At 48.1% G+C, this 144,179-nt stretch overlaps 2 protein-coding genes, 1 pseudogene and 3 gene segments (V, D, J or C); all 6 read left to right on the top strand.

The window, feature by feature from the left end:
* Positions 1 to 99: 99 nt before the first annotated feature.
* Positions 100 to 5,969, top strand: LOC130707579 (immunoglobulin heavy variable 3-23-like). The segment is given in 4 exon segments: positions 100 to 145; positions 250 to 555; positions 2,584 to 2,688; positions 5,836 to 5,969. Coding segments are annotated over 4 exon segments (591 nt in total).
* Positions 5,970 to 6,656: 687 nt separating this feature from the next.
* LOC130707578 (immunoglobulin heavy variable 4-39-like) lies at positions 6,657 to 7,220 on the top strand. The segment is given in 2 exon segments: positions 6,657 to 6,732; positions 6,817 to 7,220. Coding segments are annotated over 2 exon segments (471 nt in total).
* Positions 7,221 to 14,803: 7,583 nt separating this feature from the next.
* LOC103004353 (uncharacterized) lies at positions 14,804 to 22,260 on the top strand. Its single transcript, XM_057542716.1, is given in 6 exon segments — positions 14,804 to 14,833; positions 14,937 to 15,257; positions 15,260 to 15,331; positions 21,437 to 21,498; positions 21,690 to 21,772; positions 21,857 to 22,260. Coding segments are annotated over 6 exon segments (972 nt in total).
* A 7,590-nt stretch (positions 22,261 to 29,850) lies between these two features.
* On the top strand, positions 29,851 to 138,598 carry LOC130707672 (immunoglobulin heavy constant mu-like). The segment is given in 9 exon segments: positions 29,851 to 29,896; positions 45,332 to 45,657; positions 128,901 to 128,937; positions 134,276 to 134,593; positions 134,668 to 135,003; positions 135,238 to 135,555; positions 135,710 to 136,042; positions 138,309 to 138,424; positions 138,509 to 138,598. Coding segments are annotated over 9 exon segments (1,839 nt in total).
* Positions 59,866 to 60,332, top strand: LOC130707671 (immunoglobulin heavy variable 3-23-like; annotated as a pseudogene).
* LOC103001101 (eukaryotic translation initiation factor 3 subunit J-like) lies at positions 82,542 to 83,117 on the top strand. Its single transcript, XM_057543917.1, has one exon. The coding sequence runs from the start codon at positions 82,542 to 82,544 to the stop codon at positions 83,115 to 83,117; it is 576 nt and encodes a 191-aa protein (XP_057399900.1).
* Positions 138,599 to 144,179: the final 5,581 nt, after the last annotated feature.

Here is a 144,179-nt window from a genome sequence, read left to right as displayed (position 1 = left end):
ATAAAGCAGCCCCAGCCCTGGCCCTGCAGCTCTGGGAGAGGAGCTCCAGCCCGGGATTCGCAGGTGCTCCCATTCGGGGTTCAGGACAGAACACTCACCATGGAGTTTGGGCTGAGCTGTGTTGTCCTTGTTGCTATTTTACAAGGTAATTTATGGAGAGCAAGAGATACTGAGGATGTGAGTGGATGTGAGTGAGGGAATCAGTGGATGTGTGACAGTCTCCGGACCAGGATGTCTCTGTGTTTGCAGGTGTCCAGTGTGAGGTGCAGCTGGTGGAGTCTGGGAGAGGCCTGATGCAGCCAGGGGGGTCTCTGAGACTCTCTTGTGCAGCGTCTGGGTTCACCTTCAGTAGCTATCCCATGAGCTGGCTCCGCCAGGCTCCAGGGAAGGGGCTGGACAGGGTCTCAGTTATTAGTAGTACTGGTGGTAGCACATACTATGCAGACTCTGTGAAGGGCCGATTCACCATCTCCAGAGACAACTCCAAGAACACGCTGTATCTGCAAATGAACTACCTGAGAACTGAGGACACGCCTGTGTATTACGGTGTGAAAGATACACAGAGAGGGGAAGTCAGTGTGAACCCAGACACAAACCTCCTTTCAGGGAGACAGGAGCGGGGATGCAGGGGGCACTCAAGACATACAACTGTGTGTTTCAGCCCCGGGAGCAGGTGCAGATGGTAGTTAAGGGCTGCTTTCCTGTCAGGGTCTGGGGTTTCCTCTCCATATAGCAGTTTTCCCTGGGGAACCTCTCTGTACTCATCCATGGTTCTTTACGTACACATTCAGGCTCAGAATTACAAAGACTTTTCGAAATAGTGGGGGGAAATATCATCTATGAAAGTCAGAGCCTCAAAGTAAGATATTCAGGTTTTCGCTTGTCTAAATCTTGTCTAAATTGACCTGTTTCAGAACTATCCCAGCGGATGTATAAAGAGTTGAAAAGATTCTTCCTTCCTCATTATGATACCTTAGCCCTGCCCTACTGGTAGACCAGCTGTCCCTGCCAGGATGGTGGCTCTTGACTTGCCTGCTAACCTCTTGCATGAGAAATGTAAATGACCTGAGCAGCACCTGATCCTCACTGGGTTACAGGGAATGATGCCAGTTAGAGGGGACGTGGGTAGGGGTGTTTCTACATGTGCTCCTTGCTTCCAGGTCCAACAGAACCCCTGTACGCTTAGATAATACCTGCATCCTGTTCTACTGTGCAGTTTATTTTATGTAAAATATTCACTGTCAAAGCTATTACCAATAGACGCATATGTAGTCGGTAAGGAAATTTTATAGTCAGGTGGATAATAACATGAATATTCAGAAGCTGCTGAAAAGAAATCTATTCTCCTTTCTTCACCACAGCATCGTAGGTGAACGCTAAAATGCAGGAAAGTCACACAGGTTCTCATTCCACGAAGAGTCCTGCAGCCTCACAGGCAGACCCACCTCTGTCCAGGAACCTTTGCAGGGGCGGCCAGGTCCCGAGTGGAGAAGCCCAGGCCTCGAAAGGAGGTCTCACTGTGCCCTGTTGTGTGTTCTTCAGCACATCACCTGCCAATTCCAGGCTGCAGTTTAGCTTCACATCTGTAAGATTCAAGTAATCCGACACCTACATCACATGCTTGGTGTGCATATGTAGAAACAAAATAATAAAAGAGGCCCTGAGTGTTGGGCCTCAGGGTAGCCCACCCCAAAATATGCCTCCAAGTGCCTTAAGACAGAGCCAATGCAGAGGGATATTCTGACCTTCCTCCCTGTCACCCTGAAGCAAGAAATAAACCTCCCACGTGAAAGGTGCTCTCCCTATACCTGGAGGTGGAAGTGAAATGGTCCTTTACCCCATGCCTTCTGCCTGCCGTTTATCTGTGCCAAAAATTTAGCCTAAGAGTAAGTTTAATCAGAGAAGTGAGAAAATCTAGAAAGAAACGAAAACTGTCCAACAAAACGAAATAATAATAGTTTAGTAATTAAGCAAATCAAGAACCTTTACTTCCGCCTCCAGGGCTATAGACAATATTCTTGTCCATGTCCCTTGAGCTGTCTTGTAGATACTGAAACTCCTACCAGAAAGAAGAAGTTAACTGCATGATGAGCAGACTGTAGCCATGACATAAGCTGCCACAATTCCAAGAACTGGACTCAGAGAAATGGGAACAAACCGACCCTGGAACTGAAGATTAACTCTACGTAAAACAATCAACATGAGGCTGATCAGACCACCACATGACCAATTTCAAGACGACTGTCAGAGTTGACTCTGCTGTTTCTGCCTGTAGCCCCCTCCTTCCACCTATAAAAGCCCTTTCCCACAGATTCTCAGTGGGGGATAGCCTTTGGAGAGAAGTCTGTCCCCCACCCCCGGTTGCAGGGAGCCAAAATAAAGCAAACTCTCCTTTCTACCAAGTTCGCCGCTTTATTGGCTTTTCAGCACCGAGCAGCTGGACCCTGCTTTCCATTACACAGGGACACTCTTATCACCAGGGACGGGGAATTCAGGCCTGGAAGTCTCTATGAACAAACCTTGTTCCTTCTGTAATGACTATGCCGGCCCAAACTCTGCTTAGCTTCTTCACTAATTGCACACCAAAAGCATACATTTCCTCCTTCTACCAATTCCTCGCAAATATTGGGTCTTGGTCTACAAATATCAACGCTGCCTGCTTTGCTCACTTCTGGGTCCATTCCTATGGCAGGCCCATGCCCATGGTTACAATTGTTTTCTTTTCTCCTGTTAATCTGTCTTTGTTAGTTTTATTATCAGTCCAGCCTCAGGAACTCAAGAGGGGCAGAGGAGGAGATTTCCCTCCTGACAAATCCAAGTTGTCTTCTCTTCAGCCTCGTTCTGTACAACCTCTTAGGACCCTCAGTCCTCACGGGCCACTTTCACACTCCTGACATCACCTTGCCAGTTGTGCTCTTCTGGCATCTCTTCGTTGCATTTCCATCTCACCCTTCAATATTTCTTCCAAATCGCTGTGACATTTCAGTGTCCATTGTCTGGATGTACACAGTTTATTAGTCATTCCCTAGGAAAGGGCATCTTGGTCCTTTCCAAATTTGGGCAAATATGAATAAAGCTAAGTATGCATCGTGTGCAGGGTTTTCTCTGGACTAAAGTCTTATTGTCTTTCAGGTACATACAAAAGAGCACTATTGCTGCAACACAGATAAGAGTATGTTTAGTTTTGCAAGAAGCCACCAGAATAGCTCCCAGGGTACATTCCGTTTTGCATCCCCACCTGCAGTGAATGGGCCCCCTGCCACTCCACATCCTCCCAGTGTTTCAGGTTCTCAGAGTCCTGACTTGATCCACACTTGTAAGTTTTCAGGGATATGTCCTTGTTCTGATTGGCATTTCCCTGTGATAAATGTTCTCCCATAGCCTTATTTGCAAACTCTTTCTCTTTTTGGTCAGGTGTCTGTTAAGGATTTTAGCCCATTTTTTAATAGTTTTGTTTCTTTCTTATTGTTAAGTTTAAGACTTCTTGGCACATATTAGATAACAATCAGATATACTACATATTTCGTTTGCAAATATTTTCTGCCAATCTCTAGCTTGCCTTTGGGTAAATTTTAAATGTATTTTTTATGCTTCTCAATTATTAGTTGTTGTGTTTCTATTACAATGAAAAGTGGAGTTAAACATTCACTTCCTAAGCCATGGGAACTTTATGTGGGAACATGTCACAGTACACTCAAAGGCCTCTTTCAGATACTACAAGGATGCAATGGGTAAACAGAGGGGGGACTTCTTCAGAGATGCTCTTCTGGAAAAATAGAAATGTACCAACATACCCTCCTTCCTGTCTTGCTGATGAGAACTGTGCCGCGTGTCCACAGAGACACAGATCCTTGAGGAGAGAGTGAGATTTCATCAGTTAGAATGACCGTTTTCTAACAATACATTTTACCCGTGATGGATCTGAGTTTATGAATGATTGTTACTTGAATGATTCAATGGATTTAGCAATGGTTGAAAACAAAATTAATACCTTGAATTATTATTATTAATTTTAATTTATGTTGCCCCAGAGAAGAGTTTGACAATTACAATTTCAGTAACACAGTTCAATAATCTTGACTTATACCTCTTAAAATTTAGATACCACGTTGTTTCATAATAAATGTTTCATATACATTCCTCACATTTGATACTGGATTCCAAGTGGACCTAGAAGATGAAATGTGAGGACAGCGAATCTCTCTACATTCAGTAACATCTAAGGCAACAAATCTAATATCACAGGAGGACACTGCTGATTTCCAAGTATAGTTACTGCTTCTTCTTTGCTCAGTGATTCTAACAAAGATACAAAATGACCTAATCCATTTGGTCACAATGTTCCTGAAGTCCACACCTCATTCTGAGCTTATACTCTCAAGATTTTATGAGGGAAATCACAGAGACCATCAGAAGGACCTGTCCACATGGTCACCATGAAGCCCACCACCGTCAATCCTTCTCCCTCCGATCACAGTGGTCAGACCCTCTTGCTGTGACCATCACTGGTAACCTGCAAAGCAATATGACTTAAATCTCACCACTTTTTTTTACCATCACCCATTGGTCATCTCTAATGGGTATTCTCTCCAGCATTATATGATCTAGTCTCCAGACATAATGGCCTGCAATTACCTCCACAAAGAAAAAATATCTTCTTTTTACTCCTGGTGACCTAACACATTTCTCCTATGGTTAAATAGACCCTAACAACACATCCGCAACCACTGAAATGTAAAGAAACCTGTTATATATTCTTCTATGTTAACATGAATTTGGATGGATCTCCTCAAATCCACCAGCTCAAGAAGGGGTGGTCACATGCTGGGGCATGTGCATAAATGCAGGCCCTTTTTCCACGTGGTGAAATATAGGCTTACCTGGTTCTAGGTTTTAGATGCCATCCCTTCCACTCCCCTATCACACAGCATATCAGCTCAATTTTTAGGTCCTGACAACAGGGTCCAGACTTGTCCTGTGATTCTTGTCCATATTACTTTGGTTGGCTCTCCTATTATCGACATTCAATCAGGAAGATTCTTTAGTATTTTATTTACTCTGCAAATAGTATTGGAAAAGCTAGAAGAAGTATAGTACTCTGTTCATGAAATAGTATGGAGTAAATATCTTCTCATAGACAGCAGCCTCGACATCAGTCAGTGTACAGGTGAGATCACTGGGCTGAGGGAGAGCTGACAGGTGTGACCTCTCAGGGCAGGAGTGGAGCCAGTGCTACATGTACAAGGGTGTCCGTCAGAGATGGGGCCTCACATTGGTCTTTCTGGTTCCCAGGGGAGATAACACCACTGATGACACTGATGACAACATTCAACACCCCTGGCAACCCCACTATAAATTTCAGACAGACCATCACCATCGTGATCCCCGATTTACATCCTTGCAGACTGAAATGCAGGGGGTGAGGCCACATCCTCAGTGCCCACAGTGAGATGGGATGGAGCTGCGCTCTGCTCTCCAGCACCGCTTACTTATATGACCTCAGGCAGAGTTCCAGGACTCACTGACCCTGGGACTCGGGAAAGCTGCTCTCAGGTGGAATTTTCAAGGGAACCTGCTTCCTGAAGTGGGGGCTTTCCTCTGACCATGACACCCTCATACTCTGAAAGCCATTCACTGTGAAGGTTTACTTCCAAGAATCATGCATGTTCTCTCATCCATTGCAGTGGGAACTGTGTTCCGTGAGCTACAATGTCAGTGGCAGTGACAGAGTTAGAAATGAACACTTCTAGAAGGAGTGAGTCTGTGCACTGTGACCAGGTCACCTGCCCAGCATATTGGAGTCCTGAGGAGACTCCCGTAACTGTCTGTTCTTAGTCCTTGGTAGCAATGGGGATTCCTCAATGTCCACCCTTAAGGAAGGAGCCCTGAAGCTCACGGTGTTCGTGCAGACACTCAGTTGTGCACAGGAAAAAGGCAGGTCAGGCTACTGGCCAGGTCAGCAGTGCTAGGAACCATGACCATCTCAGCAAGAATGACTGCCTTGTCCACAAAATACGCTGTGTGTTTAGTTGTTATGAATAAATCCACCTCCAGAGCAACTCTTGATCATATTTAAACTATTTCAGGTGAAGAAATGTTCACCCTAGTTAAGGGAAACACGAAGTCCGTTGTGAATTATGATTAACATTAAATTTTACCTAACTTTGTCTGAATTCAATGTGATTATTACATGTATGATTTTTCTCAAATACTTGCATATCCAGGAAATAAACATGAGATAATGCAGAAAGGGCAAAAAATACTAGTTTGTTTCAGACAACTTGGAGGACCCTGAATGTTTGATGGGTATTTATGTGAAATATATACATCCATGGGATTAAAGTCTATTCCCCAAATCTGCCATTAATCCTAGAGCACAGCTGATTTCCTGACTAGCCCTTCAGCATCATTTCATTCCTGGGCAAAGAGTCCCCCAGGCTTCAGGAGGGGGACCCCAGGTGGGGGCTGAGTTCTCTGAGGGCACAGTCAGCACCCTGCTCACGGGGGGAGCCCCAGATACAGGGACATCCCTTCACTACTTGATGCTTTTTATAAAAAGGTCCCTCCTATATGCAAATATCCCCTTAGACCACAAGGTAAAAACAAAGTACCTGTTCACTTAAATATGGGTTTCTCCTCATGCTTGAAGACATTTTCTGGGCTTGATGAATCTCATCTGCAAGAAGATGAATCCACTGTGGTTCTTCCTCTTTCTGGTGTCAGCTCCCAGAGGTGAGTGTCTCAGGGATTCAGCCATGAACACACGGGGAAGCTGCATCTGAGCCCATGAGTCACCGTGGTTCTTTCTGTCCACAGGCGTCCTGACCCAGGGGCAGCTGCAGGAGTCGGGACCCAGCCTGGTGAAGCCCTCCCAGACTCTCTCCCTCACCTGCACTGTCTCCGGATTCTCATTATCCAGTTATGGTGTAGGCTGGGTCCGACAGGCTCCAGGAAAGGGGCTGGAGTGGGTTGGTGAGATGGGTTATAGTGGAAGCACATATTATAACCCAACTCTTAAGTCCCGGCTCAGCATCACCAGGGACACCTCCAAGAGCCAAGTCTATTTATCACTGAGCAGCCTGACAACTGAAGACACCGCCGTGTATTACTGTGCGAAAGACACAGTGAGGGGAAGTCAGTGTGAGGCCAGACACAAACCTCCCTGCACGGAGGCCCGTAACCACCAGAGGGCGATCAGGACCCACAAAGTAAAGGGCTGAGGCCTGCAGCAGGTGCAGAGAGGGGCTGGGAGGCAATTCTTGTTAGAACCTCTGCTTTCCTCTTCCTGCCCAGGAGCTCCACCAGAGACCCTGTTCTGTATCCTAATGTTTCATTGTTGCGGATTATATTGTGTCTAGAAAATTTTGTGTGCATGTACATATTTGCTTAATTTTTATTTTTATTATAGTTGTGTATATATATTTATTCATATGCACAGACACATATAATATTCAAGAATTAAGGTTGTTTTTCATTTCTTTATTTATCTTCTTCTCAACGGAGCTCAAAACCAAACCTGCGGCTCACCATCATGTTCACTTTGAGCCTGAAGTTCGTGAAACTTGTAAATATCCTGAGAATGCACATGAGAATTTTAAACAGTATTAATTGTTGTTTTGTTTTTGTACATGTGGAAGGAAGAGACACACCCTCCTGCATTCAGCAACCTGCACAAACAGTTTGGATTCTGCAGCAGGCAGTGTTATAGACTCTGATGCCAGAGTGCTCCAATACTGCACATGCAATGATCCTCACTATTCACAGATTCCATATCTGCAAATTCACCTACTTCTAGCTGTTATGCGCACCCCAAAATAAACACTGTCATTTTGTGCTCATTCACGGACATTAACAATGTGGCCGGTTGTTTGAATCACCCAACACACACATACACACACACACATTCCCTGCTGAGGTCAGTCAAGGTGATGCTCTCTTTTCTTGTTTCAACTCCCGTCATGTAATTGAGCACTTTCTGGGGTCAAATTAGTGCCATGCTTTTCACATTTCTCGGATTCTTGGCGATTGTTTAAGGTAGTCACAGGCATAGGGCTGAAGAACAGTCTAGTGTCCCTACGCACAAATGGCTGTGAGTGGACTTAGGCAAAATATACATGAGAGATCAGCTTCATTCAGGCATGAGTTATATGGCCATGGGTGGTGAAAATGATACTCATGTTTCCAATATAAATCTCATCCAAAACCAAAAGACAAAACTCGCTGCTGCATATGGAACGCAGCCTTGGAAGCTTGGCTGAATTCCAAATACAGCAGGGCAAGTGGGGGCTTATGGCCAAGAAGAGGGTGGGGTGGAGTGGACTGGAAATAATTAACAGAAGAAATACAGGCTAAGGGGCTTCCGGTTACTTAGACTCAAAAGGATTCTCTCGGAAGGAAGACCAGGGTGATCAGATACCGTGTGTGTGATAGGAGGTTTGATGGATTTGATCAAATACTGAGGGCGATCAGAGTTCAAGGGTGGGAGATTCTCATTATTCTCACTTAACAGGGGTCTTGAGAAAACCTGGCCGTGCAAATATAAACACAGAAGCCCACAGGTCAAGACTAGCTGAGAAGTGCATTACAAGGAGCCTGTTGGCTAAGGGGTGGTCAAGGGTCTTTGTCACACTTAAGAAGAGTAATAATGAACATACAAGTAAACCAGGGATGCACACAGACACACAGAGAAAAGACCATCTGAGGATTCAGTGAGAAGAGATCCATCTGCAAGCAAAGGAGAAACGCCTGAGAAGGACCCAAACCTGCTGACACCGTGACCTTAGACTTCTAGCCTCCAGGTCTGAGAGGAATACATTTCTGTTGTTTAATCCACCCAGTCTGTTATTCTGTAATGGCCACACTAGCCAACTAATACACCTATAATATAGACGAAGATAGACATATATGGAAATGTAAGTATCGTATTGGAAAAGAAACATCACCCATTCTTCAGAGGTGACATGAAGCTGTGTGCACCCTGGATCTCAGCCAGCACCCTCCTCCAGATCCCTAGACAAGGACCAGCCGTGACCATCTTTATGTGGAAAAATGCTTCCCACCTGCACATCACAGCCAGGCTCAAGGGGAAAACACAGCACCTGTGCTACTCAGAGTCAGGGTTCTCATCTTCACTGACGTAACTCTCTGAAAGTCAAATCATTAATCAAAGTGAACATGAAAACTTTCTGGTCACTCCTCCTCTTCCTGGCATCTCTCAGCTGCGAGCATCTCCTGGGTCAGAGGAAGGTGGAATTATGGGGTGACGTCTGTGAAGTGGGTGTCTCATTGTTTCTCCTTCCCCAGGTGTCCTGTCCAGGTGTTGGTGCAGGTGTCAGGTTCAGGACTATTGAGGACAATCCCCCTCACCTGCTCAGTCTCTGGATTCTCCATCACAAACAGTGCTGACTGCTGGGACTGGATCCCTCAGCCCCCAGGGAAAGGGCTGGGGTGACTGCGGTGGTTTGGTTCTGGGAATAGAACAGCATAAAACCTGTCTCTCCAAACATGACTCTCTACCTCCAGACAAACCTCACAAATTCAGTTTTCCCTGCAGCTCAGCTCCGTGATGCCCTAGGACACAGCCCTGTGTTACTATCACAGGAGGCACAGTGAGAAGTCAGGGTGAGTCCAGACACGACCCTCCCTGCAGGGTCCGCTCCAACCACCAGGGGATGCTCGGGCTCATCAGGAAACAAGAGGACCAATTTCAGGGCAGGTGCAGATGTCATGGAGGGGTTTTCTCTCAGAAGCTGTGGTTTCTCCGCTGGATCATTGCCGCCCTGCAGGCTCCTTCCGTAATGATTCCAGGGAGAGACTTCCCTGGTGGTCCAGTGGGTGGTAAGTCTCTGAGCTCCCAATGCAGGGGGCCCGGGTTCAATCCCTGGTGGGGAAAATAAATCCCGCATGCATGTCACAACTAAGAGTTCACATGCCGCAACTAAGAAACAATGATTCCAGGGAACTTTCTTCTCCCTAAACTTGAGACTTTTTTCATGGAGTCAGGCTTGTCTGTCTTTCCCCATCTATCTTTGGACGAGTAGCACAGAAATATTTCTTCATGAGACGTTTATTTGAAGATTAGGTGACTACTTTCTGATATTAGTTGTCAAGTTTTTAATCGTTTAATGACATAAATAATTATTACTGTTGAACTTTAAATCTGCTTTCCAGCGTCAGAGGGATTTCCAATTCCTCTCATCCTGAAAATCTCCCCAGTCCTGTTTGATGCAATGCCTTTCAGTTGAATAGTATGAGTCATGTTTATATTCAGAAATTGATGTCCATATAGCACTGCAGTCATTCTCTCCCCAGAGGACATTTTGAAATGTCGGGACACAGGTTGGGCTGTAACATGTGGGATGTGTTGCCTGTACCTTGTTATCTAGTGTGGAGATTGTTAATAGATAATTAGATAAACTAGAGAGATAGATAAAAGGGCACAGAAAAAGGTATATCCTAATCATATGGAAAATAACCATAAAAACTGACTACATAACCCATTTTTAGGGAGTGGTAAAGGCTCGAGTGTGTAAAGATGATACAAGCACCCGTATGAAGTTATTTGTATAAACATAAATATTCAAACAATTTTTGTAAATGCTTTTCAAGCTCACTCCTCAATCCCATGGTGAGTGTCTGGTTTTCTCTCTAAGAAATCGACACATATATTCCAATTGGCTGCCATTGGCGTTCCTTCCAGCAAGCGGATGAAGGGCCTTTCGCTCTACATCATCCCCAATATTTGAATTTCTTACTATTTTCTGCTTTAACTGTTGTAATAAGTGAGTAGCAGTATCTCATCGTCGTGTTATTTTATGTTTCCTTAATGAAGAATCTTGTTAAAACCTTTTATCTCTTCTTTGTGGAAGTATCTTCAGATCACTGGCACAGTGTTCATTACTTTCACTTTTTGTTGCTGTTGTTGAACTATGAATTTGCTGCATATTCATGATACAAGTCCTTTATAAATATGATATTAGACAGCACGTTCTCCAAGTCTGTGCTCTAATTCCCTTATCAGGAATTAGAGTGAAGTTATTGCTGCTGTTGCTGTTGTTGTTTTCAGGACAGAATTTTTAATGGATACAGAAAAATTACAAATTTATTTTATGAATGATGTTTGGGATATTATACCTCAGAATTCATCATGCAACTCAAGGACACCCATAATTTCTGCCACGTCCCTACGCCAGGCCACATTCAGGGATGGAGGGTTAACTCCACCTTCTTGAAGGGAGGATGACCATAATGAGTTACCTGAAGTTATTCCTTAAGGGAGATTTATCCAACCTTCTGCATTAGATATATTTATTCAATCTCTATATAAGTATGAATCAAGATATTTGTTTCACACTTTGTGTGAAGGTTATATACTAAGGCATCTTCTATGCTCCTGTAATTGTTACCGCTTGTCAGCCATGGGGAACTCTTTCAGATTGTCTCCTGTATCCTCCTTACCGGCCCCCATCCATTTGTGTGAACACTTCCTTACTTTCTGGGGCTACAAGAATCTGCAGTATAATCATGTGTATTCTCTTCTCCGGCCCTAGAATTAGCCATGCCTCAGATGAGTTGTGGATCCTTTTCTGGAGAATAGCATTAGCAACCAGAAGAGTGGGTATTAGGATACTAATGCTGGTGTCCTGTCTTCTGGGGGCATTGCCTCTAGGCCCTATAAGCTAACAGACCTTAGAAACATATCTATGTGCACTACCCCACGTATACCCACACACGTCTGCAACTATCTCTGTATCTCACCTTCGGACCTGTGTTAAGGTAAATGTGAGAGCATTCTTACATCTCGGATCCTAGTGAAACATCACATGGGTAAATCCAGCCTTTCCCCCTTGCTCGCCTGTTACTTTCCATCCAACAGTGAGAATTCTGGCTCCACCGATGCCATCCAGCTACTAATTGTTCAATCCCACAGGCACAGAAGTAAAAGAATTCCTAGCCGGACTCCTGATGGAAATACCGTTATCCACCACACTCTAGTGCTTATGTGCAGTGTCTTAGAACTTAGCCTTCAGACTCCACTCATTTCCAAAGTCACTTACGTCAAACCCTATTTTCCCACCTTCTTCAGACATGTTAATTCATAGATTCACTATGATATTAGGTATTATCAATACAGTGTGCATCGTTCCATCTTTTGAGTCTCTGACTTATAAATGAAATTTATATTTATATTCAATAAGGTTCACTCTTTCTGCTATTACTTTATATATTTTTACAAGTTCATAGTGCAATGTTTCCACCACTGCAATTTCATGCAGAAGAATTTCACTATCCTTAAATATTGTCCATGTTTAACTTATCAAAGACCTTCTCCCAAATTCCTGCTAAATGCTCCTCTGCTTGCTTTATATATAGACTTGCCTTTTCCCAAATGGGAAATAGGTGAAATTGAACGTTTTCAGGTCGAATTTTTAATTAGCAATATGCATTTAGGATTCCCTCATGTCCTTTCATGGTATAATAGTTTAATATTTCAATTGCTGAATACAATTCCACAGCATGGATACATCACGCATTGTTTATCTACTAATTTATGGAAGAACGTATTTGTTGCTTCCATTTTTTCTCAATTGTAAATGAAAAGACCACAATAATTCATGGGCAGTCTATGATGGAGCTATAAGTTTCACGTCAGTTAGGTAAATATAAGGAGCATGACTTCTGGGATCTTATATTAAGCTCTGTCTAGGTGTGTAAGTGACTGCCCTGAGGAAGGGCTCTGATACAGGGACCACTCAGCTGTCCCAGTCCTCTTGCTGAAAGGAAGTCAGAGCCCAAGCAATGTCCACACGAGGTGGACACAAGGCCCAGCTCTCAGACCTGGCTGAGCCCCCAGCCTACAGTCAGGGTCACCCTCCCTTACACGTGACTGTGCATCACGGGAGCAGTTCCTGCGGCTGAAGTTGAGCCTCTCACAGTGACCCTGGATGGGGCAGCGTGGGCTTCTCCTCCAGGCCCTCCCAAAGCAGACACGGTGAACAAAATAAAGAGCTGCTGTCTCTGTAAACTGTCAAGGGTTGTGGCAAGGTTTTGTGCGTCAGTCAACACCTGGAACATTATTATTCATTTCCGCGTGCGATCCTATTTCACCATTTCATATGTGGTAAATATGTGGCACAGTTTGTCTGGATGATGGGACAAAGATCACACTGTAAGTGGAGATGCTATGACACAGTGCAGATCCAAGTCCAGAGCCAAGGTCTTCCTCCCCATGATACAGGAGGACCTAAGAGCTCAGGCGGGAATCCTGGGCTGTCCCAGGTAGGAAGACACACCTGTGTGAATAGAGAGGTAACACCATCTGATTCACACTTTAGCAGGACCACGCTGACGCTGGTGAGGTAGTTAGTTAGGAGACATTGGGACACTATTACACCTTAACCACACTCGACCTCAAGGCATCCATTTCTAGTTTAATCTTGTAGTAGTTTTTATTCCATTCAGAAGGCTATGTCAGGATTAATATTCTTATTCTTTGTTATCCTGTGAGCATTTGTCTCTCTCCAAGATTTAAATTTGTTGCTGTCTTAGTTCTATAGTTATCTGATATATTGGTGAGATTTTGATAATGTGCAACTTGTTCCATTTTGAGGTAGTTTTAAGAACATTAAGTAAGAAGCATTTTCTAAGCTTCTCATCTCTCTACATCTCCAAGACGAGTATCAGCTTTATTGTAACACCCAGAAACTGGAAACAATTCCAATATCACACATGCGCTTAATAAATAAGCCAATCATGCTATGATCATTCTTTAAATGCCACCTGTTATTAAAACTAAGGATTCTTGGTACACACAAAAACATGATAGTATTCACAACTATTTGTGCTGAGTAAAATAAGCCATAACAATAAAAATACATATAATATGATCCCACTCTTATAAATTCTAGATAATGAAAAGTAACCTGAAGTAACAAGGGAAGATCAATGGTTATGTGGGGACAGGATGGAAGATAAGAAGGGACAGGAAGGAGGAAACCCAGAAACTACTGAAAATAATGAGAGGAATTGATCTGTTCTCTCCTGACAATGCAGATGCCTACATCAGTATTTATCAGAGTGCTCATTCTGAGTTTGTGCGCTTTATTATATGTCAAGAACCTCATTAAAGTAATTACAAATAAAGAAATGCATGACTTGGGAGGGAAGGAGTGAAGGAAAATTACTGAAACATAAGAGACTCTTGAAAATACTTCTCATGAACCCTGACCCTCTCCATATATTTTAGGTAAACACTAGAAGAGAGCAAAGTCATAATGATCCCATTACAGGAGGGGGATCTGCAAACATCACCCGGCAAGTCCAACTCTGTCCTGGAGTACGTTTAGGGGGGCACCCTGGCCCAGAGCACAGGTGCAGATGCTGGATCTAACGGTCACCCCATGTTTATTCCTGGACACTCCACAAACACTGTATACCTCTGGGTGTAGTTTACACCTCTAATATGAGGGTAACAATGACAGCTACATCACAGGATGTGTGTGCATATGTAAAATGACATATGGGTCCTAAGTGTTTTACTCTGGGTGAATCACATAATGAAAGTTATATTTCCCAAATGCTATCAACACCACAAAATCCAAGACTCTCACACCAGCTCTGACACCCTGCCCTTTCTGAGGACATTCAATGACATAGCCTCTTATATACTAGAAGGTCATGCAAATAGGGTCCTTCCTCTGCTGATATAAAGCAGCCCCAGCTCTGAACCTGCAGCTCTGGGAGAGGAGCTCTAGCCTGGGATTCGCAGGTGCTCCCATTCGGGGTTCAGGACAGAACACTCACCATGGAGTTTGAGCTGACCTTGTTGTCCTTGTTGCTATTTTACAAGGCAATTTTTGGAGAACAAGAGATACTGAGGATGTGAGTGGATATGAGTGAGGTAATCAGTGGATGTGTGACAGTCTCCTGACCAGGGTGTCTCTGTGTTTGCAGGTGTCCAGTGTGAGGTGCAGCTGGTGGAGTTTGGAGGAGGCTTGGTACAGCCAGGGGGGTCTCTGAGACTCTCTTGTGCAGCGTCTGGTTTCACGTTCCATAGCTATGCCATGAGCTGGGTCCGCCAGGCTCCAGGGAAGTGGCTGGACTGGGTCTCAGGTATTAGTAGTGGTGGCAGCACATACTGTGCAGACTCTGTGAAGGGCCGATTCACCATCTCCAGAGACAACTCCAAGAACACGCTGTATCTGGAAATAAACAGCCTGAGATCTGAGGACACAGCCGTGTATTACTGTGTGAGAGACAGACAGTCAGGGGCAGTCAGTGTGAGCCCAGACTCAAACCTCCTTGCAGGGAGACAGGAGGGGGGCTGCAGCAGGCACTCAGGACATACAACTGTGTGTTTCAGCCCTAGGAACAGGTGCAGATGCTAGTTAAGGGCTGCTTTCCTGTCAGGGTCTGGGGTTTCCTCTCCATATAGCAGTTTTCCCTGGGGAATCTCTCTCTACTCATCCATGGTTCTTTACTTACACATTCAGTCTCTGAATTAGACTTTTCGAAATAGGGAGGAAAATGTCATATATGAAAGGCAGAGACTCAGACTTAGATATTCAGGTGTTCCCTTGTCTAAATTTGTCTAAATTGACCCGTTTCAAAACTATCCCAGTGGATGTATAGAGAGTTGAACATATTCTTCCTTCCTCATTAAGATATCTCAGCCCTGCCCTACTGGTAGACCAGATGTCCCTGCCAGGATGGTGGCTCTTGACTTGCCTGCTAACCTCTTTCATGAGAAATGTAAATGAGCTGAGCAGCACCAGATCCCCACTGGGTTACTGGGAATGATGCCAGTTAGAGAGAACATGTGTAGGGGTGTTTCTACATGTGCTCCTTACTTCCAGGTCCAATAGAATCCCTATACGCTTAGATAATACCTGCATCCTGTTCTACTGTGCAGTTTATTTTATGTAAAATATTCATTGCAAAGCTATTACCATTAGACACATATGTAGTCGGTAGGGAAAGTTTATAGTCAGGTGGATAATAACATGAATTTTCAGAAGCTGCTGAAAAAAATCTATTCTCCTTTCTTCACCACAGCATCTTCGGTGAACACTAAAATACAGGAAAATCACACAGGTTCTCATCCCACGAAGAGCCCTGCAGCCTCACACGCAGACCCACCTCTGTCCAGGAACCTTTGCAGGGGCAGCCAGGTCCAGGGTGGAGAAGCCCAGGCCTCGACAGGAGGTCTCACTGTGTCCTGATGTGTGTTCTTCAGCACATCACCTGCCAATTCCAGGCTGCAGTTTAGCTTCACATCTGTAAGATTCAAGTAAACCGACACCTACATCACATGCTTGGTGTGCATATGTAGAAACAAAATAATAAAAGAGGCCCTGAGTGTTGGGCCTCAGGGTAGGCCACCCCAAAATATGCCTCAAAGTGACTTAAGACACAGCCAATGCAGAGAGACATTCTGACCTTCCTCCCTGTCACCCTGAAGCAAGAAATAAACCTCCCATGTGAAAGGTGCTCTCCCTGTACCTGGAGGTGGAAGTGAAATGGTCCTTTACCCCATGCCCTCCACCTGCCTTTTTTCTGTGTAAAAAATTTAGCTTAAGAGTAAGTTTAGGGGCTTCCCTGGTGGCGCAGTGGTTGAGAATCTGCCTGCTAATGCAGGGGACACGGGTTCGAGCCCTGGTCTGGGAAGATCCCACATGCCGCGGAGCAGCTGGGCCCGTGAGCCACAATTGCTGAGCCTGCGCGTCTGGAGCCTGTGCCCCGCGACGGGAGGGGCCGCGATAGGGAGAGGCCCGCGCACCGCGATGAAGGGCGGTCCCCGCACCGCGATGAAGAGTGGCCCCCGCTTGCCGCGACTGGAGAAAGCCCTCGCACGAACCGAAGACCCAACACAGCCAAAAATAAATAAATAAATAAATAAATAAATAAGAAAATCCTTTAAAAAAAAAAAAAAAGAGTAAGTTTAATCAGGGAATTCAGAAAACCTAGAAAGAAACGAAAACTGTCCAACAAAACGAAATAATAATACTTTAGTCATTAAGCAAATCAAGGACCTTTATTTCCTCCTCAAGAGCTATAGATAATATGCTTGTCCACCTCCCGTGAGCTGTCTTGTAGATACTGAAACTCCCACCAGGAGGAAAGAGTTAACTGCATGATGACCAGACTGTAGCCATGACATAAGCTGCCACAATTCCAAGAACTGGACTCAGAGAAATGGGAACAAACCGACCCTGGAACTGAAGATTAACTCTACGTAAAACAATCAACATGAGGCTGATCAGACCACCACATGACCAATTTCAAGACGACTGTCAGAGTTGACTCTGCTGTTTCTCTCTGTAGCCCCCTCCTTCCGCCTATAAAAGCCCTTTCCCACAGATTCTCAGTGGGGGGTGGCCTTTGGAGGGAAGTCTGTCCCCCACCCGCAGTTGCAGGGAGCCAAAATAAAGCAAACTTTCCTTTCTACCAACTTTGCCTCTTTATTGGCTTTTCAGCACCGAGCAGCCGGACCCTGCTTTCCATTACACAGGGACACTCTTATCACCAGGGATTGGGAATTCAGGCCTGGAAGTCTCTATGAACAAACCTTGTTCCTTCTTTAATGACTATGCCGGCCCAAACTCTGCTTAGGTTCTTCACTAGTTGCACACCAAAAGCATACATTTCCTCCTTCTACCAATTCCTCACAAATATTGGATCTTGGCGTAAAAATATAAAAGCTGCCTGCTTTGGTCACTTCTGGGTCCACTTCTAAGGCACGTCCATGCCTATGGTTACAATTGTTTATTTTCTCCTGTTAATCTGTCTTTGTTAGTTTTATTATCAGTCCAGCCTCAGGAACTCAAGAGGGGTAGAGGAGGAGATTTCCCTCCTGACAAATCCAAGTTGTCTTCTCTTCAGCCTCACGCTGTACAACCTCTTAGGAACCTCAGTCCTCACGGGCCACTTTCACACTCCTGACATCACCTTGCCAGTTGTGTTCTTCTGGCATCTCCTCTTTGCATTTCCATCTCACCCTTCAATATTTCTTCCAAATCGCTGTGACATTTCACTGTCCATTGTCTGGATGTACACAGTTTATTAGTCATTCCCTAGGAAAGGACTTCTTGGTCCTTTCCAAATTTTGGCAAATATGAATAAAGCTAAGTAAGCATCGTGTGCAGGGTTTTCTCTGGACTAAAGTCTTATTGTCTTTCAGGTACATGCAAAAGAGCACTATTGCTGCAACATAGTTAAGAGTATGTTTAGTTTTGCAAGAAGCCACCAGACTAGCTCCCAGGGTGCATCCTGTTTTGCGTCCCCACCAGCAGTGAATGGACCCCCTGCCGCTCCACATCCTCCCAGTGTTTAAGGTTCTCAGAGTCCTGACTTGATCAACTCTTGTAAGTTTTCAGGGATATGTCCTTGCTCTGATTGGCATTTACCTGTGATAAATGTTCTCCCATAGCCTTATTTGCAAACTCTGTCTTTCTGGTCAGGTGTCTGTTAAGGACTTTAGCCCATTTTTTAATACTTTTGTTTCTTTCTATTGTTGAGTTTACGACTTCTTGGTACATATTAGATAACAATCAGATATACTAGGTATGTCTTTTGCAAATATTTTCTGCCAATCTCTAGCTTGCCTTTGGGTAAATTTTAAATGTATTTTTTACGCTTCTCAATTATTAGCTGTTGTGTTTCTATTACAATGAAAAGTGGAGTTAAACATTCACTTCCTAAGCCATGGGAACTTTATGTGGGAACATGTCACAGTACACTCAAAGGCCTCTTTCACATACTACAAGGATGGAATGGGTAAACAGAGGGGGGACTTTTTCAGAGATGCTCTTCTGGAAAAATAGAAATGTACCAACATACCCTCCTTCCTGTCTTGCTGATGAGAACTGTGCCGCGTGTCCACAGAGACACAGATCCTTGAGGAGAGAGTGAGATTTCATCAATTAGAATGACCGTTTTCTAACAATACATTTTACCCGTGATGGATCTGAGTTTATGAATGATTGTTCCTTGAATGATTCAATGGATTTAGCAATGGTTGAAAACAAAATCAATACCTTGAATTATTAATTTTAATTTATGTTGCCTAAGAGAAGAGGTTGACAATTACAATTTCAATAACACATTTCCATAACTTTGAATTATACCTCTTAAAATGTAGGTACCACGGTGTTTCATAATAAATGTTTCACCTACATCCCTCACATTTGAAACTGGATTTCAAGTGGACCTAGAAGGCAAAATGTGAGGACAACAAATCCCTCTACATTCAGTAACATCTAAGGCAACAAATCTAATATCACACGAGGGCACTGCTGATTTCCAAGTATAGTTCCTGCTTCTTCTTTGCTCAGTGATTCCAACAAAGATACAAAATGACCTAAAACCTCTGGTCTCAATGTTCCTGAAGTCCACACCTCATTCTCAGCTTATACTCTCAAGATTTTATAAGGGAAAACACAGAGACCATCAGAAGGACCTGTCCACGTGGTCACCATAAGGCCCACCATCATCAGTCTTCTCCCTCCCATCACAAAGGTCAGGCCCTCTTGCTGTGACCATCACTGGTAACCTGCAAAGCAATATGACTTAAATCTCACCACTTCTTTTTACCATCACCCCTTGGTCATCTCCAATGGATGTTCCCTCCAGCATTATAATATGATCTGGTCTCCAGGCATAATGGCCTCCAATTATCTCCACCAAGAAAAAATAACCCTTTTTTAGTCCTGGTGACCTAACACATTTTTCCTAGGGTTAAATACACCCTAACAACACATCCCCAACCACTGAAACATAAAGACACCTGTTCTATATCCTTCTATGTTAACATGAATTTGGATGGATCTCCTCTAATCCACCAGCTCAAGAAGGGCAGGGCAGATGCTGGGGCATCTGTACAAACGCAGGCCCTTCTTCCACCTGGTGAATAACGGGCTCACCTGATTCTAGGTTTTAGATGCCATCCCTTCCGCTCCCCTACACCACAGCATATCAGCTCAATTTTCAGGTCCTGACAGCAGGGTCCAGACTTCTCCTGTGATTCTTGCCCATATTACTTTGGTTGGCTCTCCTATTAACGACATTCAAGCAGGCAGATTCCTTAGTATTTAATTTACTCTGCAAATGTTATTGGAAAAGCGAGAAGAAGTATAGTACTCTGTTCATGAAATAGTATGGAGTAAATATATTCTCATAGACAGCAGCCTTGACATCAGTCAGTGTACATGTGAGATCACTGGGCTGACGGAGAGCTGACAGGTGTAACCTTGCAGGGCAGGAGTGGAGCCAGTGCTACATGTAAAATCGTGTCTGTCAGAGATGGGGACTCACATTGGTCCTTCTGCTTCCCAGGAGAGATAACATCACTGATGACACTGATGACAACATTCAACACCCGTGGCAAACCACCTATAAATTTCAGACATACCATTACCATCGTGATCCCCGATTTACATCCTTGCAGACTGAAATGCAGGTGGTGAGGTCACATCCTCAGTGCCCACAGTGAGATGGGATGGAGCTGTGCTCTGCTCTCCAGCACCGCTTACTTATATGACCTCAGGCACAGTTCCAGGACTCACTGACCCAGGGACTCAGGGAAAGCTGCTCTCACGTGGAATTTTCAAGGGAACCTGTTTCCTGAAGTGGGGGCTTTCCTCTGACCATGACACCCTCATACTCTGAAAGCCATTCACTGTGAAGGTTTACTTCCAAGAATCATGCGTGTTCTCTCACCCATTGCAGTGGGAACTGTGTTCCCTGAGCTACAATGTCACTGGCAGTGACAGAGTTAGAAAGGAACACTTCTAGAAGGAGTGAGTCTGTGCACTGTGACCAGGTCACCTGCCCAGCATATTGGAGTCCTGAGGAGACTCCCGTAGCTGTCTGTTCTTAGTCCTTGGTATCCATGGGGATTCCTCAATGTCCACCCTCAAGGAAGGAGCCCTGAAGCTCACGGTGTTCCTGCAGACACTCAGTTGTGCACAGGAAAAAGGCAGGGCAGGCTACTGGCCAGGTCAGCAGTGCTACGAACCATGACCATCTCAGCAAGAATGACTGCCTGGTCCACAAAATACGCTGTGTGTTTAGTTGTTATGAATAAATCCACCTCCAGAGCAACTCTTGATCATATTTAAACTGTTTCAGGTGAAGAAATGTTAACCCTAGTTAAGGGAAACACGAAGTCTGTTGTGAATTATGATTAACATTAAATTTTACCTAACTTTGTCTGAATTCAATGTGATTATTACATGTATGATTTTTCTCAAATACTTGCATATCCAGGAAATAAACATGAGATAATGCAGAAAGGGCAAAAAATACTCGTTTGTTTCAGACAACTTGGAGGACCCTGAATGTTTGATGGGTATTTATGTGAAATATATACATCCATGGGATTAAAGTCTATTCCCCAAATCTGCCATTAATCCTAGAGCACATCTGATTTCCTGACTAGCCCTTCAGCATCATTTCATTCCTGGGCAAAGAGTCCCCCAGGCTTCAGGAGGGGGACCCCAGGTGGGGGCTGAGTTCTCTTAGGGCACAGTCAGAACCCTGCTCACAGGGGGAGCCCCAGGTACAGGGACCTCCCTTCACTACTTGATGCTTTTTATAAAAAGGTCCCTCCTATATGCAAATATTCCCTTAGACCACAAGGTAAAAACAAAGTACCAGTTCACTTAAATACGGGTTTCTCCTCATGCTTGAAGACATTTTCTGGGCTTGATGAATCTCATCTGCAAGAAGATGAATCCACTGTGGTTCTTCCTCTTTCTGGTGTCAGCTCCCAGAGGTGAGTGTCTCAGGGATTCAGCCATGAACACACGGGGAAGCTGCATCTGAGCCCATGAGTCACCGTGGTTCTCTCTGTCCACAGGCGTCCTGTCCCAGGGGCAGCTGCAGGAGTCGGGACCCAGCCTGGTGAAGCCCTCCCAGACCCTCTCCCTCACCTGCACTGTCTCCGGATTCTCATTAACCAGTTATGGTGTAGGCTGGGTCCGACAGGCTCCAGGAAAGGGGCTGGAGTGGGTTGGTGAGATGGGTTATAGTGGAAGCACATATTATAACCCAACTCTTAAGTCCCGGCTCAGCATCACCAGGGACACCTCCAAGAGCCAAGTCTATTTATCACTGAGCAGCCTGACAACTGAAGACACCGCCGTGTATTACTGTGCGAAAGACACAGTGAGGGGAAGTCAGTGTGAGGCCAGACAAAAACCTCCCTGCACGGAGGCCCGTAACCACCAGGGGGCGATCAGGACCCACAAAGTACAGGGCTGAGGCCGGCAGCAGGTGCAGAGAGGGGCTGGGAGGCAATTCTTGTTAGAACCTCTGCTTTCCTCTTCCTGCCCAGGAGCTCCACCAGGGACCCTGTTCTGTATCCTAATGTTTCATTGCTGCGGATTATATTGTGTCTAGAAAATTTTGTGTGCATGTACATATTTGCTTAATTTTTATTTTTATTATAGTTGTGTATATATATTTATTCATATGCACAGACACATATAATATTCAAGAATTAAGGTTGTTTTTCATTTCTTTATTTATCTTCTTCTCAACGGAGCTCAAAACCAAACCTGCGGCTCACCATCATGTTCACTTTGAGCCTGAAGTTCGTGAAACTTGTAAATATCCTGAGAATGCACATGAGAATTTTAAACAGTATTAATTGTTGTTTTGTTTTTGTACATGTGGAAGGAAGAGACACACCCTCCTGCATTCAGCAACCTGCACAAACAGTTTGGATTCTGCAGCAGGCAGTGTTATAGACTCTGATGCCAGAGTGCTCCAATACTGCACATGCAATGATCCTCACTATTCACAGATTCCATATCTGCAAATTCACCTACTTCTAGCTGTTATGCGCACCCCAAAATAAACACTGTCATTTTGTGCTCATTCACGGACATTAACAATGTGGCCAGTTGTTTGAATCACCCAACACACACACACACACACACACACACACACACACACACACACACATTCCTTGCTGAAGACAGTCAAGGTGATGCTCTCTTTTCTTGTTTCAACTCCCGTCATGTAATTGAGCACTTTCTGGGGTCAAATTAGTGCCATGCTTTTCACATTTCTGGGATTCTTGGCGATTGTTTAAGGTAGTCACAGGCATAGGGCTGAAGAACAGTCTAGTGTCCCTATGTACAAATGGCTGTGAGTGGACTTAGGGAAAATACACATGAGAGATCAGCTTCATTCAGGCATGAGTTATATGGCCATGGGTCTTGAAAATGATACTCATGTTTCCAATAAAAAGCTCATCCAAAACATAAAGACAAAACTCGCTGCTGCATATGGAACGCAGCCTTGGAAGCTTGGCTTAATTCCAAAAAAGCATGGCAAGTGGGGGCTTATGGCCAAGAAGAGGGTGGGTTGGACTGGACTGGAAATAATTAACAGAAGAAATACAGGCTAAGGGGATTCTGGTTACTTAGACTCAAAGGGATTCTTGCTGAAGGGAGACCAGGGTAATCAGATACCGTGTTGGCGATAGGAAGTTTGATGGATTTGATCAAATACTGAGGGCAATCAGAGTTCAAGGGTGGGAGATTCTCATTATTCTCACTTAACAGGGGTCTTGACAAAACCTGGCCGTGCAAATATAAACACAGAAGCCCACAGGTCAAGACTAGCTGAGAAGAGCATTACAAGGAACCTGTTGGCTAAGGGGTGGTCAAGGGTCTTTGTCACACTTAAGAAGGGTAATAATGAACATACAAGTAAACAAGGGATGCACACAGACACACAGAGAAAAGACCATCTGAGGATTTAGTGAGAAGAGGTCCATCTGCAAGCAAAGGAGAAAGGCCTGAGAAGGACCCAAACCTGCTGACACCGTGACCTTAGACTTCTAGCCTCCAGGCCTGAGAGGAATACATTTCTGTTGTTTAATCCACCCAGTCTGTTATTCTGTAATGGCCACACTAGCCAACTAATACACCTATAATATAGACGCAGATAGACATATATGGAAATGTAAGTATCATATTGGAAAAGAAACATCACCCATTCTTCAGAGGTGACATGAAGCTGTGTGCACCCTGGATCTCAGCCAGCACCCTCCTCCAGAGCCCTAGACAAGGACCAGCCGTGACCATCTTTATATGGAAACATGCTTCCCACCTGCACATCACACCCAGGCTCAAGGGGAAAACACAACACCTGTGTTACTCAGAGTCAGGGTTCTCATCTTCACTGACATAACTCTCTGAAAGTCAAAGCATTAATCAAAATGAACATGAAAACCTTCTGGTCATTCCTCCTCTTCCTGGCATCTCTGAGCTTGAGCATCTCCTGGGTCTGAGGAAGGTGGAATTATATGGTGACATCTGCGAAGTGGGTGTCTCATGGTTTCTCCTTCCCCAGGTGTCCTGTCCCAGGTGCTGGTGCAGGAATCGGGACCAGGACTATTGAAGACCCTCTCCCTCACCTGCTCAGTCTCTGGATTCTCCATCACAAACGGTGTTGACTGCTGGGGCTGGATCCCTCAGCCCACAGGGAAAGGGCTGGGGTGACTGGGGTGCTTTGGTTCTGGGATTAGCACATCATACAACCTGTCTCTCCAAACATGACTCTCCACCTCCAGAGAAACCTCACAAATTCAGTTTTCCCTGCAGCTCAGCTCCGTGATGAACTAGGACACAGCCCTGTGTTACTGTCCCAGGAGGCTCAGTGAGAAGTCAGGGTGAGTCCAGACACGACCCTCCCTGCAGGGGCCTCTCCAACCACGAGGGGGCGCTCGGGTTCATCAGGAAACAAGAGGACCAATTTCAGTGCAGGCGCAGATGTCATGGACGGGTTTTCTCTCAGAAGCTGTGGTTTCTCCGCTGGATCATTGCCGCCCTGCAGGCTCCTTCCGTAATGATTCCAGGGAGAGACTTCCCTGGTGGTCCAGTGGGTGGTAAGTCTCTGAGCTCCCAATGCAGGGGGCCCGGGTTCAATCCCTGGTCAGGAAAAAAAATCCTGCATGCATATCACAACTAAGAGTTCGCATGCCGCAACTAAGAAACAATGATTCCAGGAAACTTTCTTGTCTCTAAACTTGAGACTTTTTTCATGGATTCGGGCTTGGCTGTCTTTCCCCATCTATCTTTGGACGAGCCGCACAGAAATATTTCTTCATGAGACGTTTATTTGAAGATTAGGTGACTACTTTCTGATATTAGTTGTCAAGTTTTTAATCGTTTAATGACATAAATAATTATTACTGTTGAACTTTAAATCTGCTTTCCACCATCAGATGGATTTCCAATTCCTCTCATCCTGAAAATCTCCTCAGTCCTGTTTGATACAATGCCTTTCACTTGAATAATATGAGTCATATTTATATTGAGAAATTGATGTCCATATAGCACTGGAGTCATTCTCTCCCCAGAGGACATTTTGAAATATCGGGACACAGGTTTGGCTGTAGCACGTGTGCTGTGTTGCCTGTACCTTGTTATCTAGTGTGGACATTTATAATAGATGATTAAGTAAACTAGAGAGATAGATAAAAGGGAACAGAAAAAGGTATATCCTAATCATATGGAAAATAACCATAAAAACTGACTACATAACCCATTTTTAGGGAGTGGTAAAGGCTCAAATGTGTAAAGATGAAACAAGCACCCCTATGAAGTTATTCGTATCAACATAAATATTCAAACAATTTTTGTAAATGCTTTTCAAGCTCACTCCTCAATCCCATGGTGAGTGTCTGGTTCTCTCTCTAAGAAATCGACGAATATATTCCAATTGGCTGCCATTGGCGTTCCTTCCAGCAAGCGGATGAGGGGCCTTTCGCTGTACAGCATCCTCAATATTTGAATTTCTTATTATTTTGTGCTTTAACTATTGTAATAAGTGAGCAGCAGTATCTCATCATCGTGTTATTTTATGTATCCTTAATGAAGAATCTTGTTAAAACCTTTTATCTCTTCTTTCTGGAAGTATATTCAGATCACTGGCACAGTGTTCATTACTTTCATTTTTTGTTGCTGTTGTTGAGCTGTGAATTTGCTGTATATTCATGATACAAGTCCTTTATAAATATGATATTAGAAAGCACATTCTCCAAGTCTGTGCTTTAATTCCCTTATCGGTGAAGCTATTGCTGCTGTTGCTGTTGTTGTTTTCAGGACAGAATTTTTAATAGATACAGAAAATTACAAATTTATTTTATGAATGAAGTTTGGGATATTATACCTCAAAATTCATCATGAAACTCAAGGACACCCATAGTTTCTGCCACGTCCCTACACCAGGCCACATTCAGGGATGGAGGGTTAACTCCACCTTCTTGAAGGGAGGATGACCATAATGAGTTACCTGAAGTTATTCCTTAAGGGAGATTTATCCTACCTTCTGCATTAGATATATTTATTCAATCTCTATATAAGTATATATCAAGATATTTGTTTCATACTTTGTGTGAAGGTTATATACTAAGGCATTTTCTTTGCTCATGTAATTGTTACCGCTTGTCAGCCATGAGGAGCTCTTTCAGATTCTCTCCTGTATCCCCTTGAAGGGCCCCCATCCATTTGTGTGAACACTTCCTTACTTTCTGGGGCTACAGGAATCTGCAGTATAATCATGCGTATTCTCTACTCTGGCCCTAGAATTAGCTATGCCTCAGATGAGTTGTGGATCCTTTTCTGGAGAATAGTATTAGCAACCAGAAGAGTGGGTATTAGGATACTAATGCTGGTGTCCTGTCTACTGGGGGCATTGCCTCGAGACCCTATAAGCTAACAGACCTTGGAAATATATCTCTGTGCACTACCCCACATATACACAAACACATCTGCAACTATCTCTGTATCTCACCTTCTGACCTATGTTAAGGTAAATGTGAGATCATGCTTATGTCTCCGATCCTAGTGCAATATCACATGGGTAAATCCACCCTTTCGCCCTTGCTTGTCTGTTACTTTCTATCCAACAGTGAGAAGCCTGTCTCCACCGATGCCATCCAGCTACTAATTGTTCACATCCACAGGCACAGTAGTAACAAAATTTTTAGCCTGACTCCTCATGGAAATACCATTATCCACCAGGCTCTAGTGCTTATGTGCAGTGGCTTAGAACTTAGCCTTCAGACCCCACTCATTTCCAAAGTCACTTAGGTCAAAACCTAATTTCCCACCTTCTTCAGACATGTTAATTCATAGATTCACTATAATATTAGGTATGATCTATGAAGTGTGCATCGTTCCATCTTTGAGTCTCTAACTTATAAATGAAATCTATATTTATATTCAATAAGGTTCACTCTTTCTGCTATTACTTTATATATTTTGACAAGTTCATAGTGCAATGTTTCCACCACTGCAATTTCATAGAGAAGAATTTCACGATCCTTAAATATTGTCCACGTTTCACTTGTCAAAGACTTTCTCCGAAATTCCTGCTAAATGCTCATCTGCTTTCTTCATAAATAGGCTTGCCTTTTCCCAAATGGGAAATAGGTGAAATTGAACGTTTTCAGACCAATTTTTTAATGAGCAATATGCATTGAGGATTCCCTCATGTCCTTTCATGGTATAATAGTTTAATATTTCAATTGCTGAATACAATTCCACAGCATGGATACATCACGCATTGTTTATCTACTAATTTATGGAAGAACATGTTTGTTGCTTCCACTTTATCTCAATACTAAATGAATATACTATGATAATTCATGGGAAGTCTATTATGGAGCTATGAGTTTCAAGTCAGTTGGTAAATATTAGAAGCATGACTTCTGGCATCTTATATTAAGCTCTGTCTAGGTGTGTAAGTGGTTGCCCTGAGGAAGGGCTCTGATACAGGGACCACTCAGCTGTCCCAGTCCTCTTGCTGAAAGGAAGTCAGAGCCCAAGCAATGTCCACACGAGGTGGACAGAAGTCCCAGCCCTCAGACCTGGCTGAGCCCCCAGCCTACAGTCAGGGTCACCCTCCCTTACACGTGAGTGTGCATCACGGGAACAGATCCTGCAGCTGAACTTGAGCCTTTCACAGTGACCCTGCATGGGGTAGGGTGGGCTTCTCCTCCAGGTCCTCCCAAAGCAGACACGGTGAACAAAATAAAGAGCTACTGTCTGTGTAAACTGTCAAGGGTTCTGGCATGGTTCTGTGCGTCAGTCAACACCTGGAACATTGTTATTCATTTCTGCGTGTGATCCTATTTCAGCATTTCATATGTGGTAAATATATAGCACAGTTGGATTGGATGAGGAGACAAAGATCACACTGTAAGTGGAGATGCTATAACACAGTGCAGATCCAAGTCCAGAGCCAAGGTCCTCCTCCCCATGATACAGGAGGACCTAAGAGCTCAGGCAGGAATCCTGGGCTGTCCCAGGTACGAAGACACACCTTTGTGAAAAGAGAGGTAACACCATCTGATTCACACATTAGCAGGACCACGCTGACACTGGTGAGGTAGTTAGTTAGGAGACATTGGGGCACTGTTACACCTTAACCACACTCGACCTCAAGGCATCCATTTCTAGTTTAATCTGGTAGTAGTTTTTATTCCATTCAGCAGCCTATGTCAGGATTAATATTCTTATTCTTTGTTATTCTGTGAGCATTTGTCTCTCGCCAAGATTTAAATTTGTTGCTGTTTTATTTCTATAATTATCTGATATATTGGTGAGATTTTGATAATGTGCCACTTGTCCCATTTTGAGGTGGTTTTTAAAACATTAAATAAGAAGCATTTTCTCGGCTTCTCATCTCTCTACATCTCCAAGACGAGTATCAGCTTTATTGTGACACCCAGAAACTGGAAACAATTCCAATATCACACATCAGCTTAACAAATAAGCCAATCATGCTATGCTCATTCTTTAAATGCCACCTGTTATTAAAACCAAGAATTCTTGATACACACAAAAACATGATACTGTTCACAACTATTTGTGCTGAGTAAAATAAGCCATAACAATAAAAATACATGTAATATGATCCCACTTTTATAAATTCTAGAAAATGAAAAGTATTATGAAGTAACAAAGGAAGATCAGTGGTTATGTGGGGACAGGATGGAAGATAAGAAGGGACAGGAAGGAGGAAACCCAGAAACTACCGAAAATAATGAGAGGAATTGATGTGTTCTCTCCTGACAATGATGATGCCTACGTCAGTATTTATCAGAGTGCTCATTCTGAGTTTGTGCGCTTTATTATATGTCAAGAACCGCATTAAAGTAATTACAAATAAAGAAATGCATGACTTGGGAGGGAAGGAGTGAAGGAAAATTACTGAAACATAAGAGACTCTTGAAAATACTTCTCATGTACCCTGACCCTCTCCATATATTTTAGGTAAACACTACAGGAGAGCAAAGTCATAATGATCTCTTTACAGGAGGAGGATCTGCAAACCTCACCCAGCAAGTCCAACTCTGTCCTGGAGTAGGTTCAAGGGAGCAGCCTGGCCCAGAGCACAGGTGCAGATGCTGGACCTAACGGTCACCCCATGTTTATCCCTAGACACTCCACAAACCCTCTATACCTCTGGGTGTAGTTTACACCTCTAATATGAGGGTAACAATGACAGCTACATCACAGGATGTGTGTGCATATATAAAATGACATATGGGTCCCAAGTGTTTACTCTGGAAGAATCACATAATGAAGTTATATTTCCCAAATGCTATCAACACCACAAAATCCAAGACACTCACACCTGCTCTGAGACCCTGCCCTTTCTGAGGACATTCAATGACAGAGCCACTTATATACTACAAGGTCATGCAAATAGGGACCGTCCTCTGCTGATATAAAGCAGCCCCAGCCCTGGCCCTGCAACTCTGGGAGAGGAGCTCTAGCCCGGGATTCCCAGGTGCTCCAATTCGGGGTTCAGGACAGAACACTCACCATGGAGTTTGAGCTGAGCTGGGTTGTCCTTGTTGCTATTTTACAAGGTAATTCATGGAGAGCAAGAGATACTGAGGATGTGAGTGGAGGTGAGTGAGGGAATCAGTGGATGTGTGACAGTCTCCTGACCAGGATGTCTCTGTGTTTGCAGGCGTCCAGTGTGAGGTGCAGCTGGTGGAGTCTGGGAGAGGCCTGATGCAGCCAGGGGGGGTCTCTGAGACTCTCTTGTGCAGTGTCTGGGTTCACCTTCAGTAAGTATCCCATGAGCTGGGTCAGCAGGCTCCAGGGAAGGGGCTGGACAGGGTCTCAGTTATTAGTAGTAGTGGTGGCAGCACATACTATGCAGACTCTGTGAAGGGCCGATTCACCATCTCCAGATACAACTCCAAGAACACGCTGTCTCTGGAAATAAACAGCCTGAGGTCTGAGGACACGGCCGTGTATTACTGTGCAAAAGATACACAGTGAGGGCAAGTCAGTGTGAGCCCAGACACAAACCTCTTTGCAGCGAGACAGGAGGGGGGATGCAGGGTGCACTCAGGACATACAACAGTGTGTTTCAGCCCCGGGAGCAGGTGCAGATGGTAGTTAAGGGCTGCTTTCCTGTCAGGGTCTGGGATTTCCTCTCCATATAGCAGTTTTCCCTGGGGAACCTCTCTGTACTCATCCATGGTTCTTTACGTACACATTCAGTCTCTGAATTAGAAAGACTTTTCGAAAATGTATGTCTCAGAAATAACTAAATTTCCTTGTCAATTGCATTATTATGAACTTCATCAAATCTTTAACCGTGGTCATTTTTAAGTCTTTTGTCATTTACAGACAGTTCTGGGTGTACTGTGATGCTTTTGCAAATATGTTCCTATAAAAGGGTTTCATCTTTAACGAATTCATGGAAAAGACTCTAACAAGTACATGGTTCTGGTAACTGACTGTACTGCTGAACTGAATGAATAGCATTTTCAGAACTCTAATGAAAAACTGATGAACTCATAAAAGTGCTAACAAAAGATCAAGATGAAAAAAAATTAATTACATGGGACTGAGTGAACTGATGAGGACTGATTATAACTTTTGTGACTTTCTGTTTGAATTTAAAAAAAAATCCCACAAGGACTCAGAGGCAAAGAATATACACATCAATTTTGACTGCAAAGTAAAGGAGCTGTTACAGTGGAGGATTACTGGACTGAATGTCAATATTATGACATAGCATGAGTGTTTTTTGTGTTTCGTAATTTTAATCATTGTTGCTTTTGTTGTGGTCATCCATTTACAATGCTTGGTATCAGTCTATTTATCTCTTGTAAAAATAAAATACAGTGTGTGTGTGTGGAAAAAAAAAAAGAAAGACTTTTCGAAATAGGGCGGGAAAATGTCATATATGACAGGCAGAGACTCAAAGTTAGATATTCAGGTTTTCCCTTGTCTAAATCTTGTCTAAATTGACACGTTTCAAAACTATCCCAGTGGATGTATAAAGAGTTGAACATATTCTTCCTTCCTCATTATGGTATCTCAGCCCTGCCCTACTGGTAGACCAGATGTCCCTGCCAGGATGGTGGGTCTTGACTTGCCTGCTAACCTCTTGCATGAGAAATGTAAATGAGCTGAGCAGCACCAGATCCTCACTGGGTTACTGGGAATGATGCCAGTTAGAGGGAACATGTGTAGGGGTGTTTCTACATGTGCTCCTTGCTCCCAGGTCCAATAGAATCCCTATACGCTTAGATAATACCTGCATCCTCTTCTACTGTGCAGTTTATTTTATGTAAAATATTCATTGCAAAGCTATTACCATTAGACACATATGTAGTCGGTAGGGAAAGTTTATAGTCAGGTGGATAATAACATGAATTTTCAGAAGCTGCTGAAAACAAATCTATTCTCCTTTCTTCACCACAGCATCTTCGGTGAACACTAAAATACAGGAAAATCACACAGGTTCTCATCCCACGAAGCGCCCTGCAGCCTCACACGCAGACCCACCTCTGTCCAGAAACCTTTGCAGGGGCGGCCAGGTCCAGGGTGGAGAAGCCCAGGCCTCGACAGGAGGTCTCACTGTGTCCTGATGTGTGCTCTCCAGCACATCACCTGCCAATTCCAGGCTGCAGTTTAGCTTCACATCTGTAAGATTCAAGTAAACCAACACCTACATCACATGCTTGGTGTGCATATGTAGAAACAAAATAATAAAAGAGGCCCTGAGTGTTGGGCCTCAGGGTAGGCCACCCCAAAATATGCCTCAAAGTGACTTAAGACAGAGCCAATGCAGAGAGACATTCTGACCTTCCTCCCTGTCACCCTGAAGCAAGAAATAAACCTCCCATGTGAAAGGTGCTCTCCCTGTACCTGGAGGTGGAAGTGAAATGGTCCTTTACCCCATGCCCTCCACCTGCCTTTTTCTGGGCAAAAAATTTAGCCTAAGAGTAAGTTTAATCAGAGAAGTGAGAAAATCTAGAAAGAAATGAAACTGTCCAACAAAACGAAATAATAATAGTTTAGCCATTAAGCAAATCAAGGACCTTTATTTCCTCCTCAAGGGCTATAGATAATATTCTTGTCCATCTCCCGTGAGCTGTCTTCTAGATACTGAAACTCCCACCAGGAGGAACAAGTTAACTGCATGATGACCAGACCGTAACCATGACATAAGCTGCCGCAATTCCAAGAACTGGCCTCAGAGAAATGGGAACGAAGTGACCCTGGAACTGAAGATTAACTCTACTTAAAACAATCAAGATGAGGCTGATCAGACTCCCACGTGACCAATTTCAAGATGACTGCCAGCGTTGACTCTGTGGTTTCTGCCTGTAGCCCCCTCCTTCCACCTATAAAAGCCCTTTCCCACAGATTCTCAATGGGGGGTGGCCTTTGGAGAGAAGTCTGTCCCCCACCCGCAGTTGCAGGGAGCCAAAATAAAGCAAACTCTCCTTTCTACCAACTTTGCCTCTTTATTGGCTTTTCAGCACCGAGCAGCCGGACCCTGCTTTCCATTACACAGGGACACTCTTATCACCAGGGACGGAGAATTCAGGCCTGGAAGTCTCTATGAACAAACCTCGTTCCTTCTTTAATGACTATGCCGGCCCAAACTCTGCTTAGCTTCTTCACTAGTTGCACACCAAAAGCATACATTTCCTCCTTCTACCAATTCCTCGCAAATACTGGATCTTGGTCTACAAATATCAACGCTGCCTGCTTTGCTCACTTCTGGGTCCACGCCTATGGCACGCCCATGCCTATGGTTACAATTGTTTTCTTTTCTCCTGTTAATCTGTCTTTGTTAGTTTTATTATCAGCCCAGCCTCAGGAACTCAAGAGCGGCAGAGGAGGAGATTTCCCTCCTGACAAATCCAAGTTGTCTTCTCTTCAGCCTCGTTCTGTACAACCTCTTAGGAACCTCAGTCCTCACGGGCCACTTTCACACTCCTGACACCACCTTGCCAGTTGTGTTCTTCTGGCATCTCTTCTTTGCATTTCCATCTCACCCTTCAATATTTCTTCCAAATCGCTGTGACATTTCAGTGTCCATTGTCTGGATGTACACAGTTTATTAGTCATTCCCTAGGAAAGGGCATCTTGGTCCTTTCCAAATTTTGGCAAATATGAATAAAGCTAAGTATGCATCGTGTGCAGGGTTTTCTCTGGACTAAAGTCTTATTGTCTTTCAGGTACATACCAAAGAGCACTGTTGCTGAAACACAGATAAGAGTATGTTTAGTTTTGCAAGAAGCCTCCAGAATAGCTCCCAGGGTGCATCCCGTTTTGCGTCCCCACCAGCAGTGAATGGACCCCCTGCCGCTCCACATCCTCCCAGTGTTTAAGGTTCTGAGTCCTGACTTGATCCACTATTGTGAGCTTTCAGGGATATGTCCATGTTCTGATTGGCATTTCACTGTGATATAAGTTCTCCCATAACCTTATTTGCAAACTCTGTCTTTCTGGTCAGGTGTCTGTTAAGGATTTTAGCCCATTTTTTAATACTTTTGTTTCTTTCTTATTGTTGAGTTTAAGACTTCTTGGTACATATTAGATAACAATCAGATATACTAGGTATGTCTTTTGCAAATATTTTCTGCCAATCTCTAGCCTGCCTTTGGGTATATTTTAAGTGTATTTTTTATGCTTCTCAATTATTACTTGTTGTGTTTCTATTACAATGAAAACTGGTGTTAAACGTTCACTTCCTAAGCCATGGGAACTTTATGTGGGAACATGTCACAGTACACTCAAAGGCCTCTTTCAGATACTACAAGGATGCAATGGGTAAACAGAGGGGGGACTTCTTCAGAGATGCACTTCCGGAAAAATAGAAATGTACCAACATACCCTCCTTCCTGTCTTGCTGATAAGAACTGTGTTGCACGTCCGCAGAGTCACAGATCCTTGAGGAGAGAGTGAGATTTCATCAGTTAGAATGACCGTTTTCTAACTATACATTTTACCCGTGATGGATCTGAGTTTATGAATGATTGTTACCTGAATGATTCAATTGATTTAGCAACGGTTCAAACCAAAATCAATACCTTGAATTATTATTATTAATTTAAATTTATGTTGCCCCAGAGAAGAGTTTGACAATTACAATTTCAGTAACACATTTGCATAATTTTGAATTATACCTCTTAAAATTTAGATACCACGTTGCTTCATAATAAATGTTTCATCTACATCCCTCACATTTGAAACTGGATTCCAAGTGGACCTAGAAGATGAAATGTGAAGACAGCGAATCTCTCTACATTCAGTAACATCTAAGGCAACAAATCTAATATCACACGAGGACACTGTTGATTTCCAAGTGTAGTTCCTGCTTCTTCTTTGCTCAGTGATTCCAACAAAGATACAAAATGACCTACACCGTCTGGTCTCAATGTTCCTGAAGTCCACACCTCCTTCTGAGCTTATACTCTCAAGATTTTATAAGGGAAAACACAGAGACCATCAGAAGGCCCTGTCCACGTGGTCACCATGAAGCCCACCATCATCGGTCCTTCTCCCTCCGATCACAATGGTCAGGCCCTCTTGCTATGACCGTCACTGGTAACCTGCAAAGCAATATGACTTAAATCTCACCACTTCTTTTTACCATCACCCATTGGTCATCTCTAATGGATATTCCCTCCAGCATTATTATATGATCTGGTCTCCACACATAATGGCCTCCAATTATCTCCACAACGAAAAAATAACATTTTTATAGTCCTGTTGACCTAACACATTTTTCCTATGGTTAAATAGACCCTAACAACACATCCCCAACTACTGAAACATAAAGACACCTTTTATATATCCTTCTATGTTGACATGAATATGGATGGATCTCCTCTAATCCACCAGCTCAAGAAGGGCAGGGCAGATGCTGGGGCATCTGTACAAATGCAAGCCCTTCTTCCACCTGGTGAATAATGTGCTCACCTGATTCTAGGTTTTAGATGCCATCCTTTCCGCTCCCCTATACCACAAAGTATCAGCTCAATTTTCAGGTCCTGACAACAGGGTCCAGACTTGTCCTGTGATTCTGGCCCTTATTACTTTGGTTGGCTCTCCTATTATTGACATTCAAGCAGGCAGATTCTTTAGTATTTAATTTACTCTGCAAATAGTATTGGAAAAGCTAGAAGAAGTATAGTACTCTGTTCATGAAATAGTATGGAGTAAATATCTTCTCATAGACAGCAGCCTCGACATCAGTCAGTGTACATGTGAGATCACTGGGCTGAAGGGGAGCTGACAGGTGTGACCTCTCAGGGCAGGAGTGGAGCCAGTGCTACATGTACAAGGGTGTCCGTCAGAGATGGGGACTCACATTGGTCCTTCTGGTTCCCAGGAGAGATAACAGCACTGATGACAACATTCAACACCCGTGGCACACCCACTATAAATTTCAGACAGACCATCACCATCGTGATCCCCGATTTACATCCTTGCAGACTGAAATGCAGGGGGTGAGGCCACATCCTCAGTGCCCACAGTGAGATGGGATGGAGCTGCGCTCTGCTCTCCAGCACCGCTTACTTATATGACCTCAGGCTCAGTTCCAGGACTCACTGACCCAGGGACTCGGGAAAGCTGCTCTCACGTGGACTTTTCAAGGGAACCTGCTTGCTGAGATGGGAGCTTTCCTCTGACCGTGACGCCCTCATACACTGCAAGCCATTCACTGTGAAGGTTTACTTCCAAGAATCATGCGTGTTCTCTAACCCATTGCGGTGGGAACTGTGTTCCCTGAGCTCCAGTGTCACTGGCAGTGACAGAGTTAGAAAGGAACACTTCTAGAAGGAGTGAGTCTGTGCACTGTGACCAGGTCACCTGCCCAGCATATTGGCGTCCTGAGGAGACTCCCGTAACTGTCTGTTCTTAGTCCTTGGTAGCCATGGGGATTCCTCAATGTCCACCCTTAATGAAGGAGCCCTGAAGCTCACGGTGTTCATGCAGACACTCAGCTGTGCACAGGAAAAAGGCAGTGCAGGCTACTGGCCAGGTCAGCAGTGCTAGGAACCATGACCATCTCAGCAAGAATGACTGCCTTGTCCACAAAATACACTGTGTGTTTAATTGTTATGAATAAATCCAACTCCAGAGCAACTCTTGATCATATTTAAACTGTTTCAGATGGAGAAATGTTCACCCTAGTTAAGGGAAACACGAAGTCCGTTGTGAATTATGATTAACATTAAATTTTACCTAACTTTGTGTGAATTCAATGTGATTATTACATGTATGATTTCTCTCAAATACTTGCATATCCAGGAAATAAACATGAGATAAAGCAGAAAGGGCAAAAAATACTAGTTTGTTTCAGACAACTTGGAGGACCCTGAATGTTTGATGGGTATTTATGTGAAATATATACATCCATGGGATTAAAGTCTATTCCCCAAATCTGCCATTAATCCTAGAGCACATCTGATTTCCTGACTAGCCCTTCAGCATCATTTCATTCCTGGGCAAAGAGTCCCCCAGGCTTCAGGAGGGGGACCCCAGGTGGGGGCTGAGTTCTCTGAGGGCACAGTCAGAACCCTGCTCACGGGGGGAGCCCCAGGTACAGGGACCTCCCTTCACTACTTGATGCTTTTTATAAAAAGGTCCCTCCTATATGCAAATATCCCCTTAGACCACAAGGTAAAAACAAAGTACCTGTTCACTTAAATACGGGTTTCTCCTCATGCTTGAAGACATTTTCTGGGCTTGATGAATCTCATCTGCAAGAAGATGAATCCACTGTGGTTCTTCCTCTTTCTGGTGTCAGCTCCCAGAGGTGAGTGTCTCAGGGATTCAGCCATGAACACAGAGGGAAGCTGCATCTGAGCCCATGAGTCACCGTGGTTCTCTCTGTCCACAGGTGTCCTGACCCAGGGGCAGCTGCAGGAGTCGGGACCCAGCCTGGTGAAGCCCTCCCAGACCCTCTCCCTCACCTGCACTGTCTCCGGATTCTCATTAACCAGTTATGCTGTAGGCTGGGTCCGACAGGCTCCAGGAAAGGGGCTGGAGTATGTTGGTATAATTAGCAGTGGTGGAAGCACATATTATAACCCAACTCTTAAGTCCCGGCTCAGCATCACCAGGGACACCTCCAAGAGCCAAGTCTATTTATCACTGAGCAGCCTGACAACTGAAGACACCGCCGTGTATTACTGTGCGAAAGACACAGTGAGGGGAAGTCAGTGTGAGGCCAGACAAAAACCTCCCTGCACGGAGGCCCGTAACCACCAGGGGGCGATCAGGACCCACAAAGTACAGGGCTGAGGCCTGCAGCAGGTGCAGAGAGGGGCTGGGAGGGAATTCTTGTTAGAACCTCTGCTTTCCTCTTCCTGCCCAGGAGCTCCACCAGAGACCCTGTTCTGTATCCTAATGTTTCATTGTTGCGGATTATATTGTGTCTAGAAAATTTTGTGTGCATGTACATATTTGCTTAATTTTTATTTTTATTATAGTTGTGTATATATATTTATTCATATGCACAGACACATATAATATTCAAGAATTAAGGTTGTTTTTCATTTCTTTATTTATCTTCTTCTCAACGGAGCTCAAACCAAACCTGCGGCTCACCATCATGTTCACTTTGAGCCTGAAGTTCGTGAAACTTGTAAATATCCTGAGAATGCACATGAGAATTTTAAACAGTATTAATTGTTGTTTTATTTTTGTACATGTGGAAGGAAGAGACACACCCTCCTGCATTCAGCAACCGGCACAAACATTTTGAATTCTGCAGCAGGCAGTGTTATAGACTCTGATGCCAGAGTGCTCCAATACTGCACATGCAATGATCCTCACTATTCACAGATTCCATATCTGCAAATTCACCTACTTCTAGCTGTTATGCGCACCCCAAAATAAACACTGTCATTTTGTGCTCATTCACGGACATTAACAATGTGGCCGGTTGTTTGAATCACCCAACGCACACATACACACACACACATTCCCTGCTGAGGTCAGTCAAGGTGATGCTCTCTTTTCTTGTTTCAACTCCCGTCATGTAATTGAGCACTTTCTGGGGTCAAATTAGTGCCATGCTTTTCACATTTCTCGGATTCTTGGCGATTGTTTAAGGTAGTCACAGGCATAGGGCTGAAGAACAGTCTAGTGTCCCTACGCACAAATGGCTGTGAGTGGACTTAGGCAAAATATACATGAGAGATCAGCTTCATTCAGGCATGAGTTATATGGCCATGGGTGGTGGAAATGATACTCATGTTTCCAATATAAATCTCATCCAAAACCAAAAGACAAAACTCGCTGCTGCATATGGAACGCAGCCTTGGAAGCTTGGCTGAATTCCAAATACAGCAGGGCAAGTGGGGGCTTATGGCCAAGAAGAGGGTGGGGTGGAGTGGACTGGAAATAATTAACAGAAGAAATACAGGCTAAGGGGCTTCCGGTTACTTAGACTCAAAAGGATTCTCTCTGAAGGGAGACCAGGGTGATCAGATACCGTGTGTGTGATAGGAGGTTTGATGGATTTCATCAAATACTGCGGGCGACCAGAGTTCAAGGGTGGGAGATTCTCATTATTCTCACTTAACAGGGGTCTTGACAAAACCTGGCCGTGCAAATATAAACACAGAAGCCCACAGGTCAAGACTAGCTGAGAAGAGCATTACAAGGAGCCTGTTGGCTAAGGGGTGGTCAAGGGTCTTTGTCACACTTAAGAAGAGTAATAATGAACATACAAATAAACCAGGGATGCACACAGACACACAGAGAAAAGACCATCTGAGGATTCAGTGAGAAGAGATCCATCTGCAAGCAAAGGAGAAACGCCTGAGAAGGACCCAAACCTGCTGACACCGTGACCTTAGACTTCTAGCCTCCAGGCCTGAGAGGAATACATTTTTGTTGTTTAATCCACCCAGTCTGTTATTCTATAATGGCCACACTAGCCAACTAATACACCTATAATATAGACACAGATAGACATATATGGAAATGTAAGTATCGTATTGGAAAAGAAACATCACCCATTCTTCAGAGGTGACATGAAGCTGTGTCCACCCTGGATCTCAGCCAGCACCCTCCTCCAGAGCCCTGGAGAAGGACCAGCCATGACCATCTTTATATGGAAAAATGCATCCCACCTGCACATCACAGCCAGGCTCAAGGGGAAAACACAGCATCTTTGCTACTCAGAGTCAGGATTCTCATCTTCACTGACATAACTCTCTGAAAGTCAAATCATTAATCAGAGTGAACATGAAAACTTTCTGGTCACTCCTCCTCTTCCTGGCATCTCTCAGCTGCGAGAATCTCCTGGGTCTGAGGAAGGTGGAATTATGGGGTGACGTCTGTGAAGTGGGTGTCTCATTGTTTCTCCTTCCCCAGGCGTCCTGTCCAGGTGTTGGTGCAGGAATCGGGCCCAGGACTATTGAGGACAATACCCCTCACCTGCTCAGTCTCTGGATTCTCCATCACAAACAGTGCTGACTGCTGGGACTGGATCCCTCAACCCACAGGGAAAGGGCTGGGGTGACTGGGGTGCTTTGGTTCTGGGAATAGCACAGCATACAACCTGTCTCTCCAAAAATGACTCTCCACCTCCAGAGAAAACTCACAAATTCAGGTTTCCCTGCAGCTCAGCTCCGTGATGCCCTAGGACACAGCCCTGTGTTACTATCACAGAAGGCACAGTGAGAAGTCAGGGTGAGTCCAGACACGACCCTCCCTGCAGGGTCTGCTCCAACCACCAGGGGACGCTCGGGCTCATCAGGAAACAAGAGGACCAATTTCAGGGCAGGTGCAGATGTCATGTACGGGTTTTCTCTCAGAAGCTGTGGTTTCTCCGCTGGATCATTGCCGCCCTGCAGGCTCCTTCCGTAATGATTCCAGGGAGAGACTTCCCTGGTGGTCCAGTGGGTGGTAAGTCTCTGAGCTCCCAATGCAGGGGGCCCGGGTTCAATCCCTGGTGGGGAAAATAAATCCCGCATGCATGTCACAACTAAGAGCTCGCATGCCGCAACTAAGAAACAATGATTCCAGGGAACTTTCTTCTCCCTAAACTTGAGACTTTTTTAATGGAGTCAGGCTTGTCTGTCTTTTCCCATCTATCTTTGGACGAGTAGCACAGAACTATTTCTTCATGAGACGTTTATTTGAAGATTAGGTCATTACTTTCTGTTATTAGTTGTCAAGTTTTTAGTCGTTTAATGACATAAATAATTATTACTGTTGAACTTTAAATCTGCTTTCCAGCGTCAGAGGGATTTCCAATTCCTCTCATCCTGAAAATCTCCCCAGTCCTGTTTGATGCACTGCCTTTCAGTTGAATAGTATGAGTCATGTTTATATTCAGAAATGGATGGCCATATAGCACTGCAGTCATTCTCTCCCCAGAGGACATTTTGAAATGTCGGGACACAGGTTGCGCTGTAACATGTGGGATGTGTTGCCTGTACCTTGTTATCTAGTGTGGAGATTGTTAATAGATAATTAGATAAACTAGAGAGATAGATAAAAGGGCACAGAAAAAGGTATATCCTAATCATATGGAAAATAACCATAAAAACTGACTACATAACCCATTTTTAGGGAGTGGTAAAGGCTTGAGTGTGTAAAGATGATACAAGCACCCGTATGAAGTTATTTGTATAAACATAAATATTCAAACAATTTTTGTAAATGCTTTTCAAGCTCACTCCTCAATCCCATAGTGAGTGTCTGGTTTTCTCTCTAAGAAATCGACACATATATTCCAATTGGCTGCCATTGGCGTTCCTTCCAGCAAGCGGATGAAGGACCTTTCACTCTACATCATCCCCAATACTTGAATTTCTTACTATTTTCTGCTTTAACTGTTGTAATAAGTGAGTAGCAGTATCTCATCGTCGTGTTATTTTATGTTTCCTTAATGAAGAATCTTGTTAAAACCTTTTATCTCTTCTTTGTGGAAGTATCTTCAGATCACTGGCACAGTGTTCATTACTTTCACTTTTTGTTGCTGTTGTTGAGCTGTGAATTTGCTGCATATTCATGATACAAGTCCTTTATAAATATGATATTAGACAGCACGTTCTCCAAGTCTGTGCTCTAATTCCCTTATCAGGAATTAGAGTGAAGTTATTGCTGCTGTTGCTGTTGTTGTTTTCAGGACAGAATTTTTAATGGATACAGAAAAATTACAAATTTATTTTATGAATGATGTTTGGGATATCATACCTCAGAATTCATCATGCAACTCAAGGAGACCCATAATTTCTGCCACGTCCCTACGCCAGGCCACATTCAGGGATGGAGGGTTAACTCCACCTTCTTGAAGGGAGGATGACCATAATGAGTTACCTGAAGTTATTCCTTAAGGGAGATTTATCCAACCTTCGGCATTAGATATATTTATTCAATCTCTATATAAGTATGAATCAAGATATTTGTTTCACACTTTGTGTGAAGGTTATATACTAAGGCATCTTCTATGCTCCTGTAATTGTTACCGCTTGTCAGCCATGGGGAACTCTTTCAGATTGTCTCCTGTATCCTGCTTACCGGCCCCCATCCATTTGTGTGAACACTTCCTTACTTTTGGGGCTACAAGAATCTGAGGTATAATCATGTGTATTCTCTTCTCCGGCCCTAGAATTAGCCATGCCTCAGACGAGTTGTGGATCCTTTTCTGGAGAATAGCATTAGCAACCAGAAGAGTGGGTATTAGGATACTAATGCTGGTGTCCTGTCTACTGGGGGCATTGCCTCTAGGCCCTATAAGCTAACAGACCTTAGAAACATATCTGTGTGCACTACCCCACGTATACCCACACACGTCTGCAACTATCTCTGTATCTCACCTTCGGACCTGTGTTAAGGTAAATGTGAGAGCATTCTTACGTCTCGGATCCAGTGAAACATCCCATGGGTAAATCCAGCCTTTCCCCCTTGCTCGCCTGTTACTTTCCATCCAACAGTGAGAATTCTGGCTCCACTGATGCCATCCAGCTACTAATTGTTCAATTCCACAGGCACAGAAGTAAAAGAATTCCTAGCCGGACTCCTGATGGAAATACCGTTATCCACCACACTCTAGTGCTTATGTGCAGTGTCTTAGAACTTAGCCTTCAGACTCCACTCATTTCCAAAGTCACTTACGTCAAACCCTATTTTCCCACCTTCTTCAGACATGTTAATTCATAGATTCACTATGATATTAGGTATTATCAATACAGTGTGCATCGTTCCATCTTTTGAGTCTCTGACTTATAAATGAAATTTATATTTATATTCAATAAGGTTCACTCTTTCTGCTATTACTTTATATATTTTGACAAGTTCATAGTGCAATGTTTCCACCACTGCAATTTCATAGAGATGAATTTCACTATCCTTAAATATTGTCCATGTTTAACTTATCAAAGACCTTCTCCCAAATTCCTGCTAAATGCTCCTCTGCTTGCTTTATATATAGACTTGCCTTTTCCCAAATGGGAAATAGGTGAAACTGAACGGTTTCAGGTCGACTTTTTAATTAGCAATAGGCATTGAGGATTCCCTCATGTCCTTTCATGGTATAATAGTTTAATATTTCAATTGCTGAATACAATTCCACAGCATGGATACATCACGCATTGTTTATCTACTAATTTATGGAAGAACGTATTTGTTGCTTCCATTTTTTATCAATTGTAAATGAAAAGACCACAATAATTCATGGGCAGTCTATGATGGAGCTATAAGTTTCAAGTCAGTTAGGTAAATATAGGAAGCATGACTTCCGGGATCTTATATTAAGCTCTGTCTAGGTGTGTAAGTGACTGCCCTGAGGAAGGGCTCTGATACAGGGACCACTCAGCTGTCCCAGTCCTCTTGCTGAAAGGAAGTCAGAGCCCAAGCAATGTCCACACGAGGTGGACAGAAGTCCCACCCCTCAGACCTGGCTGAGCCCCCAGCCTACAGTCAGGGTCACCCTTCCTTACACGTGAGTGTGCATCACGGGAACAGATCCTGCAGCTGAACTTGAGCCTCTCACAGTGGCCCTGCATGGGGCAGGGTTGGCTTCTCCTACAGGCTCTCCCAAAGCAGACACGGTGAACAAAATAAAGAGCTGCTGTCTCTGTAAACTGTCAAGGGTCGTGGCAGGGTTTTGTGCGTCAGTCAACACCTGGAACATTATTATTCATTTCCGCGTGCGATCCTATTTCACCATTTCATATGTGGTAAATATGTGGCACAGTTGGACTGGATGAGAGGACAAAGATCACACTGTAAGTGGAGATGCTATGACACAGTGCAGATCCAAGTCCAGAGCCAAGGTCTTCCTCCCCATGATACAGGAGGACCTAAGAGCTCAGGCGGGAATCCTGGGCTGTCCCAGGTAGGAAGACACACCTGTGTGAATAGAGAGGTAACACCATCTGATTCACACATTAGCAGGACCACGCTGACGCTGGTGAGGTAGTCAGTTAGGAGACATTGGGGCACTGTTACACCTTAACCACACTCGACCTCAAGGCATCCATTTCTAGTTTAATCTGGTAGTAGTTTTTATTCCATTCAGCAGCCTATGTCAGGATTAATATTCTTATTCTTTGCTATTCTGTGAGCATTTGTCTCTCTCCAAGATTTAAATTTGTTGCTGTCTTAGTTCTATAGTTATCTGATATATTGGTGAGATTTTGATAATGTGCAACTTGTTCCATTTTGAGGTAGTTTTAAGAACATTAAGTAAGAAGCATTTTCTCGGCTTCTCATCTCTCTACATCTCCAAGACGAGTATCAGCTTTATTGTAACACCCAGAAACTGGAAACAATTCCAATATCACACATGAGCTTAATAAATAAGCCAATCATGCTATGATCATTCTTTAAATGCCACCTGTTATTAAAACCAAGGATTCTTGGTACACACAAAAACATGATAGTATTCACAACTATTTGTGCTGAGTAAAATAAGCCATAACAATAAAAATACGTATAATATGATCCCACTCTTATAAATTCTAGATAATGAAAAGTAACCTGAAGTTACAAGGGAAGATCAATGGTTATGTGGGGACAGGATGGAAGATAAGAAGGGACAGGAAGGAGGAAACCCAGAAACTACTGAAAATAATGAGAGGAATTGATCTGTTCTCTCCTGACAATGCAGATGCCTACATCAGTATTTATCAGAGTGCTCATTCTGAGTTTGTGCGCTTTATTATATGTCAAGAACCTCATTAAAGTAATTACAAATAAAGAAATGCATGACTTGGGAGGGAAGGAGTGAAGGAAAATTACTGAAACATAAGAGACTCTTGAAAATACTTCTCATGAACCCTGACCCTCTCCATATATTTTAGGTAAACACTAGAAGAGAGCAAAGTCATAATGATCCCATTACAGGAGGGGGATCTGCAAACATCACCCGGCAAGTCCAACTCTGTCCTGGAGTACGTTCAGGGGGGCACCGTGGCCCAGAGCACAGGTGCAGATGCTGGATCTAACGGTCACCCCATGTTTATTCCTGGACACTCCACAAACACTGTATACCTCTGGGTGTAGTTTACACCTCTAATATGAGGGTAACAATGACAGCTATATCACAGGATGTGTGTGCATATGTAAAATGACATATGGGTCCTAAGTGTTTTACTCTGGGTGAATCACATAATGAAAGTTATATTTCCCAAATGCTATCAACACCACAAAATCCAAGACTCTCACACCAGCTCTGACACCCTGCCCTTTCTGAGGACATTCAATAACATAGCCTCTTATATACTAGAAGGTCATGCAAATAGGGTCCTTCCTCTGCTGATATAAAGCAGCCCCAGCTCTGAACCTGCAGCTCTGGGAGAGGAGCTCTAGCCCGGGATTCGCAGGTGCTCCCATTCGGGGTTCAGGACAGAACACTCACCATGGAGTTTGAGCTGAGCTTGGTTGTCCTTGTTGCTATTTTACACGGCAATTTATGGAGAACAAGAGATACTGAGGATGTGAGTGGATATGAGTGAGGGAATCAGTGGATGTGTGACAGTCTCCTGACCAGGGTGTCTCTGTGTTTGCAGGTGTCCAGTGTGAGGTGCAGCTGGTGGAGTTTGGAGGAGGCTTGGTGCAGCCAGGGGGGTCTCTGAGACTCTCTTGTGCAGTGTCTGGTTTCACGTTCCATAGCTTTGCCATGAGCTGGATCCGCCAGGCTCCAGGGAAGTGGCTGGACTGGGTCTCAGGTATTAGTAGTGGTGGCAGCACATACTATGCAGACTCTGTGAAGGGCCGATTCACCATCTCCAGAGACAACTCCAAGAACACGCTGTATCTGGAAATAAACAGCCTGAGATCTGAGGACACAGCCGTGTATTACTGTGCGAGAGACAGACAGTCAGGGGCAGTCAGTGTGAGCCCAGACTCAAATCTTCTTGCAGGGAGACAGGAGGGGGGATGCAGCGGGCACTCAGGACATACAACTGTGTGTTTCAGCCCTAGGAACAGGTGCAGATGCTAGTTAAGGGCTGCTTTCCTGTCAGGGTCTGGGGTTTCCTCTCCATATAACAGTTTTCCCTGGGGAACCTCTCTGTACTTATCTATGGTTCTTTACTTACACATTCAGTCTCTGAATTAGAAAGACTTTTCGAAATAGGGAGGAAAATGTCATATATGAAAGGCAGAGACTCAGACTTAGATATTCAGGTGTTCCCTTGTCTAAATCTTGTCTAAATTGACCAGTTTCAAAACTATCCCAGTGGATGTATAGAGAGTTGAACATATTCTTCCTCCCTCATTATGATACCTCAGCCCTGCCCTACTGGTAGACCAGCTGTCCCTGCCAGGATGGTGGGTCTTGACTTGCCTGCTAACCTCTTGCATGAGAAATATTAATAAGTTGAGCAGCACCAGATCCCCACTGGGTTACTGGGAATGATGCCAGTTAGAGGGGACGTGGGTAGACGTGTTTCTACATGTGTTCCTTGCTTCCAGGTCCAATAGAATCCCTGTACGCTTAGATAATACCTGCATCCTGTTCTACTGTGCAGTTTATTTTATGTCAAATATTCATCGTCAAAGCTATTACCAATAGACACATATGTAGTCGGTAGGGAAACTTTATAGTCAGGTGGATAATAAGATGAATTTTCAGAAGCTGCTGAAAACAGATCTATTCTCCTTTCTTCACCACAGCATCTTAGGTGAACACTAAAATGCAGGAAAATCACACAGGTTCTCATTCTACAAAGAGCCCTGCAGCCTCACACGCAGACCCACCTCTGTCCAGGAACCTTTGCAGGGGCGGCCAGGTCCAGGGTGGAGAAGCCCAGGCCTCGACAGGAGATCTCCCTGTGTCCTGATGTGTGCTCCACAGCACATCACCTGCCAATTCCATGTTGCACTTTAGCTTCACATCTGTAAGATTCAAGTAACACGATACCTACATCACATGCTTGGTGTGCATATGTAGAAATAAAATAATAAAAGAGGTCCTGAGTGTTGGGGCCCAGGGTAGCTCACCCCAAAATATGCCTCAAAGTGACATAAGACAGAGCCAATGCAGAGGGACATTCTGACCTTCCTCCCTGTCACCCTGAAGCAAGAAATAAACCTCCCATGTGAAAGGTGCTCTCCCTGTATCTGGAGGTGGAAGAGAAATGGTCCTTTACCCCATGCCCTCCACCTGCCTTTTTTCTGTGTAAAAAATTTAGCTTAAGAGTAAGTTTAATCAGAGAATTCAGAAAACCTAGAAAGAAACGAAAACTGTCCAACAAAACGAAATAATAATACTTTAGTCATTAAGCAAATCAAGGACCTTTATTTCCTCCTCAAGAGCTATAGATAATATGCTTGTCCATGTCCCGTGAGGTGTCTTGTAGATACTGAAACTCCCACCAGGAGGAAGGAGTTAACTGCATGATGACCAGACCGTAGCCATGACATAAGCTGCCACAATTCCAAGAACTGGACTCAGAGAAATGGGAACAAACCAACCCTGGAACTGAAGATTAACTCTACGTAAAACAAACAACATGAGGCTGATCAGACCCCCACATGACCAATTTCAAGATGACTGTCAGAGTTGACTCTGCTGTTTCTCTCTGTAGCCCCCTCCTTCCACCTATAAAAGCCCTTTCCCACAGATTCTCAGTGGGGGGTGGCCTTTGGAGAGAAGTCTGTCCCCCACCCGCAGTTGCAGGGAGCCAAAATAAAGCAAACTCTCCTTTCTACCAACTTTGCCTCTTTATTGGCTTTTCAGCACCGAGCAGCCGGACCCTGCTTTCCGATACACAGGGACACTCTTATCACCAGGGATAGGGAATTCAGGCCTGGAAGTCTCTATGAACAAACCTTGTTCCTTCTTTAATGACTATGCCGGCCCAAACTCTGCTTAGGTTCTTCACTAGTTGCACACCAAAAGCATACATTTCCTCCTTCTACCAATTCCTCACAAATATTGGATCTTGGCCTAAAAATATAAAAGCTGCCTGCTTTGGTCACTTCTGGGTCCACTTCTAAGGCACGTCCATGCCTATGGTTACAATTGTTTTCTTTTCTCCTTTTAATCTGTCTTTGTTAGTTTTATTATCAGTCCAGCCTCAGGAACTCAAGAGGGGCAGAGGAGGAGATTTCCCTCCTGACAAATCCAAGTTGTCTTCTCTTCAGCCTCACGCTGTACAACCTCTTAGGAACCTCAGTCCTCACGGGCCACTTTCACACTCCTGACATCACCTTGCCAGTTGTGTTCTTCTGGCATCTCCTCTTTGCATTTCCATCTCACCCTTCAATATTTTGTCCAAATCGCTGTGACATTTCACTGTCCATTGTCTGGATGTACACAGTTTATTAGTCATTCCCTAGGAAAGGACTTCTTGGTCCTTTCCAAATTTTGGCAAATATGAATAAAGCTAAGTAAGCATCGTGTGCAGGGTTTTCTCTGGACTAAAGTCTTATTGTCTTTCAGGTACATGCAAAAGAGCACTATTGCTGCAACATAGTTAAGAGTATGTTTAGTTTTGCAAGAAGCCACCAGAATAGCTCCCAGGGTGCATCCCGTTTTGCATCCCCACCAGCAGTGAATGGACCCCCTGCCGCTCCACATCCTCCCAGTGTTTAAGGTCCTCAGAGTCCTGACTTGATCAACTCTTGTAAGTTTTCAGGGATATGTCCTTGTTCTGATTGGCATTTACCTGTGATCAATGTTCTCCCATAGCCTTATTTGCAAACTCTGTCTTTCTGGTCAGGTGTTTGTTAAGGACTTTAGCCCATTTTTTAATACTTTTGTTTCTTTCTATTGTTGAGTTTAAGACTTCTTGGTGCATATTAGATAACAATCAGATATACTAAGTATGTCTTTTGCAAATATTTTCTGCCAATCTCTAGCTTGCCTTTGGGTAAATTTTAAATGTATTTTTTATGCTTCTCAATTATTAGTTGTTGTGTTTCTATTACAATGAAAAGTGGAGTTAAACATTCACTTCCTAAGCCATGGGAACTTTATGTGGGAACATGTCACGGTACACTCAAAGGCCTCTTTCACATACTACAAGGATGGAATGGGTAAACAGAGGGGGGACTTCTTCAGAGATGCTCTTCTGGAAAAATAGAAATGTACCAACATACCCTCCTTCCTGTCTTGCTGATGAGAACTGTGCCACGTGTCCACAGAGACACAGATCCTTGAGGAGAGAGTGAGATTTCATCAATTAGAATGACCGTTTTCTAACAATACATTTTACCCGTGATGGATCTGAGTTTATGAATGATTGTTCCTTGAATGATTCAATGGATTTAGCAATGGTTGAAAACAAAATCAATACCTTGAATTATTAATTTTAATTTATGTTGCCTAAGAGAAGAGGTTGACAATTACAATTTCAGTAACACATTTCCATAACTTTGAATTATACCTCTTAAAATGTAGGTACCACGGTGTTTCATAATAAATGTTTCACCTACATCCCTCACATTTGAAACTGGATTTCAAGTGGACCTAGAAGGCGAAATGTGAGGACAACAAATCCCTCTACATTCAGTAACATCTAAGGCAACAAATCTAATATCACACGAGGGCACTGCTGATTTCCAAGTATAGTTCCTGCTTCTTCTTTGCTCAGTGATTCCAACAAAGATACAAAATGACCTAAAACCTCTGGTCTCAATGTTCCTGAAGTCCACACCTCATTCTGAGCTTATACTCTCAAGATTTTATAAGGGAAAACACAGAGACCATCAGAAGGACCTGTCCACGTGGTCAACATAAAGCCCACCATCATCAGTCCTTCTCCCTCCCATCACAAAGGTCAGGCCCTCTTGCTGTGACCATCACCGGTAACCTGCAAAGCAATATGACTTAAATCTCACCACTTCTTTTTACCATCACCCCTTGGTCATCTCCAATGGATATTCCCTCCAGCATTATAATATGATCTGGTCTCCAGGCATAATGGCCTCCAATTATCTCCACCAAGAAAAAATAACCCTTTTTTAGTCCTGGTGACCTAACACATTTTTCCTAGAGTTAAATACACCCTAACAACACATCCCCAACCACTGAAACATAAAGACACCTGTTCTATATCCTTCTATGTTAACATGAATTTGGATGGATCTCCTCTAATCCACCAGCTCAAGAAGGGCAGGGCAGATGCTGGGGCATCTGTACAAACGCAGGCCCTTCTTCCACCTGGTGAATACGGGGCTTACCTGATTCTAGGTTTTAGATGCCATCCTTTCCGCTCCCCTACACCACAGCGTATCAGCTCAATTTTCTGGTCCTGACAGCAGGGTCCAGACTTCTCCTGTGATTCTTGCCCATATTACTTTGGTTGGCTCTCCTATTAACGACATTCAAGCAGGCAGATTCCTTAGTATTTAATTTACTCTGCAAATGTTATTGGAAAAGCGAGAAGAAGTATAGTACTCTGTTCATGAAATAGAATGGAGTAAATATCTTCTCATAGACAGCAGCCTTGACATCAGTCAGTGTACATGTGAGATCACTGGGCTGAGGGAGAGCTGACAGGTGTGACCTCGCAGGGCAGGAGTGGAGCCAGTGCTACATGTACAGGGGTGTCCGTCAGAGATGGGGACTCACATTGGTCTTTCTTTTTCCCAGGAGAGATAACAGCACTGATGACAAGATTCAACACCCCTGGCAACCCCACTATAAATTTCAGACAGACCATCACCATCGTGATCCCCGATTTACATCCTTGCAGACTGAAATGCAGGGGGTGAGGCCACATCCTCAGTGCCCACAGTGAGATGGGATGGAGCTGTGCTCTGCTCTCCAGCACCGCTTACTTATATGACCTCAGGCACAGTTCCAGGACTCACTGACCCAGGGACTCGGGAAAGCTGCTCTGAGGTGGACTTTTCAAAGGAACCTGCTTCCTGAGGTGGGGGCTTTACTCTGACTATGACGCCCTCATATTCTGCAAGCCATTCACTGTGAAGGTTTACTTCCAAGAATCATGCGTGTTCTCTCACCAGCTGCAGTGGGAACTGTTTTCCCTGACCTCCAATGTCACTGGCAGTGACAGAGTTAGAAAGGAACACTTCTAGAAGGAGTGAGTCTGTGCACTGTGACCAGGTCACCTGCCCAGCATATTGGAGTCCTGAGGAGCTCCCCGTAGCTGTCTGTTCTTAGTCCTTTGTAGCCTTGGGGATTCCTCAATGTCCACCCGCAAAGAAGGAGCCCTGAAGCTCACGGTGTTCCTGCAGACACTCAATTGTGCACAGGAAAAAGGCAGGACAGGCTACTGGCCAAGTTAGCAGTGCTAGGAACCATGACCATCTCAGCAAGAATGACTACCTTGTCCACAAAATACGCCGTGTGTTTAGTTGCTATGAATAAATCCACCTCCAGAGCAACTCTTCATAACATTTAAACTGCGTCAGGTGTAGAAATGTTCACCCAAGTTAAGGGAAACGCGAAGTCCGTTGTGAATTATGATAAACATTAAATTTTACCTAACTTTGTCTGAATTCAATGTGATTAGTACATGTAAGGTTTGCCTCAGATACTTGCGTATCCAGGAAATATACATGAGGCAATGCAGAGAGGAAAAAACAACAGTCTGTGTCTGACAACTTGAGGGCCCTGAAAGTTTCATAGGTATTTACGTGAAATGTACACATCCGTGCGATTAAAGTCTATTCCCCAAATCTGCCATTAATCCTAGAGCACAGCTGATTTCCTGACTAGCCCTTCAGCATCATTTCATTCCTGGGCAAAGAGTCCCCCAGGCTTCAGGAGGGGGACCCCAGGTGGGGGCTGAGTTCTCTGAGGGCACAGCCAGCACCCTCCTCACAGGGTGAACCCCAGGTACAGGGACCTCGCTTCACTACTTGATGCTTTTTATAAAAAGGTCCCTCCTATATGCAAATATCCCCTTAGACCACAAGGTAAAAACAAAGTACCTGTTCACTTAAATACAGGTTTCTCCTCATGCTTGAAGACATTTTCTGGGCTTGATGAATCTCATCTGCAAGAAGATGAATCCACTGTGGTTCTTCCTCTTTCTGGTGTCAGCTCCCAGAGGTGAGTGTCTCAGGGATTCAGCCATGAACACACGGGGAAGCTGCATCTGAGCCCATGAGTCACCGTGGTTCTCTCTGTCCACAGGTGTCCTGACCCAGGGGCAGCTGCAAGAGTCGGGACCCAGCCTGGTGAAGCCCTCCCAGACCCTCTCCCTCACCTGCACTGTCTCCGGATTCTCATTAACCAGTTATGGTGTAGGCTGGGTCCGACAGGCTCCAGGAAAGGGGCTGGAGTATGTTGGTGTGATGGATAATAGTGGAAGTGCATATTATAACCCAACTCTTAAGTCCCGGCTCAGCATCACCAGGGACACCTCCAAGAGCCAAGTCTATTTATCACTGAGCAGCCTGACAACTGAAGACACCGCCGTGTATTACTGTGCGAAAGACACAGTGAGGGGAAGTCAGTGTGAGGCCAGACAAAAACCTCCCTGCACGGAGGCCTGTAACCACCAGGGGGCGCGCAGGACCCAACAAGTACAGGGCTGAGGCCTGCAGCAGGTGCAGAGAGGGGCTGGGAGGCAATTCTTGTTAGAACCTCTGCTTTCCTCTTCCTGCCCAGGAGCTCCACCAGAGACCCTGTTCTGTATCCTAATGTTTCATTGTTGTGGATGATGTTGTGTCTAGAAAATTTTGGGGGCATGTACCTATTTGCTTAATTTTTCTTTTTATTATAGTTGTGTATATATATATTCACATGCACACACACATATAATATTCAAGAATTAAGGTTGTTTTTCATTTCTTTACTTATCTTTTTCTCAACGGAGCTCAAACCAGACCTGCGGCTCACCATAAGGTTCACTGTGAGCCTGAAGTTCGTGAAACTTGTAAATATCCTGAGAATGCACATGAGAATTTTAAACAGTATTAATTGTTGTTTTGTTTTTGTACATGCGGAAGGAAGAGACACACCCTCCTGCTTTCAGGCAACCGGCACAAACATTTTGAATTCTGCAGCAGGCAGTGTTATAGACTCTGATGCCAGAGTGCTCCAATACTGCACATGCAATGATCCTCACTATTCACAGATTCCATATCTGCAAATTCACCTACTTCTAGCTGTTATGCGCACCCCAAAATAAACACTGTCATTTTGTGCTCATTCACGGACATTAACAATGTGGCCAGTTGTTTGAATCACTCAACACACACACACACACACACACACACACACACACACACACATTCCTTGCTGAAGACAGTCAAGGTGATGCTCTCTTTTCTTGTTTCAACTCCCGTCATGTAATTGAGCACTTTCTGGGGTCAAATTAGTGCCATGCTTTTCACATTTCTGGGATTCTTGGCGATTGTTTAAGGTAGTCACAGGCATAGGGCTGAAGAACAGTCTAGTGTCCCTATGTACAAATGGCTGTGAGTGGACTTAGGGAAAATATACATGAGAGATCAGCTTCATTCAGGCATGAGTTATATGGCCATGGGTCTTGAAAATGATACTCATGTTTCCAATAAAAAGCTCATCCAAAACATAAAGACAAAACTCGCTGCTGCATATGGAACGCAGCCTTGGAAGCTTGGCTTAATTCCAAACACAGCATGGCAAGTGGGGGCTTATGGCCAAGAAGAGGGTGGGTTAGACTGGACTGGAAATAATTAACAGAAGAAATACAGTCTAAGGGGATTCTGGTTACTTAGACTCAAAGGGATTCTTGCTGAAGGGAGACCAGGGTAATCAGATACCGTGTTGGCAATAGGAAGTTTGATGGATTTGATCAAATACTGAGGGCAATCAGAATTCAAGGGTGGGAGATTCTCATTATTCTCACTTAACAGGGGTCTTGACAAAACCTGGCCGTGCAAATATAAACACAGAAGCCCACAGGTCAAGACTAGCTGAGAAGAGCATTACAAGGAACCTGTTGGCTAAGGGGTGGTCAAGGGTCTTTGTCACACATAAGAAGGGTAATAATGAACATACAAGTAAACAAGGGATGCACACAGACACACAGAGAAAAGACCATCTGAGGATTTAGTGAGAAGAGGTCCATCTGCAAGCAAAGGAGAAAGGCCTGAGAAGGACCCAAACCTGCTGACACCGTGACCTTAGACTTCTAGCCTCCAGGCCTGAGAGGAATACATTTCTGTTGTTTAATCCACCCAGTCTGTTATTCTGTAATGGCCACACTAGCCAACTAATACACCTATAATATAGACGCAGATAGACATATATGGAAATGTAAGTATCATATTGGAAAAGAAACATCACCCATTCTTCAGAGGTGACATGAAGCTGTGTGCACCCTGGATCTCAGCCAGCACCCTCCTCCAGAGCCCTAGACAAGGACCAGCCGTGACCATCTTTATATGGAAACATGCTTCCCACCTGCACATCACACCCAGGCTCAAGGGGAAAACACAACACCTGTGTTACTCAGAGTCAGGGTTCTCATCTTCACTGACATAACTCTCTGAAAGTCAAAGCATTAATCAAAATGAACATGAAAACCTTCTGGTCATTCCTCCTCTTCCTGGCATCTCTGAGCTTGAGCATCTCCTGGGTCTGAGGAAGGTGGAATTATATGGTGACATCTGCGAAGTGGGTGTCTCACGGTTTCTCCTTCCCCCAGTGTCCTGTCCCTGGTGCTGGTGCAGGAATCGGGCCCAGGACTATTGAAGACCCTCTCCCTCACCTGCTCAGTCTCTGGATTCTCCATCACAAACGGTGCTGACTGCTGGGACTGGATCCCTCAGCCCACAGGGAAAGGGCTGGGGTGACTGGGGTGCTTTGGTTCTGGGATTAGCACATCATACAACCTGTCTCTCCAAACATGACTCTCCACCTCCAGAGAAACCTCACAAATTCAGTTTTCCCTGCAGCTCAGCTCCGTGATGAACTAGGACACAGCCCTGTGTTACTGTCCCAGGAGGCTCAGTGAGAAGTCAGGGTGAGTCCAGACACGACCCTCCCTGCAGGGGCCTCTCCAACCACGAGGGGGCGCTCGGGTTCATCAGGAAACAAGAGGACCAATTTCAGTGCAGGCGCAGATGTCATGGACGGGTTTTCTCTCAGAAGCTGTGGTTTCTCCGCTGGATCATTGCCGCCCTGCAGGCTCCTTCCGTAATGATTCCAGGGAGAGACTTCCCTGGTGGTCCAGTGGGTGGTAAGTCTCTGAGCTCCCAATGCAGGGGGCCCGGGTTCAATCCCTGGTGGGGAAAAAAAATCCTGCATGCATATCACAACTAAGAGTTCGCATGCCGCAACTAAGAAACAATGATTCCAGGAAACTTTCTTGTCTCTAAACTTGAGACTTTTTTCATGGATTCGGGCTTGGCTGTCTTTCTCCATCTATCTTTGGACGTGCCGCACAGAAATATTTCTTCATGAGACGTTTATTTGAAGATTAGGTGACTACTTTCTGATATTAGTTGTCAAGTTTTTAATCGTTTAATGACATAAATAATTATTACTGTTGAACTTTAAATCTGCTTTCCACCGTCAGATGGATTTCCAATTCCTCTCATCCTGAAAATCTCCTCAGTCCTGTTTGATACAATGCCTTTCACTTGAATAATATGAGTCATATTTATATTGAGAAATTGATGTCCATATAGCACTGGAGTCATTCTCTCCCCAGAGGACATTTTGAAATATCGGGACACAGGTTTGGCTGTAGCACGTGTGCTGTGTTGCCTGTACCTTGTTATCTAGTGTGGACATTTATAATAGATGATTAAGTAAACTAGAGAGATATATAAAAGGGAACAGAAAAAGGTATATCCTAATCATATGGAAAATAACCATAAAAACTGACTACATAACCCATTTTTAGGGAGTGGTAAAGGCTCAAATGTGTAAAGATGAAACAAGCACCCCTATGAAGTTATTCGTATCAACATAAATATTCAAACAATTTTTGTAAATGCTTTTCAAGCTCACTCCTCAATCCCATGGTGAGTGTCTGGTTCTCTCTCTAAGAAATCGACGAATATATTCCAATTGGCTGCCATTGGCGTTCCTTCCAGCAAGCGGAGGAGGGGCCTTTCGCTCTACAGCATCCTCAATATTTGAATTTCTTATTATTTTGTGCTTTAACTATTGTAATAAGTGAGCAGCAGTATCTCATCATCGTGTTATTTTATGTATCCTTAATGAAGAATCTTGTTAAAACCTTTTATCTCTTCTTTCTGGAAGTATATTCAGATCACTGGCACAGTGTTCATTACTTTCATTTTTTGTTGCTGTTGTTGAGCTGTGAATTTGCTGTATATTCATGATACAAGTCCTTTATAAATATGATATTAGAAAGCACATTCTCCAAGTCTGTGCTTTAATTCCCTTATCGGTGAAGCTATTGCTGCTGTTGCTGTTGTTGTTTTCAGGACAGAATTTTTAATAGATACAGAAAATTACAAATTTATTTTATGAATGAAGTTTGGGATATTATACCTCAAAATTCATCATGAAACTCAAGGACACCCATAGTTTCTGCCACGTCCCTACACCAGGCCACATTCAGGGATGGAGGGTTAACTCCACCTTCTTGAAGGGAGGATGACCATAATGAGTTACCTGAAGTTATTCCTTAAGGGAGATTTATCCTACCTTCTGCATTAGATATATTTATTCAATCTCTATATAAGTATATATCAAGATATTTGTTTCATACTTTGTGTGAAGGTTATATACTAAGGCATTTTCTTTGCTCATGTAATTGTTACCGCTTGTCAGCCATGAGGAGCTCTTTCAGATTCTCTCCTGTATCCCCTTGAAGGGCCCCCATCCATTTGTGTGAACACTTCCTTACTTTCTGGGGCTACAAGAATCTGCAGTATAATCATGCGTATTCTCTACTCTGGCCCTAGAATTAGCTATGCCTCAGATGAGTTGTGGATCCTTTTCTGGAGAATAGTATTAGCAACCAGAAGAGTGGGTATTAGGATACTAATGCTGGTGTCCTGTCTACTGGGGGCATTGCCTCGAGACCCTATAAGCTAACAGACCTTGGAAATATATCTCTGTGCACTACCCCACATATACACAAACACGTCTGCAACTATCTCTGTATCTCACCTTCTGACCTATGTTAAGGTAAATGTGAGATCATGCTTACGTCTCCGATCCTAGTGCAATATCACATGGGTAAATCCACCCTTTCGCCCTTGCTTGTCTGTTACTTTCTATCCAACAGTGAGAAGCCTGGCTCCACCGATGCCATCCAGCTACTAATTGTTCACATCCACAGGCACAGTAGTAACAAAATTTTTAGCCTGACTCCTCATGGAAATACCATTATCCACCAGGCTCTAGTGCTTATGTGCAGTGGCTTAGAACTTAGCCTTCAGACCCCACTCATTTCCAAAGTCACTTAGGTCAAAACCTAATTTCCCACCTTCTTCAGACATGTTAATTCATAGATTCACTATAATATTAGGTATGATCTATGAAGTGTGCATCGTTCCATCTTTGAGTCTCTAACTTATAAATGAAATCTATATTTATATTCAATAAGGTTCACTCTTTCTGCTATTACTTTATATATTTTGACAAGTTCATAGTGCAATGTTTCCACCACTGCAATTTCATAGAGAAGAATTTCACGATCCTTAAATATTGTCCACGTTTCACTTGTCAAAGACTTTCTCCGAAATTCCTGCTAAATGCTCATCTGCTTTCTTTATAAATAGGCTTGCCTTTTCCCAAATGGGAAATAGGTGAAATTGAACGTTTTCAGACCAATTTTTTAATGAGCAATATGCATTGAGGATTCCCTCATGTCCTTTCATGTTATAATAGTTTAATATTTCAATTGCTGAATACAATTCCACAGCATGGATACATCACGCATTGTTTATCTACTAATTTATGGAAGAACATGTTTGTTGCTTCCACTTTATCTCAATACTAAATGAATATACTATGATAATTCATGGGAAGTCTATTATGGAGCTATGAGTTTCAAGTCAGTTGGTAAATATTAGGAGCATGACTTCTGGCATCTTATATTAAGCTCTGTCTTCGTGTGTAAGTAACTGCCCTGAGGAAGGGCTCTGATACAGGGACCACTCAGCTGTCCCAGTCCTCTTGCTGAAAGGAAGTCAGAGCCCAAGCAATGTCCACACGAGGTGGACAGAAGTCCCAGCCCTCAGACCTGGCTGAGCCCCCAGCCTACAGTCAGGGTCACCCTCCCTTACACGTGAGTGTGCATCACGGGAACAGATCCTGCAGCTGAACTTGAGCCTTTCACAGTGACCCTGCATGGGGTAGGGTGGGCTTCTCCTCCAGGTCCTCCCAAAGCAGACACGGTGAACAAAATAAAGAGCTACTGTCTGTGTAAACTGTCAAGGGTTGTGGCAGGGTTCTGTGCGTCAGTCAACACCTGGAACATTGTTATTCATTTCTGCGTGTGATCCTATTTCAGCATTTCATATGTGGTAAATATATAGCACAGTTGGATTGGATGAGGAGACAAAGATCACACTGTAAGTGGAGATGCTATAACACAGTGCAGATCCAAGTCCAGAGCCAAGGTCCTCCTCCCCATGATACAGGAGGACCTAAGAGCACAGGCGGGAATCCTGGGCTGTCCCAGGTAGGAAGACACACCTGTGTGAATAGAGAGGTAACACCATCTGATTCACACTTTAGCAGGACCACGCTGACGCTGGTGAGGTAGTCAGTTAGGAGACATTGGGGCACTGTTACACCTTAACCACACTCGACCTCAAGGCATCCATTTCTAGTTTAATCTGGTAGTAGTTTTTATTCCATTCAGCAGCCTATGTCAGGATTAATATTCTTATTCTTTGTTATTCTGTGAGCATTTGTCTCTCGCCAAGATTTAAATTTGTTGCTGTCTTAGTTCTATAGTTATCTGATATATTGGTGAGATTTTGATAATGTGCCACTTGTCCCATTTTGAGGTGGTTTTTAAAACATTAAATAAGAAGCATTTTCTCGGCTTCTCATCTCTCTACATCTCCAAGACGAGTATCAGCTTTATTGTGACACCCAGAAACTGGAAACAATTCCAATATCACACATCAGCTTAACAAATAAGCCAATCATGCTATGCTCATTCTTTAAATGCCACCTGTTATTAAAACCAAGAATTCTTGATACACACAAAAACATGATAGTGTTCACAACTATTTGTGCTGAGTAAAATAAGCCATAACAATAAAAATACATGTAATATGATCCCACTTTTATAAATTCTAGAAAATGAAAAGTATTATGAAGTAACAAAGGAAGATCAATGGTTATGTGGGGACAGGATGGAAGATAAGAAGGGACAGGAAGGAGGAAACCCAGAAACTACCGAAAATAATGAGAGGAATTGATGTGTTCTCTCCTGACAATGATGATGCCTACGTCAGTATTTATCAGAGTGCTCATTCTGAGTTTGTGCGCTTTATTATATGTCAAGAACCGCATTAAAGTAATTACAAATAAAGAAATGCATGACTTGGGAGGGAAGTAGTGAAGGAAAATTACTGAAACATAAGAGACTCTTGAAAATACTTCTCATGTACCCTGACCCTCTCCATATATTTTAGGTAAACACTACAGGAGAACAAAGTCATAATGATCTCTTTACAGGAGGAGGATCTGCAAACCTCACCCAGCAAGTCCAACTCTGTCCTGGAGTAGGTTCAAGGGAGCAGCCTGGCCCAGAGCACAGGTGCAGATGCTGGATCTAACGGTCACCCCATGTTTATCCCTGGACACTCCACAAACCCTCTATACCTCTGGGTGTAGTTTACACCTCTAATATGAGGGTAACAATGACAGCTACATCACAGGATGTGTGTGCATATATAAAATGACATATGGGTCCCAAGTGTTTACTCTGGAAGAATCACATAATGAAGTTATATTTCCCAAATGCTATCAACACCACAAAATCCAAGACACTCACACCTGCTCTGAGACCCTGCCCTTTCTGAGGACATTCAATGACAGAGCCACTTATATACTACAAGGTCATGCAAATAGGGACCGTCCTCTGCTGATATAAAGCAGCCCCAGCCCTGGCCCTGCAGCTCTGGGAGAGGAGCTCTAGCCCGGGATTCCCAGGTGCTCCAATTCGGGGTTCAGGACAGAACACTCACCATGGAGTTTGAGCTGAGCTGGGTTGTCCTTGTTGCAATTTTACAAGGTAATTCATGGAGAGCAAGAGATACTGAGGATGTGAGTGGAGGTGAGTGAGGGAATCAGTGGATGTGTGACAGTCTCCTGACCAGGATGTCTCTGTGTTTGCAGGCGTCCAGTGTGAGGTGCAGCTGGTGGAGTCTGGGAGAGGCCTGATGCAGCCAGGGGGGGTCTCTGAGACTCTCTTGTGCAGTGTCTGGGTTCACCTTCAGTAAGTATCCCATGAGCTGGGTCAGCAGGCTCCAGGGAAGGGGCTGGACAGGGTCTCAGTTATTAGTAGTAGTGGTGGCAGCACATACTATGCAGACTCTGTGAAGGGCCGATTCACCATCTCCAGATACAACTCCAAGAACACGCTGTCTCTGGAAATAAACAGCCTGAGGTCTGAGGACACGGCCGTGTATTACTGTGCAAAAGATACACAGTGAGGGCAAGTCAGTGTGAGCCCAGACACAAACCTCTTTGCAGCGAGACAGGAGGGGGGATGCAGGGTGCACTCAGGACATACAACAGTGTGTTTCAGCCCCGGGAGCAGGTGCAGATGGTAGTTAAGGGCTGCTTTCCTGTTAGGGTCTGGGATTTCCTCTCCATATAGCAGTTTTCCCTGGGGAACCTCTCTGTACTCATCCATGGTTCTTTACGTACACATTCAGTCTCTGAATTAGAAAGACTTTTCGAAAATGTATGTCTCAGAAATAACTAAATTTCCTTGTCAATTGCATTATTATGAACTTCATCAAATCTTTAACCGTGGTCATTTTTAAGTCTTTTGTCATTTACAGACAGTTCTGGGTGTACTGTGATGCTTTTGCAAATATGTTCCTATAAAAGGGTTTCATCTTTAACAAATTCATGGAAAAGACTCTAACAAGTACATGTTTCTGGTAACTGACTGTACTGCTGAACTGAATGAATAGCATTTTCAGAACTCTAATGAAAAACTGATGAACTCATAAAAGTGCTAACAAAAGATCAAGATGAAAAAAAATTAATTACATGGGACTGAGTGAACTGATGAGGACTGATTATAACTTTTGTGACTTTCTGTTTGAATTTAAAAAAAAATCCCACAAGGACTCAGAGGCAAAGAATATACACATCAATTTTGACTGCAAAGTAAAGGAGCTGTTACAGTGGAGGATTACTGGACTGAATGTCAATATTATGACATAGCATGAGTGTTTTTTGTGTTTCGTAATTTTAATCATTGTTGCTTTTGTTGTGGTCATCCATTTACAATGCTTGGTATCAGTCTATTTATCTCTTGTAAAAATAAAATACAGTGTGTGTGTGTGGAAAAAAAAAAGAAAGACTTTTCGAAATAGGGCGGGAAAATGTCATATATGACAGGCAGAGACTCAAAGTTAGATATTCAGGTTTTCCCTTGTCTAAATCTTGTCTAAATTGACACGTTTCAAAACTATCCCAGTGGATGTATAAAGAGTTGAACATATTCTTCCTTCCTCATTATGGTATCTCAGCCCTGCCCTACTGGTAGACCAGATGTCCCTGCCAGGATGGTGGGTCTTGACTTGCCTGCTAACCTCTTGCATGAGAAATGTTAATAAGCTGAGCAGCACCAGATCCCCACTGGGTTACTGGGAATGATGCCAGTTAGAGGGAACATGTGTAGGGGTGTTTCTACATGTGCTCCTTGCTCCCAGGTCCAATAGAATCCCTATACGCTTAGATAATACCTGCATCCTCTATCTACTGTGCAGTTTATTTTATGTAAAATATTCATTGCAAAGCTATTACCATTAGACACATATGTAGTCGGTAGGGAAAGTTTATAGTCAGGTAGATAATAACATGAATTTTCAGAAGCTGCTGAAAACAAATCTATTCTCCTTTCTTCACCACAGCATCTTCGGTGAACACTAAAATACAGGAAAATCACACAGGTTCTCATCCCACGAAGAGCCCTGCAGCCTCACACGCAGACCCACCTCTGTCCAGGAACCTTTGCAGGGGCGGCCAGGTCCAGGGTGGAGAAGCCCAGGCCTCGACAGGAGGTCTCACTGTGTCCTGATGTGTGTTCTCCAGCACATCACCTGCCAATTCCAGGCTGCAGTTTAGCTTCACATCTGTAAGATTCAAGTAAACCGACACCTACATCACATGCTTGGTGTGCATATGTAGAAACAAAATAATAAAAGAGGCCCTGAGTTTTGGGCCTCAGGGTAGGCCACCCCAAAATATGCCTCAAAGTGACTTAAGACAGAGCCAATGCAGAGAGACATTCTGACCTTCCTCCCTGTCACCCTGAAGCAAGAAATAAACCTCCCATGTGAAAGGTGCTCTCCCTGTACCTGGAGGTGGAAGTGAAATGGTCCTTTACCCCATGCCCTCCACCTGCCTTTTTCTGGGCAAAAAATTTAGCCTAAGAGTAAGTTTAATCAGAGAAGTGAGAAAATCTAGAAAGAAACGAAAACTGTCCAACAAAACGAAATAATAATAGTTTAGCCATTAAGCAAATCAAGGACCTTTATTTCCTCCTCAAGGGCTATAGATAATATTCTTGTCCATCTCCCGTGAGCTGTCTTGTAGATACTGAAACTCCCACCAGGAGGAACAAGTTAACTGCATGATGACCAGACCGTAGCCATGACATAAGCTGCCACAATTCCAAGAACTGGACTCAGAGAAATGGGAACGAAGTGACCCTGGAACTGAAGATTAACTCTACTTAAAACAATCAAGATGAGGCTGATCAGACTCCCATGTGACCAATTTCAAGATGACTGCCAGCGTTGACTCTGTGGTTTCTGCCTGTAGCCCCCGCCTTCCGCCTATAAAAGCCCTTTCCCACAGATTCTCAATGGGGGGTGGCCTTTGGAGAGAAGTCTGTCCCCCACCCGCAGTTGCAGGCAGCCAAAATAAAGCAAACTCTCCTTTCTACCAACTTTGCCTCTTTATTGGCTTTTCAGCACCGAGCAGCCGGACCCTGCTTTCCATTACACAGGGACACTCTTATCACCAGAGATGGGGAATTCAGGCCTGGAAGTCTCTATGAACAAACCTGGTTCCTTCTGTAATGACTATGCCGGCCCAAACTCTGCTTAGCTTCTTCACTAGTTGCACACCAAAAGCATACATTTCCTCGTTCTACCAATTCCTCGCAAATATTGGGTCTTGGTCTACAAATATCAACGCTGCCTGCTTTGCTCACTTCTGGGTCCATGCCTATGGCACGCCCATGCCCATGGTTACAATTGTTTTCTTTTCTCCTGTTAATCTGTCTTTGTTAGTTTTATTATCAGCCCAGCCTCAGGAACTCAAGAGGGGCAGAGGAGGAGATTTCCCTCCTGACAAATCCAAGTTGTCTTCTCTTCAGCCTCGTTCTGTACAACCCCTTAGGACCCTCAGTCCTCACGGGCCACTTTCACACTCCTGACACCACCTTGCCAGTTGTGTTCTTCTGGCATCTCTTCTTTGCATTTCCATCTCACCCTTCAATATTTCTTCCAAATCAGTGTGACATTTCAGTGTCCATTGTCTGGATGTACACAGTTTATTAGTCATTCCCTAGGAAAGGGCATCTTGGTCCTTTCCAAATTTGGGCAAATATGAATAAAGCTAAGTATGCATCGTGTGCAGGGTTTTCTCTGGACTAAAGTCTTATTGTCTTTCAGGTACATACAAAAGAGCACTGTTGCTGAAACACAGATAAGAGTATGTTTGGTTTTGCAAGAAGCCTCCAGAATAGCTCCCAGGGTGCATCCAGTTTTGCGTCCCCACCAGCAGTGAATGGACCCCCTGCCGCTCCACATCCTCCCAGTGTTTAAGGTTCTCAGAGTCCTGACTTGATCCACTATTGTAAGCTTTCAGGGATATGTCCTTGTTCTGATTGGCATTTCACTGTGATATAAGTTCTCCCATAGCCTTATTTGCAAACTCTGTCTTTCTGGTCAGGTGTCTGTTAAGGATTTTAGCCCATTTTTTAATACTTTTGTTTCTTTCTTATTGTTGAGTTTAAGACTTCTTGGTACATATTAGATAACAATCAGATATACTAGATATGTCTTTTGCAAATATTTTCTGCCAATCTCTAGCATGCCTTTGGGTATATTTTAAATGTATTTTTTATGCTTCTCAATTATTACTTGTTGTGTTTCTGTTACAATGAAAACTGGTGTTAAACGTTCACTTCCTAAGCCATGGGAACTTTATGTGTGAACATGTCACAGTACACTCAAAGGCCTCTTTCAGATACTACGAGGATGCAATGGGTAAACAGAGGGGGGACTTCTTCAGAGATGCACTTCCGGAAAAATAGAAATGTACCAACATACCCTCCTTCCTGTCTTGCTGATGAGAACTGTGTTGCACGTCCGCAGAGGCACAGATCCTTGAGGAGAGAGTGAGATTTCATCAGTTAGAATGACCGTTTTCTAACTATACATTTTACCCGTGATGGATCTGAGTTTATGAATGATTGTTACCTGAATGATTCAATTGATTTAGCAACGGTTCAAACCAAAATCAATACCTTGAATTATTATTATTAATTTAAATTTATGTTGTCCCAGAGAAGAGTTTGACAATTACAATTTCAGTAACACATTTGCATAATTTTGAATTATACCTCTTAAAATTTAGATACCACGTTGCTTCATAATAAATGTTTCATCTACATCCCTCACATTTGAAACTGGATTCCAAGTGGACCTAGAAGATGAAATGTGAAGACAGCGAATCTCTCTACATTCAGTAACATCTAAGGCAACAAATCTAATATCACACGAGGACACTGTTGATTTCCAAGTGTAGTTCCTGCTTCTTCTTTGCTCAGTGATTCCAACAAAGATACAAAATGACCTAATCCATCTGGTCTCAATGTTCCTGAAGTCCACACCTCCTTCTGAGCTTATACTCTCAAGATTTTATAAGGGAAAACACAGAGACCATCAGAAGGGCCTGTCCACATGGTCACCATGAAGCCCACCATCATCGGTCCTTCTCCCTCCGATCACAATGTTCAGGCCCTCTTGCTATGACCATCACTGGTAACCTGCAAAGCAATATGACTTAAATCTCACCACTTCTTTTTACCATCACCCATTGGTCATCTCTAATGGATATTCCCTCCAGCATTATTAAATGATCTGGTCTCCACACATAATGGCCTCCAATTATCTCCACAAAGGAAAAATAACATTTTTATAGTCCTGTTGACCTAACACATTTTTCCTACGGTTAAATAGACCCTAACAACACATCCCCAACTACTGAAACATAAAGACACCTTTTATATATCCTTCTATGTTGACATGAATATGGATGGATTTCCTCTAATCCACCAGCTCAAGAAGGGCAGGGCAGATGCTGGGGCATCTGTACAAATGCAAGCCCTTCTTCCACCTGGTGAATAATGTGCTCACCTGATTCTAGGTTTTAGATGCCATCCTTTCCGCTCCCCTATACCACAACGTATCAGCTCAATTTTCAGGTCCTGACAACAGGGTCCAGACTTGTCCTGTGATTCTGGCCCATATTACTTTGGTTGGCTCTCCTATTATTGACATTCAAGCAGGCAGATTCTTTAGTATTTAATTTACTCTGCAAATAGTATTGGAAAAGCGAGAAGAAGTATAGTACTCTGTTCATGAAATAGTATGGAGTAAATATCTTCTCATAGACAGCAGCCTCGACATCAGTCAGTGTACAGGTGAAATCACTGGACTGAGGGAGAGCTGACAGGTGTGACCTCGCAGGGCAGGAGTGGAGCCAGTGCTATATGTACAAGGGTGTCTGTCAGAGATGGGGACTCACATTGGTCCTTCTGCTTCCCAGGAGAGATAACATCACTGATGACACTGATGACAACATTCAACACCCCTGGCACACCCACTATAAATTTCAGACAGACCATCACCATCATGATCCCCGATTTACATCCTTGCAGACTGAAATGCAGGGGGTGAGGCCACATCCTCAGTGCCCACAGTGAGATGGGATGGAGCTGTGCTCTGCTCTCCAGCACCGCTTACTTACATGACCTCAGGCTCAGTTCCAGGACTCACTGACCCAGGGACTCGGGAAAGCTGCTCTCACGTGGACTTTTCAAGGGAACCTGCTTCCTGAGATGGGAGCTTTCCTCTGACCATGACGCCCTCATACACTGCAAGCCATTCACTGTGAAGCTTTACTTGCAAGAATCATGCGTGTTCTCTAACCCATTGCGGTGGGAACTGTGTTCCCTGAGCTCCAATGTCACTGGCAGTGACAGAGTTAGAAAGGAACACTTCTAGAAGGAGTGAGTCTGTGCACTGTGACCAGGTCACCTGCCCAGCATATTGGAGTCCTGAGGAGCTTCCCGTAGCTATCTGTTTTAGTCCTTGGTAGCCTTGGGGATTCCACAATGTCCTCCCTCAAGGAAGGAGCCCTGAAGCTCACGGTGTTCCTGCAGACATTCAGTTGTGCACAGGAAAAAGGCAGGACAGGCTACTGGCCAAGTCAGCAGTGCTAGGAACCATGACCATCTCAGCAAGAATGACTACCTTGTCCACAAAATACAATGTGTGTTTCGTTGTTATGAATAAATCCACCTCCAGAGCAACTCTTGATAATATTTAAACTGTTTCAGGTGAAGAAATGTTCACCCTAGTTAAGGGAAACACGAAGTCCGTTGTGAATTATGATTAACATTAAATTTTACCTAACTTTGTCTGAATTCAATGTGATTATTACATGTATGGTTTGTCTCAAATACTTGCGTATCCAAAAAAATATACATGAGGTAATGCAGAAAGGAAAAAGCAAGAGTCTGTGTCTGACAACTTGAGGGCCCTGAAAGTTTCATAGGTATTTATGTGAAATATTTACATCCATGGGATTAAAGTCTATTCCCCAAATCTGCCATTAATCCTAGAGCACATCTGATTTCCTGACTAGCCCTTCAGCATCATTTCATTCCTGGGCAAAGAGTCCCCCAGGCATCAGGAGGGGGACCCCAGGTGGGGGCTGAGTTCTCTGAGGGCACAGTCAGAACCCTGCTCACAGGGTGAACCCCAGGTACAGGGACCTCGCTTCACTACTTGATGCTTTTTATAAAAAGGTCCCTCCTATATGCAAATATCCCCTTAGACCACAAGGTAAAAACAAAGTACCTGTTCACTTAAATACGGGTTTCTCCTCATGCTTGAAGAGATTTTCTGGGCTTGATGAATCTCATCTGCAAGAAGATGAATCCACTGTGGTTCTTCCTCTTTCTGGTGTCAGCTCCCAGAGGTGAGTGTCTCAGGGATTCAGCCATGAACACAGAGGGAAGCTGCATCTGAGCCCATGAGTCACCGTGGTTCTCTCTGTCCACAGGTGTCCTGACCCAGGGGCAGCTGCAGGAGTCAGGACCCAGCCTGGTGAAGCCCTCCCAGACCCTCTCCCTCACCTGCACTGTCTCTGGATTCTCATTAACCAACGATGGTGTAGCCTGGGTCCGACAGCCTCCAGGAAAGGGGCTGGAGTGGGTTGGTGTGATGGGTTATAGTGGAAGTGCATATTATAACCCAACTCTTAAGTCCCGGCTCAGCATCACCAGGGACACCTCCAAGAGCCAAGTCTATTTATCACTGAGCAGCCTGACAACTGAAGACACCGCCGTGTATTACTGTGCGAAAGACACAGTGAGGGGAAGTCAGTGTGACGCCAGACAAAAACCTCCCTGCACGGAGGCCCATAAGTACCAGGGGGCGCTCAGGACCCAACAAGTACAGGGCTGAGGCCTGCAGCAGGTGCAGAGAGGGGCTGGGAGGGAATTCTTGTTAGAACCTCTGCTTTCCTCTTCCTGCCCAGGAGCTCCACCAGGGACCCTGTTCTGTATCCTAATGTTCCATTGTTGTGGATTATGTTGTGTCTAGAAAATTTTGTGTGCATGTACCTATTTGCTTAATTTTATTTTTATTATAGTTATATATAGATATGTATAGATATATGTATATCTATATATACACATATACACACACACATATAGTATACAGGAATTAAGGTTGTTTTTCATTTCTTTATTTTTCTTTTTCACAAAGGAGCTCAGTACAACCCTAAGGCTCACCATCATGTTCAGTCTGAGACTGATGTTTGTGAAACTTGTAAATATCCTGAGAATACACAAGAGATTTTTGAACATTATTAATTTTTGTCTTGTTTTTGTACATGTGGAAGGAAGAGACACACCCTCCTGCTTTCAGTCAACCTGCAGAAACAGTTTGAATTCTGCAACATACAGTGTTATAGACTCTAATGCCAGAGTGCTGTAATACTGCACATGCAATGATCCTCATTATTCACAGATTCCATATTTTTAAATTCAGCTACTTGCTAGTTTTTATTAGCACCCCAAAATTAATCCTGTCGTTTTGTGATCATTCAAGGACATTTACAATGTGGCCGGTTCTTTGAATCACCCAACACACACACACACATTCCCATCTGAGGTCTGTCAAGGAGATAATCTCTTTTCTTCTTTTAACTCCCGTCATGTAAATGAGCAATTTCTGGGGTCAACACAGGGCCATGCTTTTCACATTTCTGTGATTTGGGGCAATTGTTTAAAGTAGTCCCATGCATAGTGCTGAAGAACAGTCTAGTGTTCCTACACACAAATGGCTGTGAGTGGACTTAGGAGAAAATATACATGAGAGATCAGCTTCATTCAGGCATGAGTTATATGGCCATGGGCTGTGGGATTGATATTCATATTTCCAATATAAATCTCATCCAGAACATGAAGACAAAACTCACTGCTGCATATTTGATGTGGCTTTGGAAACTTGGCTTAATTCCAAATACATCATTGCAAGTGGGGGCTTATGGCCCAGAAGAGGGTGGGGTGGAGTAGATTGGAAATTACTAATAGAAGAAATACAGGGTAAGAGAGACCTTAAACTGTATTTACATAGACTCAAAAGGATTCTTGCCAAAGGGAGGCCAGGGTGATCTGATACCGTGTGGGTGATAGGAGGTTTGAAGGATTTGATCAAATACTGAGGGTGATCAGAGCTCAAGGATGGGGGATTCTCATTATTCTCACTTAGCAGGGCTCTTGACAAAACCTGGTCATGCAAATATAAACACAGAAGCCCACAGGTCAAGACTAGCTGAGAAGAGAATTACAAGGAGCCTGTTGGCTAAGGGGTGGTCAAGGGTCTTTGTCACACTTAAGAAGAGTAATATTGAACACACAAAGAAACCAGGGATGCACACACACACACACACACACACACACACACACACACACTCAGAGAAAAGACCAACTGAGCACTCAGTGAGAAGAGGTCCATCTGCAAGGAAAGGAGAAAGGCCTGAGAAGAACCCAAACCTGCTGACACCTTGAACTAAGACTTCTAGCATCCAGGTCTGAGAGAAACAAATTTCTGTTGTTTAAGCTGCACAAACTGTTTTTCTGTAATGACCACATTAGCTGATTATACACAACTGATATAGAAGCAGATAGACATATATGGAAATGTAAGTATCATATTGGAAAAGAAAAATCACCCATCCTCCTGGGGCGACTTGATGATCATCCCCAAAAAGACATATAAGTGCCCACTTTAGCATTCTTTAGAATTTATAATAGAGTGTGGAATGATTTCTGGATAAATTAATGTCAGAAATATTTCTTCATGCGGCTTTTATTTGAAATTTAGGTCACTACCTACTCTTATTAGTTGTCCAGTTTTTAATTGTTTAATGACATCAGTGATTCTTCTGTTGAACTTCAAATCTACTTCCAGCTTCAGATGGATTTCCAAGTTCTCTCAGCGTGAAAAATCTCCCCAGTCCTGTTTGAAGCAATACTTTTCACTGGAATAGTATGAGTAATGTTTATATTTGGAATTTGATGTCCATAGAGCACTGGAGTCATTTTGTCCCATAGAAGACATTTGGAAATATCTGGACACAGGTTGGGCTGTAACATTTGGGCTGTGCTGTCAGTACCTAGTTATCTAGTGGGTAGAGTCCATCCGTGCTGACACACATAGTACAATGCACACGACATTATGAGCCACATGCAAGTCCCCAGTAAAAATGGAGAGAATAACTCTTTTATCAAGGGAAAAGGGGAGTTGAAAGGGCTATAGGGAACTGAGTCCATGGTTTCTCTTTGGCTGAGTTCTTGCCAGAAAATTAGGGGTAAACTTTCTTCTTCTTGTTGGATTCTGAGATCGTCAAAGGGCATGAGAACCCCCCTTCTGTTAACCTAATTTTATTTGAGGTTTCTCTTCATTATTATTATTATTATTGTCATTGTTTTTATTTTACTTTTTCCACTTTTTTTACAACTATCTTCTAATTTTAATCAGAGTTAAAGGTTGGAATAGACAATAACGTTTGGAACCAATTAAATATAATTGTACCATTTTCTCTCCATGACTTGTTATAATTATCCCACCATGAGGTAATTAATGTTATTGCAGAGAAAAGATTATTTTTTACTTTCTAAATTTTATTGTTTTAATTAGTTTATTTTTATTGAAGTATAGTTGATTTATAATGGGTTAGTTTCAGGTGTACAGCAAACTGACTCAGTTATATATATATATATTCTTTTTCAGATACTCTTCCCATATAGCTTATTACAAAATATTGAGAATGGTACCCTGTGATATATAGTAGATCCTTGATGATTATCTATTTTATACATAGTAGTGTGTTTATGTTAATCCCAAATTCCTAATTTATCCCTCCCTCCCACCTTTCCCTTTTGGTAGCCATAAATTTTATTTTGAAGTCTCTGAGTCTGTGTCTGTTTTATAAATAAGTTCATTTATATCATTTTTTTAGAATCCACATATAAGTGATTTCACATGGTATTTGTCTTTCTCCAACTGACTTACTAAACCTAGTATAATAATCTCTAAGTCTATCCACATTGCTGCAAATGGCATTATTTCATTCTTCTTTTATGTCTGAGTAATATTCCATTGTATGTATGCACCATATCTTCTTTATCCATTCATCTGTCAATGGACATTTAGGTTGCTTCCATGTCCTGGATATTGTAAATACTGCTGCAATAAACATTGGGGTGCATGTATCTTTTCGAATTATAGTTTGCTCTGTGTATATTCACAGGAGTGGGATTGCTGTATCATATGGTAGCTCTATTTTTACTTCTTTAAGGAACGTATATACTGTCCTCCACAGTGGCTGTAGCTATTTACATTCCCACCAACAGTGTAGGAGGGTTCCTTTTCTACACACCACCTGCAGCATTTATTATTTGTAGCCGTTTTGATGATAGCTATTCTAACTGGTCTGAGGTGATGCCTCATTGTAGTTTTGATTTGCATTTCTCTAATAATTAGCGATGCTGAGCATTATTTCATGTGCATTTTGGCCATCTGTATATCTTCTTTGGAGAAATGTCTATTTAGGTCTTCTGCCCATTTTTTGATTGTATTGTTTGTTTTTCTGATATTGAGCCTTATGAGCTGTTTGTATACTTTGGAGATTAATCCGTTGGTTTTTGCATTCTTTGCAAATATTTTCTTCCATTCTGTAGGTTTTCTTTTTATTTTTTTCAATTTCCTTTGCTGTGCAAAACTTTTAACTTTAATTAGGTCCCAATTGTTTATTTTTGGTTTTATTTCCATTACTCTAGGAGACAAATGCAAAAAGATATGGCAGTTATGTCAAAGGGTGTCTGCCAATGTTTTCCTCTAAGAGTTTCATAGTACCCATTTATACAATGGAAACTATAAAACTCTTAGTATCCATTTACATATATTTATAGTACACATTTAGATATTTAATCCCTTTTGAGTTTGTTTTTGTTTATCATGTTACAGAATGTTCTAATTTCTTTCTTTTACATGAAGCTGCCAATTTCACATCACCACTTATCGAAGAGACTGTCTTTTCTCCATTGTATATTCTTGCTTCCTTTGTCATTGATTAATTGACCATATGTGTGTGGGTTTATCTCTGGACTTTTTATCCTGTTCCATTGAACTATATTTCTGTTGTTATGCCAGTACCATACTATTTTGATGACTGTAGTTCTGTAGTATAATCTAAAGTTAGGGAGCCTGATCCCTCCAGCTCCAATTATCTTTCTCAATATTTCTTTGGCTATTTGGGGTCTTTTGTGGTCCCATGGAAATTTTTTTTTAATCTCTTCTAGTTCTTTGATAAATGTTAGTGGTAATCTGATTGGGATTGCATTTAATCTGTAGATTATGTTGGGTAGTATCCTCATTTGACAATATTGATTATTCCAATCAGAGAACATGGTATATCTTTCCATCTGTTTGTGTCATCTTTGATTTCTTTCATCACCATCTTATAAATTTCAGAGTACAGATCTTTTCCCTCCTTAGGTAGGTTTATTCCTAGGTGTTTTATTTTTTTTTTTCATGCAATAGTAAATGGAATTGTTTCCTTAATTTCCCTTTCTGATCTTTGTTTTTAATGTGTAGAAATGCAACAGATTTCTGTGTATTAATTTAGTATCCTGCAACTTCAACCAAATTCATTGAGAGTTCTAGTAGTTTTCTGGTAGCATCTTTAGGATTTTCTATGTATAGTATCCTATCATCTGAAAACAGTGACAGTTTTACTTCTTTTCCAATTTGGATTTTTTTTATTTCTTTTTCTTCTTTGATTGCCATGGCTAGGACCTCCAAAACTATGTTGAATAAAAGTGGTGAGAGTGGTCATTCCTGTCTTGTTCCTGATCTTAGTGGAAATGCTTTCAGTTTTTCACCATTGAGAATGATGTTTGCTGTGGGTTTGTCATATGTGGCCTTTATTATGTTGAGGTAGGTTCCCTCTTTGCCCATTTTCTGGAGTGTTTTTATCATAAATTGGTGTTGACATATACATGGAATCTAAAAAAAAAAAATGGTCATGAAGAACCTAGGGGCAAGACGGGAATAAAGACACAGATCTACTAGAGAATGACTTGAGGATACGGGGAGGGGGAAGGGTAAGCTAGGACAAAGTGAGAGAGTGGCATGGACATATATACACTACCAAACATAAAATAGATAGCTAGTGGGAAGCAGCTGCATAGCACAGGGAGATCAGCTCAGTGCTTTGTGACCACCTAGAGGGGTGGGATAGGGAGGGTGGGAGGGAGGGAGATGCAAGAGGGAAGAGATATGGGGACATATGTATATGTATAACTGATTCACTTTGTTATAAAGCGGAAACTAACACACCATTGTAAAGCAATTATATTTAAATAAAGATGTTTTTAAAAATAAATAAATAAAATAAAATAAGTCGGTGTTGAATTTTGTCAAAAGCTTTTTCTGCATCTATAGAGATGATCATATGGTTTTTATTCCTTAATTTGTTAATATGGTGCATCACATTGATTGATTTGCACATATTGAAGAATACTTGCATTCCTGGGATAAACCCCACTTGATCATGGTGTATGATTCTTTTAATGTGTTGATGGATTCTGTTTGCTAGTATTTTGTTGAGGATTTTTGCATCTATGTTCATCAGTGATATTGGTCTGTAATTTTCTTTTTTTGTGATATTTTTGTATGGTTTTGGTATCAGGGTGATGGTGGCCTCGCAGAACCAATTTGGAAGTGTTACTCCCTCTGCTGTTGGAAGAGTTTGAGAAGGATAGGTGTTAGCTCTTCTCAAAATGTTTCATAGAATTTGCCTGTGCAGCCATCTTGTCCTGGACTTTTGTTTGTTGGAAGATTTTTAATTACAGTTTCGATTTCATTACTTGTGTTAGGTCTGCTTATATTTTCTAATTTTTCTGGTCAGTCTTGGAAAACTGTACCTTTCCAAGAATTTGTCCATTTCTTCATGGTTGTCAAGTTTATTAGCATATAGTTGTTTGTAGTACTCTCTTATAGTCCTTTTTGTTTCTGTGGTGTCTGTTGTGATTTCTCCTGTCTCATTTCTAATTTTATTGATTTGTGACCTCTCCCTTTTTTTCTTGATGAGTCTGGCTAAATATTTATCAATTTTGTTTATCTCCTCAAAGAACCAACTTTTAGTTTCACTGATCTATGCTATTGTTTTCTTCATCTGTATTGCACATATTTCTGCTCTGATATTTATTATTTCTTTCCTTCTACTTACTTTGGTTTTCTTTGTTCTTTTTTCTTTAATTGCATTAAGTGCAAAGTTAGGTTGTCTACTTGAGATTTCTCTTGTTTCTTGAGGTAAGATTGTATTGCTATAAACTTCACTCTTAGAACTGCTTTTGCTGCATAGGTTTTTGGTCATCATGTTTTCATTGTCATTTTTTTGTAGGTTTTTTTTTAAATTTATTTATTTATTTATTTATTTATTTATTTATTTATTTATTTATTTATTTTTGGCTGTGTTGGGTCTTCATTTCTGTGCGAGGGCTTTCTCTAGTTGTTGCAAGCGGGGCCACTCCTCATTGTGGTGCACCGGCCTCTCACTGTCGTGGCCTCTCTTGTTGTGGAGCACAGGCTCCAGACGCTCAGGCTCAGTAGTTGTGGCTCACGGGCCTAGTTGCTCCGCAGCATGTGGGATCTTCCCAGACCAGGGCTCGAACTCACGTCCCCTGCATTGGCAGGCAGATTCTCAACCACTGCACCACCAGGGAAGCCCTGTAGGTATTTTTTGATTTCCTCTTTCAGAAAACTATAAGATACTGATGAAAGAAATCAAAGACGACACAAACAGATGGAGAGATATACTATGTTCTTGGACTGGAAGAATCAATATTGTCAAAATGACTATACTACCCCAAGCAATCTACAGATTTAATGTAATCCCTATTAAATTACTAAGAACATTTTTCAAAAATTAGAACAAAACATTTTACAATTGGTATGGAAACACAAAAGACTCTGAATAGCAAAAGCAATCTTTAGAAACAAAAAATGAGCTAGAGGAATTAGCTTACTGACTTCAGACTATACTATAAATCTACAGTCATCAAAACAGTATGGTACTGAGCACAAAAACAGAAATATAGATCAATGGAACAGGATAGAAAGCCCAGAGATAAACCCACACACCTATGGACACCTAATCTATGACAAAGTAGACAAGAATATACAATGGAGAAAAGACAGTCTCTTCAATAAGTGGTGTTGGGAAAACTGGACAGCTACAGGCAAAAGAATGAAAGTGGAACACTCCCTAACACTATATACAATAATAAATTCAAAATGGATTAAAGACCTAAATGTCAGGCCAGATACTATCAAACTCTTAGAGGAAAACACAGGCAGAACACACTTTGACATAAATCACAGCAAGATATTTTTTGATCCACATCCTAGAGTAATGAAAATTAAACAAAAATAAGCAAATTGGACCTCTTTAAACTTAAAAGATTTTGCACAGCAAAGGAAACCATGAAAGAAACGAAAAGACAACCCAAAGAATGGGTTGAGAAAATACTTGCAAATGAAGCACCCGACTAGGAATTCATCTCCAAAACATTCAAACAGCTTGTGCACCTCAATATCCAAAAAAAAAAAAAAAAAATACAAACGACCTATATAAATAATGGGTGGAAGATCTACATAAACATTTATCTAAAAAAGACATACAAATGACCAAAAGTCACATGAAAAAAAAATGCTCGACATCACTAATTATTAGAGAAATGCAGATCAAATCTACAATGAGGTATCACCTCACAAAGGTCGGAATGGTCGTCTTCGCAAATCTACAAACAATAAAGGCTGGAGAGGGTGTGGAGAAAAGGGAACCCTCCTACACTCTTGGTGGGAAAGTAAATTGATACAGTGACTAAGGAGAATAGGATGGAGGTTCCTTAAAGAATGAAAAAATAGAATTACCATATGACCCAACAATACCAGTCCTGGGCATATACCCAGAGAAAACCATAACTCAGAAAGATACATGCTCCCCAATATTCATTGCAGCACTATTTACAATAGCCAGGACATGGAAGCCACCTAAATGTCCATCAACAGAAGAATGGATAAAGAAGATGTGGTACATATATACAATGGAATATTGCTCAGCCATAAAAAGGAACAAAATAATGCCATTTGCAGCAACATGGGTGGACATAGGGATTGTCATAGTAAGTGAAATAAGTCAGACAGAGAAAGCCAAGTATCACATGAAATCACTTATATGTGGAATCTAAAAAAAACAAAACAAAACAAAAAAACAGAAAAAACAAAAAACAGGGTACAAATGAATTTATTTACAAAACCAAAGTAGAATCATGGATGTAGAAACAAATTTATGGTTACCAGGGAATAAGTGGGGGAGGGATAAATTGTGAGTTTGGGATTGACATATACACACTACTATATATAAAATAGATAACTAATATGAACCTGATGTATAGCACAGGGAACTCTACTCAATAGTCTGTAATGGCCTATATGGGAAAAGAATCAAAAAAAAGAAAAAGAAAAAAGTGCATATATATATATATATATGTATAACTGATTCACTTGGCTGTACACCTGAAACTAATATAACATTGCAAATCAACTATACTCCAATAAAAGTTAAACAAAAAATAGTGTAATTACTAATTCCAATTAGCAGCTATTCAAAAATGAAAGAAAAAACTAAGTTGCCATTATGGATATATAACCATCTGAGTCCTTAGAAAAATATAATGATAAATATATGTAAGTATATAATAATAGTAATAATAACAACAACAATAAAGTCATAATAGATTTTGAGCTCTTAGTCGAACATTTTGGATGGAAACTGTCCACTCTCTAAGGTCATCAGCTGGTTCTGAAGGTCTTACATCAGCAGTTTTCTAGCAAAGATCAGAGCTTCTACAACATCCATGAGAATCTTCAGTTTGAGGGGCTCACCTGGGGAGCCTTCCAATTGTGTGGAATTATGAATTGATTCTTTAGTTACTGTGATCAGTTCAGTGCTTTTTTCCCCCCAAAATACACATGTTGAAACCCAATGCCCAACATGATGGTATTGGGAGAAGTGCCCTTGGGGAAGGGCTTAGGTCGGGAGGGTGGAGACCTTCTGAACGGAATCAGTGCCTTGTAAAGAGGACAGGGAAAGCTCCCTGCCCCATCGCACCAGGTGAGGTATCAGGGAAAAGTCAGCCATCTAGGTAGTAGTTTCTCTCCAGGAATCATGTCTTCCAGACCCTGATCTTGGACGTCTCAGACTACAGAAATATGAGAAATAAATGTCTATGGTTATAACCCACCCAGTCTATGGTACTTTGTTTGTGGAGCCAAATGGACTAAGACAGCTGTGAAACAAATATCCTAACGTCCACACTCAGGAGGTTCACAGCTGTGTTTGTTGTTAAAAGTACCTGATATGGTCCCTCAATGAGGTTCAGGGGCAGTTTTGCTCTGATGTCTCTTTCAATAGATAAAATTAACTGGCTGAATATCCTAGAAGGCTATTGATTAGATGTAGTGAGCAGGCAGCCTTTGTCTTGGTGCCAGGAGTGGGTGTTATACATGAATCCTTTCCATTATCTTGTGTGTCCAAATGCAATAGGGCAGGGATAGTATTGCAGGAACATGTCTCTAAATGCATGGTTCTTCCAGTTACCACCTCACAGGGTGAAAATTGATTTTTCTTTGAGGTAGTTGATAATGATGTCACTAGTGCTAAGGGGAGGACCTTTGGCCAAGTTTTGGAAATTTTGGATAATTTTAATTTAGGGAGCTACTTTTTCAACCTTTCCAGAAGACTGTGGATGGTGATGACTGTGTAGTACTGAGTCATAGTGACACCTTACAGGGTTGTTTTATAAAGATTCCTGTAAGGTGAGCACCTCAGTCACTTGGTATGAATGTTGCTACACCACAAGTGGAACACACATTCAAGAATCGTTCTATGAACTCTAAGGGCTGTAGCCTTCTGGCAAGGAATTACTTCAAGAAAGCCAGAAATTAGACATAAAATAAATAAAATATATTCAAATTCCAGACTCTGGAAGCTGAGTTAAATCCATCTCAGTGTTCAAAGGGCCCTAGAGGATTGTTTCTGTGTGCCTCCTTTACAGTTTCACAGGATTTCATTGTTGGCTGCTTACACAGAACTGAAAAATTACCTTAGTTGTGTTTTTTTTTTTATTTTTGTGGGGGTTTTTTTGTTTATTTGTTTGTTTTTAGTTTCCACATGTGTTGATTTAAGATAGTCACCGATTTGTCTGTACTGAATTCACACTCCTTCGGATGGGACATGTACCCACCATCCCTGACTCAGGAGGGAACTGGAACCCACTGTCATCTGATTGAAACAGCTAACCTGGTGTCAGGACTCTCTGGAGCTCGGGTTCTATTGTCCCATCTCAGAAAGAATTCAGCCAGAGGCAAAGCGATAGGCAAAGTCTGAGTTAATTAGCATAGGATGCTTGTGGGAGATACAAGCGGGAAGCCAAGCCCAGAAAACAAAGAGGGCCACATTTTTATAATCAATGAAAAAGTGGGAGGGGAGAAGAAAACCTTCTTTGTCATTGTTGGGTAGACATCAAGTCTTACATCACCAATTCCTCCTTTAACCCTATATGGTCTAACCCGGAAGGTCATGACACTATTTAAATCATATGTATATTAGCAGAAGGGTGGCAACATATACTAAAATATGGTAATTCATCTCAGGTTTCTGTATAATGTCCCCTCTCACCTATATTTCTGCCCTGGCTACATGCAGAAATGCTACTCTTCAAGGATTATTAACTCCCTGCCTTCATGTAACAAGATTCAGACCACATATCTATTGTCTTGTGTTTTAACTATCAGGATTTGTGGCTTAAGTGTGTCTGACACTTGGATGCACCTGGTCTTCCTTCTAGGTAGAGTAGATTGTTGCTTGGTTACTGGATTCTTTTCTTGAGTGGTCATTAGCTTACAGAAGTCTCCCAAACTCCTATAATTCCCTTTCTGTCTTTAATCCCCTCATGAGATTTCTAAACTAATTGTTCAATTATCCTACTCTATGCCTATCAGTACCATGTAGAGAAGATTAATAGAGAAGTTTAACTTATATTTATTTGAAAACATCTGATGTCACAAAGTGTGAGATTGCAGATTATCTGAATGAAGTAGCTAACTAGAATTTTTCTATTATTTTTAATATAAAATCAATTTCTTATTTAAGACTGTATATCTTATGACTTTCTTGAATTCCTCCAGAAAATTTTTTTTTTTTTTTTTTTTTTTTGCCACACCGCATGGCTTGTGGGATCTTAGTTCCCCAACCAGGAATCAAACCCGGGCCCTCGGCAGTGAGAGTGCAGTGTCCTAACCACTGAACCACCAGGGAATTCCCAGAGATTTATCTTTCAGGGTCTAGAAAGTTGAGAACCAGATTAAGGCCACTCTTGGGTAAATGATCTGCTACAGCATTATCTACAGCTTTCATAGTATCTAATTTTGCACTGCCTTCCCCTTTATATGCCAAGTCTCTAGGGTGTAGGCCTGTCTAAAAGTTCCTTACCTTGTTGTGCATCTGATGATGCTTCCAGCAGATGTGAGACGACCCCCTGCTTTGTTTTCAAAACAACCCAATACCTTGCACTACTCCCAAAACCTATGCATTTACTCTCTGGTCTTCGCCAATTGACAAGCTCTAGTAACTGCAGTAACTTCTGTCATTTGGGTGGATTTTACATCAGATAGAGGAATATCTTCTAAAGCAAAGATTTTGCTAGTAATACTAATTCCTGGTTAATAATCTCAGTTTTAATTTTGAGGTATGGTCCATGAAAACATTACACCAGGTCAAGGTTATCAACGAGAGAGCCTAACACATGTAAGGAGTGTGCAGAATTTTCCCTGCTGAAGACGAAACCATTGTGAGCACCATCTTGGTGTTCAGCCATGTCTCATGACTGTCTAATGCAACAAACACCGACTTTGAGCTCAGTGGAACTTAGTGTTTTTCAAATCACTTTTTATCTTAATGGCTTTAGATAATTATGTGAGGCTATTTCAGCAGATAGTGTAGGAAGACAAATTGAACTGAGTGAACAATGAGGAAAATCACAAACCAATGAAACAAGAGCCCAGGTGTGAGTGTTTCCAGGCTTGGGGGATTCAACAGTTCATGTACCCAGAGAGGGGGTTTGAACAATCTTCTGCATGGAACACACGCATGTCAGCTCCACCCCCAGTTGACCCACATCCCATATGGAGGTGGTGACCGCATTCCCAAGGCCACATGCAGACGTGGAAAGGGACTGGGAGAAGGGGGATGACGCCTCTGAAATTAGCTCCTCAGGAACCAGGGATGCCCCAGAAGACATTCTCCTGCCTTGTGACTAGAACTTTGTCACCAGGGACATGACCATCACCTGTTGTACTCTTTGAATTCCAGCCTTTTGGGGAGAGGCTTGGAATCTGAGACTTTTATGTGAGAGTCTTGCTGTGTCCTTCATCCCTGTCTTCCTATGTTCAGTTATGTCTGTCCAGGATCCTCTTACACTTAGTGACATTAGATTCCTTCTTTTACTAACAGGTCAAAGATGACCTCTGCTGGTACTTCTGGTTTGTGCATCAACAGGTAACACGTTTGGAAATTGTCATTTCCATCCTTAAAGCAAGAAAATTCTGAATAAACTGAACACCAATAATCTCCCTGAACCTAACAGAGTCCTGACATTTCAGGGGAAACCCCCACCCCAAAACTAGAGAGTTGGGCACGTCCAGAATCCAGGTGAGATCTGCCCGCTTGGAAGACAAGCTGCTGGGGGAGCACCTACTATTGAATAACTATGAATGTCGGCAGGACCAGGGTGGACCAGCGTGAGGATGAGAATTTCTGGGGTCCACACCCCATAATTTGTGGGATTTAACCCCAGAAACATCCAGGTCCTCACAGTAAGGATCCATATTTATCCCTTCATGACATCTGTTAGAGGGAAGCAAAGACTAACAACTGAGAAATATCGAAACATACCCAGAACTTCCACCAGGCAGACCCTCCAGAGGAAGAACTATTCCACAAGCTTCTCCTAGGAGGTGAGTAGGAATTCTTATCCTCTCCAGACCCAGGGAGGGGGCACAGCTATCAGGTTAAGAGATTAAAAAGGAATAGACAGGGGACACTGCAGCCTGGGAGGGGGTAGGGGCAGGGGATGAGCCACAACACTGGAGACCCTTATGGAGGTCACAGCCCAGACCCAGTTCCACTGAACCACAGGTATTAAACCTTAGCAATGTAGAAAGCCCCCTCCCCATACATGACCTCCACCCCAGGGTCCTAGCAGTGGATTAACACTGAAAGATCCACAATGTGCAGACTCTCTCTGGGGAGGGGAACTAGTGATGCACTGAGACCACATCCAGGACATCAGAGCACTGGGGCTTCGGTACCTACAGCTGGGAGACCAGGCTCAGAGCACCTCACTCCTGGACCTCAGGCTCCATTCTCTCTTGTGCCCTGATGGTCATGGCCAAAACCTCTCTCCTGCTCTTGGGTATTTGATATGTTCAGGAATATCTATGAAGACTTCACCAGAGACTCAGAACCAGAAAGAGAAGCAGGTTTGTCACAGGGACCTGGTGAAGTGGACGTGGTTGACTAAGTAGTGGGCCTGTCTCCCCATTGGATGCCAGGTCCTGAGGTCCTCAGGGCAGTTGGTCAGGAAGGAAGGTGACCAGCAGGATGGAGCCCGAGGATGGATGTACCTGTGGCCATCCTGGTGAAGAGGTGCCCTGCCAGGGTACAACTCACACAGCTGACCTAGCTCACCTGCCCAGTGTTGCCCCCTCAGACAGGTGACCCTACAGAGCAGCATCACCTGAGTCAGGTGACAGGGGCTCTGCCTTCTCCTCCTTTGACTTCTCAGGGGTCTCCCCTCCACAGGTGGGGTCACTAGGGGACCCCCAGCTGCACTGCTTTGAGTTGTCAAGGGGGTGACTGCACTGGTTTCTGACAATGTGGGGCAAGCCTGGTCCCTTCTTTTGGGGCCCCTGCAGGGTTCCAGGTGCTGCAAAAACAGGCAAACCCAATATGTGTGCACCTGTCTTTGTTTACTTGCATTTGTTCTGTTTGTCAAATCAAGTCACACACCTAGGCTTAGTGTCAGTGGGGGGGCAGGGGGGCGTGCGGGCACTGCCCCTGTGCTAGATTCAGGGAAGAAAGACAAATTTGGGATCATTGTTGCCAACATCAGGCTGTGTGTGTGTGTGTGTGTGTGTGTGTTCTTGGAATAGTAGAGGGGGAGTGGGCATTGAGCCCCATGCTTTCTATGCGCAGCTATTCCCTGACGTAATGTTAGACCACAGGAGCCTCCAGGAGACGAGAGGCCCCCAAACTCCTTGAGAGTGTCTGGACTCACCGTAAGTGTCAACTGCGTCGGTGTATCCACAGATCCAGGAAGGGGCTCCCTGGTGTTTTCATAAGATGCTCGTTTGGGGTCTCCCTACCGAGTATGTGGATTTATTGAGGCTATTTCTAGAGATGATTAAAAATAAAATAATATGTTGTCTCTAAAAGAATATTCTGAAGGCAGAAAACAGCCATTTAATACTGGACTAGACACGCTGGAAGGTAACTGCCCTGTGAGCCCAGGCGGGATCCTCCCCTGCAGGGTATGCGCTGGGCTGCAGGGGGCGCTCAGGACCACCCAGCACAGGCCTGCAGCCCAGGCGCGGGCGCAGAGGGGACGGGGGAGGGGTTTGCTCTCAGAGGCTGAGTCTCCTCTTTTCAATTAAAACAATAATTAGGCTCACACCCGGCTTGGGATGGCGGCGGCGGCGGCGGGGGACTCCGACTCCTGGGACGCGGACACGTTCTCCGTGGAAGACCCGGTGCGGAAGGTGGGGGGCGGCGGCACCGCCGGCGGGGACCGCTGGGAAGACGAGGACGAGGACGAGGACGTCAAGTTAGAAGAACCTGAAGAACCTAGAGTGCTAACACCAGAACAATTAGCAGATAAACTGCGGCTAAAGAAATTACAGGAAGAGTCAGACCTCGAATTAGAGAAAGAAACTTTTGGTGTTAATAATACAGTTTATGGAATAGATGCTATGAACCCATCTTCAAGAGATGCCTTCACAGAGTTTGGAAAGTTACTAAAGGATAGAATTACACAATATGAAAAATCACTATATTATGCCAGTTTTTTGGAAGCCTTAGTTCGAGATGCGTGTATTTCATTGGAAATTGATGATTTGAAAAAGATTACCAATTCATTGACTGTACTTTGCAGTGGAAAACAGAAGCAAGAAAAGCAAAGCCAAAAAGAAGAAAGGTGTGGTTCCCAGAGGGGGATTAAAGGCTACCATGAAAGACGATCTGGCAGGTTATGGTGGTTATGATGGAGGATATGTACAAGACTATGAAGACTTCATGTGACATTTTATCTTCTCCTGGTGTCTTCTTTCTCTTGCCCACAATCCCTTCAACATGTAGCACAACTTCCTTTCCTTTCAGTTCTGCCAAATGCTACAATCAGAAGTGCAGTATCTTTTGTGCTGGTTATTTAACCCCTTGACACTTAGGTGCTAATGTGCAAATGAGGGAACTTGGATCTTGCTGCCAAGGGGTTAAAATTGGGAACCTCCATTGCTACTAAATCATAGTTTAAAAAAACAAACCTAATAATGTTGTTGTTGCTATCTGATTCCATAGCAGCAGTCACTAAATTGGAAACAAAAGTTGCAACATGACAAAAAATTGTGTAGTATTTACCAGCACCATTCAGTAATATAGCCTTAACCATACCTCCTTGAACTACTTAATAACTTGTCAAGAAAAGCAGTCTGCTGCAAGTGCATGGGGTGTGCACCTAGTATTAAAATTGCTTTGTCTTCAAATTGAGCTTGAGAATATTAAAAATACATTGTGAAGAAGACTGCTTATCTCAGAGTGAAGATATGGCGGCTGAAAAGCACTAGTTTGATACTTAAAAATTAAATGACCAAAACCTCCAACTCTGAAGCTGAAGAAGATAAACCTCTCCATTACTGCATTACCAAGTTGTGGAATCTCTTGGACGCATAGACTGTCTAGTTTCTATTTATCAGACTATTCTACTGATGGAGTGCTTCAGATGGGGGAGGGAAACTCCTTACCTGCTTTGTTTGTCTGATTTAAGTGTCTGAGAAACAAATCTCCTTTGTTCTCCGAGGCTGCAGTGGATCAGCTTTAATAGGGTTTTGGCATTTCCTTTCCTTTATAAAATGTGTTCAGCAAACTGCACCAGTTAACTACAGTTTGGTAAATTGTTATGTTAACAATTATGACATCTGCAATGTTTCATAAAGCAACTAGTTTAATAAAGTCACTATTGTGAGTACTTAAATTTTGTGTTACCTCCCAAGAGATATTTTTGGAGAGTACAGAACAAAGCTCTTGGGACTAGAGTTCTCTGTATATTTATAAAGCTTAATAAGTGCTTGATGAGTAGATGTAGTTTTAAAACAAAAATGATTTGCGAGGTCCTTAATAGTGTCACCCTAGAGCAACAACGGAATGGAGCTGCCTTCCTCTTCTTATTTATTGGGGGAAATTGTTTGGTTGTTTAGATACTAAGGCCTAATTAAGTACCTAGAAGAACTATTTATTTGGAGTAATTGAGCTTATAACTCAGGTTGTAGCTGTAAGCAGAGATTGGGTGATCTTCTCTGTTATATATTTTCTTTTAAGCAATTTAACCAAATCTGTGGCTGGAGTCTTATTTTGAAACTGCCACAGAATCAAAAGTAGGGACAGAGCAAAAAATGTTTCAAATTTCTCTTACACAGGAAGTAGGAGCCTCAATCAAAGCTCTGTAGACGACTAAGTGGAAGACAGGACCATCTAAATGATTTGAGGAATTAACCGAAAGCAGTGGCTACACAGCAATAATTACAGCCAATAAAGATTGTTTTAAGGCAGACAAGGGCTAAGATTTCCTTAGCAGTGATAACGACATACACTGAATTTAAAATCTATTTTATTATAGAGGTCAGTTTCTAATAAATGGAAATGTATCATCTGTTCCTTAACTATGTAAATAATATTAAATTCCTTTGAAACTGGAAAAAAAGCCCAATAATCAGTAGGACAAGGACTGCTGAAGTGTTTAATATTGGGTCCTATTGAAAACACTTACCTAACTCAATAAGACGATGAGAAGTAGGGCTTCAAGATATGTATGTATGTATCTGTGTGTATGTTTGTTTGTTTGTTTGTTTACCCAGTGGTTGCAGAGTTTGCGGACACACTGATTCCAGAAATAGGATATTCAGACATGAAAGCCCAGACAGGTTCAGGCATCTGTGTCATTCAAAGGCTGGTTCACAATGAGGACCTTGTCCTATGTGGGCTGGTCCCTCAGTGGGAGGAGCTCTGCCTGCACAGGGTTTAGGAACATGGCAGGGGATGCATGTCCTCAAACAAGGGTGAGGATGTGGACCCTCAGCCTCCCACTAAGCGTGGTTTAGGGGCCGACTGAAGTCAGGTGGGCAGTGAAGATACCAGGCCAGCTCGCCACCACCCCAACAGAAACCTGAGAGGGCAGGAAGGCAGCCTGAAGATGACCCAGAGGAGATAAGCCCGGGCCATCCTGGGGGACCCACCGGGACAGGCATGGAGCCCACTGTGAGGGGGCCCAGGGAGCAGACCACACTCGGGACAGGCCGAGTCTCTCGACTGTCAAGACCAGGGCCCAGGGCCGGCGGCCCCGCTGGATTAGGCTCTGACTTGCCAGGGTCTCTGCTGAGGGGCTCCTACAGGGAGGGAGGTCAGCAGTGAGCTCACCTTTGCCCCCTCCTCAGCCCGTCCGCTGCACGGTCCCTGCTGGCCCTTTGGGTGAGCCCAGCTGCAGAATGTCCTGGAAGCCGCAGGCCCATGAGCCACGCACAGCAGGAGACGCTCTGTGAGGGCCAAGCCAAGGGACCCTGGGGCCCTGGAGCACAGGGGCTGCGAGGACCCGGCCTGAAGCCTGCCCAGAGAGTGGGACTGGGCATCACTGGGGGGTCAGCACTGCAGGGGGGGCTGCTGTCCCCTGACAGCCAGGGAGGCTGAGTGCCTTCCAAGTCCAGAAACCGTGAGTGACCCACGGGGAGAGCAGAGACTCAGATGCCCGTTTCCTCATTCCTGGGCGACCTCTGGTCCCTTCTACAGCAGACGCCTTGCACGTGTGTGGGGGGTCTGTGTGTCAGTGTCTGTGCGTGAGTGTGAGTGTGCTCCAGGGCCGAGTGTGAGTGTGCTCCAGGGCCGAGTGTGTGTGCTCCAGGGCCGAGTGTGTGTGTGCTCCAGGGCTGAGTGTGTGAGTGCTCCGGGGTCGAGTGTGAGTGTGCTCTGGGGCCGAGTGTGTGAGTGCTCCAGGGCCGAGTTTGAGTGTGCTCTGGGGCCGAGTGTGAGTGTACTCCGGGGCCAAGTGTGAGTGTGCTCTGGGGCCGAGTGTGAGTGTACTCCGGGGCCAAGTGTGAGTGTGCTCCGGGGCCGAGTGTGTGTGCTCCAGGGCCGAGTGTGAGTATGCTCCAGGGCCAAGTGTGTGTGCTCCAGGGCCGAGTGTGTGTGCTCCAGGGCCAAGTGTGTGTGTCCTCCAGGGCCAATTGTGTGTGTGCTCCAGGGCCGAGTGTGAGTGTGCTCCAGGGCCGAGTGAGTGTGCTCCAGGGCCGAGTGTGAGTGTGCTCCAGGGCCGAGTGTGTGTGCTCCAGGGCCGAGTGTGTGTGCTCCAGGGCTGGGTGTGAGTGTGCTCCAGGGCCGAGTGAGTGTGCTCCGGGGCCGAGTGAGTGTGTGCTCCGGGGCCGAGTGTGTGTGCTCCAGGGCCGAGTGTGAGAGTGCTCCGGGGCCGAGTGTGTGTGCTCCAGGGCCGAGTGTGTGTGCGCTCTGGGGCCGAGTGTGAGAGTGCTCCGGGGCCGAGTGTGAGTGCTCCAGGGCCGAGTGTGTGTGTGCTCCGGGGCCGAGTGTGAGAGTGCTCCGGGGCCGAGTGTGAGTGTGCTCCGGGGCCGAGTGTGTGTGTGCTCCGGGGCCGAGTGTGTGTGCTCCAGGGCCGAGTGTGTGTGCGCTCCGGGGCCGAGTGTGAGAGTGCTCCGGGGCCGAGTGTGAGTGTGCTCCGGGGCCGAGTGAGTGTGTGCTCTGGGGCCGAGTGAGTGTGTGCTCCGGGGCCAAGTGCGTGTGCGCTCCGGGGCCGAGTGTGAGAGTGCTCCGGGGCCGAGTGTGTGCTATCTGGCCTCTAGGTGGAGTGTTTTGACACCCCCATTGGAGGCTGGCCTGGCGTCCACGGCCTTGAGGCTCTGCAGACTTGGCGCTCGCCTCTTGGGTGCACTCTCTCCTCTCTTTCTTCACAATTCCTAGGGGTAGAAGCCTTTAAAACCTTCAAAGGGCTTCTAAATCTCCGAGATGGCAGGCTCTGGAAACCCTTACCCAGCTCCCCCATGGCTCCAGGAAGTCAGACCCCCAGGGACCAGTGGGACAGGCTGGCCGAAGCCTGGGCCCACATGGGAGGAAATATTCCAGAGGGGATCCCACCACTTCCTGCAAAACCACTCCTCAAAATCGGGGCGGGCTCCCCTGGCCCAGGGCCCCGGCTCAGCACCTCCTCCTGGACTTGGCTGCCCTTCCTCACAGGTGCCAACCCAGTGCCCACCACGGGGGCCCAGCGCTGCAGTCCAGAAGGAAAGCCCACCCTGCCCAGGGGCCCCCAGCACAGGCCGCACTGCTCAGCACAGGCCGAGGGGACAGGCGTGGACGCTGGGGAGAGCCACAGCAAGCAGCTGCAATTGCCCAGGACAGCTGCAGCCCCTCAAGGCCAGAGGTCAGGGGTCCTCAGCTCGAGGAGCCCTGCTGGTCACCTTGTGGCTTCAGAGGTGACCTGAAGGAGATGAGGGGAGAAGTACGCTCTCCCCAGACCCCCGTGGCGGTGCCAATGGGAAGCCCAAGGAGCAGCCGTCCACCAGACCCGGCGGGAGTGGCCAGATGCTTCTGCTGTTCCCTCAGTCACACCGTTGGCCACAGACCACAGGACCTGGAGAGCCGTCCGTCCAGACCCAGCGGAGGCTCCATCATCCACACTCCGAGCCTGAACGCACCATGAACCCTGCCCTGGACTCCACGCACCTCTGCCCACTGTCCTGCTCCATCCCCGGCCAGAGCCAGCTCTAACCATCTGCCCGCCCTACCATCTTCACATCACAGCCTCCATTCTTCCATGGAGACCTGGCTCGGTGGGCAGCTGGCAGGCGACCTTGCGCTGGGTCCTTTGCTGCCTGTGCCCAGCCTGTGGAATAATTAATCACCATAGCAATCATGGCTCCATGGGGATTCATGGTGAGGACCCAACGAAGTGACCCACAGGCACTGGGCGTGGTGTCCAGCCTGCACCGAGCACTCAGCCACGCAAGCCGTTCTTGTTAAATTACTGCCACCACATTCCTCCACCCTGAGCAGCCTTCATCTGCTGCACCTGACATAACCGCCCCAACCCAAAGCTCCGGAAGGTGTGCACCCACCCCGCAAGAGGGGCCATGCCTGTGGAGCCAAAGCCCAGCCTTGGGATTCACCCCAGCAGTCGTGCCCCTCTAGCAGGACACAGGAGGACACAGCGCACATCTTCAAGCTGGGGTCGACCTGCTCCTCTGGTCTTGCTTCACTGCGGTCCACAAGGCGGTGCTTCACCAGGCAGCCAGCAGCCAGCAGCCTGTCCATCCACCTGTGTCTGCAGTGCTGTCCCTGAGACTCCGCCCCCACTCCTGGGCTCTCCCGCCGCCCCCCCACACCACGCACACTCCCACCAGGCAGGCTCTGCCCCTGGTGCCCTGGACACAGTGCGTGCTGGGAGGACCAAGCAGGCACAGAGCAGAGTTTTCAGCACAGCACACTGACAGTGTCAATGACATCGCCCGGAGCGTTCCTTCTCTAGCAATAAAACTTAACCAAAGCGACTCAGGAAGAAGTGGGAATCGTAACTAGCGCACCAACCCTCAGGAAAGCATCAGAGTATCAGTGTGTGACTGCCTGCACAGGCCACTCCGGGCCCAGGTGGCTTTGGGGTGAGCTTTCAGACTTCCACAAAACTGGCCTCGGCCATATGTATGAACCTTGCTCCAATGCCCCCAAAAGGAGAAACACGGGCTGGTTTAGGGATCGGCCAATAGCCGGAAGTCATAAACACAATTCTAGGAAGCTGAATTCTGTCCGTTTCATTGAACAGACTCTGACCAGACGTTAGGAACCACGTCTAGCTCATCCCAGCATTCAGGCAAATGATGGCCTGCAATCTTCCCAACGGAAAGTCCCCATCAGACAGCCCTGCGGGCCCACGTGGGTGCCGTGGGGGTCGCCCCTCTCCTCTCCACACTTGAGGCGACCCTGAAAAGTTGATGAGATAAATTTTGTATTTAAGACAGGGCAGGAGAACTTAAGCATGGTGTGTTCCCTACGCATACTAGGCCCTCCCAGAACGTGTGCATCTGCGTCACATCTTAGCCAGAGCTCCTCACAGGTGGGCGTGCCTGCCCCCCCACCCCGGGAAGATGGGTTTTTCCTTTCTTCTGACGCGAGAATAACGTTCCTTCCCAGCTCCGTAGGGGTCACGGTGACCCGCTGCCCACTTTGTACGTGCTTCCCTGGGCTGTGCCTCCTTGGTGACCTTTATGTAAAATACCGCATGTCATTGTGATGTACGATCCTTTGTCTCGAAAATGTGCGTGGCTGTGTCTTCCACTCCGAGCAGGCAGAACCGTCCTCAGAGCTTCTGAGAATCTGCTTCCCCAGTTAGAATCCTCAGCTGGCTTGAATAAAGTTCCCTTTTTTTCTTCTTAACTTGATAGTTCTCTGAATTTTCATTGACAAAGTCCAGAGAACAACTCGGAGGCCCCCCAGCTCTGAGCTCCACGGCCCGTCCGGGAGACGCCTGGGCTCTGCTCCCCAAGGCCCCCCCAGCCAGGTGGGCGGAGGGGGCGGCTCACACCCTGGAGACGGCAGGCGGGACGATGACCCCGTGTCCGTGCCTCGAGGACAGCTGGTGACACAGAACTCCCAGGGAGAGCCCAGAGCAGCAGTGGCCGTGGCAGCAAAGTCAGGCTCAGTCAGGCCCGGTTCAGGCCGGAGCCTCCCGGCGGGCCGCCTGCTCCCAACACCGCCCGCTGCGGGCGTGAGTGCCGAGCCCCAACCTCACAGCACCACCTCCGAACCCCAGGAGAAAGCTGGCGACCCCATGCACCCAAGAGGAGGTTGCTTCCAAAGGGTCAGCCTGCCGGGCTGGGTTCCCGGTCCGTCCCCGACCTGCAGCTCCACACGATGCGCGGGCGTCCCGAGTGCCTGCGGGCAGCAAACACGGGAGCCCACGTGGACGGACGTGGGCCGCATCCAGCACACCCAGGGCCTGGCTCCGCCGCCCCCGCCCCCTCGCAGCCTCACAGCACGCCGACCCCCAGGTCTCACCGCAGGCAGAGCCCTAACTCACCGCTGGCCCGTCTCCGCGCAGCTCCCAGGGGCCCGCAGCGGGCAGCAGCTGCACAAGTGCCCTCTGACTTCTTGACTCGCCCACCAGTGGCCACGCTGCTTTCCCGCCTGGAGCTCCCCAGCTGCCCCACGGAAAGGCAGAGGCAGAAGAGCGGGCGCCCAGCTCCTCTCGATGCAGGTGGCTGCTCGGTAAGCACAGACGCTGGGAGGACCCGGCTCGTAAGCAGGTGTGTCCCCCCCGCCCCGAGAATGCAGGGTGGCCCCGCACCAGCGGCAGAGAGCCTGGTGTCGAGGTGCCTCCGTCATGCTTCAGCTGCACTGCACACCCACAGGGGTTGCCTGTCAGTGGTCCCGGCCATGACTTTCCCCCAGAAGCGCTGCAGGCTCAGCCTTGCCAGCCCGCAGCTGCCCACCCCCCTCAGCTGCAGAGAGAGACCCGGAGCCCTCTGTGAGGGCGGAGTCCTGACCCGTCCCTGCATCCTTGCCGGCCGGCGGACACAGCGGCCTCATGGCATCTGCACGGCCACCCTTCCTGGTCCCTCACCGGAGCCCCTGGAGCCCCACTCCTGCGCCTCCTGTGACACACTGGTCACCTCTGCTCACAGTGGATGGACCCAGCTCTCCCCTGCTGTCAATAGCGACAGAACACAGGCTGTTTCCACCACTTTCATGTTACAGGCCCATGGATAGTAACTGCAGGGATGGCTGGCCAGGACAGTGAACGCGGAGCCCATGCTGTTGAGACCCCTCACGGGCCGGCCCTCAGGCCCCACCCAGCCCGCCCGGCTCGAAGGCTGCAGGCCAGGCCCCGACTCACCTGGACATCTGGCCTCCTGGGGGGCAGGTGCCCGCGGCAGGGGCCGTGAGGGTCCCCGAGGAGGAAGAGCACCTCTCACTCAGAGCTGGGGAACAGCACTGCGGAAGGCTGATCTCCAGAGACACCCCAACCCACCACGGAAACACCCGCGTCACGCCCGGGGAGGGCCGCCCGCGGCAGGTGCCGAGAGGTGGAGACGGGAGCACTCTTCGCGCCACAGGCGGGAGACGGCCTCTCGCAGCGAGTCAGCCGCCCCCGGGCCCCAGTCGACCCACAGATGTCACAGGTTTGACCCCAAACCATCGGGGGCTTCCAGCAGATGCGAAACGAGGGCAAGGGGAGGCCAGACCCCCACTGGTCACGCCGGGGACAGAGGAACTCTGAGGGGGGCCCAGAGAGCAGGAGACACACAACCAGAGCACCCCTGAGCCAGGCAGACCGACGGCCACACGGACCTCGGTGGACAGCAGGGTCGCCTGGGCTGGAGAGGGGTTGCCATGGAGGTTTGGGTCAGATCCCGCCCCCTGCTCACCCCCAAAACCCACTGGAAACGCAGGGTGCCCTCCTCAGAGCCGGCCCGAGCCAGCAAGGGCAGCCCTGGACACACGGCCAGGGGCGGGAGGATTTTGAGGGGGCGCGTGTCACCGTGATGATACTGTTATGGTGGTTACTGCTACACCCACAGTGACACAGCCCCTGTCCTAAAGCCCCACCGCACACGCTCACAGGAAGTGGAGCTTGGCGCTGGGCCCCCGGCACCTGACCGGGAAGTCTCCCCCACGGGGTCAGAAGACAGAGATGAAGGACACTGAGCAAGACGGGGTGGGGGGTGCGAGGGAGGGCTCGGCCTCACTTCGTGCGGGCGTGGACGCGCAGACCCGGCCCGAGACCACGGGAGGGGCATGGGAGGGGCATGGGAGGGGCATGGGTGGGGCACGGGAGGGCGGGCCTGAGGACAAACTCCTGCACACTCTCCCTCCTCAACGGTTACCACCTGCAGACACTGCCTGTGTAAGGGGGTTTAAACTGATGTAAATGTATTCTTAAAACTCAACGCCTGATGGTGCTGGAAATCGCACCAAGTCCGGGACCTGCAGCTTCTGCCCCCTTCGGGGCTGGGGCCTGGGGCTCGGCCCACCACCAGGGGGACGTGGGAAGGGCCTGGGGCTCGGCACCGCCTGCTGAGACCCCTGAGCAGAGGCACCGCCGAGGCCCCTCATGTGGGGTCACCAAGGTCCAGAGGAGGCAGCAGTTCCAGAGGGCACCCCCCGGGGACTGAGACCCTCAGGGACGCCGGCAGGGCAGGGGTCCCAGTAAAGGGCCAGCCCTCCAGCCCCGGCCCCGGCCCCAGGCCCGGGCACCCCCAGCAGGTGGTTCTGGCACCCTCCCGACGCCCCGTGGTGCTGAGGTGGGACCAGGTACAGAGCAGCGTCCACATTCCAGAGGGGACACCGCAGAACTCCCCAGAGCTTTCAGGCCTGATGGCGATCAGTCACCCCTAATCATCCCGGAATGGATGCCCAGAGGCCACCGTCTCGGCTGTGCTCCAAGGCCTGGAGCTGTGAGGGCTCAGAAGGGATGCGTGGACTCGGGGAACGAGGGCCCTGGGCTGCCGCAGCGAATGTCACCCTGCCAGGGGCTCTGGACGCCCTGGTGGTCAGGGCAGGGGAAGTGAGGCGCGAGAGGAGAGGCCGCTGGGCGCCGCTACACACCTGCTCCAGGTCCTGCTGCAACCAAAGGCCTGAAGCTGCTCAGAGCTGCATCTGGGGACAGGCAGGTACACCTCGGACCCGGAGCCCCGGGGTTGGCGGCAGCAGGAATGACCCCTGTTTTGCTCCTGGCCTTCCTGGCGGTGGGGGGAGGCATCTGTTGGCTCCGGGGTACCAAGGGCCCCAAGGTGACCCATACACCGTGTGAGGACAATTTGTCAACCCAGGAGGCCGTCACAATGGGTTTGACTTGCAAACCGGACGCTGACACCAGCTCACACAGCGGTGCCCTGCCTTGGAGCCTCAGAACAGAGCTGGGCGTGGTCACTGACCACTGACGGGAGAGGCCTCCCACGTGCTCCCAGCAGGACACGTGCAGCGCCAAGCCCGTCCCACAGCTTCCCGGGGCTCTGCTTCCACCTGACGGCCCCCCAGCCCGGCCCCCGGCAGCAGGGATTGGGAGCGGGTCTGTGGCACTGTGGTATTACTACGGCTGTGGGTATGGCTATTATTATACCCACAGCATTACAGCGCCCGTCAGAAACCCCGCCCCGGGAGCCCGAGCCACGGCCCTGTCCCCAGGATTTTGAATGGGGCCATATCACCATGGGTACTATGGTGACCACAGGGAAACAGCCTGTAACAAACCCACTGGGGCGGAAGCACAGGGCAGGCCCCCAGCACCGCGCCACCCTGACGCCGCGGGCGGACTAGTCACCATGGCCTGGCTCCCGTCCAAGCCCATCAGACCATGAAGCCACCCAGGTCTGAGCCAGACACGCTCCGAGGGCTGCGACCCTGCTGGCCCTCACGACACCAAGAAGGTCTCAAGGCCACTGTCCTCTGGCATCCGGCCAACAGCTTGGGCGCTTCCTCCCTGAGGCACCTGGGGGCCACAGCTGGAGGCACAAAGACCCCACTCTGCAAGGACCCTGTGAGCCCCCAAGTCTGGGCAGGGGTGTCACAAGGGAGGGGCTGGCCCGGTGGGCTGGCGCTGCCCCTGCCACTTGGAGACTGGGCCTCCTGGCCTCACCTGTGCCCACAGCACTGTGCCCCCAACCTACCCCAGACCACCCCGCACCCCACTGCAGCCCACTCCCCACATGTTGCCCCGAGCAGGCTGGGCGCCCTGCCCTGTGGACACAGGAATATGGGCAGGGTCTCTCCCCTTCAGGGGCAGCTGATTGAATTTGGTTTCGGAGCCATTTCTTCCAGGAGGGTGGACCCACCTGCCCATGTCCCTGGGACTGGCCCGGCTAGATTGTCTACCCAGAGCCCAGCAGTCCTCGTGGCCTGGCACCTCCCCCTGCGGCCCACCCAGGACCCTCGCTGCACACTGGCACACAAGAAGCCCTCCGGAAGTGGTCACCTCCCAGACACCCTCCCCCGCCCGTCCTCAGCCAGATTCAGGCGCAGACCCCGAGCCTGCGTGAGACCACCTGCAGGAGACGGGCCAGCCCCCAGGGCAGCCCCTCAGCCCAGCCCACCTGGACCCCTAAAAGGACTTGGGCTGCCCCCACTCCCGTGCGCCCACTCCACGGAGGCTTGCTTCTGCCCACGCCTTCGGGGGGGGCACCACGTCCTTCCTGGGGAGACGGTGCAGACCACCCCCGACCACGCTTGCGGGGGGTGCGGGTGGGAGGATGTGCTGGGCACCAGTGGGGACAGCCCCGCTGGATACCTGCACCCGGGGCCTCCAGCAGGGAAGGGCCTGTGGCCACAAGCAGGGGCTTTTTGCCGAGGTCCCTACTACTGTGATACTACGGTGGATACCACAGTGACAGACGGGGCAGCAAAAACCTGCTGGTCGGGACAGCCGGGCCTCAAGGCCCACGGGTCACAACCCAGACCTTCGGTGTCCAGGGCCACTCCTGGCTGGCTCGGCCCACGGGCTTGTGTCCAGGCACGGCAGCCGGAGGCTTCAAAGGGCTCTAGGCAACTACACTGACCCACAGAGCCACAAGCCCAGAGCCCAGCCAGCTGGCAGAAACCCCCTGGCTATCAACACCCGCACCCGAAGGAACCAGGAAGGACAGAGCCCACACCGGGCAAACCATCAGGTCAAGTTCCCAGTGGGCAGGACCCTTAGATACCCTCCTGACTCTGCTGGGAGCTCGGAGAAGCTGACGGGAGTGGGCGCTGGAGCTGGGCCTGTACTCAGTTGCATAGGAGCTCGCCAGTGAGCGAGGTGGGTGGGGTTCACGGCAGGTGGGAGCACCTCGCAGCCTGCTGCCAGTCCCGAGGCAGGTGGGTCCGTTTCCTGGCCCGGCCCAAGGTGGGTCCAGGGGCCTCTCCCTGGGAGCGGGGCTGTGCAGGCTCCTAGCGTAGCCGAATGTCTCCTGAGATCATGGCCAGGAGGTGCGCTGCACCAGAAGCCTGCCCAGAGTGAGCAGCCTCTGGGGAAAGCCCCTCGGAGGAGCCGGCCCACCTACGTTTCCCTCTGAGCCCACAGCATGGCTGTCCGCCTGCCCGCCCCCCACCCAGGCCCTGCCAGGGTGCTTAAGCTGGGCTGGCCTCCCCACCTGCCAGGTTCCTGGTGAGGACGCTGTCCAGGGCCGCCCCTGCTCTGGGCCTCTGCTGCGCTTCCTGAGGTCCCCCGGCCCATCCTCTGCAGGCTCTACGTCCAGGCTTCCCTTCCCAGGGACTTTGTCCCCAGTACGGGGCCTCCAGCCTGCCCTGCTGGGCAGACCTTCCTGGGAGGGCGGCTGCAGGGATTTTTGCCACCGTGGGGGTGTGTCTCCGTGTCCCCTACGTGACTTACAGACGTGGCAGCGAAGCTGGAGCCCAAACCCTCCAGAAGGGCAGCCTGAGTCAGGCCATGTCACAGGCCCAGCCTGCTGGCCCTCAGGTGGCAGCAGGGGCACTAGGGACTGTCCCTCCCCCGGTGCCTATCTAGAGCCACGACCTTCCCCCTACTGCCCAGCCCCGAGGCCCCCCTCTGCCCAGGCTGGGGGCACCCTGCTCCCCTGCCCACTGCCCCACCTCTGCTCCTCCGATCCAGACAGCTCCCCCCGAGCTCTCCCCAGCTAGATGGCCACCCAAGCCCTGAGCCCCACCGTGAGCCCCTCCAGCCCACCCCAGGCTCCCACAGGCAGAAGGGTTCTCACTGGCCAGCCCGAGGCCCTGGGCAGCAAAACCTGCACCTCCATGTCCAGCTGGCCCAGCTCCCTCCTGATGTCCACCTTGAGCCCACGCAGGCGTCCTGAGCGTCACCTCTGCCCTCCCAGCCCACCCCAGGGGGCTGCAGGCTGCAGCCTCCAATGCCCACCCCAGTAACAGGGCACACGTGCGGTCCCAGGGCAGCTCCTGGCTCCTCTGATGCCCTGGTGGCCTCTGGTGTGTCCAGACGCCTGGACCCCCCCTGTCCTGAGGAAGGTCCTCCCACTGGCCTCCGGGCCTCAGGCCCTGGTCGTTGTCACAGCCGGCTGGTTGCCACCCCCAGCACCACCCACGCACTCAGGGTACCCCCCCGCCCCACCCCAGGCCTGGCAGCTTGCCCCTTTGCGTCTGGGGCCCTGAAGGCCACTGACCTCCGGCCTCTGACCCTGGAGGGATGGCATCCCTCAAGCTGGAGGCCTGTGCTCCACAGGGGACCCCAGGACTGAAGCCACACAGGCTGTGGACAGGCGTGGCCATCGTGGCCTGAGGGGCAGTGCCGTGGCCCGGTCGGAGGAAACCAGGAGGGTGCGGCCGGGGTACCCACAGGCAAAGGTTGAGGGGCCAGTGCCCGTGAGCCAGCACAGAGCTGGGGTTCGGACCTCCCCGGGAGCCAGCTCAGGGGGTAGCCCGGCACCGTCCGCAGTGAGAAACTGAGGCAGGGCCGGGCCTACCCAGCCAGTGAGGAAGGAGGCTGGCAGCCCGGGCAGGCAGGTGGGGGCGGGGCCCTGGCGGGACGGGTGGGCTGCTGTGTGCGTCCCGCCCCAGGGCCGGGTCCCAGCCTCCTCTCCCTCCCCCTCCGCCCATCTGCCTGCTCCTCCTTCCCTCCAGATGCACCCGGGTGCCCTCCGTGGGGAGGGGACGTCACGGAGGAACTGGTAGGAGGGTCTCTCGTGGTGAGACTGCAGCGCTGGGAGCCACTGCGGCTGGCGCCTCGGGGAGCTGAGGCCCGGCGGGGACCGTGCCGGCCCCCGCCCCGCCGACCCCAGGGCGCCTTCCTGCCGCCAAGGCCCAGCTCCCCTCACCCAGCACCTGACAGGGCGGGGGTGGGCGGAGTGGAGTGGCCGGGGCCGCTGGGGCGGGTAGGGGAGCCCAGTGGCAGGTGCTCCCCCGACCCAGGAGCCGGCTCGGGGGGGTGGGGAGACGCGCGGAACTCTCTCACGGCGGGAGCAACCCCACAGTGTGCCAGGCCAGACCCGGAAGCCCCACGTCAGCCCTCTGCCCCCCTGCCCTCAGGTCCCCTCCCTCGGCCGGCGTGGTGACCGGCCAGCCGGGCGGCGCACCCCTGGCTTCAGGTCGGACCCCACGCCCCAAGGAGGCTCGGGCAGACGCTCGGGTCCAGGATGGCCACGCCTTGCACCTGAAGGGGGGACGTCCCGTGGCCGCAGGCTGGGCTGGGGACAGGGGCATCTGCCTCAGAGCCCGCCCCCCATGGGCTCGTCCCGACGTGGACCAGGCTGAAAGCACCCAGGGACTCCACGGGTCACCACCCTGCAGCAGACAATACCGGCGGGGCACTGAGCGCCCCACAGCCAGGGGGTTTCTGCTCCTGTCTGTGCCACGGTGGTATAGCAGTAGCTGGTACCACGGCGACACTCTCAGGGCCAGAAACCCCCGCCCCCAAGTGGCCCATTAGCAAGGAGCCTGCCCTCTGGATGTGGGGCACAGCCCTGCCCCCCGGCCAGCAGACACCCACACACCCTCACCCTGCAATCGCGGGGGGCAGCGACAGCCTGAGGAAGGGTCCTGGGCCCAGAGGCGGGCTGCCCGAGACGAGACGCAGCCGGCGGGTCCCCCAGCAGCTTCCCGCCGCAGGGCCCCTGGCGGAATGGAGCTTGCGCAGGCCTGACGACACCGTGAGAGAAGCTGTGGCCAAACCGGCCCCCAGGCCTCCGGGGACCCAGCCCCGGGCCAGAGGTCAGGGGGCGGAGCGCAGCCGGCCAGGCGCTGTCCTCGGACCCTGGGGCGACCGCAGCACATGCCCCCCGGTTCCCCGTTTCGTGGTGAGGTCGGGGAGCTGGGCTAGTCCATGGGGTCCAGGCCCCGTCCCCGCCCTCCCTCCCGCCGTGGCTCCGGAGCCCCTGGCCAGAGCTGCCGAGTGTCACAGCCTGCCACCACTGACCCCTCACAGACACCCCAGGAGACCCAGAGCCGACTGGCCCCATGCGTCCACCAGGACCACAGCCCTCCCACGCTCTGCCCGCTGCCCGGGGCCGGCAGGGGCGCAGGCTCACAGGGAGCAGACTTGGAGGACACCACCGTGGGCTGGAGCCCAGCCAGCACTCAGGCCCCTTTTCAGAAAGTGGTCCCGGGAAGACCACCCCAGACAGAGACCGTCCCGCCCCCGGGCCTCCCCTCGGTGGGGACCTTCCTCCAGGCGGCGTCCTCCACAGAAGCCCCACGACACGGCCCCTCCCAGGTCCTCACGGGCCTCTGTCCCAGCTCTGGGGACTCAGCCATGCCAGGCAGCCGGGGTACCCCAGCCCACAGCGGGACCCCCAGAAGCCTGAGCCCACCGTGGGTCAGGGCAGGGTGGACCCTACATTCACAGGTGTGCCCACCTACCTGCGCCCCCCATCACCCCCGGGCCTGCCTCCAGGAGGGTCTGGAGCCCCCCTCATGGCGGGTCTGAGCGCAGCACTCACCGAGCTCCCCTCCTAGGCGAAGGTCGCGAGCCGGGCCCCAACGGCCAGCGCTGGTCACCGGTGGGAAGGCAGCCTGCCCCCTGTGCGGCAGCCCACGGCCACCCGGCTGCCCGGCACGCAGGAAGCAGATAAGCTCCAGGCCAGCTCAGGTGTCTGACCACAGAGCCCTTTCCTGCCCCCCGCTTCCTGCCCTGCCGCACCCGCGATACACTCAGACCTGGGAGGTTCTCAGATAGTTTCAACATAGAGCTGGGATTGCCCGGCGTAGATTGCCCTGTTTTCCTTCACTCATTCATTTATTCATCATCCCAGGGTGCCTGAGCGGGGCCTGGGGTATGGCTGCAGTCTGCGCGCTGGTGCAGCACAAGACCACGAGCGGAGGCGCAGGGCAGGGCTTGGCGTGTGGGTCTCCCTGCCTGGTCTGGTCTGGGGTCAGTCAGGGCGACTTCCTGGGGGAGGCGGCACCTTTAGCTCCAGTTGGCGAGAAGGAGTATCTAGGACTTGGTGACAGGACGGAGGGATGCACAAGGACACGCCAGAGCTCTGCCTGCACAGACGGGCCCTGGGGAGGATGAGGAAACTCAGCTGGCAGCGCCAGAGTTTCACAGCTCCAAGACCCTACGCTCAGCCAGAAAGAGCCCCCAGCAGGGCAGGGGCTCCTCAGACCCGAACAAGCCAGTGCTCCTGACCCTGGGCGGTGGAAAGGTCCCGAGGGAGGACTGGGACCGCAGGGGGGATGCCTAAGCTTCCCCACACCCGCTCCGGGTCTCTAAGATCCGCACCGGAAAGATTGAATGCACCAGGATCACCCAGAATCTCGTTGAAATGCAAAAACGGATGCAGCATTCGGGCGGGGGCAGCCCGGGCGACCCTGAGCCACTGGTCCACAGTGAAGGGGACTCCAGAGAGCCCTGGACGCACCTGGACAAGGACACACTGCTTGGACAGCGAGCGTGCCAGGAAGGCGGCTGTGGAGGGCACCATTCCCCACCCGCCCCTGCCAGCCGCCGGGAGGTCCCCGCCGCCCCCGGAAGACGCGGCCCCCACCCAGACTTCACACCCCACAGCAAAGCCCCGAAAGCTCCCTCCCTGGCCACGCAACCATTCGCCTGGAGCCGCACGCCGACCTCCCAGAAGTCCAGGCAGTGACCCCCACCCGGAGGAACCAGGGCACTCGGCTGCCCCTTCCCTCCTGTCCAAGAGCCCCACCCTCCCTGGAAGCCACGGCCTCAGAGCGACACTCACAGTCACTCTCACACGCACATGCACGTGCACGCACTCACACACATGCACACACACACGCTCACACGCACATGCCAGTCGCCCGCCCCGTCCCTGGGCCCTGGAGGGTTGCTGCTCTGCTCTCCTCTCCGTCTGTCACCCGCGTGCATGCCCTCAGGTCCTGGCCCCGTCTCACCAGCCCTGTCCTCCTCTCCCTCCGGCCTGCCCCAGGCCAACCTCTGGACCCCTCAGCACCCACCGCTCTGTCCCCAGAATCGCTGTTTGCATCATCCGACCCTCGCCCGCCCACTCCCCTCTCCCCAGCTCCCTCCCTACAGCACCCGTGACCCTCAGCCCTTCACCTTTACCCTCGCCACCCCTCGCGTCCTCACTGTTCTCTCCCTGAACCCCCTCCACTGCTGCTCCCCTCCCTACACCGGTCCTGGGGTCTCCCTGCCCAGCAAGGCCAACGCTACTCTCCACTCCCCCCGCCTCAGCGTGGTCCACACCAGGGGTCCTCACTCCACCTACAGCTCCTGCCCCATCTGTCTCTGGGGCAGACTATCCTAGTGCCCACCCGATACCCATCCTCCCCTCGTCCTTCCCAACGCAGCCCAGACTCCTTGGCAGCTAAGGGCAGCCACATGACCCTCGTCTTGATAGTGAGATGCAACTGGGGTCCAAGGGTAGGGCTTCCAGAGTGTGGTTTGCTGTCTGCTCGTCCTGGGATGCAGATGCAGTGTCTGGAGATGAGCAGCCCCTTTGCCCACCAACTAAAGACAGCAGACCTAAACACAACCTTGGTCCGCGATGGTGTTTTGAGATTCCTCTGTTGTCACACAGGAGGAATAAGCACTATCTGGGTTTGCCAGAGTAGCAGGGTTCCTGCTTTGCCCACCCTGAATGAATCCCACTGAAGAGCTTCCCAGCCACCATCCCCACAGCAATTATACTTTACGTCCTATCCACCCTCCCCAGTCCCAGGCGGCTGTGCCTGTTCGCCCGGCCTAGGCCCTCTTCTAGTTGACCAGAATAATAGAAAAAGTTGCCCCACCCCTACCACCTCAGCCACCAACCTGCTTGCGCGTGTGCAGGGCCCCAGGGAGGTCGCCCTTGCAGGCAGCCAACAAGGTCACAGCCACACCAGGCAAAAGATAACGTGATTCCGTAAGAGAGAGTACAGTAAGTCCCCTACATACGAACCTTCAAGCTGTGATCTTTCAAAGGCGGGAATGTGCGTTCTCATGTCCCATCACGTAAGTTAGTTCACGAGACTGGCATACGATGTCACGTGCGTGCACCCTCTAGAAGTGATTGTGCTTTTGTGTACTTTACTGTACAGCACTGTATAGAGTACAGTAGTACAGTATCTTTATTTCAAGCCCAGGATGTCTGGAAGCAAGCGTAAAGGCAGCAGTATGTAGCCAATTGTGTTAGTTGGGTACCAAGGCTAACTTTGTTGGACTTAACAAACAAATTGGACTTACAAATGTGCTCTCAGAACGAAACTCGTTCATATGTAGGGGACTTACTGTCCTTGGGGATGCACACACCTATCACCGTAACACAGAAACAAGGGTGGGCATCTATTTGAACTTATAGATTATGTGGTGTTTGTTTCTTTTTTGTTAAATGAATGTTATTACTTAATCAAAACACTAGGACTAGTGCCAATTAGTGGTAATAGCAGGACTAATTAAACAAATGGTATGTATAAAAAAATAACAGTATTTTTATCACGTCTCTTGCGACCTCTGATGTACCAGTTTATTGTAACGGTTTTTTTAACTTTCTAGAGCTTTATTTACATTTTGCAGGCTATATTAGTGTATGTTCTTAAGATACCTAAACGCAAGACTTTTTCAAAGGAGAAAGTAAATACGATAGGGTTAATTAGACGGATATTATGTACATTTAATAAAAATAACAAAGACGTGTCTCTGTCCCACGCTGACAATTTCACCCTCTCTGTTTCCTTTTCCCACAACATTTCTGTGCTGCCAGCCCCAGGGGACCCCCTTCTCTCTCTGCAGCACTAAGACTGCGGGTGGGCAGCCAGCAGACTCACGACGACTTGATCCTCCGCTGGTACACAGCTCAGTTGCCCCGATGCCCAGGGCGTCCAGTGTGCTGACGACGTCTAGCCTCCTGGCCAAAGCGTCTGAGCGCGCAGCTCTCAGGTCCCGACTGACTGGCATGGCAGGCCCTTGGAGCTGCAGAAGTGGTTTCCAGCTCTTTGTGTCCAAGGCTAGCATTGGTGCCGACTGCCCATCGGCCAGGTCCTTTGCATTTATAAACGCTTCGTGTTGGCTCCCTCTGTCTGCATGCCCACGGGGCATCTTCCCGAATTAGACCCCTAGAGTTTCTCAGAACAAATGGGTCTAAAGCACAGAGGTCCCTTGAACCTCTGAAATCCAAGTTGGATCCCAAATAAGTCATGGTTTTGGTAAAAGATTCTGGGACGTTCAAGTACGTGAGCTGCAGACAATTGACCCCTCCTGCTTCCTGCTCGGTCCCGGCCTCCATGGCGTCTGCTCTCTGACCCCATCCCCCGTGGCAGGTGCCCTCTGTCCCCTCTACTCCCTCTCTCGTCCCCGATGCTGACCAGGCCATGCCTAGGACAGCACGTGCCCTCTTTCCTCTCTGCAGGCATCCCTGGTCCTCTGGCTCTAATGCCATTTACAGGCTGATGAGTCCCAAGGAGAGAGCTCCAGCCCCGAGCCTGGTGGACTGGACACCACACACCTGCTCCTGTGCTCCCGGGCAGCCGGGGCAGAGCTCGCCATTCCCGCTGCCGGCCGCCTGCTGAGGACCCGCACGGCCGTCTGCAAACAGCCTGCCTGCCCACCCCACGCCTCCCCTGCACCCAGCTCCTCGTGACAGCACAATGGGCCTTCCAAATCACTCACCTGGTCCCCAGCCTCGGGTCCCTGCAGCCCCTGCTTTCTCAGAGAAAACCCCACAGACCCTCCTAAGGCCCATCACGTGTCCTGCCCACACCGGCCACACTGCTCTCACCTCTCCCAGAAAAGATCCTCCCGGGAGTGTGACACTGGACACTGGTCACAGCACCTGCCAATTGCAGGGAGAGGCAGCCAGGAATCCAAAACCAGTATTCTGAGATGCAGCTCAAAACAACGTTTCAGAAATTGCTTAAAATCCCCAGAAAAAAAAACAACCAGAGCAACCAATGTCCAATGTCCAATCCTAACCAAATCCTAAACCAGAGCAACAATCAATGTCCAATCCTAAACAAATGAATTTTACTGGAGTTACTTGACTTCAAAATAAGCAAAGCAAGCACCTACACAGAATCAGACCATGTGTAAGAGGGGAGCATTCTGGCCCCACTTCTTTTAAAAAAGAAGTTTATCAATGCCTATAAAACCCTGTTGGAGAGAAAATATAATCCAAGACATTTACGCCCAAAAAACTAGCAACTAGCATTCAAATATATTTTCCACAGGCATGAACTTGGGAGATTGTCCCCTTCCCAACTGAATAAACTATATATATGTTTAGTTATAATAAAATATAATTTTATCTTCAATAGTCTATATTGTACATATTGAATATATATGAATACGTGTATATATAATCATACATTCAATATTCAGTATGTATAATGTAGACTATTGAAAATTAAAATTATTTATTTGAATAAAGACAAACATTATCCAACCAAGACAAAAATGGAAAGACTCTGACACAAAAGAAATAACCATTTCAAGTACAACTTAAGAGCCGGCACTGTGGTGTAGGGAAGGGAGAGGGACGCTCGCGGCCTGGGCACATGAACCTGCCACCTCCATGCACGGCAGCCGGGTCTGGGTGAGCAGGCGCTTTATAGCCTCTAGAGCAAGTGCTCACAACAGCACAGAAGGAGCAAAGCCAGCGGGAAAGGGGAAGAGAGGCCCAGATGTGGGGAGAGCTTGATAAGGCCTCTCGACAGTGGTGCAGACAGAGCCCGGGGGCCACGGCCATCCCCAGGACCACTGCATCCGAGCCTGAAGGAGCAGCAGGGTGTCCTGGGCTGGGTTCCCCAGAGCCCCCCACTCCTTGCAGGGAGTGAGGCCAGAATGCGGGACCAGCCTGGCCTTGAGGTCCACACCCCAGCCATGAGCAGCCTGTGCTCGGCATGGCATCTCCGGCTGCCAAGCAGGCCAGGGAAGGTGAGGTGGGCTGAGTCACAGAAACCCCTGGGGGGTTCGAGACCTCCTCCAGGCCCACCTCCCCACACAGCAGTTTCCCCTTTTGTTCTCAGAATTTGTGCAAAAGCAAAATGTAGAATTTTTTAATGGAAACATGCATTTTTTATGAAATTAGGAAAGCTGATATAACCCACAGAATCCAAAATGTATATTAAGGAGCAAATATCACCTGACACCTGTCAGAATGGCTATCATCAAAAAAGACCACAAATAACAAGCGTTGGCGAGGGCGCAGAGAAAAGGGAGCCCTCGCGCACTGTCAGTGGGAATGTAAACTGGTGCAGCCACTGTAGAAAACAGTATGGACGTTCCTCGAAAAACTAAAAATAGAACTACCATATGACCCAGCAACCCCATTTCTGGGTATTCATACAAAGAAAACAAAACTAACTTGAAAAGAGATCTGCACCCCAGTGTTCATAGCAGCATTATTCACAATAGCCAAGACATGGAAACAACCTAAATGTCCTAAATCAACCTAAATCAACACATGAATGCATAAAGAAGATGTGGTACACGTATATACAGTGAAATATTACTCAGCCATAAAAACAACCCTTATCTTTTGTGACAGCATGGATGGACCTAGAGGGTTTTATGTGAAGTGAAATAAGTCAGAGAGAGACAGACAAATACCACATGATCTCACTTATATGTGGAATCTAAAAAACACAAAACAAATGAACAAACATAATAAAAATGAAAGAGACTCAGATACAGAGAACAAAAAGGTGGTTGCCAGAGGGAAGGGGAGTGGGGAGGGGGCCAAACAGGTGAAGGGGAGTTAGAGGTACAGACCTCCAGTTACACAATAAATAAGTCAGCACAAGGAATATGGGCAGTAGTATTGCAACAACTTTGTGCAGGGACACGTGGTTAGTAGTCTGCCAGTGGGGATCACGATCGTCCTTAATGGACACGAATGTCGAGTCGCTCTGTGGTGCACCTGGAACTAACACAATGCTGCACATCAACTACATTTCAATAAATAAATAAATGGGCCAAAAGCAGCTGACATCTGGCGGAGGCCACACGGGAGGAAATACAGTGCTTCCCAGGAGTCGCCGTTCCGGGTGGATCTTCTCCAGCTCCCGTCCCACCCAGTATGTGGATGGAACCAAGCGAGTGGGTTCCTTGGAAGACCAAGCAGAGAGAGGCTTTATAGCTGGCAGCCAAGCAAGGAGACAGGAGGCAATGTGTTCGGCTCTGTCTCCTATCACTTGTGAGAAGTGGGGAGGGGGAGGGAAGGCGCTCGAAACAACCGGTGGAAAGTAAAGGTCAGTTTTGCGGGTTCTCTGCACAGGTGTGGCCGCACTTTACGCTCTCTGTGGGTCGCAGGTGCAATCTGGGGGTTGCGTGTGCAACCATGTGTCACGCGTGGTGGGTTTTCGGCCTGTGATGTCCAAAGTTCACCATCAGTCACCCTAGCCCCTCAGGATGCTCCGTCCGAGGGGCTGTCAGCAGATTTCCAGATCTGCGGTTTGCTTTCCCCCATGTTCTGCAAACCAAGCTTGGAGGTCTCCCTTAATCACTGTGTTTCTACCTAAGGACCTTGAGTGTTTAAGGCACAGGGTGTGGTTTTGAAACTGAGTCCCCCTAAAACCGATTAACCTCTCTATCCAAAATATCATTCCCTTTCTTGTCCAACACCTACTCCCCTCAAGACTGATGAGTATCCAGAAAAAGCGGGATTAAAACCAAGCAGGATCCTGTGGGGCATTCTGGGATCCAAAACCCTTTCTGCGCCCCCATTTCTGGTTTGTAGAGAAAAGGCTTCAGACTCCTACACCTTCCCTGAGCTCCAAAAGGTAGATTCAATTACTAACCAGGGAAGTAAGAGAATAATGCAGGAACAAAGGAGGAACAGGCAGGAAGCAACAGGGTCCTGGCTCCTCCTCCAGGGACACACAGAACAATACACCCTTGAGCTCTTCTGCAGGAACTAAGCCCCCCCCCCCAGGTGGAGGACGGTAACTCCACGCTGAGCACAGACTCTGGATCACCAGCCTGTTCCCTCACCACCAACCAATCAGAAGAAAGCCACACACCCTGCAGCCCTCACCTAAATTTTGCCTATAAAAATGCTTCCCCGAGAACCACCGGGGAATTCGGGCTTTCTGAGCTCGAGCCACCTTGTCTCCATGCAGGGCCTGCAATAAACCTTTCTCTGCTCCAAACTCCAGTGTTTCAGTTTGCTTGGTCTCGCTGTGCTTTGGGCACACGAACTTGGGTTCGACGACAGTTTCAGGGCTAGTATTACCTTACTTCAGGATGGAGAGAATTGGAAAGAATTTAGGCAGCATTCAAAACGACCAAATCATCCATAAGAGAGAAGACTGGCTGGTCCTGGATTTCTCAGCAGCCACATTCAGCACCATTGAGCCATGAACAGCGCCTGAAGGATACTCGGGGAGGGGGCGTCTAGGAGTTTATATATACTGGTCTGTCCTCCAAGCATAAAGGCCCCTGAAGATGTGGACACAACCCACAACACATCCATCAGCAGATGAATGGTACAGAAGCAGTGGCACGTGTGTGCAATGGAATACTATTCAGCTGCAAGAAAGAAGGAAATCCTGCCATTTGTGACAACATGGATGGACCTTGCAGGCATTATGCTGAGTGAGACAAGTCAGACAGAGAAAGACAAATACTGTATGATCTCACCAATATGTGGAATCTTAAAAAACCAAATTTGTAAAAACAGAGAGTAGAAAGGTGGTTGCCAGGGACTGGGGGGTAGGAGAAATGGGGAGACGTTACTTAAGGTACAAACTTTCAACCAGTAGGTGAATAAATCCAGGAGATCTAATACCCAACATAGAGATTATAGGCAACAATGATGTGTTATAGTTTTGAGAGTTTCTAAGAGACTGGATCTTAATTGTTCCCAACACAAAAAATAGCAATGAAAATTGTCGAGGAAAAATTAATTAGCCAATCTAAGAAAGAAGTGGAAATTTTTATTCGAGCCAAATTCGAGGATTATAACCTGGGAAGAGCAACTCAGAAAGCTCTGAGAACTGTTCTGCCCATTAGAAGTCAAGGCACAGTTGTATAAATTTTTTGAGACAGAAGGCTGTATGTCAAATGACGTATTATTGACAGTTTACATAATCCAGATCTAAGCGTCATCCTGGTGAGTCATGTGACCCCTTACAAGATCAAGAAGGAACGTTACCATTTGAGGAGTTGTCTTGTTGATGCTGGGAGGAAGTTCCTCTTTATGGTTGAGCAGGTATTCCTGCTGATGGGGGAGGGGGAGGTCTGGTCGGTGCCTAATGCAGACACACAATGCACGGTGCGGGGAGTGAGGAGGCCAAAGGGCAGAGAAGAGGTTTTATGTTCAAATTTTTCTTGTCTTGCCATAAAATATGAATTTTATTTCACATAATTATGTGAGGTGATAGAGGTGTTAGCTAAGACTATGGTGGGCCTCATTTTGCAAATATGTAAATGTCTCGAATCCACACGTGTGCTCCTTAAACTTTCCACAGTGTTGTAAGTCAGTTACATCTCAGTAGGTTTCCATGACCCCTACATGGTACAGCCACCAGTGGAAAAACTTCAGCCACCAAAGAAGCCCGGAGAAGCTGGGGCCAAAGAACCTGCAGCGGGTACTCAGTGCAGTTTAACTCTGAAGTAGAGCAAAAAGGAAACGGTATAAAGCTCTGACAAGGCAGAAGGTTCACAACCGTCAAGAACTGGGAGAAGGGAAAGGAACTTGGGCGTTAGAGGTCTTGTGAATTGTTGCCTCACTGCTAAGAGCTGGGCATCAAACATCAGTAAAGCCAAACCAGGGGCTAGCAGCCAAGCATGTGAGGCAGTGTAAACACATACTGAGAACGTGGCCTTGCGGACTGGACCCACATGGTGGGAGGGATGGGGGAAAGGGAAGAAGAGGAGCCCGTCCACTCACGTTTCACACGTGCTGGGCACAGACCCACGTGTGCCATCTGAGGAAGCAGCACAGAGAACACCAGGGAAGGCGACCGCTGCACACACAAAGCAGCAAAGAAAGACAACTTGAAGGGCACAGCTGCTTTGGGAAATTTACAAAGAGAAAGCATGGGGACTTCCCTGGCGGTCCAGTGGTAGAGAAGCCACCTAACAGTGCAGGGGATGAGGGTTCAATCCCTGGTCAGGGAACTAAGATCCCACAAGCCGTGGGGCAACGGGGCCCATATGCCACAACTACTGAGCTCGTGCGCCTCAACTACAGCCCACATGCCACAACTACAGAGCCCATGCGCCACAACTAGAGAAGAGAAAACCCTCAAGCCACAACTAGAGAGAAGCCCGCACACTGCAACGAAAGATCCCATATGCCTCAACAAAGATCCTGGGTGCCGCAACTAAGACCCAATGCAGCCAGAAATACATAAAATAAATAAATAATAAATAAATCTTTAAAAAATACAAATAGAAAGCATGGCATAAAATGGTAAAACAGGATTGACACCAAACATATCCTTCTGTCTTGTCAGTACATGTGAGTGGTCCTAACACGCCTATGAAAAGGAAGAGACTTTCAAACTGGACCATCAAACAAAACCCAACTCTGATAGCACATGAGCATGCCACAAAAAATGAGAAAAGTAGGAAGACTTGAGTAAATGAATGCCAGGAAACTTCGGCTGTTTTCTCTGTGATAAAATGGGAAGCTCCACGTCCTGGGCAGGTGACGCTCCTCGGATCACCTCCTGCCCCTCAGGAGAGGAAGTCTGTCCACAGAACCCCCGCTTTTGTACCAGGTCTTTTGCTTCCGCTTTTAATTCCACAAGATTCTAGAAAGCAGGACACCGTTATCTGTCTTTTAAAAAAAATATAGTTGATTTACAACGTTGTGTTAATTTCTGCTGAACAACAAAGTGATTCAGTTATACATAGATATACATTCTTCACATTCTTTTCCAGTATGGTTTATCACAGGATACTGAATATAGTTCCCTGTGCTCTACAGTAGGACCTTGTTGTTTATCCATTCTATTTATACTGGTTTGAATCTGCAAATCCCAAACTCCCACTCCATCCCTCCCCCACCTGCCCTCCCCCTTGGCAACCACAAGTCCTTCTTTATGTCTGTGAGTCTGTTTCTGTTTTGTAGATAAGTTCATTTGTGTCATATTTTAGATTCCACATATAGGTAATATTGTATGGTATTTGTCTTTCTCTTTCTGACTTATTTCACTTAGTATGATAATCTCTTAGTCCATCCATGTAGCTGCAAATGGCATTATTTCATTCTTTTTGATGGCTGAGTAATATTCCAGCATACATGTGTACTACATCTTCTTTATCCATTCATCTCTCAATGGACATTTAGGTTGCTTCCATGTCTTGGCTATTGTGAATAGTGCTGCTATGAACATAGGGGTGCATGTACCTTTTGGACTATAGTTTTGTCTGGATATATTCCCAGGAGTGGGATTGCTGGATAATATGGTAACTCTATTTTAGGTTTTTTGAGGAACATCTATACTGTTTTCCATAGTGGCTGCACCAACTTACATTCCCACCAACAGTGTAGCAGGGTTCCCTTTTCTCCACACCCTCTCCAGCATTTGCTATTTGTAAACTTTTTAATGATGGCCATTCAGACTGGTATGAGGTAGGACCTCATTGTAGTTTTGATTTGCATTTCCCTAATAATTACCGATGTTGAGCATCTTTTCATGTGCCTGTTGGCCAACTGTGTATCTTCTTTGGAGAAATGTCTGTTTAGGCCTTCTACCCATTTTTTGATTCTGTTCTTTATTTTTTTGGTTGTTGAATTGTATGGGCTGTTTCTACATTTTGGAAATTAAGCCCTTGTCAATCATATCATTTGCAAATATTTTCTCCCAGTCTGTATGTTGTCTTTTCGTTTTGTTTATGGTTTCTTTTGCTGTGCAAAAGCTTATAAGTTTGATTAGGTCCCATTTGTTTATTTTTGCTTTTATTTCTCTTATCTTGGGAGACTGACCTAAGAAAACATTTGTACAATTTATGTCAGAGAATGTTTTGCCTGTGTTCTCTTCTAGGAGTTTTATGGTATCATGTCTTATGTTTAAGTCTTTAAATCACTTTAAGTTTATCTTTGTGTATGGTGTAAGGGTCTATTCTAACTTCATTGATTTACATGCAGCTGTCCAGCTTTCACAGCACCACTTGCTGAAGAGACTGTCTTTTTTCCAATTGTATATTCTTGCCTCCTTTGTCTAATTGACCACAGGTGTGTGAGTTTATTTCTGGGCTCTTTATCCTGTTACTTTGATCCATATGTTTATTTTTGTGCCAATACCATGCTGTTTTGATTACTGTAGCTTTGTAATATTGTCTGAAGTCTGGAAGGGTTATGCCTCCTGCTTTGCTCTTTTTCCTCAGGATTGATTCGGCAATTCTGGGTCTTTTATGCTTCCATATAAATTTTACAATTGTTTGTTCTAGTTCTGTGAAAAATGTCATGGGTAATTTGATAGGGATCTCATTAAATCTGTAGATTGCTTTGGTTAGTATGGCCATTTTAACAATATTAATTCTTCCAATACAAGAGCATGGGATAACTTTCCATTTCTTTGACTCATCTTAATTTCCTTTATTAATGTTTTATAGTTCTCAGCATATAAGTCTTTCACCTCCTTGGTCAGGTTTATTCCTAAGTATTTTATTTTTTTGGATGTGATTTTTAAAGGTATTGGGTTTTTTTACATTCCCTTTCTGATATTTCATTGTTAGCATAAAGAAATGCAGGCAACTTCTATGTTAATCTTGTATCCTGCTACTTTGCTGATTTCGTTATGAGTTCTAGTAGTTTTTGTGTGGAGTCTTTAGGGTTTTCTATATATAATATTATGTCATCTGCATATAATGACAATTTTTCCTCTTCCCTTCCAAATTTGGATACATTTTATTGATTTTTCTTATTTGATTGCTGTGGCTAGAACTTCCAATACTATGTTGAAGAGAAGTGGTGAGAGTGCGCACCCTTGTCTCATTCCATATTTTAGTGGGAAGGCTTTTAGCTTTTCACCGTTGAGTATTATATTGGCTGTGGGTTTGTCATAGATAGCTTTTATTATGTTGAGATATGTTCCCTCTATACCCACTTCTGTAAAATTGTCATGAATGGATGTTGAATTTTATCAAATACATTTTCTGTATCTATTGAAATGATCATGTGGTTTTGTCATTTCTTTTGTTGATGTGGTGTATTACGTTAATTGATTTGTGTATGTTGAGCCATTCTTGTGAACTTGGGATGAATCCCACTTGGTTGTGGTGTATGATCTTTTTAATGTGTTGCTTGGATTTGGTTTGCCAATATTTTGTTGAGAATTTTTGCATCCTTATTCATCAAAGATATTGGCCTGTAATTTTCTTTTTATGTAGTATCTTCATCTGGTTTTGGTATCAATGACTTTGGGAGTGGTCCCTCCTATTCAATCTTTTGGAAGAGATTGAGAAGAATTGGTATAAGTTCTTCTTTGTGTGTTTGGTAGAATTCACCTGTGAAGCCATCTGGTCTTGGACTTTTGTTTGTAGGGAGCTGTTTTTTTTTTTTTAATTAGCAGTTCTATTTCAAATCTAGCAATTGGTGTGTTCAAATTATCTATTTCTTCTTGATTCAGTTTTGGTAGGCCATATGTTTCTAGAAAATCGTCCATTTTTTCTAGGTTGTCCAATTTCTTGGCATATAATTTTTCATAGTATTCTCTTCTGTTTTTTGTATTTCTGCAGTATCAGTTGTGATTTCTCCTCTTTCATTCCTTTTTATTTAACATCTTTATTGGAGTATAATTTCTTTACATTTTTATGTTAGTTTCTGCTGTATAACAAAGTGAATCAGCTATACGTACACATATATCCCCATATCCCCTCCCTCTTGCCTCTCCCTCCCACCCTCCCTATCCCACCCCTATAGGTGGTTGCAAAGCACCAAGCTGATCCCCCTGTGCTATGTAGCTACTTCCCACTAGCTATCTATTTTACATTTGGTAGTCTATATATGTCATTGCCACTCTCTCACTTTGCCTCAGCTTACCCTTCCCACTACCCATGTCCTCAAGTCGATTCTCTACATCTGCGTCTTTATTCCTATCCTTCCCCTAGGTTCTTCAGAAACTTTTTTTTTTTTTAGATTCCATACATATGTGTTAGCATACGATATTTGTTTTTCTCTTTCTGATTTACTTCACTCTGTATGACAGATTCTAGGTCCATCCACACCACTACAAATAACTCAATTTCATTTATTTTTATGGCTGAGTAATATTCCACTGTATATATGTGCCACATCTTCTTTATCCATTCATCTGTCAATGGACACATAGGTTGCTTCCATGTCCTGGCTATTGTAAATAGAGCTGCAATGAACATTGTGGTACATGACTCTATTTGAATGATGGTTTTCTCAGGGTATATGCCCAGTAGTGGGATTGCTGGGTCATATGGTAGTTCTATTTTTAGTTTTCAAAGGAACCTCCATACTGTTCTCCATAGTGGCTGTATCAGTTTACATTCCCACCAACAGTGCAAGAGGGTACTCTTTTCTCCACGCCCTCTCCAGCATTTATTGTTTGTAGATTTTTTGATGATGGCCATTCTGACTGGTGTGAGATGATACCTCATTGTAGTTTTGATTTGCATTTCTCTAATGATTAGTGATGTTGAGCATTCTTTCATGTGTTTGTTGGCAATCTGTATATCTTCTTTGGAGAAATGTCTATTAAAGTCTTCTGCTCATTTTTGGATTGGGTTGGGTTTTTTTTGATACTGAGCTGCATGAGCTGCTTGTAAATTTTGGAGATTAATCCTGTGTCAGTTGCTTCATTTGCAAATATTTTCTCCCATTCTGAGTGTTGCCTTTTTGTCTTGTTTATGGTTTCCTTTGCTGTGAAAAAGCTTTTAAGTTTCATTAGGTCCCATTTGTTTATTTTTGTTTTTATTTCCATTTCTCTAGTAAGGGGGTCAAAAAGGATCTTGCTGTGATTTATGTCATAGAGTGTTCTGCTTATGTTTTCCTCTAAGAGTTTTATAGTGTCTGGCCTTACGTTTAGGTCTTTAATCCATTTTGAGTGTATTTTTGAGTATGGTGTTAGGGAGGGTTCTAATTTCATTCTTTCATATGTAGCTGTCTAGTTTTCCCAGCACCACTTACTGAAGAGGCTGTCTTTTCTCCATTGTATATTCTTGCCTCCTTTATCAAAGATAAGGTGACCATACATCTGTGGGTTTATCTCTGGGCTTTCTACTGTGTTCTATTGATCTATATTTCTGATTTTGTGCCAGTACCATACTGTCTTGATTACTGTAGCTTTGTAGTATAGTCCGAGGTCAGGGAGCCTGATTCCTCCAGCTCCATTTTTCTTTCTTAAGATTGCTTTAGCTATTTGGTGTCTTTTGTGTTTCCATACAAATTGTGAAAGATTTTGTTCTAGTTCTGTGAAAAATACCAGTGGTAGTTTGATAGGGATTGCATTGAATCTGTAGATTGCTTTTGGTAGTACAGTCATTTTCACAATGTTGATTCTTCCAATCCAAGAACATGGTATATCTCTCCATCTGTTTCTACTATTTTTAATTTCTTTCATCGGTGCCTTATAGTTTTCTGCATACAGGTCTTTTGTCTCCTTAGATAGGTTTATTCCTAGGTATTTTATTCTTTTTGTTGCAATAGTAAATGGGAGTGTTTCCTTAATTTCTCTTTCAGATTTTTCATCATTAGTGTTAGGAATGCAAGAGATTTCTGTGCATTAATTTTGTATCCTGCTACTTTGCCAAATTCATTGATTAGCTCTAGTAGTTTTCTGGTGTCATCTTTAGGATTCTCTATGTATAGTATCATGTCATCTGCAAATAGTGACAATTTTACTTCTTCTTTTCTGATTCGGATTCCTTCTATTTCTTTTTCGTCTCTGATTGCTGTGGTTAAAACTTCCAAAACTATGTTGAATAATAGTGGTAAGAGTGGACAACCTTGTCTTGTTCCTGATCTTAGAGGAAATGGTTTCAGCTTTTCACCATTGAGAACGATGTTGGCTGTGGGTTTGTCACATATGGCCTTTATTATGTTGAGGTAAGTTCTCTCCTTGCCTACTTTGTGGAGAGTTTTTATCATAAATGGGTGTTGAATTTTGTCAAAAGCTTTTTCTGCATCTATAGACATTATCATATGGGTTTTATCCTTCAGTTTGTTAATATGGTGTATCACATTGATTGATTTGCATATATTGAAGAATCCTTGCATTCTTGGGATTAACCCCACTTGATCATGGTGTATGATCCTTCTAATGTGCTGCTCAATTCTGTTTGCTAGTGTTTTGCTGAGGATATTTGCATCTATGTTCATCAGTGATATTGGCCTGTAGTTTTCTTTCTTTGTAACATCTTTGTCTGGTTATGGTATCAGGGTGATGGTGGCCTCGTGGAATGAGTTTGGGAGTGTTCTTCCCTCTGCTATATTTTGGAAGAGTTTAAGAAGGATAGGTGTTAGCTCTTCTCTAAATGTTTGATAGAATTCGCCTGTGAAGCCATCTGGTCCTGGACTTTTGTTTGTTGGAAGATTTTTAATGACAGTTTTAATTTCAGTGCTTATGATCGGTCTGTTTATATTTTCTACTTCTTCCTGGTTCAGTCTCGGAAGGTTGTGCATTTCTAAGAATTTGTCCATTTCTTCCAGGTTGTCCATTTTATTGGCATATAGTTGCTTGTAGTAATCTCTCATGATTCTTTGTATTTCTGCAGTGTCAGTTGTTACTCCTTTTTCATTTCTAATTCTGTCTTCTCCCTTTTTTTCTTGATGAGTCTGGCTAATGTTTTACCACTTTTGTTTATCTTCTCAAAGAACCAGCTTTTAGTTTTATTGATCTTTGCTATCGTTTCCTTCATTTCTTTTTCATTTATTTCTGATCTGATCTTTATGATCTCTTTCCTTCTGCTAACTTTGGGGGTTTTGTTCTTCTTTCTCTAATTGCTTTAGATGTAAATTTAGTTTGTTTATTTGAGATTTTTCTTGTTTCTTGAGGTAGGATTGTATTGCTATAAACTTCCTTCTTAGAACTGCTTTTGCTGCATCCCATAGGTTTTGGGCCATAGTGTTTTCTTTGTCATTAGTTTCTAGGTATTTTTTTATTTCCTCTTTGATTTCCTCAGTGATCTCTTCGTTATTTAGTAGCGTATTGTTTAGCTTCCATGTGTTTGTATTTCTTACAGATTTTTTCCTGTAATTGATATCTAGTCTCATAGCGTTGTGGTTGGAAAAGATACTTGATACAATTTCAGTTTTCTTAAATTTACCAAGGCTTGATTTGTGACCCAAGATATGATCTATCCTGGAGAATGTTCCATGAGTACTTGAGACAAAAGTGTATTCTGTTGTTTCTGGATGGAATGTCCTATAAATATCAGTTAAGTCCATCTTGTTTAATGTATCATTTAAAGCTTGTGTTTCCTTATTATTTTCATTTGGTTGATCTGTCCATTGGTGAAAGTGGGGTGTTAAAGTCCCCTACTATTACTTTGTTACTATTGATTTTCCCTTTTGTGACTGTTAGCATTTGCCTTATGTATTGAGCGGCTCCTATGTTGGGTGCATAAATATTTACAAGTGTTATATCTCCTTGGATTGATCCCTTGATCATTATGTAATAATGATCTTTGTCTCTTGTAATAGTCTTTGTTTTAAAGTCTATTTTGTCTGATATGAGAATTGCTATTCCAGCTCTCTTTTGATTTCCATTTGCATGGAATATCTTTTTCCATCCCCTCACTTTCAGTCTGTATGTGTCCCTAGGTCTGAAGTGGGTCTCTTGTAGACAGCATATATATGGGTCTTGTTTTTGTATCCATTCAGCCAGTTTATGCCTTTTGGTTGGAGCATTTAATCCATTTACATTTAAGGTAATTATCGATAGGTATGTTCCTATTACCATTTTCTCAATTATTTTGGGTTTGTTAATGTAGGTCTTTTCCTTCTCTTGTGTTTCCTGCCTAGAGAAGTTCCTTTACTGTTTGTTGTAAAGCTGCTTTCATGGTGCTGAATTCTCTTAGCTTTTGCTTGTCTGTAAAGGTTTAATTTCTCCGTTGAATCTGAATGAGACCTTGCTGGATAGAGTAATCTTGGTTGTAGGTTTTTCCCTTTCATCACTTTAAATATGTCCTGCCACTCCCTTTTGTCTTGAAGAGTTTCTGCTGAAAGATCTGCTGTTAACCTTATGGGGGATTCCCTTGTATGTTATTTGTTGCTTTTCCCTTGCTGCTTTTAATATTTTTTCTTTGTATTTAATTTTTGATAGTTTGATTAATATGTGTCTTGGCATGTTTCTCCTTGGATTTATCCTGTATGGGACTCTCTGTGCTTCCTGGACTTGATTGACTATTTCCTTTCCCATATTAGGGAAGTTTTCAAATATAATCTCTTCAAATATTTTCTCAGTCACTTTCTTTTTCTCTTCTTCTGCTGGGACCCCTATAATTAGAATGTTGGTGCGTTTAATGTTGTCCCAGAGGTCTCTGAGACTGTCCTCAATTCTTTTCATTCTTTTTTCTTTATTCTTCTCTGCGGTAGTTATTTCCACTATTTTATCTTCCAGGTCACTTATCCATTCTTCTATCTCAGTTATTCTGCTATTGATTCTTTCTAGAGAATTTTTAATTTCATTTATTAAGTTGTTCATCATTGTTTGTTTGCTCTTTAGTTCTCCTACCTCCTTGTTAAACCTTTTGTGTATTTTCTCCTTTCTATTTCCAGATTTTGGATCATCTTTACTATCATTACTCTGAATTCTTTTTCAGGTAGACTGCCTATTTCCTCTTCACTTGTTTGGCCTAGTGGGTTTTTGCCTTGCTCCTTCATCTGCTGCATATTTCTCTGTCTTCTCCTTTTGCTTAACTTACTGTGTTTGGGGATCTCCTTTTCAAAGGCTGCAGGTTTGTAGTTTCCGTTGTTTTTGGTGTCTCTCCACAGTGGCTAAGTTTGGTTCAGTGGGTTGTGTAGGCTTTTTGGTGGAGGGGACTGGTGCCTGTGTTCTGTTGGATGAGGCTGGATCTTGCCTTTCTGGTGGGCAGGACCATGTCCGGTGGTGTGTTTGGAGTATCTGTGAACTTAGTATGATTTTCGGCATTCTCTCTGCTAAGGGGTGGGGTTGTGTTCATGTCTTGCTAGTTATTTGGCATGGGGTGTCCTGCAGTGGAGATTGCTGGTCATTCAGTGGAGCTGGGTCTTAGCATTGAGATGGAGATCTCTGGGAGAGCTCTCGCCAATTGATATTATGTGGGGCTGGGAGGTCTGGTGGTCCAGTGTCTTGAACTCGGCTCTCCCACCTCAGGGGTTCAGGCCTGACACCTGGCTGGAGAACCAAGACCCTGTCAGCCACATGGCTCAGAAGAAAAGGGAGAAAAATAAATAAATAAATAAATAAAATAAAATAAAGTTATTAAAAATCAAAATAATTATTAAAATAAAAAAATTTTTAAAGTAATAAAAGAAATTTTTAAAAAAAGAAGAGAGCAAGCAAACCAACAAACAAATCCACCAATGATAACAAACGCTAAAACTAAACTAAGATAAACATATAAATCGGAAACAAGTCAGTCGCATACAGCAAACCCCAAGTCTACGGTTGCTCCCAAAGTCCACATCTCAATTTTGGGATGATTTGTTGTCTATTCAGGTATTCCACAGATGCAGGGTGCATCAAGTTGATTGTGGAGATTTAATCCACTGCTCCTGAGGCTGCTGGGAGAGATTTCCCTTTCTCTTCTTTGTTAGCACAGCTCCTGGGGTTCAGCTTTGGCTTTGGCCCCACCTCTGCATGTAGGTTGCCTGAGGGTGTCTGTTCCCCCCCTCAGGGTGGGGTTAAAAGAGAAGCTGATTAGGGGGCTCTGGCTCACTCAGGCCGGGGGGAGGGAAGGGTACGGAATGCAGGATGAGCCTGCAGCGGCAGAGACCAGCATGACATTACACCAGCCTGATGCACACCGTGTGTTCTCCCAGGGAAGTTGTCCCTGGATCACGGGACCCTGACAGTGGTGGGCTGCACAGGCTTCCAGGAGGGGAGGTGTGGATAGTAACCTGTGCTTACACACAGGCTTCCTGGTGGCTGCAGCAGCAGCCTTAGCGTTTCATGCCCATCTCTGGGGTCCGCACTGATAGCCGTGGCTCGTGCCCGTCTCTGGAGCTCGTTTAGGTGGTGCTCTGAATCCCCTCTCCTCGTGCACCTTAAAACAATTGTCTCTTGCCTCTTAGGCAGTTCCAGACTCTTTCCCGGACTCCCTTCCAGCTAGCTGTGGTGCACTAGCCCCCTTCAGACTGTGTTCACACAGCCCACCCCAGTCCTCTCCCTGGGATCTGACCTCCGAAGCCCAAGCCTCAGCTCTCAGCCCCCACCTGCCCCTGGTGGGTGAGCAGACAAGCCTCTCGGGCTGGTGAGTGCTGGTTGGCATGGATCCTCTGTGAGGGAATCTCTCCGCTTTGCCCTCCGCACCCCTGTTGCTGCGCTCTCCTCCGTGGCTCCGAAGCTGCCACCCCGCCACCCCTCGTCTCCACCAGTGAAGGGCCTTCCTAGTGTGTGGAAACTTTTCCTCCTTCACAGCTCCCTCCCAGAGGTGCAGGTCCCATCCTTATTTTTTTGTCTCTGTTTTTTCTTTTTTCTTTTGTCTTACCCTTGTACGTGGGAAGTTTCTTGCCTTTTGGGATGCCTGAGGTCTTCTGCTGGTGTTCTGTAGGAGTTGTTCCACATGTAGATGTATTTCTGATGTATTTGTGGGGAGGAAGGTGATCTCCACGTCTTACACCTCTGCCATCTTGAAGGTCCCCTCCCTCTTTCATTTCTTATTTTATTTGTGTTCTCTTCCTGCTGAGCCTGGCCAGAGGCTTGTTAATTTTGTTTCCCCTTTTGAAGAACCAGCTTTTGGTTTTATTGAATTTTTTATATTTTTTAACTCCTATTTTACTTATTTCCTCTCTGATATTTATTATTTCCTTCCTTCTACTGACTTTAGGTTTGTTTGTTCTTCTTTTTCTAATTCTTTTAGGTGGTAAGTTAGGTTGTTTATTTGAGATTTTACTTGTTTTTTGAGGAAGGTCTGTATCTCTCTAAACTTCCCTTTAAGAATTGCTTTTGCTGCATCCCATAGATTTTGTATGGCTCTGCTTTCATTGTATTTGTCTCAAGGTATCTTTCAATTTCCTCTTTGATTTCATTGTTGACCCATTGGATTTTAGTAACTTGTTGTTTTGTTTCCACATAATCATGTTTTTCTCATTTCTTTTCCTGTTGTTGATGTCTAATTTCATGCTGCTGTGGTCAGAGAAGATACATGAAATAATTTCTATACTCTTAAATTTGTTGAGGCTTGTTTTGTGCCCTAGTATATGATCAATCCTAAAGAGTGTTCCATGTGTGCTTGAAAAGAATGTGTATTCTGGTTTTTTTGGATGTAATGTCCTGATAATATTAATTAAGTCTAACAGTTTTATTGTATCATTTTGGATCTCTGTTGCTTTATTGATTCTCTGTCTAGAAGATCTGTCCATTGATGTGAGTAGCGTGTTAAAGTCTCCTAGTATTATTCTGTTCCCATTGATTTCTCCCTTTATGTCTGTTAGCATTTGTTTTATGTATTTAGGTGCTCTTATACTACATGCATATATGTTGATGAGTGTAATATCCTCTTCTTGTATTGATCCTTTTATCATTATATAGTGTCCTTCTTTATCTTTCTTTATGGCCTATGTTTTAAAGTCTATTTTGTCTGATATGAGTATTGCAATCCCCACTTTCTTGTCATTTCCTTTTGCATGAAATATCTTTTTCTATCCTTCTCTTTCAATCTATGTGTGTCCTTTGCCCTAAAGTGGGTCTCTGGTAGACAGCATATTGTTGGCTTTTGGTTTCGTAATCCAATCTGCCACTCTATGTCTTTTGATTGGAGCAGTTAATCCATTGACATTTAAGGTAATTTTTGATAGATATGTATTTATGGCCATTTTAAACTTTATTTTCCAGTTGATTCTATATTTCTTCTTGGTTCCTTTTTTTTTTCTTTTTGTCTTCCTTTTTGTGGTTTGATGATTTCCCTTTATATTATGCTTGTGTTCTCTTCTTTTTGGTTTTTGTGAATCTACTGTATGGTTTTGACTTGTGGTTGCCCTGTTTTTCAAGTATGTTAACCCTTTCTTATATCCACTTTCTTTAGACTGATAGTTATGTAAGCACAAACACATTCTTTAAAAAAAAAAAATCTGCATTTTCTTACCCTCCTCCTCCATATTTTATGATTTTGATGTCCTCTTTTACATCTTCATACTTATCATTTTGCTGTTCATTGTGTTTATCATTGCTTTCACAAAAATTTTTTGATTTTTTAACCTGTATACTTGCTTAAGTAATTTGTTTTCCAATTGTGATTTTTCTCTTTCCTATAGCTTCTTACTTCTTTTCTATTTAGAGAAGGTCTTTCAATATTTCTTTTAGGATAGGATTAGTATTGCTGTATTCTTTTAGTTTTTCCTTGTCTGAGAAATTCTTTACCTCTCTTTCTATTCTAAATAATCTTGCTGGGCAGAGTATCTTAGGTTGCAGGTTTTTCCCTTTCAGAACTTTGAATATAACTTGCCACTCCCCTCTAGCCTGCAGTGTTTCTGTAGAGAAATCAGCTGATAGCCTCATGGGGGTTCCCTCATAATTAACCCTTTGTTCTTCTCTTACTGCCTTAGAATCTTCTCTGTATCTTTAACTTTTGTCATTTTAATTATAATATATCTTGGTGTAGGTCTGTTTGTTTTCATCTTGTTTGGAACCCTCTGTGCTTCCTGTATCTGGATGTCTGTTTCCTTCTTTAGGTTTGGGAAGTTTTCAACCATAATTTCTTCAAATACAACTTCAATCCCCTTTTCTCTTTCTTCTCCTTCTGTAATCCCTATTACGTGTAGATTGGCCTGCTTATATTATCCCATATGTCTCTTATATTGCTTTCATTTTTTTCATTTGGCTTTCTGTCTGCTGATTTGATTGGGTAATTTCCACTATTCTGTCCTCCAGGTCACTTATTCTTTCTTCTGCATTATTCATTCTGCTCTTCCTTGCCTTGAGCTCAGCTTTCATCTCAGCAAATGAATTTTCTAATTTTTCTTGGCTCCTCCTTATAGTTTCTAGTTCTTTTTTACAGTAATCTGCATTTCTGCTGATAGCCTTTCTTAATTCCTTCAGTATTTTCATTGCTGACTTTTTGAATTTGGTGTCTGTTAGACTGAAGAGGTCTGTTTCATTTTTTGTTCCTCCAGGGGAATTCTCTTGGTCTTTTAACTGAGAGTGGTTCTTCTGCTTCATTTGGCTTATATTTCTCTTACTCTGTGAGTTTAGGAGAAACAATTATCTACTGTAGTCTCGGAGGGCTATATATGTGGGGGCGTCTCTGTGTAGCTTGTGTGGGTTTAATATTTTTTGGTACATGGGCTGTTTTTAGTGTGGATACCTGCCACCTCTTTCCTCAGTGAGTGTTGGCTGTTATCTCCTTGATAGGAAGTGTGACTGGTGTTGTGGTGACCAGAGCCCGCACTGGATGTTGAGCAGGGCCTCCTCTTTTTGCTCTGTGGTTGTCCCAGCCCTGTTGGGGGAAGGGCCTGCTCCCTAGTTGTTGGAGTAGAAGCCCCCAGATCTGTTTCTGAGCTGCAGTCTAAGGTAGGAGGTATTGGAGTGCGCCCACTGCGAGAGGAGCCACTGAGTATTTCTCCACTGGAGCTGTCCACCAGTAGTGTGCTTTGTGGTGTCACCTGTCACCTGTTGTGCTGGCTCACAAAGTACACTGTTGTTGGCACTGCCCTTGGCCCCACCTCAACTGTGGGGATGCCAGCAATCAGTCCTGGGGTCACTCAGGCATTGTTTTCATAAGGTCACCAGCACAGATCCACTGAAGTCAGGTCCCAGGACCACAGTGGTCATGCACCTGGACCCACTGTGAGTGCTATGGAGGCAGCTCAGACCCAGACCCGGCCCAGCCCCCATGTGCATGTGTCCACAAAGCCCACAGCTGCTAAGGCCAGACCCACCCCAGCCATGGGAGCACCTGTTGTCTGCCTGGGTGTCCTACAGGCACCGAGTTTACAAAACTGGTGGTAGTGGTAAAGTCACAGCTCACACAGCCACGGGAAGAGGTTTCAGCCCTGCTTCCTATGTCACACAGCCCCTGGGGCTCACCTCTGTGAGGGGGTAACCCATTGGCACACACTCCTGGAGCCCACTGAGGTGGTGTCCTGTCTAGTGCATGGAGAAAGAGGCTGCTATGGCATATCCCACCCCACTCTTCCCTTCATGTGCCACTTAACAATGGTACTTAGCTTCTATGGCAGACCCAGTCTTCTTCCTCATACACCCTGGTTGTGGCCGCACCACACTCCAGCCCCCTCAGGCTGTCTCCACGCAGCCAACACCAGTCCTCTCCCCAGGTCTGACCTCCAAAGCCTGACCTTCAGCATCCAGCCCCTGCCTATACCAGCAGAAGCACGTCTCAGACTGGGGCACTCAGAGCAATGGCAAGGACTGTCTGTACAGGTCTCTCTCTGTTCTGCCTGCCACAGACCAGTTGCTGCGCTCTCCTCCAAACCTCTGAAACCCCCCTCCACCGCATGCCGGCTGATCTCACTGGTGAGGGGGCTTCCCAGGGTGTGGGAACATTTCCTCTTTTACAGCTTCTTCCCAGGGGTGCAGGTCACAGCCCGCTTCCTCTTTTTTTCTCTTCTTTTGTTCTACCCGGTTATGTGGAGATCTTTCTTGTCCTTTCAGGTGTCTGAGGTCTCTTCCAGTGCTCAGTAGAGTGTTCTGTGAGAATTGTTCCATATGTAGGTGGTTTTGATGTATCTGTAGGAGGAGGTGAGCTCCACATTCTTCTACTCCGCCATCTTGATTCCCTCTTTGTTATCCGTCTTTTTATAGACGAGGGAACTCAAGGCTCAGGGCATTTATGTGAGTTTTCCAGGGGAAGGCTGTAGTAAATGTTGACCCTGTGTCTGCGACTCTGCAGACACAGAAGTCCTGATCCTTCCTGCTGCAAGAGGAGTGGCTCAGGTCCACACACTGCAGGGGCTGCAGGGAGCTGGTGTGGCTCAGAGCAGATGCAGCACCACCAGCAGAAAAGCAACTCACCATATGTGGGCTAACTGCAGTGGGTCAGTGATGGAGGGGGCGGCACATTTGGATATGAAGGCCAGCACATCATCAGGTCTTCAGAGGGGGGTCTTCCTGTTCTGGAATCTGAGGGAGCCGTGTTTCCTGGTTCTGTTCATCCCGAGACCTCATCCACAGAAAAGCCACTTTCTCCAGCACAGTGTGGGTGCCAGAACCAACGGTCATTGGGAGCCTTCCAAGAATTCCAAGGGCGATTTGCTCTTCTCCCTTCCCTTCACCTTCAGCTGGAAATTTACGATGGCAGGAGTCTGTGGGAACAATGTGGAAGGAGTTCATGGCAGGAAAGAACCTCAAACTCCAAGTCAAGACAGCCCTCAGGAGAAAAGCTGGCAAACTGCCTCAAACATGCATAAGGCTTGGCAATGCAAACAAATGCATGCAAGCAAATGCACACAGCAATGACGGGGCCATTTGTCGGGCATCCCTCCCTGTCCTGTATGGTGAGGGTGAGTGCCTGACACCCTTGGCCCCACCTAAGGCTGTAGATGCCCCCTCTGGGGACTGTTGGCCAAGCACTGACCTTGGCCTGATGTACTGTAACCTTAGGGCAAAGGAGGGGTGAAGGGGGTGTCATGATCCCTGAGACTCTGTTGAATGTCCAGGTCACTGTACTGAAGGGACAGGCATGTCCCTCTGTCAAAGGCATGCTGCCATCAGGATCTGAACCCCAAGAGCCCCTGCGCCCATCACTGAAAACCCACTGACGTTGCTCCCCCCCTTTCCTGTGGCAGCTCCCAGGGGCAACCAGCCTGTGCCAGGCAGAAAGAAGAGGCTAAAATGAGGTGCTCGTAGAGCAGCTCAGCCTCCCCAGATCTCCCAGACGAGGGTGTTCCCGGGTGCAGGGACGGCACAGTCAGGGGAGGCTGTGGACGCAGCATCGTTCTTGACAATGGAGGTGTGGGAGCAGCCAGGGCTTCCCTTCTTGCATAAAAAGCCAGGCTGCAATGAGAGTGCATTTGCTCCTGCCCTTCCTTCCTGCCGCAGGTGCTGTGGGAGCCCTTCATGCTTCTAACCATGGCAGCAGCTCTGCAGTCATGAGGGAATGGCCAAGACATCCTCAGAGACACAGCCCGCCACCCCCGTATCCTGAGCACTGATCAAGTTCCCACCCCATCTCGTTCCGCAGGGAGGCCAGCCAGCCTTGGTTGTCCTGTTGAAGATCAGGCCTGCTGTCCCCTGTAGCTGCAGGTGTCCTTCCCGTAGAGTGTGGTGACACTCCCAGTCAGTGTTCTCCCCCCAGGACCGTGGGGGAACTTAGGAGACTTCTCAAAACTTTAACCCCCCACTGCCTCTTCTGGGTTGTAGGGATGGAGGGGGGAAGAGGCCAGCAGGCACTAGAATCTTTTGTTCATTTTTTGACTATTGCCTTTTGAAATTTATAGCATGTGTTGGTGCCCCCCTACACACACTTATTAAAATTTTGTTTGTAAGTTGTTACCTTTTTCTTTACCCTTTTTTGCTCATGTCCTTGGGTATTAAAAGAGGTAATTCCTGTTTCTTTTCCTTTTTTTCTTTAAGATTTTTTTTTATGTAGACAATTTTTAAAGTCTTTATTGAATTTGTTACAATATTGCTTCTGTTTTATGTTTTGGTTTTTTTGGCCGTGAGGCATGTGGGATCTTAGCTCCCCAACCAGAGATCGAACCCACACCCTCTTTGCATTGGAAGGTGAAGTCTTAACCACTGGACCGCCAGGGAAGTCCCCCTGTTTCTTTTCCCTTTGGTAACATCTTGCAACTCTTGATTTATTGACTGAAGCAAACACATGCCCTTGTATGCCTTCTGAACTGATAGAAGCACCAAGCACTTTTTCCTCTTGTGTTTTTGCCCATAAGGACCTTCCTTCTGGAGCAAAATGTCCAGAGACCAGTTCCCCAAGGGTGGAGGCCGTCAGAAGCCGAATCTGAGACACAAAGCACTCCCCGCACAAACGTGAGGAAGGTCCTCCTCACTTGCCAAAGCACACCCGCATTCTGGCCATCTGGTCTACCACAGTGCCAGCTCTAGGAAAACAGGACCCTGGAGTGGGATTAGCTCACCAAGACTGCAGGCATGGAGAGCCCTGGGCCCAGCCGCAGCCCCTGCCCTTAAGCAAGGCCTTCGATCACCCAAGGACATGTCATCTCTGACTTCTCCATCTCCTGGACACTGTGATCCAGAAGTTCAAGGAGCACAGGGAATGTTGTTCCCACCTGCCTCCCGTCATGGACATCAAGGCCGAGAGCCATTTGTAGCTCACTGGCTATTTTCTGAAGCAATTGCATGGATGTGTCCTGACTCTAATAAGGCAGCTGTGTGACGAGGGCACCCTGGCCTCAGGGGTCCAGTCCTCAGCTCGACTCCAACTCCTGCTCAGGACAGCCCAGCTGGGAGATGCCTTCCCAGCCACCTGCTCCGGAGTGGGGTGGGGGCACCTTGTGGGACACAGCTGTGGGCAGAAGCTAGGAGACTGACTCAGCATGGCCAATGGGCCCGGTTCTGGCCACCCCATTACAAAGATCCAGACGCCTCACCTGGTACTCGCTGGGGCACACACCTGTAACGCCCATGTCTTTTCTCTGGCACGTGCTTGAAGCGGGTGGGGGCAGGAGCGGCATCCCAGGACTTGGCCACGGGATGCTGTAGCAGGAGCCAAGCCTGGGCATGAGCACAGCCAACTACGTGGCCTGCAGGCTCTGGACTCACCACCGCTGCCCTGACCCAAGTTCTGCACACCATTGCCAGGAAGGGGGGCCGGGGTGGACTTTCTCTGAAGGGCTCAAAAAGCTCTGCTAAAGCCAGATCCTGTCACACCTGGGGGCCAAGAGAACACGCCAGCCACCAAGGGCAGAGCTGCATTCTCCACAGGGTACACGATATTGCAGCCTGGCTGATCCTCTGCTGTGCTGAAGAGACAGGGCCTGGGCTGGGTGGGGCCTGAGACACGGGGCTGGAGGAGAGGGGCTGGCAGGGCACGGTGGGCACCTCCCCTCCCCCAGGCAAAAAAGCAGAGGTGCTGGAAGGCCAGAGCAGACGTTTCCTGGAGGGCCTGGGACAGCCCCACCCCCCATTTCCTTAAAGAGAGACCAGATGCCCTGGAGCAGAGGGTGAGACTCTCAACAAGGCTCCCCATCCTTCAGCCTCTTTGCTGAGCACACAGGCCACCTTTAAATCAGGCTACAGCCAACCACCTGCCATTCTCCTCCAGGCACAGGGCCCAGCCTCTGGGTCTTGGGGTCAGCTGGACTCTCACACACACACACACACACACACACACACACACACACAGACTTCCCCACATGCTATCCACTGACCCCTCCTGCAGCAAGCCTCCAGGGCGTCATCACCCCCTCCCAGCCCCCAGCCATGCCTGTGCCCTTCTGTCCACCCCCAGCAGTGGTCCATGGGTGAGCACGCCTGCCACACTTACACCTGGCCTCGGGGTGCCTGTGAACATCTCCCCTCCGTGAGGGCCCACACTTGGCACACCTGTGGGTCCTGGCACCCCAGCCCCAGGTTCGATGCTGCTGAGTGCAGGCCTCCTCTTCCCCTCCCCCAGGACCCCCCAGGGTCCATGCAGTTCTGGGAGGGGGAATCCACTCCTTTAGACCATCATGCCCCTCCCCTCGCACCTGCCCTCCAGCCGGGGTCATCAAAAGAGCTGAGACCCTCCCCGAGGACCAGCAGCCGGGGGACAGGGCAGGGATCCGGCCCTGTGGGCACACAGTGGTCCAGCCTCAGCACAGCCCCAGCCCCCCTGGAGCCCCGTTCCCACAGAGGACAGCAAAAGGCCTCACAGTGCTAACAAGGGACTGCTGCCAGCGCCACAGCTGCGGCCAGAGAGACCCTGACAGACTCCGCAGGGCACGCCAGCAGGAGCCAGCCGCCTTGCAGGTCAGCAACGGCCCAGGACCCCGCCCACTGCCACGGCAGGGCTTTCTCCACCTGAGAACATAGCTCCAGCGCAGGTGGACGCGAGACAGCCTTGAATATGCTCTCACTTCTAAAAGAAAAAGGAAACCGCACAGGCAGCCTTCAACACTTGGAGGATTATTAGCAGTGGCAAATCATCTGTAACCAGCCCAGGAATGACCGTGGGGACTGGTGGGCAGGGGTCTCCCCTGGGCTCTGTGGCCGACCTGCCCCGGCTCCACCTCACCCGCTGCCCGCCCTCGGGGTTCTGGCTGAGCCAGGAACCGCAGTGCTAGCTGGGGCCGCGGTGATCGACAACTTTACAAAACCCCTGGGCAGAGAGGCCCCAGGGCAGCTGGGTTCTCGCCCTGAGGGCTCACAGCTGGGTGCTCAAGGGGGGTGGGTAGGGAGCCCGAAGAAGGAGTGTCGCGTGCACCATCTGGGAAGGTGAAGGGGCTTTCCAGGTGGGCACGAGATGGGACGCATTCCAGGCAAGGGACTGGGTCCCCGAGGCCTGGGGAAGGGGTACTGGGTTGAGGGGAGCCCAGCTGGGAATCGAGGAGGGGTGAGCGGCCCTGAGCCTCTGAGCAGCAAGCAGCACAGAAGGCGACGCAGGGAAATGTGGCCTCCTGGGGACAAAGCAAGTCAGGCGTCTGGAGGACGTCCAACCCCAGACCACGGGGTGTGGGCAGGAGGGCGCTCGCGGGGGCAGGAGCTTGGCGGTCTCCAAGCAGGGAGCAGACCTTCCGGCTCCTGGGGGCTCCCTGGGGACCCTGGGTGCAGGTCTCTGTGACCCCCAGCACGGGGCCAGCTCACTGTGCCCATATGCTAACTTTGGCCTCTGGGGCCAGGGCACCCTGGTCACCGGCTCCTCGGGTGAGGGTTCCCCAGGGCTGCTCCGCCTGAGCCGCGGGCCAGGTCCCCGGGGTCTGTGGCTGCGCCGCCACTGCCTGAGGGCCAGAGGCCTGGAGCACAGGCAGGGTCCCGGCGCCATTCGGGACCAGGCCTGGGAGCTGACAGAGGCCCTGGAGGCGAGCCAGCTGAGAGCTGGGCCGAGAGGCCCCGGGACAGGGGCGGCTGGGAGGGAGGAGCCCTGAGCAGAGCCTGGCCGGGGGCCGGGGCCTGAGTGCGTCAGGGCAACTAGGACCACTTGAGCGCTTGGGGCCAGGGCACCCTGGTCACCGTCTCCTCGGGTGAGACGGCTCTCTGCCTCCTCTGTCCTGGGCTGGGGGGACGTCTCCAGAGAGTCCTTGGCCCATGTGGGACCCTCAGGGGTCCCCAGGGGAGGCTGCTCCCGAGGCCATCTGCCTCCCCGTCCTGCGGAAATGGGGCCTCTGCTGGCGGAACACAGTCCGGGCCCGGTGGGCTCCACGCCCGGGGCCGCAGGGACCTGGGGGTAGGGCTTCGGGTGGGGCCAGGGGGCTGCCAGGGGCTTGGGTTTTTGTACACCCCCCAACGGGGCCCACGGCATTGTGGCTACACTGGCCCCTGGGGCCAGGGCCTCCTGGTCACCGTCTCCTCAGGTGAGTCCTTGCCAGCCCTCCCGCCTCACTTTCTCTGAGACTTTTTTGCTGCATTTGGGGAGAAACGAGGGTGTCTGGGTCTCAGGTCTAGAGGGCCTGGGGCAGCCTGGGGGGCTCGGAAAGAGGGCCGAGGGGGCCCAGGCTCACCCCAGCGAGGAGCAGAGGGTCCAGACACCCTCTCTGGCTGGGCTCTGCAGCCAGGGCTTTCCCTGGGGGTCTCAGCCACCCTCGGGCTCTGGGCTCCCAAGGTCCCCAGCCCTGCCAGCCACAGTAGGTGCTATGTGAGGTGGTCCGGAGGTCTTGGCCGGCCGCCAGTTCTTGCTTGGGGTCCTGGCATAGTTGTCACAATGTGACTACTGGTTTGAGAACTGGGGCCAGGGGGTCCTGGTCACCGTCTCCTCAGGTGAGTCCTCACCCCCTCCACACTTTCACCGCACTTGGGGAGACCCGCGGTGTCAGGGTCTCAATGTCAGAGGCGCGGGGCACTTTGGAGGACCGGAAAGGGAACCAGGGAGAGGGTCCCCATAAAAGGGGCCCAGAGATGGACCTCCCTGCCCCAAGGACGCCGTGGTGCGGGGACAGACAAGGCAGCTCCTTCGGCTGGTCTGGCCGTCTGATTCGAGCATCACCAGGGGCTTCCGTCAGCTTTCTGGGGCAGGTGGCTGGCTGTTTGTTTGAGGTTGGTTGGACTTCTGAGTTTGAGTTAAGGATTCGTGATTCATGGTCATACAGCCTAGGCGGCCAGTGGTCTGGCTTCTGGGCGCCAGGCTGGGATGTTGGGTCTCCGGGGCAGCCTGGAGGGAGCAGGGCCAGCAGAGGGTTCCGGGGCCCTCCGGATAAGTGACTAGGACGGTCGGCTTCCATGCGGCGCCTGTAGACAGGACAGGTCCCCAGGCACCATGGGGCCGTGCCAGGCCCCCGAGGTTTTTGTGAGGTGAGGCTGGAGATCCCACCACAGTGATTACTGTAGTATGGACATCTGGGGCCAAGGGATCTCTGTCACCGTCTCCGCAGGTAAGAATGGCCCCTCCAGGGCCTTTATTTTCTGCTCCTGTCTCTGGGGTTTTCTGAGCTTCGCCGTCTGGCCCTCAGGACATGTCTGTGTCCACCGGGGGACTGGGCAGACTGGCCAGGAGGGGACCAGGACCAGGTGCCCTAGGGATTTCAGAGCCTCTGGATTTTCTGATGTCTTTCAAAAATTGGAATACTGCCGGCATTCAAGAGGCGGCTGCAGGCGGGAAGGGCCACCTGTGGGGGAGTCCCAGGACCCCCTCGGCGGCAGGACAGTTTGGTCCGTGGCAAGAGATAATTTGGCTGCTACAATCATAGAGTCAGTTGAGGAGTGTGCCTTGTTGATTGTGTTTCTAGAACCCCAGGAATGCCACACGTGGAAGGCATAGTGAAATGTCCTCTTCAGATATGAGGTGTGCTCTGCGTTAGACTGTACTTCAAATTCTTTATTGGTTAGGATTAGAATTGTCTGGGTGAGGATGGACGTGTAGTGTCCCGATCTTGGTGAGAGTGGGGTGCCCCAGCCCCCCGAAAGGAAGAGCCTGGGGAAGTTACAGGTACCGGGTTTCGTGAGGACACTTGTTAAGAGAAAGATACATGTTCATCATAAGAGGCACGCTTATGAAATACTAAAAGACAGGACATCCTTCAAGTGGCTCCTGGTGGTCAGGAAAATTGTGACTTTAGAACATGAGAGACTTTTAATGTATTTTAAATTTTATCATTCAATTAACAACTGTGAATCCTGTCTTTGGGGAGTTGATAGGGGTGCAAGTTTGGCTGAGAAGTAGTAACTCGGTACTGTCGGCCCCCTGCCCTGATTCAGGGCTGAGTTTTGGCAATAATAAATTCGGCTTATTTTTTTAATTAATTGGTGGTTGCTGAGTTAGTCAAGATGGCCGCCTGCGGGGCTGGCCACCTGCAGCAGGTGGCAGGAAGCAGATCAGTCGAGAGTCTATTTTAGGAAGCAAGAAAACACAGTTGGTGAATTTATAGCTTATGGTCACCAAGGTGTGGTTTGGTGATGGTATTGCTCAGCCCCACAAAGCTGAAAGAGTTCCACTGAACACAACACCACCTGGATAATTTGCATTTCTAAAATAAGGCAAAGATGTTGACAGAAACTAGAAGGTTCCCCTTTTAACTATTTGAACTTATTTCAGTTTTAGCTTATCAACTGCTCGTTTATATTCATTTTCAAAGTAACGGTTTAAGAAAGTGAATAGTCTTAGGTGTATTTTATCAATGCATTTGTATAATGTTCTAATGGGGTATGCCTTCAAGGTAATTAATCCCAAACCATCCTCCGATGCCCCAAAGCACTCTTTCCACTATGAGTGTGCCCACAATCTTTAGCCGGTCGATTTTCTCTTCGTGACTAAGAAACACTCTGGTATTCTGATACAGTTGCCTTCCTTTCAGTATTTTTCAAGACCGCTTTTCAGGTATCCAGCTCAGGACAGATTTTAGGTGAAATGTGTGCATTCGTCATGAATTATTTCAGTTAAACATGTTGGTTGGCGGATTGAGAGGAGAGGCAGTCGGGTGTGAGTCCGGAAGGACTCAGGACACTTTGGAAGGGCCGTCTCTGCTCTGGGTCATCAGCCCAGCCAGCTTCTTAGTGGAAGGAGCTCCCGTGGAGGGTCCGAGAGCGGGTACCCCCAGGCCCGCCGTGGCCGGGGGTCTCCTGGGACCGCCCGGAACAGGGGATGGCAGTCCTGGCTTCTGCCACCGGCCAGTGGGCTAGTGGTGAATCAGCCGTTTTTAAGGGATTTGGAGGAATTCTGCCAGGCCAAAGACCCCACGGGACTTGCCAGTGACCGGGAGCCTGAGAAGGTAAGAGGAAGGCAGCCAGCACTGCCAGATTTGCTGCTCCGGGAAATCTGCATGAAATGTTTTTGTTTTCACTTGAAGGGGAATCAGTCTTTAACTATCGCCTGTGTGGGTCCCGGTGCTTCACACACACAGGGCACTCCTTACCGTGTCCTCACTTAAGTGGGAAACGCGGCTCTGGGTTTTAGATCGTTGCTGTGCCCTGGAAAGCAGCCTCTGCTTTCTGCAGAGCTTTGGGATAAAGCACAACTGCGAGCGGCAATTCAGATAAAATGCGTTTCCCGTCATTGTTAATGAGGACTTTCCTGGAGGGAATCTAGTCAAGTCGGACTCATTTGAGAGCCGGGGGTGAGGAGGAATTTGGGCCAAGGGCATGTGCCCAGGAAGGCCAAGGCGCCGAGGGCAGCGTCCCCAAGGCTCTCCTCTCCCCGGAGAAGCAACGCTGCCCATTCCAGAGAGACTGGGACCTTCCTTCTGATGCTGGCACATGCGCCGCGGCTCTTGCAAGATGCTTTAGGGAATGTAAAGTCGCCAGCAAGCGTTTTCCCCAGTAGCTGAGGAAGGGGGTGACTGCCGCTGCTGGGAGCCAAAGCCGGCTGGGCCTGGGGCAGGCACGGAGGGATCGGGCACCCAGTGGACAAGGGAGGACAGGGGCCCCGAGGAGCAGAGAGAGCAAGAGGCACAAAGGGACCGACCCCGGGCCCAGCCCAGCTGTGCGGGATTCCTGCACGAGGTGCCTTAGCCGAGGCAAGTGGGTCTGGCGCTTTCTGGCTAGAACCACTGGGCTTTCAGGACTGTGCAGGGCTACCCTGGGCTGCCCATAGCAGGCCTGAGCTGAGCTGGACAAAACCGGACTGAACCGGGCTTTCTGAGCTGAGCTGGATTGGACTGAGCTGAGCTGGGTTTAGTGGGGCTGAGTGGGGCTGAACTGAGCTGGGCTGGGCTGTGAAGAGCCGGGCTGAGCCAGGCTGGGCTGAACTGGGCTGAGCTGGGCTGAGCTGGGCTGAGCTGGGCTGAGCTGAGCTGGGCTGAGCTGAGCCGGGCTGAGCCGGGCTGAGCTGAGCCGGGCTGAGCTGGGCTGGGCTGAGCTGAGCTGGGCTGGGCTGGGCTGGGCTGAGCTGAGCTGGGCTGAGCTCAGCTGGGCTGAGCTGGGCTGAGCCGGGCTGAGCTGAGCTGGGCTGAGCGGAGCTGGGCTGAGCCGGGCTGAGCGGAGCTGGGCTGAGCCGGGCTGAGCTGAGCCGGGCTGAGCTGGGCTGGGCTGGGCTGAGCTGAGCTGAGCTGAGCCGGGCTGAGCTGAGCTGGGCAGGGATGGGCTGGGCTGAGCTGGGCTGAGCTGGGCTGAGCTGAGCTGAGCTGGGCTGAGCTGGGCTGGGCTGGGCTGAGCCGGGCTGGGCTGAGCTGAGCTGGGCTGGGCTGGGCTGAGCTGGGCTGAGCTAGGCTGGGCTGGGCTGGGCTGGGCTGAGCTGGGCTGGGCTGAGCTGGGCTGAGCTGGGCTGGGCTGAGCTGGGCTGGGCTGAGCTGAGCTGAGCTGGGCTGAGCTGGGCTGAGCTGGGCTGGGCTGGGCTGAGCTGAGCTGAGCTGGGCTGAACTGGGTTGAGCTGGGCTGAGCTGGGCTGAACTGAGCTGAGCTGGGCTGAACTGGGTTGAGCTGGGCTGAGCTGAGCTGGGCTGAGCTGGGCTGAGCTGAGCTGGGCTGAGCTGGGCTGAGCTGGGCTGAGCTGAGCTGAGCTGGGCTGAGCTGGGCTGAGCTGAGCTGAGCTGGGCTGAGCTGGGCTGAGCTGAGCTGGGCTGGGCTGGGCTGGGCTGAGCTGGGCTGGGCTGGGCTGGGCTGAGCTGAGCTGGGCTGGGCTGGGCTGGGCTGGGCTGAGCTGGGCTGAGCTGAGCTGGGCTGGGCTGAGCTGAGTTGGGCTGGGCTAAGCTGGGCTGAGCTGAGCTGGGCTGGGCTGAGCTGGGCTGAGCTGAGCTGGGCTGGGCTGAGCTGGGCTGAGCTGAGCTGGGCTGGGCTGAGCTGGGCTGAGCTGGGCTGGGCTGAGCTGAGCTAGGCTGAGCTGAGCTGGGCTGGGCCGGGCCGGGCCGAGCCGAGCTGGGCTGAGCTGAGCTGGGCTGGGCTGAGCTGGGCTGAGCTGAGCTGGGCTGGGCTGGGCCAAGCCGAGCTGGGCTGAGCTGGGCTGGGCTGGGCTGGGCTGAGTTGAGCTGGACTGAGCTGGGCTGGGCTGAGCTGGGCTGAGCTGAGCTGAGCTGAGCTGGGCTGAGCTGAGCTGAACTAGGCTGAGCTGGGTTGGGCTGAGCTGGGTTGTCCTGGGCTGAACTAGACTGAGTTGGGCTGGGCTGAGCTGGTCTGAACTGGGCTGAGCTGGGCTGAACTGGGTTGAGCTGAGTTGAGCTGAGTTGAGCTGAGCTGGGTTGAACTGCACTGAAGTGGGCTGAGCTGGGTTGAACTGCACTGAACTGGGCTGAGTTGAGCTGAACTGGGCTGAGCGGGGCTGGGTTGACCAAGGGAGGCTGAGATGGGTCAGCAGAAAAGCACTGGCTGGGCTGGCTTGACTTGGACAGTTGGCGCCCTGCTTTGGGATGGTTACCCTCAGCTGAGCCCTGGGAGTCTAGCTGGGCTAGCTGGCCACGCTGGACCGTCCTGGCTGGCTCTGGGCTGACCTCAGTGACCTGCTTGTGCCGAGGGCTGGCGGAGCTGAGTCTGCATCGTTCTCACTGATGGCATTCGGACCCTCCCTCCGACTCCAGAGCCCCAGGCTGGGCCCGGTGTGGCTGAGCCAGGGGCACTGAGGGCGCCACTGCCCCAGAGGGAAGGCGGGGCTGCCCGGACCCCCGACCGACCGGCAGGGCATGAGAGACACTTCTCACGCCCCCTGTCTCTTTTGTCCTCTCTCTCGGGTCCTCAGGGAGCCCATCTGCCCCGACTCTCTTCCCCCTGGTCTCCTGCGTGAGCGCCCTGTCTGATGAGAACCCGATGGCCCTGGGCTGCCTGGCCCGGGACTTCCTGCCCAGCTCCATCAGCTTCTCCTGGAGCTACCAGAACAACAGCGGGGTCAGCGGCCAGAGCGTCCAGAGCTTCCCAGCCGTCCTGAGGGAGGGCAAGTACGCAGCCTCCTCCCAGGTGCTCCTGCCCGCCTCAAGCATCCCCCAGGGGTCCGAAGAGCACCTGCTGTGCAGAGTCCAGCACCCCAATGGCGAAGGGTTCGTGGAAGTGCCTGTCCCAGGTGAGCCGGGCTCCTCCCGCAGCCGGGGGCGGGGGTCAGGCCAGGCCCAGCTGACGCCTTCTCCTTCTCAGCAGGGCCGACACATCCACTGCCTCCCAATGTGAGTGTCTTCATCCCCCCCCGAGACGCCTTCTCCGGCACTCCCCAGCGCACGTCCAGGCTCATCTGCCAGGCCACAGACTTCAGCCCCAAACAGATCTCCTTGTCCTGGTTTCGTGATGGAAAGCGGGTGGTGTCTGGCATCAGTGAAGGCCCGGTGGAGACTGTACAGTCCTCGCCCATGACCTTCAGGACCTACAGCATGCTGACCATCACGGAGAGCGAGTGGCTCAGCCAGAGCGTGTTCACCTGTGAGGTGGAGCACAGCGGGATGACCTTCCAGAAGAACGTGTCCTCTGTGTGCGGCCCCTGTGAGTGCAGCCCCCGGGGTGGGGGGGACCCTCACACACAGGTCTGCAGACACCGCCCCCGACGTCCCAGCAGCTCCCTGAGCCTTGGCTTCTCAGAGCGGCCAAGGGCAGGGAGGGGCTGTGTGCAGGGCAGCTGGGGGCTCACGAGGGGCTCGGCCAACTCGGCACCTGCTCTATGGGCTGAACTATTCCTCCATCTGATTTCACTCCAACCAACTCTCTTCCCACCTCCAGTCCATGACACCCCCATCAGGATCTTCACCATCCCCCCGTCCTTCGCTGGCATCTTCCTCACCAAGTCAGCCAAGCTTTCCTGCCTGGTCACAGACCTGACCACCTATGACAGCCTGAGCATCTCCTGGACCCGCCAGGACGGCGAGGCCCTGCAGACCCTCACCAACATCTCTGAGAGCCACCCCAATGGCACGTTCAGTGCCGTGGGTGAGACCTCTGTGTGCGTGGAGGACTGGGAGTCTGGAGACGGGTTCACGTGCACGGTGACCCACACAGATCTGCCCTCGCCGCTGAAGCGCAGCATCTCCAGGCCCAAAGGTAAGCCTGCTCTGGCTTCCTTCCCGGGCTCTCCCACGGCTTCTGGGGTCTGAGGACAGCGAGGCAGGACCAGGAGAGCCCCTGCGCTCCCCGTTGTCCAGGACGGACCCCTCTCGCCCCCAACCCGCTCTCACCACCGTGTCTCCCCCCGCAGAGGTCGCCAAGCACATGCCGTCCGTGTACGTGCTGCCACCAGCGCGGGAACAGCTGAGCCTGCGGGAGTCCGCCTCCGTCACCTGCCTGGTGAAGGGCTTCTCGCCCGCGGACGTGTTCGTGCAGTGGCTGCAGAAGGGGCAGCCCATGTCCTCCGACAAGTACGTGACCAGTGCCCCGGCGCCCGAGCCCCAGGCCCCCGGCTTGTACTTCGTGCACAGCATCCTGACGGTGAGCGAGGAGGACTGGAACAGCGGGGAGACCTACACCTGCGTCGTGGGCCACGAGGCCCTGCCCCACATGGTGACCGAGAGGACCGTGGACAAGTCCACCGGTAAACCCACCCTGTACAACGTGTCGCTGGTCATGTCTGACACGGCCAGCACCTGCTACTGACCACCCGGCTGCCCGCTCAGGCCGGGGCCAGAGCCCCTGGGCAACCGTCGCTGTGTGTGTGCATGTGTGCGTGCAAACTAACCATGTCAGTGGGTGAGATGTTGCATTTTATAAAAATTAGAAATAAAAAGATCCGTTCAAAAGATGCTGGTTGTGAGTGAGCAATGCTCTCCCTGCGGGGGCCATGGCTGTGCTGCCCCCGCCCAGCAGACCGCCCTCCCCCACTGTCCCCGCCCCTGCCTCCCCACGGGCCTCTGACCCACCCCTGGAAGCCCTGGTGCTCCTTGCAGAATGCTCACAGCAAGCCAAGCCTATACTCACTGCTCCTCTAGCTGCTTCTATGGCCACACCGGGGGCACACGGGTGTGCAACACATGCACGTGCATGCACACACACAGCCACATACATACATGCAGAGACACACATGCACGTGGGCACGCACACAGAGAGACACGTGTGCACACACACATGCACAGACACGGACACACAGACAGGCACACACATGGACAGAGACATGGATGCACGTGACACAGACACAAATGTGATGGACATGGGCACACACACACACACAGGCACACACACACACAGGCACACACACACACAGGCACACACACACAGGCACACACACGCAAAAACGTGGACACACAGAGACACACACAGATACACAGGTACACGCACACTCACACACATGCACGCACAGTCACGGGCACACATAGGCACGTGCACATGGGCGCTCACACACAGACACACATGCGTGCTCGTGGATAAGTCGTGAGCATGCAGACACACACTGAGACATGCACACACAGACATATGGACACATACACACAGACGTGCTCGTGCTTGTGCACACACACGAATCATGGCACACGCACAGGCTTACACACATGGACACGGACGCCGACCCTCGCACAGCCATCATCGCTCGGTGCCTTTGGCAGGCGCGCCCGCCCCCCCCAGCGGTGTTCCTCTGCACCCCTATGGCTGCCGCGCGTCACGCCCAAGCTCTGCTTGTCCTTCTGTCTCAGCTTGGGGGCGTGTCCACAGGCCGGCCCAGCCTGGACTCCTGCCATGGCCACCGTCCCAGCCCCAGGGTAGCGGGCTCCGAGGCCCACCGTGGCCCAGCCGGCTTCAGGTCCTCAGGACGGCGCGGGCCCGGGCCCCGGAGGGGTGCCTCTCCCGGTCCAGGCCCTCGTGAGGGCGGCAGCGTCCCCACCCCCGCCCCCTGCGAAGAGGCAGTGGGAGGCACGCAGAACCGCGAGGTAGGGGAGCCGTCCCAGGAGGGGCCTCCTTGGAGTAGGAAGCTGCAGGGGCCCTGTCTGCAAACACTGGCCTGGAAATGGTGGGCACAGCGCCGGGTGGGCAGGGAGAGGAGTGGGGGCTGAGCAGGTCTCCTGGGTCCAGCTCACCGCCGCCCCTCCAGGCCGCCTCCCGACCCTCCCGGGCTCCTGGCCCTTTAGGGGCCTGAGCCCCAGATGACCCCAGGGTCCATCAGTGCAGGGGCTGCAGACCCCACAGAATGTCCTCCGCCTGTCGTCCTAATGTCACCCTCCCTGGGGGCTCAGGGGTCTGTCTGGCCCCTTGGTCCCCCAGCCTTGAGTGCTGATGGGGCAGACAAGCCAGCCAGCGCCCCACACGGCCTCTCCCGTGTGCCATTGGCCCCAAGAAGGAGAGGGAGGGAGGCTGGAAGGACGGGCCCCTCAGCACAGAGAGCCGCCTGCCCCCGGTGCTGGTCCTCACTGGCCGGGGGGCCCACCCCAAACTTCAGGGGACAGGACCCCCACCCCCTGCCTCTCAGCCCCAAGTGGTCCTACGACCTCCAGGGGAGTCCAGGACACCGAGGGCCACTCCACTGGCCCCGGCACAGGCCACACCCCGTGTGTGCGTGTGCTGCTCGGTCGTGCTCTCTGCCACCCCAGGTCTCCTGGGACAAGGTGCCCAGGGTCGCCTCCCTGCTCAGCTTGGGCCACGCTCTGCACCTGCCCAGCCCGGATCGGGTGGTCAGTGGCCTGCCATGCCTGCCCGAGACCCCGCCTGACAAGCCCACAGCGGGGCTGGCACGGGAGTGCACGTGCCCTCCCGCCCACCCGCCTGCTTCTGCCGTGCCCCCAGCGCTCCCGGTGGGCCGCACGGCCGAGGGGCAGCCAGGGTGGGCTCTGCGGGTGTCGCGGCCGAGCTGACCCACTGTGCCGTGTCTCCTGCAGAGGGCGAAGTGAGCGCCGAGGAAGAAGGCTTCGAGAACCTCAACACCATGGCCTCCACCTTCATTGTCCTCTTCCTCCTGGGCCTCTTCTACAGCACCACGGTCACCCTGTTCAAGGTGGGCCGCCTGGCCGCGGGGAGCGGGTGGCGCATGACCCCCGGGGACCCCCACCCCCACTCACGCAGTCTCTGTCACCTGCAGGTGAAGTGACGGCCAGCCAAGGACGTGGGGGACCAGAGACGGAACGAGAAGGGAGCTGCCTTGGGGCCAGGGTCCCCGGCCCGCATGGGTTGTCCACTTGTACTGAAATCTTCCCCATGTCCCTCTACAGCTTCAAGCTCTAAGAAACCGGCTTCTCCCGACGTGGCCAAATGCCGTGGCCAAGCATGGAGCCTGCAGCCGTGGGCTCTGCCCGGCCCTGCTTTGCAATGTCTTGCTTGTGGCCTTGAAATAAATATGTACATTTTATCTTGTGATACTGCTTCCTTGTGAAGGGTTTTTCCCAAGCCACACTCCTGTGTGTTGTGCATCCCGAGAGCTGACCCCAGTTCCAAAGGGCTCGTGGGAAAGGGCCGTGCGTCTCCTCCCAGGCCCATGGGGGACGTGCCAGGCCGGGTCTCGGGGCTGATCCAGAGGAAGAAAGACGGCCGAGCTGGAGAGGACCCCCGGGCTGGTCTCCCAGCGCAGCCTGAGCTGGGGCCCCTGTGTGCATCCGCGGGGACGCCGCCACGAGCCCCACGTGAGGCCTTGTCACTCTGTCTCTGTTCCTAGCAAGCCCAGCCACAGGAGGGCTTGTCCGACCTTGGGAGTGCCTGGTGTGTGCGGGTGGGACTCAGGAGGGGCGCCCAGCACGTGTGCAGCTACCGCGCGCCCTGCAGACGGTGACGGAGCTCGGAAGCGGGCGCAGAAGTCTCGGGTGAAACAGCCGGGAGAGGCACAGAGGAAAGGCCCAGAAAGGGGGACAGCTGGCAGGAGGTAGGGGAGCCAGGAATTAGCGCTCGGAGACGGGAGCTGAGCCAGGCGATGCAGAGAAGTCCGGGCCAGCTGTGGCAGCAGGCGGTGGGACCGGAGAGGAGGCACAGGGAGGGCGGTCTGGGAGCCATCTCCCCAGGGAGGCAATCTCAGGGTGCTGGGGGCCCCCAGGACCACCTCCGACGGGGGTGGCAGGGGCTTGCAGAGGCGACTGCCGAAGAGAGCTGGAAGTGGACATGGGTCCGCAGAGAAACCCATCCCCTGGCAGTGGGCTCCCGGTGCGTATTTCTGATTAAATGGTGCACTTTGCAGCCCACGCTGTCAGGTGGTGGGACATTCAGTGAAGGGTCCCACAGAGCACAGCCACCCGCAGCGGGGATGGGGGGTTCTCACGCAGGCCACGGGGCTGACAGCTCAGGACAGCACCTGTAGGGGTGTCTGAGGGCTGTCACAACAAAGAACCACAGGCCAGGCTTAAACAACACAAGTTCATTCTCTCGCAGCCTAGAGGCTGGAAGTAAGATCAAGGTGGCAGCAGGGCTGGTCCTTCCGAGGCTGTGAGGGGATCCGCTCCGTGCTCCTGGGGTTGCCAGCTCCTATTTCCTATTTGAACTATTTGAATCTATTTCAGTTTTAGCTTATCAACTGCTCGTTTGTACTCATTTTCAAAGTAAAGGTTTAAGAAAGTGAATAGTCCTAGGTGCATTTTATCAATGCATTCGTATAATGTTCTAATGGGGTATTCCTTCAAGGTAATTAATCCCAAACCATCCTCCGATGCCCCGAAGCACTCTTTCCACTATGAGTGTGCCCACAATCTTTAGCCGGTCGATTTTCTCTTCGTGACTAAGAAACACTCTGGTATTCTGATACGGTTGCCTTCCTTTCAGTATTTTTCAAGACCGCTTTTCAGGTATCCAGCTCAGGACAGATTTTAGGTGAAATGTGTGCATTCGTCATGAATTATTTCAGTTAAACACGTTGGTTGGCGGATTGAGAGGAGAGGCAGTCGGGTGTGAGTCCGGAAGGACTCAGGACACTTTGGAAGGGCCGTCTCTGCTCTGGGTCATCAGCCCAGCCAGCGTCTTAGTGGAAGGAGCTCCCATGGAGGGTCTGAGAGTGGGTGGCCCCAGGCCCACTGTGGCTGGGGGTCTCCTGGGACCGCCCGGAGCAGGGGATGGCAGTCCTGGCTTCTGCCACCGGCCAGTGGGCTAGTGGTGAATCAGCCGTTTTTAAGGGATTTGGAGGAATTCTGCCAGGCCAAAGACCCCACGGGACTTGCCAGTGACCGGGAGCCTGAGAAGGTAAGAGGGAGGCAGCCAGCACTGCCAGATTTGCTGCTCCGGGAAATCTGCATGAAATGTTTTTGTTTTCACTTGAAGGGGAATCAGTCTTTGACTATCGCCTGTGTGGGTCCGGGTGCTTCACACACACAGGGCACTCCTTATCGTGTCCTCACTTAAGTGGGAAACGCGGCTCTGGGTTTTAGATCGTTGCTGTGCCCTGGAAAGCAGCCTCTGCTTTCTGCAGAGCTTTGGGATAAAGCACAACTGTGAGCGGCAATTCAGATAAAATGCGTTTCCCGTCATTGTTAATGAGGACTTTCCTGGAGGGAATCTAGTCAAGTCGGACTCATTTGAGAGCCGGGGGTGAGGAGGAATTTGGGCCAAGGGCATGTGCCCAGGAAGGCCAAGGCAACGAGGGAAGCGTCCCAAGGCTCTCCTCTCCCCGGAGAAGCAATGCTGCCCATTCCAGAGAGACTGGGACCTTCCTTCTGATGCTGGCATATGCGCCGCGGCTCTTGCAAGATGCTTTAGGGAATGTAAAGTCGCCAGCAAGCGTTTTCCCCAGTAGCTGAGGAAGGGGGTGACTGACGCTGCTGGGAGCCAAAGCCGGCTGGGCCTGGGGCAGGCACGGAGGGATCGGGCACCCAGTGGACAAGGGAGGACAGGGGCCCCGAGGAGCAGAGAGACCAAGAGGCACAAAGGGACCGACCCCAGGCCCAGCCCAGCTGTGCGGGATTCCTGCACGAGGTGCCTTAGCCGAGGCAAGTGGGTCTGGCGCTTTCTGGCTAGAAGCGCTGGGCTTTCAGGACTGGGCAGGGCTACCCTGGGCTGCCCATAGCAGGCCTGAGCTGAGCTGGACAAAACCGGACTGAACCGGGCTTTCTGAGCTGAGCTGGATTGGACTGAGCTGAGCCGGGTTTAGTGGGGCTGAGTTGGGCTGAACTGAGCTGGGCTGGGCTGGGAAGAGCCGGGCTGAGCCAGGCTGGGCTGAACTGGGCTGAGCTGGGCTGAGCTGGGCTGAGCTGAGCTGGGCTGAGCTGGGTTGAACTGCACTGAAGTGGGTTGAGCTGGGCTGAACTGGGATGAGCTGGGCTGAACGGGGCTGAGCTGGGCTGAGCTGTGCTGAACTGGGCTGAACTGGGCTGAGCTGAGTTGAGCTGAGCTGGGTTGAACTGCACTGAAGTGGGCTGAGCTGGGCTGGGCTGAGCTGAGCTGAGCTGGGCTGAGCTGAGCTGAACTGGGCTGAGCTGGGCTGAACTGGGCTGAGCAGGGCTGGGTTGACCAAGGGGGGCTGAGATGGGTCAGCAGAAAAGCACTGGCTGGGCTGGCTTGACTTGGACAGTTGACGCCCTGCTTTGGGATGGTTACCCTCAGCTGAGCCCTGAGAGTCTAGCTGGGCTAGCTGGCCACGCTGGACCGTCCTGGCTGGCTCTGGGCTGACCTCAGTGACCTGCGTGTGCCGAGGGCTGGCGGAGCTGAGTCTGCATCGTTCTCACCGCTGGCATTCGGACCCTCCCTCCGACCCCAGAGCCCCAGGCTGGGCCCGGTGTGGCTGAGCCAGGGGCACTGAGGGCGCCACTGCCCCAGAGGGAAGGCGGGGCTGCCCGGACCCCCGACCGACCGGCAGGGCACGAGAGACCCTTCTCACGCCCCCTGTCTCTTTTGTCCTCTCTCTCCGGTCCTCAGGGAGCCCGTCTGCCCCGACTCTCTTCCCCCTGGTCTCCTGCGTGAGCGCCCTGTCTGATGAGAACCCGATGGCCCTGGGCTGCCTGGCCCGGGACTTCCTGCCCAGCTCCCTCAGCTTCTCCTGGAGCTACCAGAACAGCAGCGGGGTCAGCGGCCGGAGCGTCCAGAGCTTCCCGGCCGTCCTGAGGGAGGGCAAGTACGCGGCCTCCTCCCAGGTGCTCCTGCCCCCCTCAAGCATCCCCCAGGGGTCCGAAGAGCACCTGCTGTGCAGAGTCCAGCACCCCAACGGCGACCGGTCCGTGAAAGTGCCTCTCCCAGGTGAGCCGGGCTCCTCCCGCGGCCGGGGGCGGGGGTCAGGCCAGGCGTGTCCCCGCTACATCACCCTGCGCGCCCCCCGCCCCCGCCCTTCCCCGTCACCTTGCAGCCCCTCCCCCCCAGTACACAGTATATTCTGACCCTCACCTGCTCACTGCTTCCCTGACTTCAGCATCGAAGCGGACTCCACCCCCCACGGTGTCCTCTGCGACGTCCCGGTCAGAGGGCTCCGCCCCAGCCCTAACCACTCCGAGGACCCCAGGTCAGCAGCCCCCGCCCACGCACACCCCAGCCTGCCTGCCCGTCCCCTAGCTGCCTCCCTCCGGCAGCCCTCCACGACTTCTCCCGTGACTCCGAAAGTCACACGCTGAGCCAGGAAGTCAGGGCACTGACCTGAGGGGCGCCTACTGCAGATGCCACCTCAGGCCCCCGTGTGGCCATCAGCCCCTCATGAGTGGAGGACCTGTGCAGGTCACACCGTGAGGAGCACTGTGAGAGGGAGGGCCCACAGGCCAGCTCCAGTCTCGCCTGGCCCAGCTGACCCGCTGACCGTGAGCTCGCCGTGGAGCCTCATGCAGGGACGCGTTCCCAAGGCGGCCAGGAGTATGGAACTGAGCCCCGAGACCCTCACAGAAACAGGGTGCCACCCACAGGGCCGGGGAGCCGTGGCAGCTGGCAAAAGCCGCCCTCACCCCCAGTTCCACCTGGCTCCAGGCTCTCTGAGTGCTGGGGGCCTGGCTGGGGCCCAGGGTCACACCTCACCCTGTCTGCCACCCTGGGAAGCATGTCCTCGCTCTGAGAAGGGCAGAAACCACTGGAGGTGTGCTGGTCACACAGAGAATGGCAGCTCCCTCGCCGGCCCTCTGGAGTGCTGGTGAAGCTCCAAGAAGAGGACAGCGGCCGCGACCCACTGTGGCATCTCCAGGGGGGCCCTGCCCAGCTCATTGGTCAAGATGCTCACAGCCCAGGGCAGAATCTGCTCCCGCCCTGCGTGTCCCCGGGGCCCGGGGTGGCCTGGTCAGGCACACCGGGCGTGGGGAATCAGGAGACAGTTCAGTCCTCCGGATGAGAAGGTCACCGCAGCAGGGCTGTGCACGTCCACAGCCCCCCCGGCGTGTGTCAGCACTCAGCCCCAGCCGTGATTCCTGCAGCCGGACCATCCACCCAGCAGCCTTGGCGGGTAGAGGGCGGAGCTTCAAGAGGACAGGCTAGGCCCTCCTGTTCTGGGGCCGGACTGCCCTCCCGTGGAAGATGACCCACCTGGGGCCTAAGGTGTGCTGACCGCACGAGCCAAGCCCTCCGACAAGGGAGGGCCCCCCTGACGCAGATGCTGCCCAAAGCCTGATCTCTACAGCCTAGGACTGGCCTTTCCAGTTCTAGGGGGATGGACCAGGAGGAGGAGGGGAAGAGAACAGACAGAAACCCCGTGCAGCTGCAAAGCCTAAAATATTTGCTCTCTGGCCCTTGACAGAAAAAGTTGGCTGACCCCTGGGCTGTCGCAATTTATGGCCCAATAACTTACTGGTCACCGTCACCCTTAACTGTCGAGGTGACTGTTATGGAGATGGTCCTTGAGCACTGAGCACAGGTACTCGTGACCAGCAGCAGACAGC

This window comes from Balaenoptera acutorostrata, chromosome 3 (genome assembly GCF_949987535.1).
Source record: "Balaenoptera acutorostrata chromosome 3, mBalAcu1.1, whole genome shotgun sequence".
Lineage (NCBI taxonomy): Eukaryota > Metazoa > Chordata > Mammalia > Artiodactyla > Balaenopteridae > Balaenoptera > Balaenoptera acutorostrata.
The sequence above is the reverse complement of the archived record's forward strand: the minus strand, read 5'-3'. Positions and strand labels throughout refer to the sequence as shown.

Coding starts and splice junctions, on each gene's coding strand:
- LOC103001101 (XM_057543917.1), top strand. CDS start 82,542: ATGGCGGCGGCGGCGGCGGGGGACTCCGACTCCTGGGACGCGGACACG.